At 40.5% G+C, this 131,567-nt stretch overlaps 9 protein-coding genes and 1 long non-coding RNA gene across 15 annotated transcripts in view; 4 read left to right on the top strand and 6 right to left on the bottom strand.

The window, feature by feature from the left end:
* Positions 1-5,067, bottom strand: part of LOC131685543 (brefeldin A-inhibited guanine nucleotide-exchange protein 3) — an 8,561-nt gene extending 3,494 nt beyond the window's left edge. The window contains exons 1-8 of the mRNA XM_058969353.1: positions 4,910-5,067; positions 4,222-4,614; positions 4,031-4,164; positions 3,341-3,972; positions 2,961-3,281; positions 1,292-2,902; positions 797-1,232; positions 1-743 (exon numbers count right to left, since the gene is read on the bottom strand). The exon at positions 1-743 is cut by the window's left edge and continues 3,494 nt beyond it. Of these exons, the coding sequence (XP_058825336.1) occupies positions 1-743; positions 797-1,232; positions 1,292-2,902; positions 2,961-3,281; positions 3,341-3,972; positions 4,031-4,164; positions 4,222-4,306 (3,962 nt within the window). The 5' untranslated portion in view covers positions 4,307-4,614; positions 4,910-5,067. The remainder of the gene's footprint in view (positions 744-796; positions 1,233-1,291; positions 2,903-2,960; positions 3,282-3,340; positions 3,973-4,030; positions 4,165-4,221; positions 4,615-4,909) is intronic.
* Positions 5,068-13,735: 8,668 nt separating this feature from the next.
* LOC131676459 (ashwin-like) lies at positions 13,736-15,597 on the bottom strand. Its single transcript, XM_058955525.1, has 2 exons — positions 15,459-15,597; positions 13,736-14,378 (listed from the first exon to the last, which is right to left on the bottom strand). The coding sequence occupies exons 1-2, from the start codon at positions 15,516-15,518 to the stop codon at positions 13,914-13,916; spliced, it is 525 nt and encodes a 174-aa protein (XP_058811508.1). The 5' UTR covers positions 15,519-15,597; the 3' UTR covers positions 13,736-13,913.
* Positions 15,598-20,900: 5,303 nt separating this feature from the next.
* LOC131685536 (transcription factor grauzone-like) lies at positions 20,901-23,572 on the top strand. Its single transcript, XM_058969342.1, has 5 exons — positions 20,901-21,118; positions 21,196-22,133; positions 22,188-22,862; positions 22,919-23,294; positions 23,353-23,572. Exons 1-5 carry the CDS (start codon positions 20,996-20,998, stop codon positions 23,503-23,505), a joined length of 2,265 nt encoding a protein of 754 aa, XP_058825325.1. The 5' UTR covers positions 20,901-20,995; the 3' UTR covers positions 23,506-23,572.
* A 5,382-nt stretch (positions 23,573-28,954) lies between these two features.
* Positions 28,955-30,297, bottom strand: LOC131676458 (uncharacterized). 2 transcript variants are annotated; one of them, XR_009303191.1, is made up of 3 exons: positions 30,230-30,297; positions 29,867-30,068; positions 28,955-29,790 (listed from the first exon to the last, which is right to left on the bottom strand). It is a non-coding gene; the product is annotated as an uncharacterized LOC131676458 (long non-coding RNA). The 2 variants fall into 2 exon arrangements; XR_009303190.1 differs by having other exon boundaries at positions 30,133-30,283.
* Positions 30,298-33,633: 3,336 nt separating this feature from the next.
* On the top strand, positions 33,634-35,396 carry LOC131685528 (transcription factor grauzone-like). Its single transcript, XM_058969328.1, has 2 exons — positions 33,634-33,901; positions 33,961-35,396. The coding sequence occupies exons 1-2, from the start codon at positions 33,761-33,763 to the stop codon at positions 35,386-35,388; spliced, it is 1,569 nt and encodes a 522-aa protein (XP_058825311.1). The 5' UTR covers positions 33,634-33,760; the 3' UTR covers positions 35,389-35,396.
* Positions 35,397-35,557: 161 nt separating this feature from the next.
* Positions 35,558-37,652, bottom strand: LOC131685521 (transcription factor grauzone-like). The gene is made up of 3 exons (XM_058969315.1): positions 37,408-37,652; positions 35,956-37,344; positions 35,558-35,901 (listed from the first exon to the last, which is right to left on the bottom strand). The coding sequence occupies exons 1-3, from the start codon at positions 37,525-37,527 to the stop codon at positions 35,641-35,643; spliced, it is 1,770 nt and encodes a 589-aa protein (XP_058825298.1). The 5' UTR covers positions 37,528-37,652; the 3' UTR covers positions 35,558-35,640.
* Positions 37,653-43,057: 5,405 nt separating this feature from the next.
* LOC131685506 (pre-mRNA-processing factor 39) lies at positions 43,058-58,664 on the top strand. The gene is made up of 8 exons (XM_058969294.1): positions 43,058-43,166; positions 43,445-43,590; positions 43,821-44,874; positions 45,144-45,253; positions 45,330-45,455; positions 56,231-56,505; positions 56,572-57,960; positions 58,020-58,664. The coding sequence occupies exons 1-8, from the start codon at positions 43,121-43,123 to the stop codon at positions 58,282-58,284; spliced, it is 3,411 nt and encodes a 1,136-aa protein (XP_058825277.1). The 5' UTR covers positions 43,058-43,120; the 3' UTR covers positions 58,285-58,664.
* On the bottom strand, positions 58,529-59,574 carry LOC131685513 (26S proteasome non-ATPase regulatory subunit 9). Its single transcript, XM_058969303.1, has 3 exons — positions 59,380-59,574; positions 59,001-59,321; positions 58,529-58,940 (listed from the first exon to the last, which is right to left on the bottom strand). The coding sequence occupies exons 1-3, from the start codon at positions 59,482-59,484 to the stop codon at positions 58,713-58,715; spliced, it is 654 nt and encodes a 217-aa protein (XP_058825286.1). The 5' UTR covers positions 59,485-59,574; the 3' UTR covers positions 58,529-58,712.
* Positions 59,575-62,768: 3,194 nt separating this feature from the next.
* On the top strand, positions 62,769-90,324 carry LOC131685504 (DDB1- and CUL4-associated factor 10). Its single transcript, XM_058969279.1, has 6 exons — positions 62,769-63,538; positions 78,354-78,467; positions 87,551-87,920; positions 87,983-88,138; positions 88,983-89,042; positions 89,130-90,324. The coding sequence occupies exons 1-6, from the start codon at positions 63,354-63,356 to the stop codon at positions 89,913-89,915; spliced, it is 1,671 nt and encodes a 556-aa protein (XP_058825262.1). The 5' UTR covers positions 62,769-63,353; the 3' UTR covers positions 89,916-90,324.
* Positions 90,325-100,900: 10,576 nt separating this feature from the next.
* On the bottom strand, positions 100,901-129,351 carry LOC131685486 (actin nucleation-promoting factor WASL). 5 transcript variants are annotated; one of them, XM_058969231.1, is made up of 10 exons: positions 128,923-129,351; positions 127,211-127,661; positions 113,869-114,096; positions 113,708-113,807; positions 113,266-113,382; positions 112,960-113,195; positions 112,757-112,903; positions 112,537-112,698; positions 112,292-112,462; positions 100,901-102,699 (listed from the first exon to the last, which is right to left on the bottom strand). In XM_058969231.1, exons 2-10 carry the CDS (start codon positions 127,328-127,330, stop codon positions 102,427-102,429), a joined length of 1,554 nt encoding a protein of 517 aa, XP_058825214.1. In that variant the 5' UTR covers positions 127,331-127,661; positions 128,923-129,351; the 3' UTR covers positions 100,901-102,426. The 5 variants fall into 5 exon arrangements, with proteins under 5 accessions (XP_058825214.1, XP_058825222.1, XP_058825229.1 ...); XM_058969239.1 differs by having other exon boundaries at positions 129,151-129,351; XM_058969246.1 differs by lacking the exon at positions 128,923-129,351 and adding an exon at positions 128,770-128,912.
* Positions 129,352-131,567: the final 2,216 nt, after the last annotated feature.

Here is a 131,567-nt window from a genome sequence, read left to right as displayed (position 1 = left end):
AGTTCGTCAATTTTGGTTATTGTCTCCTTGTCAATGTGAAGCGTTCGATAGCTGATCATGTATTGCTCGTTGCTGCTCTGTAGATAATCCTGACCGAAGTAGGTGAAGTTCTCCATCGAGTTAGGAATGTTAGCGTCGATTATGTGTGTATAAGTGATGCCCTTGATCTTGTAGGTCGAATGAAGATTCGGACATAGCGGCATGTTGTACATAAAGCTAAGGATCGATGAGCAACGTTCGAGAAATTTCAAAGCATCATATAAAAAATCACTGGATCTAATGTTATTGTCGTCGGTGCTATCGGACCCAGTAGTGGATCCGCCGACATTTCCACCGCTACCCGAAATCTCCAAGTACGAGAGTAGACACAGAATACAGTCCAACCCGGCGTTGGCAAACACCAGCGTGTTGTCCGTTTCAAGAAACACGTGGAAGATGTCGATTATGTTGGACAGATGAACAGGACGGTTCCGTGCGGTTCGCAACGTACCGAACAGAGGCCGCCAGCCGGAGCGGATCTCCGTTCGGTGCGCTTCTACGATCTCGTACAGACACCCTACGATCTGATCCTGAACATCGACGTCGCACGAATCCATACTAAGCAGGTTCTCGAAAGGTTTCAGCAGTGCTTCATTAAAATGGAAATGAGGCAACTCGGATTGTTCCACCAACAGTGCAGTTATGATGTCATGAATGTACTCGATCGCTCGTTTGGAAATGGTCCGGTCCTTGTGGCAAGCAGCCTAGAAAGAATTGTTCGTATTACATCTCACTATTACCGTGCAAAGATACTCACATCCATCAAATGTGGTCCAGTGATGGCCCAAACCTTCAAAATGTGTAACAGCGGTCTTGGTCCTCGGAATACCTTAAGCGTTACATCACCCACACGGTGGAGCAGCAATGACAGTGGCAAGGAATCGTTCTTAACCTTCCAGGGACGTCCCAACCACCATGATTTCTTACCCTTTTTGGACGATGCACTACGGTAGAGCTGCTCCCGTGAAGCCCGGCAAAGGCCCTTCAGGAACTGAAGCAATGCCGGCAGGGCCAACCGTTCGGCAGAATCGGAAAACAGAGTGTCCGCCTGATGCGACAACGCACACAACATCTTGGCCGTGTCGGCTTGCGACAGGTTCACTGCGTCATGTCCGGAGTACGCCTTCAGGATAGTAGCCACGTTCGCGTTGGCGCTCGGAAGTGGAGCCTGCAGGAAGCTGTAAACGTCCACGCTGAAAACCGCAATCGAGTTAATTTCTATTACAGAAAAAAACTTCGTCTCGTAACCTACCAAGTCTCATCCTCATCGATCGGATACGACGACAAATTCAGCTTGTCCGACTGTCCCAATGCCTTGCTCGGTGACTCCATCTCCTTACCATTGCTAGCCACGTTCGCCGATGCTCCACCCAAGCTAGCATTCTGCGAACTGAACAAATCATGCTCCAACTGTGTCACGTGTCGACAAACGGAGAAAACCGGAAGCCAACAGTCAGCCGAATGAGATCCCAGCTCCAATCCCCCCGAAAGTACCACATCCATCGACAGTGCCTGACTGGCCGGGATTTTCGGACCGGAATTCTGGCAAACGTTGGTCGCTATCAAATTCAGTATCTTCCCGGCCAGATGCTGTAGATTCAGGGCGTTGCTCAACGTAGCAGCTGCGTGAAGACCTTCGAGGCTAAGAGCGTAAAGAGCTTCCCCGGAGCAGCGGGTCTTCTTTTTAACCCGTAGTGTCTTTTTCGATAGCTTCATCAACCTGGTTGCACGAGAGTCATCGACCTCACCTAAACCAGCGGTCAGCACGGTCACCATCGAGTCCCAGCAGCAAGTCAGCAGACGACGGGCTAATTTTTTGGCCGCCAACTGTTTTGCATTCGGTTCGCTTTGAATCCGTACTACCGACTGCAGACGTTGCCAATCGGATAGCATCTGCGTTGGTCCGATTCCACCAGCATCGTACAGCATGTCCACCAGAGCACAGTGCGACCCATCCGTATTCTCAACGGATTTCAGCGAAATCAGTGGATTCGTTGCCAGAATGCTTTGGTACAGCTCACGAAGCCAGGCGGAGCTAAGGTACACCAGGACTCCGGCGTTTTGCACGGAGGTGACGAACTGCTGTTCGGATAGAGGAATCAAAATAGGCTCACGGCCTTCATCGTAGTGACCGGCTTTCATCAACTGCAAAGCTAAAAGCAACGCTGAATACGTTGCCAGGTAGATTCCGTCAGCATTCAACGCCGTCAGATTGTAATCGTAATCGGAATAGTTCATACTATTCTGCTGGCAGATGCTGGAGGCAAATTCTTGAATAGCTTCGTCTACCTCGACGGAAGCTTTTAGTTTCAGCAAATTTGGGACTAAATCTTTGGACAGAACTTTGGCGAACTCTCGTGCATGATGACGATCACAGTCCACATCGGAGCGGACGTGAGGTGGCTCTTCCAGATGAACCCACGGCCAGTGACCTTCCGCCTTGGAGGACATATCATCACTCGAGGAGTGTGCTTCATCTTCCGGTCCTTCGGTGTCTCCCGATCCAAGCGATCCTGCTTCCGGGTCGATTTGCTGTTCGGCATCAACTTCCGACTCGGAGGAAGTCTCGAAACCACTTTGACGAAGTTCGGCTACGGCGTCCCGATAAGGTGCCGGAAGCCGAGCCATCGATTGATACGTTAACGGACCAGTGTAGTCCGCTTCTCGCAGCTGATAGTACCGATTGTTGATTGCGTTCGCAATGCGATCACTGATGATCGATTCGTCGAAACGGCCCGAACAGAGCGTTTGGAGGCTTTCCAGCAGTGCGACGATACACTCCACACTGGAGTTCATCGAGTTGTCCACGGAGTTACTTCCGTTCTGGGAGGTGGTGGCACATTCCTCCATGGCGTCGATTATTCTGAAAGGGCAATAGAAAAATGTAAAATTTGGGTTACGATCGTCCGAGATGTACTTACAATCTGAACAACGCCATATCATCGCTACAACTTTGACCCTGTGACTTATCGGGGTACAGTATTACCGAGAGGTCAATCAACCGTTCCGGACTTTTCAGGATTTCTCGAACGCATCGCAACGGTTCCGCGCGGTTGGCCGGAATCGGTAGCAAAAGCATACGGTGAAACAGAGCCTCCAGCATGGGTCGTAACGAGCCCTGAGCTCCAGCGATTCGTAGTAGCTGGATACTGGTCAGGTATATACAGCGTGCTTGGGGACCGTCAAGTCCCGGACGGGTAAAGAATCCACGATGCTCACTCTCGATCAGATGGATAGCGTCTCTGCGGAAGACCATGAACTCTCTATTTGCTGTAAACTGTCTATTTTAAAAGAGACTTACTTGTAGGTGAATTTCTTATCGATGTTGACCCTACCCGGTGAACCGAGTGTAGCAGCCAACGTCGGACAAAACTTTTGCCAAAGAAACGCCGTGAAGTGCGGGTTGGCGTGAACATCAGGCGGCAACGAAGTCACCAGTGTCAGAATGCACTCCATCAGGTACAGTGAACCCACTGTATCCGTCCTTTTCGGACTCCCGGTACTTGGCTCGATCAACCTACTGCAAAGCCATTGCATCACCGGTATAACCTCGTTGTAAACGGCCGCAGCCATGCCGATGTTGATGATCCCTGCTGGACCGGTACGTAGGATATCTTCGGCTTCATCTTTCAGGAAGGTACAGAAAGCTCGCAGACACTGGCTACCAGCGGCCAGCGAGGCAGCCTTGACGGCACGGGATCCATTTTCCCAGCACTCACCACACTTGGACAGGAGTTCGATCAGTAGACGCCCGTTAAGGGTACACGTTGGAGAGCAGGCCATCGAGAGAAACAGACGCAGAACATTCACTACGGTGTCCTCGTTGCCGACCGTAGACATTCCCGAGGTCGCTCGCAGGAGCTGAGCCGGTAGCCACAGCGAGTCGTCTTCCGGTTCGAGACCGAAGAAGAACCGTTCATCGCGGATGATGCGCTGTAAGAAATCATTTTTTTAAGACCAACGAGAGATTCAGAAGATGGATGATACTTACGTGCAGACCGTTCAGTCCGTAGGTGACAAATTTTGGTCGCTTCGTTTCCAGCGCCATTTGCAGGGCGGTGAAGCAGACGGATCGCAGCTCGTACGAAGGATCCCTGTGGATGCCATGCTGACGCAAAAGTTTGTCTGTAAGGGGAGTGTTCAAATAAGGGTAAGGCTAGAGATATTGAGTTATCTACCCACCATGTGCAATTTGTGCGGCTTGTTTCAAATTTTGTTGCTTGCTGCCAGTCGCTTCCTTCACGATTGTCATCAACAGTTCCTCCATGGCTTGGGGCTGTCTGTTCTGCAACGATGCCTGCGTGTAATTTCTAGGAAGCTTATGTGTATACCTATTTAGTTTCCCGTTGCAGCATTACGAATGGTGATGTTCGTGAGTCCCCCCTTTGGAATCCTGGTTGGTATGTTGCTGCTTGTCCGTTTCGTGTTTGTTATTTGCAGTTGTTGTATACTGCGTGCAAAAACCCCTTTCCGTTCGTCTGGCACTGCACGTCGCTTCAACCCAACAAAGGATTGTGCGGTTGTCTCGGGTTACAGCAATCAATCAATGCCTAAGCTATCCTTCTATCGATTTTCCTATGCAAGTGTGAAACAAGGAGAAAAACAAATGGGTTTCTGCATTGTGAGATATGTTATGGTATGATGTCAACCCAGTTGAGTTCTCTTTCAACATTATCGAAAGAAGTTGAATTTAAACGAATTTTTCACCCAAAACACCTTTATGAGTCATCTAATATCCCCCAGTCGAGCAAAAACTAATCTTGCCAAATCGCATATTTTATGATTGCAGATGTTTCATCAGCTTCCGAACCGAAACCGTCAAATTCAGCCGAAACCCACACTGTTCACTCCAAAATAACGCCAAACTTACATTCCGCGTCTCGGAAGCCACACTTTGACAAACTTTTCAACCGCCTAACACACCAAAAAACCACAAATTTCACTCGAATTGTGACCACGTACAGCCTCCCAGTGCCACCGAGATTTGCTTACTTTGACGCCATTTTTTTTCCTTGTGACCGTGCTCGAGGCTCAGAGGTACTGGCTGGCTGGCATTCCCGAAAGTGCGCATGTCCGCTGTCCGCCGACGAGAAAATCGATATCCTGAATTCGGTTTTCTACTTACTTGACGGGCACGAACGGACGGGTGTTGTTATTATTGCTCCCTGCACACATCAAGTAGCATACCGGCGGGCGGAGTGCTTGAATGGGGAGCACGTGGTTCGGTTTCGTCGAAACCGGCTTCCGTTGGTGAGAGCGGGAAAGGACTAAAACAAATCACGGCTAGCTAGATTGCTCGTGGGTAGAGAGTGTGTGGCGATGCATTGTGGTGAGTCTGGTTGCGTGGTAAGAAATGATCGGAAGTAATTATATACTTGTTTTGACTGTTTTTGTTATGATTTTTCTTTACTCGGTAGCGTCTAGTTACTGTCGTGCTTTCTCGAATCGTAATTGTGGGGAGACCGAAAATTATTGCTGGAACTGTTCTGCGAAGGGATAAAATTGCGTTAAAACATTTTTCGAATTATGTTTCTTTTGGCTAGATCTACATTCTACAGGTGGGTGCATGAGTCATGCTTGGAATTGTTGGTACAGTACCAGGAGGAGAACCCTAACTCATCACGTTTTATCTTTTTTATACAAGAAACAGCACCAATTTTGAAGATGCAGTGCCTCAAAACGTCAGCATACAGCTATCATTTTCATCTTATCATTCGATCTAACTGGGGCAAACCAATCTAAACAATCCCGGATAGAATTTTACAGTAGCATTCAGCCTACAATCATAAAACAATAGATGTTATAGTTATTAGTGCTTGTACGACGCGGAGTTTTCACAGTAGATCTACAATAAAATGTCGTGTAATAATCAATTTTACTGTTCAGCTAAAAATTTTACTTTTACTAAATTTTACTGTTTTCGAGAAAAAAAATGCATGGAAAAAATCGATTTTTTAAAGTTAAGATACATAACCATCCTTTTCGATTTTACATTGAAATTTACTGTAAAAGCGTTAATGTTTATTGTTTTTCTATTGTAGCATAACGCTAGAATTAACTGTAAAGTATTGTAAAATTACTGTACTGTCACAGTGAAAACCATGGTTTTGTTGCTGTAACATTTCTATTCTCGGGATCACATGATGTTACATTTCGATGTAAAACTTACTTATTGATCGATAAAAAAGCTACATTTCGCTTAATAAACAAATTTACATAAACTATACTCAAAAAAATCTTCATACCCCTAACTGTATGTGAAACAAATTTGTTGTTGCGGTCACACAATTCAACTGAAAACATTTATATTCATTTGGCAGCACTGTGTGGGATCCGTCAAATCTTTAAAATTTGCTTTTTGTTCCCAGGTAAAAAAAGAGTAATGCAAATGGACGGACAAAAGAAACGCAAGAAAACTTCGATGGAAGAACGCGGAATAATTTTAAAACTTCTCCGAGAAAACACAAAGTTATGCAGAAATCGCAGTAATCACTGGAAAAACCGAGAACTGCCGTGCAATCAATCGTTAAGTATTAAGATTTCTGACAGCTCATTTACAACCACAGATGCAAAGTCGTCCTAAAGAGTTTGGTTTGTTTTCAGCACGAAATACCTAACCTCAATTAGTTTCATTCATCTGTCCGTAAAAACAGCATGGAACGCAACATACCTTTGATTTTACGACGATTGCCATACGGATCTGCAGTGCACGTTTTGTGAAAGGAGCACCAAGTGATTTGTATGACGAGGTAGATGTGGAATGGGTTCCATCACTACTGTTACCTGCCAAAACCCCAGCGAACGTGGAGAAGAAAAGTGCAGTTTCAACAATTGAAGACGAACAAGGCGAAAGATCTGTAGCTAAAAATACCTTCAATTTTAATAACCGCTATGTGGACACGTCAGCATACAGCTACGCGGAAGGAGAATCGCCCGTTAGTCAGTTTACAGAACAGGAGCTATTGGTGGATCGAACAGTTGATGGTACATCCGACGAAAAAGAGCAACGACCAGTTGAAGGGAATGCTGAAAACGCAATGGATGTCACGATTAAATCGGAAAAAAGTTCACTATGCAGTGCTACAGACGAATCTTCTTATTTTAGAGGAGCAATATGTCAGGAATTTTCCCAATTGATAGACTGTCCTACGGAAACGATGTCTGTGTACAAACAGAAGAAACATGGATCGAATGAGCGAAAAAGGACGAAAAAGTTCGTGAGAAACAGCAACAGGAAAACGTGAAACTGGGTCGCACGAATAAACGTCTATTTCTCAAATTGACGGTCGCTGAGCAGGGTACCAGATTTAGCGTAAAATCACTTGAGCGCAAAGATAAAACCTGCAGGAACACAACAGAGGAAATCAAATAAGACATGTACTTCGTCAACTGTACGAGGCAATGAATAACGAATTGCCAAAGTATAATCAAGAGCTGGGAGAACAAATGTTTGTACTCGCACTTTGCAAAATGCGCTTGAATGAACCATTTCACACATTGGGACTGATCTACAATCTGCATCAAAGTGCCTTGGCTGAAAGAATATTTCGTATGATTCACAGCATGTATCCACTCATGGCTGGTCTAGTTCGATGGCCCAACCGTGACGTCCTCATGAAGCATATGCCAATTTCGTTTCGATGCAAATATAAAGACCGAACGACAATTATTTTAGATTGTTTTGAAGTGCCAATAGAATACAAAATACTACTAACTTTCCTAGGTTTTGATATACTTTTCTATATAATGATCCAGTTAACAAATTTTCTATTGCGATTAGAGCTATGTTCACCTGTTAAAACATGTCTAAGGAAAAACCTTTGATGATATGTGGGCATGTAGGGCCTATTAAATCAGAGTGTAAGTGATCTTCCTACGGAAACATAGCAAAATCATGATTTTTGATTGGGGACACCTCTAAATCATGTCCAAATTAAGCCATTTTTGGCGAGTTCTTAAATTCACACCTAGAACAAAAATTTGAGCTGACCGATGTATATTTCAAAACTTTTTCAAAATGTGGAGAGGTCTAATGTATATTTATATAATTTATAAATGTATACATAACATCTGTTGAGTATTCCCAGAAGTGCCCTCTTCCGCCTACCGTACCCCAACGATGGTCTGATACGACTCCAAGACGAGACAAAACATTGTCGAATGAACCAACAACACGAGACCTACAGTACAACATCACACACGCAACGCGATGTGTTTCCGATCCGTATCTGAGCCGTACTACGAAATCGTCTGGAGGAACCCCTGCCGGCTCGAGGAAAACCGCCCGGCGTCCCAATACTTGACGCATCCGTTCGAATCTGTAATCCTGGCCGTTGATTGCTGATGCCGGAAACTGAAAGTTTATATCTCCCCCCCTCCCCCCTCTGTCAGCCTTGTCCATCCTCTCTCCCATGTCTCTGATACACAGATGTAGGACTTCGCCCCCCCCCCCCCTTGAATATCTTCCCAAAATTTAGGTGCCCCCTATCTTCTAGTTTTAGTTGATCAATATTTAATCTCGTTAAGAGATGCCCAACAGTAGCAACAGTAATAGCCCTAATTAATCCCCCCCAATCTTAATAAAATTGAACCACTCCTAGTTAATAAGCTTGTAAAATGTTCCCCTTAGTTAATATTTAATTGCCCCAACAATCTCCTTTCTAAAAATCATAAAGTGCATTGCTATACAAAGAACACAAAATGACCCCCCCCCCCCTAATATTACGAATATTATATTATCCCCTCTTGTATATGTATAAATTAGCTGTAAAATTCCTTTAGTTTCATTATATAAAAACAAAATTATATTAAATGTGTAACCTCCTAGTTTTAAGCAATTCAAAATGTAAAACAGAGAAAAAATGGCACCTTTAAGCTAACGCAAACGTGCCTTATCAAATAAACGAATCGAATAAAAAAAATCTGTTGAGTTTACTGAATGTTTAATCCACATGACTCAATAGGATCGGTGTATACTTTGTACAGAAGTTCTGGAAGCAGCACAGTTTTAAACGAAAACATAGCCCGTTCTCTACATAAATTCCAGAAAGCATCGTTTCTTTTAACTTCAAAAATGTACTGCTTCTTGGGAGACCACACATAAAAGTAGCCATGGCTAGCGTGTGCAAGATGAATTTGTGCGAAAACTTGATAATAATATTTATGTTGACAGTTTAGCACTATTTCACTGTTCGTGCTCTTCTGTAAAAATGGATCAGCCATGTCGAGAAGTGTATCTATAAAATCGTCCTGATTGCGTGCTGTGATACGCTGTGATACGACCTCGTCGGAATACCGCCCATTGCTTGCCTTGGGCTTGAGAAATAGATTGCTCCCGTATCTTTTGCAACTTTGCCGCATCATTCGCCAAATCCTCAAAAGCCGAATGTACTAACAGTTTATGTTCAGCTACTGTCATAAAGCGATTATTAGGATGAAAGAGTGATTCTAAGGCATACTTCTGAAGTTCGTTCGTTTCTTTACAAACCGAGCAAATGAATGAACCAGTTCCACAAAAAGAATACATAGCTGCAACCTGTTTGCCTCCATCTTGCATGACTTCAAAAAAACCATCGTAGCGGTTCTCATGGGGTACATGCACTGGATCCTAATAACGTTTAATATTTTTTTTCAATGCTCACGGGAGGCCTGTTCCAATACGCTGGTAGATCTGTTACAGATATCTGAAAAAGAATAGTTGTATAAATACACATGGATAATCCCGATCATGAATTTTAAAATACTTGTTTTTCCAGCAATTTTCTTCGTATGTCTTCAAGAGCAAACACAGTTGCTCCAACATGAGAACAAGTTTCCAACAGTAAATGGGTTCGGTTCAACCACCATGAAATTATATATTTCTTCAAAGCTCACATTAATTGAAACTTCTTGTGGGGTAGTAGAAACACTGTACGGATCCATACCAAGAATTCTTATTTTTTCCTCTTAACGATTTTTTGATTCTGGAGCGTCCTGTAAGTACAATTAAAATAAAAAGAAAAATGTGATAAGTATTCGTCTGCTCATTTATACCATTTCTAGACAATTTTTGTTGTGACAGTTTTTATTTTGACATATACTTTTTAGCACTGGTTTTGTTTTCCTCACGAAATAACTCGGCACCCCTTTCTTTTTTAACGGGCATAGAAAGGTCTATTTTTCGTAGCGTGATTATACGGATTATACCGAAAATTGCGAAGAGGACGGCCGAGGAAGCTGTCAACCAGAGACAGACGGCTAACAATGTGAGAAGTCTAAAAAACTCGAAAATAACTGCTGAAGAACTTGTTAAAATGGTAAGTAAATTTACAAATCGTTCGCATTGTTCTGAATAAAATGAATTTCGTCAACCATTCGCGAAAAAAATTTATATGGAGAAGCGCCTGGTGGTTTTCTCAAAGCTGCATATTAGTGATGACTTGCCGTACTGGAATCGTCGTGTCATTTTCACAGACGAACGTAAATTTAATTTGTTTGGGTCTGATGGAAAAGTGTAAGTTGGGAGGAGAAACGGCACAGCCATGGAACCCAAGAATTTGTTGCCAACCTTCAAACATGGTGGTGGGTCCGTAATGGTCTGGGGCTATAGCAGGAGTGGACAATTTAGTGTTCATTGATGCCACCCCTCCGGGTTTGACCCGGAGACTCCGGTTTTCGGAAGCGATCTCCAGGCCTCCGGGTTTTACATCAATTTCTCCGGGTTTGGTGGGAAGAAGCGCAATTTCAATTTTAGTGGAATAATTCTATTCTTTACAAAATATTTAAAAAGTTAACTATTACTCTGGTTCAGATTTATTTTGTCCGACTAACTCTTCGTTTCAAGGTGGCGGGGAAGAGTTCACCAAATATTGCTGATTTCTTTCACAAAGCAATGAAAATGAAAAATAAATCAAATTTACTCCAAATTAAGGAAAGTAATGTTTCGTTATATGCTACAATTGAAATGTTGCATCCCACTAAGTCGCTCAAAATGGTGTAAAAAAGATAGGTTATACTAACTTCACCGTTAGTGGTGCTGCACCAAGGTATGGCAGATTTGTTCCAATCCAACTGGCTAGAGCAACATCATACGAGTTCTTCCGGTGTTGTTGCTACTCCTGCTGCGACCCTCAACTGTTGGCTTGAAAGTTTACGCCTTTGTTGCGACCTTTGGTGATGAATAACCTACACCACAAAGTGCTTCTCATGCGATACCGCTGCCCTGCCTCCTTTGCTCGCCTTTTCCTGTTAGTTGTGGAGGAGAGCAATGCTCGTTCCACTTATCCTCCACAGCGAGAGTAGCTGGTGCTTTTCTATTCTATACACTTAGTCGGGGAAGTGAAATACTACACCTGATTAAACCGACAAAATCGTTCTCAAACGTGAACAATTTACAGCTTTACTCTAACGTAGTAATAAAAAGCAATTAAACTGCTCAAAAATGCCGAGCAATCGCTTTGATCCAAATTTCTGTCTAGTTCCACCCAAAATCCACCCCTCCTCGTTCGCCGGTCTGTGAAAATCTCCAGGTTAATGCCTCTCCAGAGGTGGCAACCCTAATGGCAGCATGGATCAATTCAAATATTTCGGTATATTGCACGCTAATCTGAACCAACTCGCTAAAAAAAATTGACTTAGAACGTGAGTAGATCTTCCAACAGGACAGCGATCCCAAGCATACAGCCAACGTTGTCAAGCAGTGGTTGTTGTATAATACACCAAAGCCGAATCCGAATGAACACAACAGTGTGTGTTTGTGTGCGTATGTACGTCAGATCAGCCCTAGTGAGAATCGTCCCATTTTATTTACAACAATTGAAATTAAATTGTTTTGTACTAGACACGACCACGGCGATATTAAAAATCTTCATGAGAGAAATAATATTAACCAATCAGGACCATAAAGAGTGTCCCACATCAAATAACATCACGGAAAAAAACTGAAGAAAATAACCCATTGGGTATTTTCTCTTGAAAATTTGGGTAGAAGTAAGAAGACTGTATTAGGTTTGTTCCAGTCGTTTACACTGTATTTTTGTCGCTGTCAGTTTTTCGATAATTGGAAAAAAATGGCGTCACTCGAAAAGGAACGTCGCGAATTGATTTCGTGCAAGCACCTGGAAAATCTTCAACTCTCATCGAGACATCGGAAAACAACTCGGAATCGTGCAGTCAACGGTGAGTCGTGTTATTAAACGTTACATACTACCAAACTCTGAGCATCGACCGAAAGGAGAAATATGGTCAGAATAGTTGTCCTGTTAGTGATCAGGATCACAAGCGTGTAGTGAAAGCGTTTAAGCGGAATCCCAATGCTTCGGTCAGGGATGTGACCAAAAAGTTGAATCTGTCCATGTTTCGTTCAGAGTCAAGGACCGGGAGGAACTGCATATGTACAAAGTGCAGAAGGCTCCAAATCGTGACGAACGGCAAAATACGGGGTGGGAAATTCACGGGCCCGGAAACTGTACACTCAGATGCTGACGAAGCCTCATTGCCGCACCATGGATAATCAGCCTTATTCTACATTACGGCGGATCGCTTTTTCGAATGAATGAGACTTGCATTCTTAATAACGACAGCAAAATCACTAGGCGTTTATCCACGTTAGCGGCTGCTTCGTTTGCTAAGCGTTTCCTTATGTTTCTTTGAACCTCCTGGTCTCACATCAACTGGTTCAGCTCTTTGTCTCTTCGACGTAGAGATAGACACGGTTGTCGTTCCCTAGGGTGCAGTTCTTCCACCAGTTTTTAACTGCTACTACACTCGACAAGCTTGGTACTTCCCTCCTGATATTGCTACTTCTGTTGAAGCTGCGGATGTTGCTGCTCCTGTTGTTGAAACTGCTATTTCTTCTTAACGTGCTGTTGTTGCACTGGTTGGCTTTGCCGAGCTGGTGACCTCGTTAAACCACTTTTCGCGAAGGGACTCGCGGCGCCCACCCCGTATGTGTGGGTTTCTTGACCGTGCTTCCTTTTTTCGGGTCCCAACTCCGAGCCGCTTGTTATACGTAGTCGCCTCTTGTAATCCCATGGTGATTTATGCAAGCAGGAAGACCATGCTAAGATTGACACTAATATTTGTGGACTCTTGATTAAAACGGAAATATTGCGGGGAGGTCGGTAACATATTTGTTTTACTGAATTGATTACCGAACGGTTTGTTGGTCTAAACCCCAGGTGTCCGCAAACCCGACGATCTCTACACCCTTAGACAACTTGTGTCAGCACACTTTTATGCATTCCGTACCAGAGCGTTGGTCCCAGGATGGAGCCTTGTTACATTTCTGTCCCCTGTTTGTATAGTAGATCAGAACCGGGTTCTGGAAATAACTCAAAATTCAACACAGGCAGCACCCCTCATTTTATGTAGCGATTCATCAATGGCTTTCCAAAACGCTCTATTGAATGCATTCTTAACGTCTATCGTTATCACGGCTCAATATCGATTTTCTCTTTTCCTCTTGAGTGCGGTATCGACCATCTTGGTCACTGTTTGAATGGAGTACTTACGTAGACTTAATTTTTCGAAATCTGAACTGTTTTTTAACAAATTGAGATCGCTCTATATAAATGCTGCCGGCAGGATAATGCTTTCCAAGAATATCCCCAGCGTATCCATTACGCATGTCAGTCTATACGACCATGGATCATCAGGTGACACCTGGTTTTGGTAGTAATAAAACATAACTTCCGTATTCTGCCAGGCAAGTGCCATTTATCTTCTATTAGTATAATTTTTCTAAACTTGTCCGGGAATATCTGGATTGATTTATCTGTTGATAGTGTTTTGCATTTACTTTATTGAAAAATATCATCATCAAAGTAATAAAAAATAACACAGTTTCACACTTCGCACATTTAAATTAAACCTAGTTCTAAATCAAGCCAGTCTTCTCACGGCCACGTTATCTTCTGCCTCTTATTCGACGCAGGATTTAATTTGATACCACCGTTACTGGTACTATTGCCAGCTTTACTGGGACTAACCTCAAGCGTTCTTTTCGTGCTAATATTCGTATTCTGGGAAGATCTGCTCGGATCTGTGCGCCCATCCATTCTACCACAATCGGTGGCATTGATCAGTTTGATCCGTTTCATCCCGTTGCTGACGTTATCCACCGACTGCGGGCTCTGGTCTGAGAAAACGATCCTTTGTCGTGCGGTGGAACTTTTGCGACTCTGTCCTACATCTTTCATTTCTACGTCCGGTGATTGGGTGGAACCGTTCGTACCGATGCTTGTGGACGAACTGGAACTAGGGGTTTCACCCCTCCTTGGTTGTGGTAGCAAGTGTCTCACGTAGAGGCCAATCAACTCGTCGCGGCTCAGTTCATCCAACCGGGGGATTAGGAAGTTGCGCTGAAAAAAAAAATTGTTGGATTGGATTGGAAAAACTCGAATGGATGTTCGGGTTCATGATTTGGTAATTGTCTAGTTTAGAGACTTTATGTTTAGAGGTCCATTTTTAATGCGGTTTTTTGCTAAAATGGTGTATTTTAACCTCAGAAAAAACCGAATCGGAGAGCGGAAATGTAATTTTTTTTACCAAAGTTTGATAAATTGAAAAAATAAGTTGTGCTTAATAACGCTCATAACAATGACATACTGCCATAGCAAGTAAGCTTATGGAGCGGAGCTGGTGTGATGCGGCTTTGCCGCATAGTCGAGGCCAAGGATCCGGCGCAAAGCCGCTGAGGATCCGCCGGACGAGACGATGACTAACTCCGGCGGAATAGTAAGCAAACCTGTGATCCCTTCGTTTGCCCGGTTTACTCAAACATAGGGGCTATAGCTAGTTTAAAGCCGACTGAGCGGTAGCGAAGTCGGACAGTGTGCCAAAAAGCGATGTGACGTAGCCACATTCGTCAACCAATTTGTTTTGTTAATAAATAAAAGAACACTGACTAATGTGGCTACACCACATCGATTTTTATTTACTGTCCGACTTCGCTGCCGCTCAGTCGTCTTTAAACTAGCTATAGCCTCTATGTTTGAGTAAATCGGGCAAACGAAAGGATCACAGGTTTGCTTGCTATTCCGCCGGAAAGATTATATTATTTGCGCCGCTTCGGATCCTTGGCCTCGACTATGCGGCCAAGCCGCATCATACCAGCTCCGCACCATAAGCTCACATGGTTATGGCAGTATGACATTGTTATCAGTGTTAAAAACTTATTTTTTCAGTTTAGCAAACTTTGGTAATAAATTTTACATTTCCGCTCTCGGATTCGGTTTATTGAGGTCAAAATACACCATTTTAGCAAAAAACCGCATTAAAAATGGACCTCTAAACATAAAGTCTCTAAACTAGACAATTACCCATGATTTTTTGCGTGGTTGATTCATGGATCAAAGCTCTGATGTCTTATCTCAATTTGATATTTACCGGGTCTAGTCAACAGCCCATACATTCATTATATTACGTGCAATGACACTCACCTGTCGGAAGATCTCCAACAGTTGATCTTTACTAAGCATATAAGGATGTAGAATATCCATTTTGTAGGAAAACAGCTCTAACTTGTTTCATGAATTTGAAAAGATTTACTAACAAGCAAACTGATTACGGGCCAAACAAATAATATTGTTTTGTTTATAAATTTGACGTTTGAAATTATGGTCATTCAGTTTCATTGCGTGAAGTGGGCTGCAAAAATCATGAAATACTCGTAGTTACGCTTAGCGCCTCCTAGTATCAAGTAGATGCAAGTAGGACCTCGTTATTTACGTTTTTGTTCTGAACGTTTCGTTTATTCTGGTTGCAGTTCCAAATCGAACTAGTGAACTTGCGACTTTCGTGTTTTCCTATATTTTTAGAGTGCGCATCTAGTGTAGGCAAAATGCGTTCAAATGGCTGTGTGATGATTAGGGTATACAAGCCCTTATTCGTCTGATTAGTCAGGATGTCCCACTATTGTAACGCGGCTTACAGTGATTGGATCGCGCAAAAATAGGTATCAGCATACTTGATTCGTTCTTAAGAAGCAATAACAAAAAAAGTTTTTTTTCGAGATTGCATCAAATTTTGACGATTTATGCATTTTAAAGTCATTTGGCATCAAAAATACCAGCTCGATTTTGAAATTTCCCCCTTTTGAACAAAAAAAGTCCAAAAATGAATTTTCGTTAAAAAATTTTTTTCTCGAGATTCCATAAAATCTCGACGTTTCATGCATTTTTAAGTCATTTGGCATCGAAAATGCAAATTTGATTTTAAAATTTTCCTTTACTCCCCCCTTTGAACAAAAATCGTCAAAAAATGTCAATTTTCGTCAAATTTTTTTTTTTCGAGATAACATCAAATTTTGACGCTTTATGCATTTTGAAGTCATTTGGCATCAATAATACCAGCTCGATTTTGAAATTTTCCCCCTTTTGAACAAAAAAAGTCCAAAAAGAACTTTCGTTAAAAAAATTTTTTCTCGAGATTCCATAAAATCACGACGTTTCATGCATTTTTAAGTCATTTGGCATCGAAAATGCAAATTCGATTTTGAAATTTTCCTTTACTCCCCCTTTGAACAAAAATCGTCAAAAAATGTCAATTTTCGTAAAAAAAAATTTTTTCGAGATAACATCAAATTTTGACGCTTTATGCATTTTGAAGTCATTTGGCATCGATAATACCAGCTCGATTTTGAAATTTTCCCCCTTTTGAACAAAAAAAGTCCAAAAAAGAACTTTCGTTAAAAATTTTTTTTCTCGAGATTCCATAAAATCTCGAAGTTTCATGCATTTTTAAGTCATTTGGCATCGAAAATGCAAATTCGATTTTGAAATTTTCCTTACTCTGAACAAAAATCGTCAACAAAAGTCAATTTTCGTCAAAAAAATTTCTCGAGATAACATCAAATTTTGACGCTGTATGCATTTTGAAGTCATTTGGCATCAATAATACCAGCTCGATTTTGAAATTTTCCCCCTTTTGAACAAAAAAAGTCCAAAAAGAACTTTCGTTAAAAAAAAATTTCTCGAGATTCCATAAAATCACGACGTTTCATGCATTTTTAAGTCATTTGGCATCGAAAATGCAAATTTGATTTTAAAATTTTCCTTTACTCCCCCCTTTGAACAAAAATCGTCAAAAAAGTCAATTTTCGTCAAAAAAAATTTTTCGAAGTAACATCAAATTTTGACGCTTTATGGATTTTGAAGTCATTTGGCATCAATAATACCAGCTCGATTTTGAAATTTTCCCCCTTTTGAACAAAAAAAGTCCAAAAAAGAACTTTCGTTAAATTTTTTTTCTCGAGATTCCATAAAATCTCGACATTTCATGCATTTTTAAGTCATTTGGCATCGAAAATGCAAATTTGATTTTAAAATTTTCCTTTACTCCTTTTCCTTTACTCCTTTGAACAAAAATCATCAAAAAAAGTCAATTTTCGTCAAAAAAATTTTTTCGAGATAACATCAAATTTTGACGCTTTATGCATTTTGAAGTCGTTTGGCATCAATAATACCAGCTCGATTTTGAAATTTTCCCCTTTTGAACAAAAAAAGTCCAAAAAAGAACTTTCGTTAAAAAAATTTGTTCTCGAGATTTCATAAAATCTCGACGTTTCATGCATTTTTACGTCATTTGGCATCGAAAATGCAAATTCGATTTTGAAATTTTCCTTTACTCCCCCCTTTGAACAAAAATCGTCAAAAAAGTAAATTTTCGTCAAAAATTTTTTTTCGAGATAACATCAAATTTTGACGCTTTATGCATTTTGAAGTCATTTGGCATCAATAATACCAGCTCGATTTTGAAATTTTCCCCCTTTTGAACAAAAAAAAGTCCAAAAAGAACTTTCGTTAAAAATTTTTTTTCTCGAGATTCCATAAAATCACGACGTTTCATGCATTTTTAAGTCATTTGGCATCGAAAATGCAAATTTGATTTTAAAATTTTCCGTTACTCCCCCCTTTGAACAAAAATTGTCAAAAAATGTCAATTTTCGTAAAAAAAATTTTTTTCGAGATAACATCAAATTTTGACGCTTTATGCATTTTGAAGTCATTTGGCATCAATAATACCAGCTCGATTTTGAAATTTTCCCCCTTTTAAACAAAAAAAGTCCAAAAAGAACTTTCGTTAAAAAAAATTTTTCTCGAGATTCCATAAAATCACGACGTTTCATGCATTTTTAAGTCATTTGGCATCGAAAATGCAAATTCGATTTTGAAAAAATGTCAATTTTCGTAAAAAAAATTTTTTTCGAGATAACATCAAATTTTGACGCTTTATGCATTTTGAAGTCATTTGGCATCGATAATACCAGCTCGATTTTGAAATTTTCCCCCTTTTGAACAAAAAAAGTCCAAAAAAGAACTTTCGTTAAAAAAATTTTTTCTCGAGATTCCATAAAATCTCGACGTTTCATGCATTTTTAAGTCATTTGGCATCGAAAATGCAAATTCGATTTTGAAATTTTCCTTTACTCTTTGAACAAAAATCGTCAACAAAAGTCAATTTTCGTCAAAAAAAATTCTCGAGATAACATCAAATTTTGACGCTTTATGCATTTTGAAGTCATTTGGCATCAATAATACCAGCTCGATTTTGAAATTTTCCCCCTTTTGAACAAAAAAAGTCCAAAAAAGAACTTTCGTTAATTTTTTTTTTCTCGACATTCCATAAAATCTCGACATTTCATGCATTTTTAAGTCATTTGGCATCGAAAATGCAAATTCGATTTTGAAATTTTCCTTTACTCCCCCCTTTGAACAAAAATCGTCAAAAAAAGTCAATTCTCGTCAAAAATTTTTTTTCGAGATAACATCAAATTTTGACGCTTTATGCATTTTGAAGTCATTTGGCATCAATAATACCAGCTCGATTTTGAAATTTTCCCCCTTTTGAACAAAAAAAGTCCAAAAATGAACTTTCGTTAAAAAATTTTTTTCTCGAGATTCCATAAAATCTCGACGTTTCATGCATTTTTAAGTCATTTGGCATCGAAAATGCAAATTCGATTTTGAAATTTTCCTTTACTCCCCCCTTTGAACAAAAATCGTCAAAAAAGTCAATTTTCGTCAAAAAATTTTTTTCGAGATAGCATCAAATTTTGACGCTTTATGCATTTTGAAGTCATTTGGCATCAATAATACCAGCTCGATTTTGAAATTTCCCCCCTTTTGAACAAAAAAAGTCCAAAAAAGAACTTTCGTTAACAAAAAATTTTCTCGAGATTCCATAAAATCTCGACGTTTCATGCATTTTTAAGTCATTTGGCATCGAAAATGCAAATTCGATTTTGAAATTTTCCTTTACTCCCCCCTTTGAACAAAAATCGTCAAAAAAAGTCAATTTTCGTCAAAAATTTTTTTTCGAGATAACATCAAATTTTGACGCTTTATGCATTTTGAAGTCATTTGGCATCGATAATACCAGCTCGATTTTGAAATTTTCCCCCTTTTGAACAAAAAAAGTCCAAAAAAGAACTTTCGTTGAAAAATTTTTTTTCTCGAGATTCCATAAAATCTCGACGTTTCATGCATTTTTAAGTCATTTGGCATCGAAAATGCAAATTTGATTTTAAAATTTTCCTTTACTCCCCCCTTTGAACAAAAATCGTCAAAAAAAGTCAATTTTCGTCAAAAATTTTTTTTCGAGATAACATCAAATTTTGACGCTTTATGCATTTTGAAGTCATTTGGCATCGATAATACCAGCTCGATTTTGAAATTTTCCCCCTTTTGAACAAAAAAAGTCCAAAAAGAACTTTCGTTAAAAATTTTTTTCTCGAGATTCCATAAAATCTCGACGTTTCATGCATTTTTAAGTCATTTGGCATCGAAAATGCAAATTTGATATTAAAATTTTCCTTTACTCCCCCCTTTGAACAAAAATCGTCAAAAAAGTCAATTTTCGTCAAAAAATTTTTTTCGAGATAACATTAAATTTTGACGCTTTATGCATTTTGAAGTCATTTGGCATCAATAATACCAGCTCGATTTTGAAATTTTCCCCCTTTTGAACAAAAAAAGTCCAAAAAAGAACTTTCATTAAAAAATTTTTTTCTCGAGATTCCATTCCACGTTTCATGCATTTTTAAGTCATTTGGCATCGAAAATGCAAATTCGATTTTGAAATTTTCCTTTACTTCCCCCTTTGAACAAAAATCGTCAAAAAAATCAATTTTCGTAAAAAAAATTTTTTCGAGATAGCATCAAATTTTGACGCTTTATGCATTTTGAAGTCATTTGGCATCAATAATACCAGCTCGATTTTGAAATTGTCCCCCTTTTGAACAAAAAAAGTCCAAAAAAGAACTTTCGTTAAAAAATTTTTTTCTCGAGATTCCATAAAATCTCGACGTTTCATGCATTTTAAAGTCATTTGGCATCGAAAATGCAAATTCGATTTTGAAATTTTCCAAGATTCCATACTGAATCCATTCAGGATTTCGACCCGTATCCGTAATGGATTTGACGGATACTTGGGATAGGTTGGTGTGGCGGCGCTGGTGTTTATCGTATATTAATTGAAATGTTTACACACGTTTTTTAAATATTTTTGTTCGATCATGGATGTCTGTTCCCTGTGGTTCTAGTTCGTATTCCGGCTCCAGTGACACAACCGATTCTAGTTAGAATCGGTTGTGTTGCTGGAACCGGAATCTAATTAGGATTAACCAGAATTTCGGTTCATTTCCGGCTAAACTTAACTGGGATTTAGCGTATATATGAAAAACACACAAACATCCACCTTATTTTATTTACGCTATATACTGTAGACGTTGCAGTAGAAAAATATCAGTGAATCAAATCTGAACCACTGCGCCACCCGTGTCCGTTAGCTAACATGAATTGTCTATAACAAATTTATAGATAGTACACATTTATGCCCGCTTTACCCTATTTGCCATCGTGTCAAACTTTCATCTAGTCTGACATTCAAGTTATTTTTATTTACGGTCCGAATTTCGAGCATTATTATTTTCCTTATTTCGCATTCGCCGTCCCAGTTCATAATCCCAGCGGGTACAATGACCGACTCCCTGTCGGGCTGTTTCACGTGCATGCGAAGAACGGATAATTTCCTGCGAATCTGCGACGATTCCAACACCGAATGTGTGGACCAGATTCTGGCGAGGCATTTCTGGTTCGAGGTAAGTACCTACCTTCCACGACCGCAATGGACATACAAGGGGTGAATTAAAATCACACACCGTCTTTGCCGTTTCAGAGAAGTGACTTTGAGGTTTCCGTCCTGTGCACTAGCTGCTGGGAAAAGATTGATGCGTTCCACAAGTTTTACTGCGAGGTTGCCGATCTACACCACAGCGACGTTCTACGGCAGGTACAGGTGAAAGTGGAAACCAACGGGAGGAGTGAAAATGATCCGCAATCCCAAACGCCCAAAGTTAGAAGGGGTCGTAAGCGGAAACAATCACTGGAAGACGGAGAGGTAGAAAATAAAGAGGGGGACCAGTTCCCTGTACCAGTACTGGTAAAACTAGAGGTCGGTGATCAGGAGCAATCGGCGGTTGAAACTGTAATCGATGAAATAAGTCAACCAAAAGTTGAATTCGACAACGAGGCAACTGATTCAGATCCATCTAATGAAGATAGTTCATTCAGTAATGAGGTGGACAGCACGGAGGAAGAATCTGACGAAGAATCATCTAAACCGATTGCTGCCAGAAGACGGCCTATCGCACGAAATACCCCACGTCGTCGGCGGATTCAGAAAAAACCAGCGCGGACTTCAGCCGACAAGGATGCTTTGATTCGGAAACATCTGGATAAACTACCCTGTGGGCAGTGTGACGAAGTTTACATCACATTCACATCACTGGAGAAGCACTGTCGAAAAATTCACGATACACTGGCAACGGTCATCTGTTGCAATCGACAGTACCAGAAACAGGTCAACCTGTACGAGCATCTGCTTCGGCACAAGAATATTTACAAATTCCATTGTAAAGAGTGCGATCGTTGTTTTAAGAACGCAGACGGGCTCATCATGCACAATATGCTTCACCATACGCCGGAGGAAAATAAACGGTTTCGGTGCAGCCAGTGCTGCAAAGCGTTCGCGGCGGAAATACTGCTGACGAGTCACTTGAACTGGCACGCCACCGTTGAACCGAGAAATATCGTATGTGAAAAATGCAATAAGTAGTGAGTATCCTTTGCCCTGGTACTATGATGGATTCAGTTACAATTTCTTTTCAGTTTTACAAATACTAAACGGCTTGAGAATCATGTGGCAACCCACCACCCGGAACAGATGATACCGGAAACCTTCCCTCCAACATCTGCAGAACCCGCATACCATTTGCAGCAGCAGCTCAAACCGAGTGAACCAACCGATACAACTGACGGGTCAGAATTATTAAAACTCGAACCCGGAGTCGTAGACAGTGAACCGAACGAAAATTCCATCCGAAAATCAGGCGAACTTGCTAAACCTTTTCGCCGCAAAACTCCCGAAGAGTTGGCCAAAGAGGACGAACTGATTCGAAAATATTGTGCGTTAAACTGCGAGCATTGTGATTTCTCTGCGGACACGTTTAGCAAACTGGAACTGCACTACAAAAATGCTCACGACGAACGGGGATATGCGAGTTGCTGTCTGCGTAAGTTCGGCAAGAAAAGCCGCCTGTACGAGCACGTTTGTGTGCACGAGAATCCTGAACACTTCAAGTGTGAGATTTGTGCTAAGACCTTCCTCAACAGCTTTGGGCTGGCCAATCACATGATGTGGAAGCATACTCCGGACTCGGAAAAGCCGTTCAGTTGTGACGTGTGTGGGAATCGGTTCTGGAAAGATTACCTGTTGAAGCAGCACATGGAGTACCATTTGGCACTGGAGGAAAAAAAGTTTGCTTGTAAGGAATGCGATCGGCAGTAGGTATTTTCTGTTTACGTTATGGTTTAAGGTATTCAGTTCATTCTGATTTCAGCTTCGGGACCAATTTATTGCTCAAATCACACGAGCAAACGGTACACGGGTTGAGCGCCAGCTGGGTGTGCGATATTTGTGCTAAGGGTTTTCCCTTGAAATCAGCCCTTGAATTTCATCGGCAACAGCACACGCAGGAGGGTCGTGCGGCTATGAAGGCACAGTGTGAACACTGCAAACTGTGGCTAAAGAATGTCCGCAGTCTTCGAAGTCACCGAAAGCGTTGCAATTCCAATCCAGTCAGTTGCGAACTTTGCGGAAGAGAGTGCTCCAACATATACGCGCTGCAGGGTCACAAAAAGTTCGTCCACTCGGGTACTCCAGCCTACTCGTGTTCATTCTGTGCGAAACCGTTCAAGCGGTTGCTTCGGCTTAAGGTTAAAGAGTAAGGTGGTTGTGGTGCTGGTGTGACGATAATCGTATTTCTCGTTGCAGGAACATGAAGCCGGTCACACCGGGGAATTGCTGTACAAGTGCGAATACTGTCCTCGCACGTGCAACTCTAGCTCCAACATGTACACTCACAAGAAGGTTGCTCATCCGGAACAGTGGGCGGAAAAGATGGCTCATCGGTTCCATCAGCGGTAACTTTTTGTCGTTGTCGTGGCTGGTGCTTTGATGACATCTGTAATATAATTTTATGTGTTCATCGAAATTTGCTGTTTGTAAAAAGCATGGTAGATGACAGCCTATTTGTTGAATGTCACCTCGAGCGAAGCGAACATCGCAATGAATAGAGGATCAAGTGGCAATAAAACCGGTTGTCAAAAGACAAGATAATTTTGCAGTAGGAGTACAGAATCTGGCTTCAGTTTTTCAAATCACGGATTCGGAAGAGGGGGCAATTAGAGGAATCGATGGCGAGATTAGAGATCTAAATTAGTTATGGAATTTGCGTTTCGACTTCGTCAGAATCCGACACCAACTCAGTGACAGCGCTAAGCTAACTCCAAAAAACGGAGACACAATTTGTATTCTTGTGCAAACCACTAGTCAAGCGTGATGTCCCGCAAGAATCCCTCCAGAAAACACTGCTTACAGGAAGCTCCAGCAAAAATACGAGCAAGATGGTCAACCAACTTTCCGACAACTACAAAAGTTACAAGAGCAGCTCCAACTACTACACCAATCGACGTGCTTCTTCTCGACTTCCGGGTATTTCAAGAGGAGCCGTTCCTAAATCTAATAACAACTAAATCGCCACCCGTAGATGATATGGAACGTATATCTGATTCCATTGTGCTAGAGGCACCGCATCGACAAATCCCACACAATCAAGTTCTGCTCCAGATTCGAAATCAATTCGATAACTTTGTTCAACCACAGTGTCGCGTAATGAATAGACCAATCCCTGAATTTAGTTCGTCGCTCATCCGTCCAGCTAAAATCTAAAGTCCGAGCAACTCGCACGCCAAGGTGGCGAAATTGTTGAATGTGGCCAAATCAATTATCACCAACGTAATAAAATTTCCTCGGAAAACATTTGTCGACAACGAGGAAGACGGGCTTGGGGTAAATCGAAAATCGGAAGCCGTAAAAGTGACAAAAAGAGTAACCAGCTATTTCAAGCCAAACCGAAACCTCTCCGTCTGACATGTCGCAAACAACGTGGGAGTGTCGAGCACGAGCCGGACTGTCGACTTACAAGTCGGCCAGAGAACAATCACGGAAGCCGACGAAGTTTGACTTCGTGACAAAAGATGACGACCCCTACGTCAAGGCAGACTTTAAACAGCTTCCTGGACAGGAATATTAAACATGAAAGAGGGAAGGAGTGCAAGTCATCTGTTCCCATTGTTTGAAGAGCGACATTTACATCGCAGCAGAAATCACCAGCGAGGTAAATTATGCGCAGTAGTGCGTGGGAAAACGTTTCTTTCCTTTCCTCAAACAAAACAATTGTTTCGTTCTATTTTGGCCAATACTGCCATTACGGAAAAAAGTTTGTGGAGTGGTGTACCGCAAATAACGTCCAGGTGGTGCCCAAGGACATGAATCCTCCCAACACGTCAGAGCTCCGTCTAATAAAAAATATTGGTCAAGAGAAACCTCATGAAAACGCAACAGACTGTTGTCAGTGAGACGTGACTTTTTAATAAAATTTTAATTTTTTTTTTAAAAGACCGATTTACACACATTTTTGTTTATTCAATTTTTAATTGTAACGGAATCGGTTCGAATTTCGTCACCATCCAATATTGCATACGTCACTTTCTCGGCAGAGAACCAGAATCAATGCACTAACACATCCATCAAAAACAATTTTCAGCATCACTGTGGACAGTTGGTATTGTTTCGGATCATACCCATGGTTCTTCACGGGGCTACCAAATCAGTTAAAATGTTTGCCTTTCTTGATGAAAGCGACTTCCATCGAACACGACCTTGCCGACATTAATTGCTGTCTTTAAATTAAAATCTTCAATATATCTGACATGGACGGCAAATCGGTTGGAGTCCAAGAGGTTGACGAAGCTGAATCGATGGGCAAGTGGCAACAGGATTGGATTGGGTAATCCCAAATTTGTCTTTGTGGGCGAACAGAAAGCACGGAGAGATAGACATTTATCCAACGCAGTTCCTATCTGGTCACGGCTGCTTCAAGAAATATCAGCATCGGTTCGGTCACACACCTTCACCCTACAGCCCGGAGTGCAAGGGTGTGGAGGAAATGCCGGAGTATGTGGTCTCTGGCTGCTCCAGATTTGAGGAAGAGCGAATCGAGTTCCTGACTAAGCGCAGATAATGTCGTACGAGAGATGTGTAAAGAAGAAAGGTCGTGGAATACCGTTAGTAGAGTAGTTGCGCAGATACTAATGGACCTGAAGAGGATAAGGGGGAAGAGATCGTCAACGAACTAGTGAACAGAGCTGACAGTTCGAATAACTGTACCTTATCGGTCGCCGTGGAGTAAGTTGGATATACCGCCGGAGACTAACACAAGTAGTTCGCGTCATAGCTCCGGTGGTGGATCGTCCAGACGCCGGTGTACCGGATATCACGCTTCATCCGGTCTCGACACCCTACTCGTGAACTCATGAGTACGTTAGATCCACCGCAGGGGACTATATCGAGTAGATCGCAACGAAGTGGGTAGCTAAATGGCTCTCGAAATGAGCATCGGTATCGGGAGAAATCCATCATCGGGGAGTTCACAGTCAGAGATCGTCGCGGATCGTAGATTCATCGCCGGGGACTGTGCGAGTATATCGTGACAAATCTAGGAGCTACTTGGTTCACGTCATCAGTACCGAGAGAAATTCCAGCAGCGGGCAACTCAGTCGAAGTAGGGTGGTTTCATTACTGGGAAGTAACCTAGCAGATCTCGATAAAGCTGAAAACTAGGTGGCTCAAGGAACCGGTTATCGGTTTTGGAAGAAATTCCATCGCCGGGGTACTCTTCGTCGGGTCGGAATAAGGTGAGTTCACCGTCAGGGACTAGCCAAGTAGATCACGACAAAGTTGAGAGCTATTTAGCTCACGGAAACCAGATTTACATGACTCATGGGATCAGGAGCTAAGTGGCTGATTGAGACGAGAGCTAAATGGCTCATGACTTTTCGCTGCGGAATATCCTAGTGGAGTTCAAGGCTAAATGATTAGAGTGCGCAAAGGATCTAAACGGCATAATAGATAAGGAGAATTATGGGAGACAAGTGGAAAGTCGGACTCTAAATGACTCAAATGGCAAGTCATTTCATTGATCAAACGAGGCTTTGAGTTAACTGCGGAAAACACATGAGCGAAAGAGGGCGATGAAAGCACAATGAAATAATACTTTGATGTAGTTCCGCGGGAGATAAGGGCAGAAGAGTTAGGGGTGTTTTTGGTAGTTAGGCACGTCCCATACAGTGTCAACACACTACAAGTTACTATTAAAAAAAAGCATACTTACAAGGAAATTGCGCTCAGAGTATTGGTGGAACGAAAGGCTTGCTGCCTGTTACAGTCGTGCTTCGTTGGTTGGGTCACAGCTTTGTCCAACAAACGAATTTGATTCGCTAGTTGGACCGACTGACAAATGTCAAAAAAATTCCAAAGGAGATGCTGGCAGTGTAAATGCATCTGTTCACATCTCTAAATATTGTCAGATTGATTGTCAAAGTAAATTTGAGATTTTGGCGCTCAGATGCTTTTTAGTTAGACAATGGTCTAACTAGCGGAGGTCCAACTAAAAAGCGGTCCAGTTAAAAAGTGTCCAACCGGCGAATCACGACTGTAAAAGTCAAAAGACACCTTCACAGAGCAAGATCTAAAGCAGTTAAAGAAGAGTGTAAGGGGACATTCCGGACGGCCAGGTTCGCTTTTAAACGTGAGATAGTACTGAACAAGTCCACCTGCTACAAGGAACTGTTCTGGGAACTAGACGCTAACTTCTGGGCCAACGCTTACCGTGTCGTGTTGGCCAAGATTAAAGCACAGACTAACAGACATAACACTCAAAAACAAAGCTTCGCCCGCTTTAACGATCATTTTAATTATATTTGTTGTTGGGACTGTGGCCACATTTGAAATTATGGCGCCATTGACATATGAACAAGCATATGGGGGATAGACCACTAGTGAAAAATTGTTCCAAAAGCTGAGGGGTAACTCACCAGTAAATGAGTGTTTGGGACTGTGAATAAAAGGTGGAGCTAGTGTTCTGGGAAAATTGCCGGATCGATGTTTTTTGAGGGAATTCCCTCATAGTGTTATGTCTGTTAGTCCGTGATTGAAGGTCAAACGACGCCAGCTGAGATGTGCGACAAACTGAAGATGATCGCTGAGGGTTTCTCCCCGAAGCACGATCCAACCGCATGGCCGTCTACGCCGTATGCCGATGCAGACGGTTTGCACAACGACACGACCAGAAACTTCATGAAAAATGTCGAAGAAAAACTGTCCGAGTTATTTATTGCCAGTTACCAGTACATTGGGTTGCCCCTCGATGTGGACCAAAATGAAAGTTCTCCAGCAACACTTCTTTGTTTATTTAATCACTATTTATCGGTTGCTGTCCATAGCAACGTTAAAATTATTTACAAATGTGAAAATAACCAGTCTCAACGAAAATCTGAAAACTGTGTATTCCTTGGTAACAAATTTCGAATATTTTACCAGAAAAACCAATTTAATATAAACGTTTTTATTTTCACAGATGCTATAAAGCTATATTCAAAATGAGTGTCGATTCGTTCAATTGGAGTCGCGCTTGTTCGCATTCAATATCGTAAAATTTAATACGGAATCAACTGCCATTTAAGAGCTGTCCAAAGGAAACAGCGAAATTAAACTATCCTCGGTTAATGTGCAAAAATCGTCAGTATGCGCAGCGCACCACCCAGGAGACTCGTCACGGTGCTCGTATCAGTTGCTGTCGAAAAATTTGTTTATGTAGTCAAAACCCGCATTGAATACGTCAAATACCGAATGACCGATAGCGCTGATATTTTGGTATTCGGATCACCAATTTTGGTGAGATTCTTTTCCCGAATAGTGTCTTTTTTGTGGTGGAATCCAGTCCTCCATTTTAAATAAATACATTTAATGAGACTTCCAGGTTCCGAAAATTAAACCGATCGTACACACAGATAGCCAGTACTTCCGAAGATGATACATAGTAATGCGACGGCCAGAGAACAAGTTCGATCAATACCATGATATCGGCACAGGTGGAAATTTAACTCATTTAAGTACGTTATACCAGAGTCTTCACTAGTACTGGGCGGATTTTTTCGACGATAATTAGTGTATTGATGCGACTGCACCACATTTTACTGGCGTTCCAGCTTGAAGCCCGTCTTACGAATCATCATGTATGTATTAAACATAATAGAAAGAAATAGGTACGAGAGGTCCGCATAAAGCAAAGTACAGTTTACTCTGAATCGAGTTTTCACCAGATTGATTAGAAAAGTCGTATAACTATCATAGTAATAGCGCAGGTACATTTGATCGAGCAAAAAAGCATGACATCAAAAGCAAACAAGAAAAATTTTGGGATTATTTTATAAAAATATATTTTATGATTCACAATAGGTTTAGTTTCCTTGTTTTTATTTTGTATTTCACAATCATAAAACAAAATCCGATTCTAATTCCGGATGGATTTAACTGGACTGTCCTTAATTTGCTCTCAGTTCTTTTGGTAACTCTACGTATAATTGTTCCTTGAATCGATTCTTTCTGGCGCACCTGATCTTTCAAACCATTCAATAGCCGTTGATTGTCCTAAAGTTGTAGATTACCGAACAGTGTCAGCGTACAATAATTGTTTCTGTTACCACATATAACTAATGTTTTCCGTGACGATACTACTGAAATGCCCATAGTCGTTGGTGTTACTGTCTGTATTGAGCAAAGCGATACTGTCAACTTTTGAACTATTCAAAATGGGATGACGCTGCTTCAATAAATTGGCGGTCCACATACTCTTCGTTTTTACCATCAATATAATTATTCAGAAGCGACGTCTTCGGTTCCATATTTCCGAAATAACTACTCTATTATTGTGTCGTTCGCGCTTCTTCCAGAAAGCATGTGCAGTGAACTCTGTGCCACACGGTGCACATGCGTGATCGTTCGCCCATACGACGGCATGTGTAAACTGTTAATGCATTCTTCAGTCCAAAATCTTTACCACACACAGTGCCCTTTAACGTTATCTTATCCATATGAAAGCGAATGTGTACAAGTACAAGATTAACTTCTACGGTAGATCCGGTATATAAATGTGTGTGCTTTTTCAAGCTTGACCCTTTAGGAAAAGGTTTTTCCGAACGATGCGCATGGACGGTTGATCACCCGTTTGAAGGCTGACGTGTACTTTTAGATTTGACTTGTACATAAAATCTTTACTCCCACAATGTGTGCTTGTACACCAGTTTATTCCTGTAAACGAACGTGTTTAAGATTAGAGATTTTTGAAATGTATTGTGGCACACAGGTCATTGAAACGGTCTCTCACCGGTGTGTGTGAACCAACGATTCGCTAGAATGTTGCTATTGAACAGCGCTGTGCCACAGATGATGCAACAGAAGAATCATGTACCAGGATGTATCCGGACGTGTTCATTAAGTTGTCCTGTCCGGAAAAAATGTTTTCCATAAAGCACAAACTCTGCGGATTTCCATTGGCGTGCACTTCGTCTCGGTAAGGAAGTAATGTCCTTTAAAAAAAATTAATTAGGAAAACTGGTAATCGAACTCGAGTGTCGCATATTTTCGTCGAACATTTTGTTGATCCAGTGGAAAAAGTCAAAAAGTAGCACAACGCATAAGTTATGATAAAACGCCTAGTTAATTAACAAGCTCAACTGTATTATCGTACCCGTCCAAAATTTCCGAGAATTCTAAAATAAAAGAAAGGCACTGGAACCAACTTGCTGTTTATTCAACGCGCAGGTAACCAAGGGGTTCAATGGTAACTATAGAGAAATAACGAATTTTAAAGAAAATAACATAAGATTAATCAGTGCTGCAAGTTTCATGCCTTTTATTACCAACTATCAAATTTGACAGTACCAGTTACCCGAATCACTGGGGGGTAGTCATATTTTCGATACACTTTTGAAGCAGTAGTGTCACGTCGTGTCGTTGGTTTGCATGTTAGTGAAAATCGGGTTTTCAACGACGAGCTCCTTACCGTTGTTAAAAAGCGTGAAAGCGAAGAAAGCTCCCGATCCGGACGGTAGAAATGCCTGGACGAAGGCTACTTCCTGGATAGATGGAAGATTCAGAATCTGGTGCTACTGCCGCAATCAGGGAAGCCACCAGGACATTGCTGGACATCGTGTAGGCCTATATGCCTGTTAGATATTGTTGGTAAACTTCTGGAAAGTGTTATTCTCAACAAACTGGCAAACCACGCTGAAAGTTTCGCTATCGCAGTGGAAGTTCGGATTCCAGAAAGCGATTTCGATCGTGAATCTTTTATAAACTTACAAGATGAAAAATAAAAAAATCATTATTTGACACTACTGCTCAGTAATGACATTACTAGCGCCTCGTGTAAGGGGCCCTAATGTCTTCGTTTGCTTTCTCTTCCGATTATTACGGCGTCGCTGAGAGTCTCTCGTTATTAGATACATCCATTTGAAAAAGTACACGAGATTTACTGTTTGACCGTCGGGTCGGGTCTTGATGACGCAGTTTACTGCTGTGTTAAAACATTTTTTCTCAGCGGTGAGGCATTAGCTGCGTTGTCCAGTACATCTTGAGTGTCAAGGCATGTAGGGATCCGCTCTAGGTATATGACCAGCGCTGTTTGCTTTTAAGTAAAGCTATCTTTTTCCTTTTGTAATTTGCATTCGATTATCAAATAAGTTGAAATGGGCAATCAACTGCATTCTCACTACATCAACGTCGTTGGGAATACCGGCACAAACGTTTCTACAAGCGTCTTTTGTGACGGATTCCACTTGTCCGTATTTTGACATAATTCGTTTGACGTATTCTGGTCTAGTTTTAGGTGCTGGGTCGTATATATGAACGTCCACCTTATCCTCCGTATGCACTGGGTTCTTGGTTGTGATGTCATTGTATTCGACCTCGTGTGGCACGTTGATCTTCAGAATGAAGTTTTCAACCTGAGTCAGTCTTCTAAAGGGTATAAAACACAGTTGTTTACGTAGTGTAGCTGTATGTAGGAATAAGTTTCATTTTAACTTTTTCCAGACGTTCCACCTCCTGAACTGTAGGTCTAACACCAGCTTTTCTAAAAGTAATTGATGTTATTCCGTAATAAGAGTACGGTTATTTCCGAGAGCTGAATCACCTCACTGCGCAACTGGAGGCAACGTTACGATATTGTTCGGGGGGATAAGTATAAAGTCAAGGTCAAATTGCCTGTTTCCCAGAGGTGAACTTCTGTGCTGCGCGAGATGAGAAGATAGACTGATGAAGGGTCATTCATAAACCACGTAGCCAAAATTTCACCGTTTTCGAGCCCCCTCGTAGACTTAAGCAGACTCTTTTCTCAAATATCGAAAATATGAATGATTACAAACTTTAACGTGATAATGATTTTACTTTATAAGATATTCAATAACTGATTTACTTCTTTGGGTAGCAACCACCATTGTACTAAACAGGTCGATCCATTGTCAATTTTAATTCGATTAAAGAATTGGAAAATCAAGCAAGCGACAATCGTATTTCCTCTTGTTCTAAATAATGGCATCATGTTGGAAGCAGGGTTGCCACTATTTTTCAAGGAAAATCTGGGAGTTCAATTAAAAATATCTGGCAAAATGTGGCACTTGACACCGACCTCATAGTCATCGAAATTTGGCATATATTTTAGTTTTCGTAGAATGTGCATCAATCGATTTTTGTAAAATTTGGGACATTTTTACCCAAATTTCCAAAATGTGTATGTAGCCGCTTCCAAAACTTAAAAAATCTGGCAGAATGAGAGATTTGTCTTTTTGTCTGGAAGCTGCCAAAACCTCTGGTTGTGCCAGATAAATCTGGCATAATGGCATCCTTGGTTGGAAGTAATGCATATTAGTACAATGATGCGCTATAATGCGTACTACTTCCAACGTTATGGATTAGCACTGAACAAGAGAAAAAATATGCGGGGCCATGCATAAATGACGTAGCATTTTGGGGGGTAGGGAGTGTATACCAAATTTGTGACGAAGTTTGACGAGGGGGAGGGTAGGATCAGAAGTTGTGCGACGTAGCATTAAGTTTAAACCCCATCGTTTAGAGAAAACAATTTAATGATCCTCCATTTCCAAGAGAAATGAATTTAAATTCAAACATGCGGTTTTTCATGAGGTAAATTTTACGATTCGCGGAATTACAGGTTCGCAAAATACAAAAAAAAATTGTATGCGGATTTAACTTGCTACATTAGTTAGCTAATGTTGCTAACTAGTAGACATAATTTGGAAGCTGAATTAAATTTTCAGTTCGGATTCAATCAAACAAAATTTAGTAATTCAGATGAACGTATGGTTCTTAGAATCATTGGCAGCTGCACGATTGTGAACTGAGAGAACTTGGCTTCATGCTCTCCTTGACATATAAAATTCAAAACAAAACTGTCAACACTATATTTATCATGAAATGGGCTTATTTTGCAGGCAATTTGCTGTTATAATGAAAATGTTGATAAAAGTCGTCAAACATTCTGAAAGGAGATGTGTTTAAAATAATTGAAAAACATCTCGACAAACATATGATTACGGCTTAAAAGCCAACTGTCAAAATTCTCTTTGAAAGGAAATTCCGGGCAAACCGTTACTCGACGATCACAGATGTTGGTAGCAAACAAAAGAGAAAAGTTTTCTTTCTCATTAACTGCTATGAACTGTGTTTAGCCAGTAACGGTTTGTCCGAAATTTCCTTTCAAAGAGAATTTTGACAGTTGGCTTTTAAGCCGTAATCATATGTTTGTCGAGATATGTAATTTTTTTTCATCACCCGGGCACTTTGCATGGGACGAGGGGGAGGAGGTAGGTAAATATTATACGTTATTTACGAGGGGGAGGTTAGAATTTTGTGACAAAATGCTACGAGGGGGGAGGGAGGGGTCAAAAATTTGCCGAAAAAAAGCTACGTCATTTGTGTACGGCCCCTTGTCGGTGTTTGAATTTTCCAGTTTTCAACTGTAATGATAATATAGTCAATTTTAGTTGCTTAAAAAAAACTGTAAGCCCACCGTGCACTGCCCGGTAAAAAAAACCCTTCAGAAACAGCCATATTTTCCGCGTGCGAGCATGATGATGACACATGCAAAGCTTCATTTTCACACCCGCAACTGTACTTTCACAAAGAGCGAGGTGTCATAAAATCCGATCGTCTCCAAGCAGTGCAAATAAATCGTTATTCACATTATTGGCTGTTTAATATGGAAAGTCGTTCAAGTGAAGCCGGGGAAAGCTGTTTGACCTGCACAAGAAAACCGCTAAACTTCTACCCCATAGTCGCCGTCAGTGAGGACCAGAAACCGAATATTAGTGAAGTTCTCTGTCGGCATTTTTGGTTTCAAGTAAGTTGTTTTTTTAAATAACGGAATGGCATACAATTATTAAATAATATGATTCACAGGAGGATGAATTCCGGAACGACATTATCTGTAAGGTGTGCTGGGAAAAGGTGTCCGAATTTCACGAGTTTTATCTGGAGGTGGAGAAACTACATTGCAATCGGAGGGGCCCCGTTCCGCTGCCAGTTTTTGTAAAAAAGGAGGAAGAGGAGGAGCAGGACAATGATCAGGCAAAAGAAAAAAACCTTGATGATAGTTTGCCAGAGTCAGATATCAAAGCGGAACCGTTGGTTGAAATTCGCGTTGATGAACCGACCAATTCGAACACGGACTTTTCTGAGCTAGACGACGATTCCGAGTACGAGCCCCAGGTCAAAGAAGAACCAAGGCGTACCAAACGCAAGTATACACGTAGAGCTCCAGATGAGCGGAAAGTTAAGCAAGAAAAGAAATCCAAGTATCCATACTTGCATAAAACACCGGAGGAACGTGAAGCCGAGGATAGATTTATAAGACAGCATACGCGTTACACGTGCGAAGAGTGCAATGTAGAGTTCGAACAGTTTCACCTGTTTCAACGGCACTGCTTGGATACGCATGGTAAAGAAGGCTTCATCACATGCTGCGGTATCCGACACCGGAAACGCTCGGTTCTATTCCAGCATGTTCAACATGCTTTGAATCCGGAGGCGTTCAAATGTGAAATCTGTGGTAAGACGTACAAGAATCGTTTTGGGTACAATCGACACAAGAAGGATGGTCATGCCCCGGAGGAAGAACGGGTGTACAAGTGCCATCGTTGTCCGAAATCGTTCGTCAAAGCTGGTGCCCTGAAACGACACCTGGATGATCACGATACGCTTGATAATGGTACGGCCAAGTGCGAAACTTGCGGCAAATGCTTCAGCAATGTTAACATACTAAAAAATCACGTGAAGTATCGACATGTTAAACAGATGGAGTACATCTGTGATGTTTGTTCGAAAGGTTTCTACATGCGGTCTGCCTTCCTAACGCATCGGAAAACCCACGAAGTCACAGCGGAAGAACTGCGCAAACAGTGCACGATTTGTTCGAAATGGTGCAAGAATCACGACTATTGGCGAGTTCACGTGCGTAGGCATAAAAATGAAGGCGAACTGAGCTGCGACGTGTGCGGTCACGTGTCGCCCAATCTGATGGCGCTGAAGGGACATAAGGCGAGGATGCATTCGGGACCAAGGGTCTTCCCCTGCACGCTGTGTGGAAAGGAGTATGCACGAGCGATTACATTGAAGGAGCACGTGGCTGCCGCCCATACGGGCGATGTACTCTACCGGTGTCCGCACTGCGATAAAACGTTCAATTCTAGCGCCAATATGCATTCCCATCGGAAGAAAATGCACCCAAAGGAGTGGCTCGAGCAGAGGTTATCAAAGTATGGAAACAGAGACGGGATGATTCCTGACGTGACCATTCCTAGTGGCAGTGAAGAGTTCCCAATGCAATGAATAAAATTGGATTACCTTACGATGTGTGTTTCAAAGAATTCCGAAACAAATATCACACTCGTTTTTCGTGTACTGGGTGGTGGGCTCTGTCGTTGTCCAGATGACTTCCCACAGGCTCGGATTTTCGGACATTCGGATAGTAACTGAAATAACCCAGCACTCTGTTCGCTAGATTAGTGTCTCACAATTAAACGAATACCAGCACAAAACAGAGAAATCTACTTACGAAATAATGGTTCTGTTTCAGTTTACTCAAACGTAGTTCGTTCCATCGGTCGGCATTAGAACCGGTATGAACGGCTGTAGCTCCGGCGGTATAGAGGTAACGGCAGAACTGCTCGCAGGTGGTACCGGAGCAGGTCGTTTCTTTAACTGCAGGGCCAACTTCCATTCGGCGTACTCAATCGGATGCATTTTCCGCCGATGCGAGTACAGGTTCGAGTTGGAATTGAACGTTTTCGGGCAGAAGTTGCACGTGTACAGAACCTCTCCGGTGTGAATAGTTTCGTGTTCCTAAAAAATCAAACTGATAAAAGACAACCGACTCTAGCGGAAAAGGAATCCTACCTTCAGATCGATCGGACGTTTAAACGCCTTTTCGCAGTAGCCACACTGATGAACACGTTGATCTTGATGCATAAACTTCTTGTGACTCTTGAGCTGTTCCGGGTTCGGTGCCATTTTGCCACAAATGTCACAAGCGACCGGACCAGCGCTCTGACAGATCCTCCGATGTGTCCAAATCGACTTTTTGTTCTTCATCCATTTGTGGCAGTGTTCGCACTGAATCTTAAGCTGTTCCAAACCTTCGGCACTGTGCGATAACTGATGTGTAATCAGATCGGACTTTTGACGGAATCCTCTGGCGCATATATCGCAAACATACTTCGCCGCGGCTCCATGCTTTGAGTGTTGATGCGTGCGATAGGATTGGTTCGTTCGGAAGGCAATGTCGCACGGTTCGCAGTAGAACCGTTTCTCGGCAATCGACGTGTGCTTCATCCGGTGCGACGTCAGATGATAGTGTTTGGCGAAACTTGCCTGGCAGATTTCGCACTTGTAAATTTTCTCCTCGTCCGCTACATGCGTATAGTCCATGTGCAGTTTCAGTGCCAATCCGCTGAGGAATGTTTTACTGCAGGGCTCACACTTGAACTTGTCCGGATTTTCGTGGTATTGAGCATGCTGGTAGAGGAACGATCGCTTGTAGAACTTGTGCTCGCAACAAACCACCATCGGATTACTGTTGTGGACCATCGTCGTGTGTGTCTTCAATTCCCCAAAAGTATCCGAGTTGAAGTCACATTTATCGCAGAATATCGGGCAGTATTTGCGAATAAATTCGTCCTCTTTTGCGACGTCATTCTTTGTTTTAGCATTCTGTGACCGTTCTTCTTCCGGTTTACGGGGTTTCCTAGGAGCATACTTCCTCTTGGGCTGTTTCATGATTCTCGACCGTCTCTGTTTCTTTTTCGGTCGTTCATCTGCTGAATCGTCTATTTGAGGCGGTTCCCAGTCGGAATCTTCTGAAGACGAAGCCTCCTTCACTTGTTCAGCTATCGACTCCGGTTTAGATTCGGATTCCGGTTCCGACTCAGATAAATTTATTTTTCTTTTCCGACCACGCCTACTCTTCTTCACGGGCACGGCCTCAGGTTGTGTCAGCGGTTCCTCTGATTTCAGTTCATCTTTGACCTCCGGAGAAGTTTCGGGTTCCTTCGCTTCCGATGTTTCCAACTCAACTATTTCCATCACCTGGTCTTCCTTTTTCTCATCCTGCACGCCCTCTCGCTTTACAGCACCAAGCGGTTGTTCTAACGGCTCCACTTTGATCTGTACTTCAATCGTATCTCCCAGCTCTAGGTGAGCGCGCTTGACCTCACTGTAAAATTTGTGGAATTCATCGATCTTTTCCCAGCAGCTGGTGCAGAGGACACTGTCGAAACACTCGTTTTCCTGAATCGTAAATACGTATTAATTATCTCGAGCAAAAAAAAACACGATCAGATTTAAACTTACCGAGAACCAAAAGTGGGTGGTCACGATCCGTTCTACATCGTCCGCATTCGTTTCGTCTGTTATGCGCATATAGTTGTCCGTTTTTCGGAAGCAGGTTAGGCACGGTCTCACTGTGGTCATTGTTACCTGCGGAATAGGCTTAATTATAATCGCCGAATATTTTCACTATTCGTTATTCTAGCGATATAGCCTATGGAGGAGAACTTCGTCCTGTTGTGTCAACAAAACACTTTTTGAGTTTTTTGTAATCTGCCGATGGCTCGCCCTTCAGGATTGTCGTTTTTGTGTTGAATTGACATTTTTCAGAGTATATAATAGAAGAGTTACGCAAAGACATGCTCATTGTTGAAACCTAATTGGCGATTCTACGTTGAAACCGCTCGCAGATAGCGCTGGAAGGAAAGTGTTGCTGATTTTATTCTGTTCTGTCATAGTGCATATATTTTCTGTGAACATTGGTAAAAATGACTTTTAAACACCAAATTACCGATCAATTTTTTGATAATTGTTTATGAAAATGGAGGAAAATCATCATTTTATCAGATGATGAGTAAACATCTTGCGAAAAGAGTGTAAAACATAGTGGTTTCTAATATTATTCGCAGAGCTATATGCGCGCTGTTTCGAAATGTAATTTGTTGAGCACCGTAACCGCCGCAACAGCATTTCCCGTTCGTCCTAAGTTAAGCTAAACCTTCATGAGATGGTGTAAATTCATGAAACTCTCCAGATCACGCGAGGAAAGAATATATCCGGCTAATAGGAAAGTGTCAGCTTTGTATCATGCACAGCCGATCCTTCTCTCCGATAGTCTTCACTGAATCTCCTACGTAGTTCAAAATATAAAGGAGTTTGACATTGGTGCTGATTGGGTCTCGGTTTCGAGTTGGAACTTTATTTATGGAACGATTTTTTATAACCACAATAATACCCCGATTACATTTCGAAGAAATGTATGAGTCAAATAGTTGCAAATGGCTGTACTTTCAGAATAATTACAAATAAAACTAAATTTCTTACTCGTTTCATTCATATTTTGGCAGTGGTTAGCTTTTTCCGAGAAGATAATGAAGATTTTGTTGTAAGCTACGACTCACTTACGGGTGAAAAAAAGCAAATTGTATCACTTTGCCAGTTCATGAGCTGAATCATAGGTGTCGCATGACTAATTTTGGTTTTGCCGCAAATCGCCAATTACCCGAATAGAAATACACAACAATACTACAGCATTTTTTATTGTTACATTACAGCGAAAAATAATGTTTAATAATCAGAAATGCTGGAGAATTTTCAGTGGAACTCACATTTGTTATTTCTTCATCTAATTCTACTGGCGATTCTACGTTGAAAACGTTCATAGATAGCGCTAGTAGTAAAGTGTTGCTGATTTCATTTTATTCTGTCATAGTGGATATATTTTCTGTAAACTTTTGTAAGAAAATAACTTTTAAACAACATATCACCTTTTAATTTGTTGATAATTGCTTACGAAAACGAGGGAAAACTTTCATTTTTATAATTTCGTGAGAACATCTTGCGCAAACGGTGCGAAACATAGTGATTTCTAATATTATTCGCAGGGCTACATGTGTGTAGTTCCGAAATGTAATTTGCTGAGCCCCGTCGAGGGGCAAGATAGCTTTGATCTGAGCTACTCGTTTTGCACCTAGGGGCAGATCACTTGTGATGCATTTTTAAAAATCAGCGAAATTAAATGCATTTATTTCCATCAAAATAAAATGTTTTTGCGTTGAGTGCAATGTTGTTTGCGTTGCGTGTAAGACGTCAAAACCCTACAGAAAAACTAGCCCTACATTGAGTTCTTTGCGACCGGTCTCACGAACACTAATGAAGTTTCCTGGTTGAAAACAATCCCATTTACTTTTGCCGTCTTTATTTATTATTTTCCACCAGCTTGTGATGTAGTATTTGTGTCATGTGGCGTGTACGTACATGAGCCGTAGAAAAGTCTATTTAACAAAACGTCGAACAAAGTGGATCAGCGTAGGACGTTTGTTAAACAAACTTTTTTGCGAGGCAGTGCAAAGCTGATGCAAAAATGGAAATTAAATGCATGTTTTTCAATTTGATGCAAATTTGTTATACATTCTTAGAGTGATCTGCCCCTAGTTTTGCACAGAGTTCTTGAGAATAGCCCCATAGAAAATTTGACAGTTGTGAAATTTCCCAGTCGGCCGACTAAATCGGGTGCTTTGAGGTCGACCAATTAATTACCCGACTACGTTGGGTTTCGTCGGTAAACAATTCCCACCAGTATGTTAATCGCCATATTTAATTTGTGTAAATCTTGTTCCATTTTTAAACTACCAACTAATCGACCGATTTAATAGGTTGAAATAGACCGATTTCAACAGATTTTGTCGGTCATATTTAATCGATTGTCGCGTCGGCAGACGCCCATGTTAAGCTCCCATAAGAGTCGGTGCAACAATCAATCGATTAATTGGTGGCATAGTCGGCCGATTGCACCGACGCAAACCGATTTAATCGCTGGGAAAATCGGGAGGATTTTCTACGGGGAGCTCTCAACTCAAAAAAGGGATTGATTAGTTTAAGGTGGGAACTATTTTCCAACGTTTATTTGTGTCAACCTGTTTGATTGATTATACTGTCTGATATAGGTCAGCACAGCAACAAATTTTAATATACTATTCTGGAGTGAATTCAAAAGCAAAGCTCTGATTGCATTTCTATCAGGCTTCAATTATATTAATTAGATAAAGCCTAAATAATTTTTAGAGAAACTAAACTTCGAGAACAATAATCCTTTAAACTAGATAATGTATTAAAACACTAATTTTAGAATTTCTAATCACACACATACGGATAAAACTATATTCGTATTACAGGTCAGCAGATCTTGCAATGACAATTGGAAAATGCGCTATCCCCTTTGACGTTAAAAATCGCTTTCCCAACGGTGAATTCCAATAGCTGTCATCTTCGGTCATTCGAGGATCCCCTTCCCAGCCACCGTGCCAAGCAGAAAGTTAGCAGAAGTTGAGCAAAGCGAAAATCTGGTAGAACGGTGTCACGTTGAGAACTGATAAGTACCCATCGCTGCCAGAATACGTCCGGATAATATTTTATCCGATACTTTATCCCTTGCAGCAACTGCTGGTCGTTGAATGTCGTTACAGCTTCTCAATAGAAAATGATTGGGAGTGAGTGCCTTCTGTTCTTCGGAGTACAGTGGAAAACACGTCAGTAAACTCGACTTTATAATGGTTTCTGCCATAGTCTATAAATGTACAGCTTCTGTGTCGATTGATTGAGCACCACCATCAGTACCTTGATCGATCGCACCAAGTGTTCCAATGCGTTTCTTATGAGGGGAATATGCGAAGGATGAAATACCCATTTGGTTATTTTATACATACATGTATGTGTCTGCCTACGCCTTCGGTTGTTTTACATACATATATGTGGCTGCCTGCCCCTACATGTACGGATCTTCTCTTACAGAAATCTGTTTGATCCTTGGAAGCTCGTCACATTATTCAAGTGCACCTCAACAAGGCCTCAGCTACAAGCCACAAATCAAGCCATGCTCATTACAATATTGTTCACTGTCTTGCCCCGTAGCCGCCACAACATCATTACCCGTTCTTCCTAGGTCAAAACATTTATGAAATGGTGTAAAGATAGGATAGGATGAGAAAATTCAACTACGTAATGTTTGATGCTTTGCATCATACACAGCCGATCGTCGTTGGCTGATCATTCTCTCTGATAGAATGTCCAGAATGTCCTACGTAGTCCAAAATATCAAAGAATTCAGCATTAGTACTGATTGGAACTCGATTTCCAGTAGAAACTTTATTTATGAAAAGTATTTTATAATTTTGTAATTTGTTGTTTTATTGTGCACGAAAATCTGTTAGTTTACACTGTACATCAGTGTTGCCGCGCAAACGAGATTGTTATTTATTGCCATCCTTGTATAAGTAATGTATCGATGCATCGCGTAGGGAAGGTTGATGTTGATCTTAAAATCCCGAAAATAGAATGAAAAGAACACAGAAAAAGGGATCACTCTGTCAATTTACCAACCTCCCACACCTAATTTACATAAGCATGCAATATGCAGTCCGACTAGCTAGCTTTGGTTTTTCCTTCTCACTTTCTCTGCGGTTATGATAGCAATAAAACCTTAGAAAGCAGTACAAATGTAAACGCATACTTTGTGAGCCCTTACGGGACTGGACTAGGATTGAATAGAAAGAATCTGTATTGTGGTTAAATACGTCAGTCTTGAAGAGGCAGGGCCAAATATATAAGTAAACAAATAGGAATTGCGCCCTTCTAAGGCCATAGGAAATCTACGCCGTATAACAGGAAAATAGGGAAAAACTTAAAAACTAAAAGGGACAAATTTTCCCGTTGCGATATATGAATCGCGCAGGCAACATGTAGCTTTAAGATAACGTTTGTAAATATTTTTTGAATAAATTAAGTTTCAAGTTTCAAAGTGATACTAACTCCGTAGTGTTTCAATAAGAGAAAACTCCTTAAAGAAGAGAGCAATCAACGCCGGCAATAGGAGGTGCTAATGGAGGATCAACGCAACTGGTAAGAGACAAGATCGTCAAAGGAGCCACGGACTGGCTCAGGTACATCCTTCTCTGCCGTCGTTTCAATGAGGTCAAGGAAAAGTAATTTGGTTACTTAGTTATCAATTAACATTATAACCAGCATTATACCGCGGTTACATTTCAAAGAATTGTATAATTATTATCAAAGCCAAATAGACTGTTACTTCAGAATAATTGCAAATAAAACTAAATTTCTGACTCTATTCATTCATATTTTGGCACTAGTTTTTCCAAGAATAAATTGAAGTTTTTGTTGGAAGCTACACTAAAAAAAAGTAAACGTTATGCCTATTGATTTTACACATAGATTTTTGCAATTAACGGAGGCATATAGACACTATTTGCTGGTACATAAACCCAATGTGTGTATTTATAAGAAATATTAATCTTACATGCACATTTCATAACTATTAGGTACATAAAACCCCATTCTATAACAATATGCACATATAACTTATGTGTGTGCATACATAGTTTATACAGTTGACACATAGAAGGTATGTGTGCGCGAGATAACAATAGCATTTCTTCTTCATATGAATTTTAAGCGGTTTGAAGCAAATAGAATTAACGTTTGAATTTTTTCAGTGTACGACTCGCTTGTGAGTTGCCAGTTCATGAGCTGAATCATAGGTGTCGCTTGACTAAGTTTAATTTTGCCGCAAATTGCCAATTGATTTCATTATGCAAGAAACCAACATTCAAAAAAGACACATGCTCACACTTGGAGCTGTGTAAAACAACACTAACGATAACTGTTGAGTAGAATAATAAAATTGCAAGTGACGTCGTTGCATTTTGCGTATTTGACCTGATATATAGCCAGGATATTACGATACTACCCAGATACCAACGTTGCATATACTGTCCATTTTAAGAAAATTAAAATCGGTCCGGTTCACAACGACAGGTCACTGCCGGTTTGCGGTGACCCGTCCAAGGCTCACACCTTTCTATTTCATTATCTTGAATTTCGATATTTTAATGAGCTACTTTATAAACTGGTGGACCCCTCATTTTCAGCTTCACTGTCAAAAGGTGAAAACGCAAAAAAAACTCAACAACCGCCGACTTGCTGAATAAAAGTAGAAAAAAAGATGGCTAGCGTGAGTGACGAGGACGTCACCGTACCGGAAGAAACAGGTAAAATCGATTAAAAAATGATCTTTTTCGTTTCCAAAACAGTACCATAATTTGGCCAAGCAATCAAACTTCAACAATATCGTAAATTTGAAGCCGAACCGGCGGTTTTTCGTTGGAAATTTCGCGAACTAAAAAGGCAGACTGCGTGTGTGGAGCTTCCTTGTAGCAGCGGCAGGGCCTCCGCCATTAATTTTGTCGCGTATGCTGTTTTTTCGCCTTCGTTGCATGGTTACTGTAGCGCTGTTTGGTTTATCGCTTTAATTTTTTTTCCATTCCAGGTCGTCGATCAACTCGCTCTAGACAAAGCAAAACTTCACAGCCAACTGTGGCAACTACTCCCAGAGCGACTCGCAGGAACAAGAAAACGGAAGCAACAGTAGCGGAGACTGAAGAGGATGTACCGGAAAAGACTATTGCTGAAGAGGTAAGCCGTTTTGTATTTTGAAGTTACTTTTGCCTTCATGATGATAGCAAATGCGATTAGCTTGAGGAAACGTGACGTTGTTCCGTTTGCTCCCGAGAGGGATGCGACGTCTTCATGCGTTTTATCCTTCCGAGAAGACTTCGCAAGGGCCAACTGATTTTAATGTACACGAATAGTCATGAATTAGTGATGGGATAGAATTATGATGCAATGTGATTTCGTTTTTACAGGTTCAGCATGATTCAGACGAACCCGATACGAAACAAGTTATGGAACAACTGCAGGAATTGATCGTTCCGGTTTTAGAAGTACAAAACAAACTAGGCGAAGAAGCGAGCTCTACCAATCTGTTCGAAGAGTTTCAGGTGGAAACAGGTACACAACAGCAGGAGGAAAAATATTCCGACAAGGAAGATTCGATCACTGCCCAACCGCCACCAGAGGAAAGCGTCTTCATTGCGGATTTAGCTGCCGAGGAAAACGCCAACAGTCTGCCGTCAGTAGTTGATGAGAACTCGCAAATAGAATCAGCAATGATTGCAATTGAGAATGCGACTGACATGGTAACGGTAGAGCAACCGCTAAATGGTGAAAATCAGGCCGATATTACCGGTAGTAGCGATCATGCCCTGGCGGAAAATCTTGCAAATGGTTTCAATGAGGAAGATTCGAAAAACACGGATCTTGATGCCGAAATGGTATCGGAGGATGAACTGCCACGACCGGTTCAACCACAGGTTCAAGATGCGGAAGAGGTTTCCGATGATGAACTACCCGGACCACGGCTAGCCGAGCTACCGGAAGATGCCGAGATCGTGTCTGAGGACGAACTACCGCACTCGTCGGAGAAGCTTGTTCCGCAGTTACCAACAGACACAGACAATGTTTCCGACGAGGAGCTACCGGCAGCAAAGAAGGCTGAACTGCCGGCCGATACGGACAATGTGTCGGACGATGAACTTCCGGCAGCCAAAAAGGCGGAACTGCCAGCCGATACGGATAATGTTTCGGACGAGGAGTTGCCAGTGGCGACAAAGGCCGAATTACCGGCGGACACTGACAACGTGTCGGACGAGGAGCTACCTGATAAGACGTTGCCGGTAACGGAGGAGGTAGCCGAGGAAATTGAAACAAAGGAAGTTGCAGATGGGCCAACTGCGCCGGAGAATCCGAAGAACGCAGACAAGAAGGAACCGTCTAAAAGAAAACTGGAAAAGGATGATGAACCATCGGAGAAGGTTGTCGAAGCCCCGGAAAAGAAAACCAAGGTGGACCCTCCTGCAGGTGAGCTCTTGGGCATTTTTCTTTTGTTTTTTTAGCGTCGACTGGATCGTTTTAAGTTTTTTATTTCAGTCTATATAAAAATTGTAAAAAAAAAATCCACAGAGCGTTTGTCTTTTCAAACTCGCTGTAATTGTTATTTGTTGTTTTATTTGTTATAAAAATCTGTAAGTACAAGATTGTATATCAGATCAAGGATATGAACATAGGGAACTAAACTATGATCCCACACTCGTACACATTGGTACACGTTGATTTTCTATTCCTTTCAGAACCTGAGAAAAAGAAACTACCCGATTTAGACAAATACTGGAAAGCAGTCAACGACGATTCAACAGATTTTACAGCATGGACTTATCTTCTTCAATATGTAGATCAAGAGGTTTGTAATCAATACCCTACCGCTCTAGTTCCCTCCTTAGCTGACGAGCATTTAAACTTTGTTGTCGTTTTTCCAGAGCGATATTGAGGCCGCCCGTGAGGCATACGATGCCTTTCTGGCTCACTATCCGTATTGCTACGGTTACTGGCGCAAGTACGCCGACTACGAGAAACGCAAGGGCAGTAAGCGGAAGTGCGAAGAGGTAAGTGGCTATCAATTTGTGCCAACGTTTTCATGTTACTATTTCTTTACCTCCCGCCGTGCTCGAGTATTTGACCGCAAATCACAAAGTCGATAAAATGCACTGCATACGACACTGATGGTCAGCGGATGTGCCCGCCAGGGCGGTTAATGTAGCTGGCACACACAGCGTCAGGCATATTCAACGTGCGAGGGGAAAGTGTTAGATTCAACAAAGTTTGTTTTGTGTTGTTAAGTTGCCCAGACTGACTCGTACCCCGAAGGGTCGCTGCAAAGCCTACCCCAAAAAGGTGGTTCAGTTTGGGCGACTCTTGTTACAAAAACGTATTGTGATTTATTCTTCATAATCAGCGATAATATACAGCAGAACATAGAATCCGTCTGGATTGGAACTTAATTGGACATGTGTTTGCAGATGATCACGTCCATGGTTGTCCATGAAAAAATTCGATACAGTTCACTTTTTAGAGACCAAACAGTTTATGGACGATCATCACAGTCATTAGTTTGAATAGTTGTTAGTAAATTATATCGCGTTTTATCGATAGCTTATATACTGAACAGTAATTGTACCATATCAGTTACAACGGGTTCTAATCATTCGCTACAAATTTAGATAGAATAGGTCAGTGGAACAGAAGTTTAAAAATCGGTCTCTATTTTAGCTTAAGATATATTTTTGGTGATTATTTGTGATATGTTTGTACCTTCAGAAAGCAAAACAATCTTGTTTTGCTAAAAGTACGATGCGATCGATTTATTTTGATACAATTATGGTACAGTGTAAATTTATCTCCTGCTCACTGGTCCAGCTAACGCTCTCGCATCGACCTTAGTAAGTATAGTAAAACAATGAAATGAATGAAATACTGCTCGTTATGAAATGTACAATTATACCTAGGTTTAAGGCATGATTAACCCTAATACAAATATCTTACTTCCCTTACAGGATTTAGGTGGATGGCGATTTTTATTTTAGTGCCTCTTTCAGATGCGTTCAAATAATTGAGCTATGACTATGTGGTTCTCTCCTTTTTCATTCTAAAGGCTATCACTCCGAATTTAACACTAAAACGTCTCCAGTACAAATCAATTTTTTTTTAAATTTTGGCCATTTTGATAGTTTACGTATCAGGGACATCGATTAGTTTCGGTTACTTTATTTGTTACTAACGAGATGAAGTAACCCAAAAATTTGAAATGGTTACAATATTCACAGTGTTGGACAAAACAATAAGACCATTACAGAATTGAAATTTCTGCGCCATCAAAAAGTGGCTGTCATTTTCGACACTAGTACTGATTTGTCAGTAATACCGTATTTGATGGTAGTGCACCGGCGTAGTGGAGTACACTGGTTTTGCACTTTCGAGCAGAAGTATCAGTTTTCTGCACTTTTACTCGAATGTGCAAAATCAGTGCATCCCACTGCACCGGTGCGCATCAATCGAAAAGGATATAAGTGTTACCAACATTGTGACATAATGCAAACAATAATCACAAATCACGATAAAAATAAGACCTGATCCGATCAAATTTCTACTATTTTCCACATTTTTGCTGTTGCATTGCGGATGTAAGAATACTCTACTAGCGTGGAACATCAAAAACTGTATTAAATGCCTAAGGGTAAATAGTCCGTCAAGGTTGAAGCCCCAGTACAATACAATACATTGAATGCCCATTTTTCACCGTTTGTTTTCTAACAACAGCTTGCAGAGATAAATGAGCTGAAATTTTCGTTGGTTCACGATTGCCGATCTACGTATAAGTTGCCTCCGGAGCTTGAAGAAGCCAGAGGGCTTGTAATGACACCGAAAGGGGGACGAGCTGCAAGAACCGCTCCCAACAAAGCAGTCAAGTTGAGCAAGAATGCCTGCATTGAGGAACTTTGCCACAAAGCCAACGCGAATTCTCGAGAAGACGCCTACAGAGTTGCCATGGCAAAGATAAAAGGCCCAGCTGCACCACCTGAAAGGAGCCCGGAGAAGATGGAGGTCATCATCGAAAGGCTTTTCCCACAGTATGAACCAACGATATGGCTGCTTTTGCCGTACAGTGAGGAGGACCATTAAGCCATGAAAGTGAAGAAGGAGCAGGACCAATAACGATACAGGAGAAGCCGGATATATTCAGGATGTTACGATAACTGGAAGCGCAGTTGACGCAGCTGATGCCGGGAGAACCTTCTGGAAATCTTTTAACGTATAGGTCAATATGTATGTTGGTACAGTCGGAGAAAACAGTTAGAGAGTAATTTGAATAGGCTAGCCAAGTACACGGAGCGTGATAACGGCCTGTCATGCAATTCGGCTTCCTTATAGACAAGTCTACAGTGGATGCCATCCGAACGGTTGTGGAAGCTGCGGAGACAGCAGAGAAAAGAATATCGCTATTGAGTGGTGGATACCTTAGACCTTAAGAATGCTTTCAACAGTGCTAGCTGGGAAGCAATTGCCCAGAGTTGTACTGACTGTCGGTTTCACGGATGATGTGATGTGCCAAATAATTGGGGAACCACTTGAAGAGGTGGAGGCACTCGCCACGGAGACGATTGTCCATCATAAAACAGAGGTAATATTGATTAGCAGCCGAAAGAGAGCAAGAGGCGAAAATCGCAGTCGGCATATATATCATCGACTGGAAGTGTGAAATTGTGTTATTGGGCGTGTCAGCCGGCGACAGCCTGAATTTTTGAAATACCGTAAATTATGCTAAGGTGAAGACGGCTAGAGCGACCACAGCTTTTGTCGAAGCGCCAGTTTAGCGGGCGCCACGAACCATCCGGAATCGCCACACCGAAGCCCGTGAGCAGCCTAGTTCTACCGCCAGGGACTAGATTGAGTAGGTCGTAAGAAGCTCCGGGCGGTGGGTCGTCGAGGCTTCAGCGAACCGGAAGCTACGCTCCCTCCGGTATCGCCGCACCGACTTCACCAACTACTGGTTGGCCCATTGAGTATGATTTATGAACTATCCGAGTTGATTGCGACAAAACTGGGAACTAAATGACTCAAGCAACGGGCATCGGTATCGGAAGAAATTCTGTCAACGAGGAATACATGGCTCATTGAGATGGAAGCGAAATGGCTCGCGAAAACGGGAACTAAATGGTTTACGGAAGTTTATTGCCGCGATTATCCGAATAGGCGTTCGGAGCTAAATGTCTAGTGTATGCAGATGATGGAAAACAAGAGGAAATCCGGAAGCTAAATAGCCGAAAGGACGAGAAATTTAATGGATCAAGCGATACTCCAAGTAAACTGCGAAAAATTCGTGAGCAAATCAAAATTAGGTCTGTAAAATTCGTATACAAACATGTCTCTTCAGCTTAACCTTCGAGCACTTGCGCTGTTGTAATTTGTACAACAGTTTGGAGATTCCCGGTATCATTTTATTGCAACGACATCAATGTTATACCAACCTATAATCCTAACATAACATGTTCTGGTCAAGATATCATTTTTATATACCGACACAACATTAAATCTGAAATGGAATGTTAAAATAATGGTAATGGAACAAACGAAATGGAAAGTTCGAAAAAAGAACATTCTGTTCGAAATATCTCGATCATATTGGTCGGTGTTAAGTCAGACCGGACCAAGTCGCAAAACATCAAAAAATGAGTTAATGATAGCACTGGATAAACAATTTCTTCATCTACATTCCACTTTTACCAGATTTGAAATATGAAACAATAAACAAGAATTATGCTAAAAATTATTTTCCAATTATAATGTAAAGGATGCTGCGATTCAAACTTTAAACGCGTTTTTCTCGAAATCAATGCACTGTCACTTAGTCCGGTCTGACCTAACACCGACCATATACAGGGCCACTACTTTCGAAAAACTTGTTCGAAGGATCAAGAGCTAGTCTTTGGAAGATCGAATAGTTTTAAATTCTGTTCCTAGATAGCGCCCGCGATAATGAAATTATTTAGTTCGCTGTATCTCAAGATCGAATGTGCCTCCCCACGAAGAAAAGCATTGATGCAGTTTCGTCGGGCAAAAGGAAGGAAGAAAATCAAGAACTGTTTTTAGTGGTGAGGCACGAAAGTGAGTCCTGCCAATGCAATACAGGCTACAGGCTTTTGAAGCTTTTTAACCTTGATATAAAAACACAGACACATACATTTTCAGATCTCGACGAATTGAGCCTAACGGTATGTGACACTCGACATTCCGGGTCTCGATTGAAAGTCTAGTTTGAGTGATTGCGTAGCCTTCCTTGTATGGGAAATGCACTGATGATTCCTGTACGTTTCATAAATCCGTACGACTATCGGATGGGGTTTTTAGTTCTCTAATAGGGCTATCTACTGCGCAACAAAATGAAAAAAAAAATGCAAGGATTTTGAAGATGTGCACGGAACGAAATCAAATGTTCATCATGTACCAAGCAAGTAAATCTGCAAGTCTTCAAGCACAAGCGATCAACCAAAGCCGCCGTTTCTACCAGTGCGGGTGTGTGTATACAATGCATCTCCCACTGTCCAGCAGTGCTTTTATGGAAGAAACTTGCCTGCATCTATGTAATGATATATTTATTTTCATCGATAGATGTATACAGTGAAGACCCGATTTTATCAGCCCCCAATTTTAGCCACCCCCGATTTTATCAGCTTTTTGACCCGATTTTATCAGCTTCATATGAAAATTGATGGTAATTTGATGGACTCTAGCAGACAAACCAAAGTGAATTCGAACAAATCCTTTCTTGAGCATATTTTTCTTATCTTAGAGATCTGAAATATACAAAAAAAAATATTTTGCGCTATCAGACCCCTTAAGCGAAGTTTAAGCTAAATAATCAAGAAAGGTTATGAGGCTATATCTAGGGACTGAAGCAGAATATTTTAAGAGCTTCGGTTTCTTAAAAAGATATGTCCCGATTTTATCAATGTCCCGGTTTTATCAGCCTCAAATTCACCAAGGGGCTGATAAAAACGGGTTTTTACTATACATGTTTAGCCCTGGAAATGAAAGGCGATAGCTCTACTGTACATCCAACGACCCATTTCAAGAATACCTGTTCCTACACGTGCATTCTGAAGACGCCTTCATATACAATAAACCCCGCGTGAATCAATTCACGTATCAATTGGATATTTGCAATATATTCTCACTCACAGAATGAAAAATGATATTTTTGATTCTGGCTCGTATTTACAATAGGAAAATATTTTGGATAGTATACAAGCATTGAAAAGTGACATGAAACGATCTCACCAGCTCTGAATAAATAAATTCATGAAATTTCTGTAAAGAATTCTCCTTCACCCGTGAAATTGTTGCATCAGCTACTCAGGTCCAGATGGTGCTGTAGGGACTAAGCGGAACGAACGGGCGTATTTTTTGGCGGCTTGCTTCACTTACTTCAATGGCAAAATCACTCTCTTCAACATACTAACACGTAACTCAACAGAAAAAACGCCCTACTGAACGATTGACTTCATTTTCCTATTGATGTATGTATGTCACTAGAAAACTTTGGGAAATATTGAACGTTAGCAAACAACACGTCCGGGCGATTCACCAGTGCTGCCACTTGACCCCAAACCAGCCGTTTCTACCAGTGCTCTAAAATTATAGTGTGCACAGAATGTACGTTTGGCAAGCCTACCTGGAAAAAACTCAAGGGGAAGTCATCAACCAGACAGTTTAGTACTTTTATCTTGATCAGACTAGTAGAAGGCATAACTCTAGGCGGACAAGCCTTTTTTTATGCTGCTACTATGAGTGAGTTTGTTTTATTCACGACCTCTTCCAAGTACCTCTTTTCTGTCTTATGATGTAAATATTGGGCGATTCCTTACATTGGCTGCCTAATTATTCCATCAATTCAGTGTCATTCAAATTGATATCTGAGCTACCCTAAATTAAATGATGTTCTTTTTAAAATTAATTTTAATAGTCAAACCTTGAATGAAAGGGCTTGCAATCAAATTAGTAATGGAAATTGCGTTACTTTCCTAAAAAAATCGATGTGTGTCTGTTTAAAAACTTGAGATTGATTGTAGTGATATCATGCTTAACGCAAACGCTATTTAAAATAAGGAATGTTTCTAGAACGTCTGCAGCAATATTTGGTCGGTTCATCGAATGTTTATTTCGTCTTATTTGTTATACCGTAACTGTAATATCTGTAATTTTTGGATGCATGAAAAGAAATACATAACGTTATATCTGTCCAATATGCGCATCCAAACTCTTTGAATGTCGCTTTCAAGGATGTAGGCTGGATTTTTGAGGGGATACGATCAATCAATCCAGATACTTGCCCGTAACAGGAAATCGATGGAAGGTTTCATCTACCGCTGCACAGTTCGTCCATTATCTGCTTGATTTTAATTCACACTTAATTCAAAATGACCGGAAGTAACCGCACACTACCCTGAAGCAGCTCATTTTTTTCACTCAAAATTACCAAAGAAGGTGCTTTGCATTAAATTGATCACATTCTTTCGTATCAGAACAACGAAATCCAATTTTGGACAGTAACTCCAGTAGCTGCGTTTGGTATATCGTCCCAATCGTAATCGTAATTACCAAAATTTAGGTTATACATATAGTCAAGAAAAAGTTGCGTAAACTTATTGACGAGTTATGAATGATGTGTAGGCCACCAAATTGCCACCTTCTGACAACTGCTTTAGGACAGATATACATACAATCAAACGGGTTTGAAAACTTTTCAATTTGTTCTTTTGTTTTCAAGAAAATCATTCACCTTTTTATTTTTCTTCTGTATTCCCGGGAAATTTATTATTTATTTCCCGAATCCCGGGAAGCTGGAAACCGTCGGGAAATGGAAGCTCTAGTATTGGGACTATAGCAGTGACTACGAAACTGTTGGGAATTTGTAATAAGATCATGAAAGTTTCTCGATGGTTGAGTGGTGAACGCACCCAACTCGAGCTTTTCAGAGAAAAACTCGTTGTGGATCGACACCTCCTCTGCCCATAATCGCAAATCAGTCCCATGTTATATGGGGTTCCATATCTACATGGGACTAACATGAGATTACGGGCAGTCCTGGAATTGCACAGAAAATCAACAGACGATAACGACGAAAGACACAAGTCATCCTTCAATGTACGACTCCTGGTAAGCTCACGGTGTTCATTTATCAGTATTGTTAAACAAACATTGCGAGCTTACCAGGAGCAAGGCATGACTTAATGTAGATAGAGGAAGGACACAGAAACGATGTTAGTCCGACACAAGTTGTGATTGGATTCTGTATATATTACTGCGTACTCAACAAAAGGAGAAGAGATAGGGGTTCAAAAAATTGAACTGGCATTTGCATGCGATTCAAGATGTTCAAAGGCTCTGGGTAGTAGTTCCCCGGGAGTTATATTATTTACCATAATAAATCTTCGTGTTTAAATAGAAATCTAGATAATAAATCCAAAAAATGAAAAGAAGACTACCATTTTTGCCGCCGGAGAGCAGTGGATCAATTTTTGGCTTCAGCCATCAAATGCTACGCGGTCTCTAGAGCGGTATTGTCAGCAAATTTTCAAACTGATATTTCAGCAAAACGGTTTTACAGATTTTCAGCGAAATATTTTTCGAGTCTCAGCTGTCAAATGTGACTTTCACTAAGATTTCAGTAAAAAAATATGTTGTCTGAGATCTCAGCTGCTGAGAATTTATTTATTTAGTTATGAGTATATGGGTTCTATGTCACTGTTAGGTGGATTCAATCAGTAATATCCTTGCAAATATTTCGAGCGATAAATAAAATAATTCTGTTCGAAAACATACATTTCTTTTATGTTTCGATTTAACATAAAATTCGATTTAACCTACATGTTTTGTGCGGAAAATGTATGTTAAATCGAGGTATACCTTTATACCGAACAATAGACGTAATTGAAGTCATATCGACTGTGACAGCACAAATTTCGCGAGTTGTGAGGTCAATAGCACTATACATTAATGCGCGTGATATTTTACATGGAATTGTCATACCATTTGTGTTGAAATGTCAAGACTATTCCGAAAATACCCATATTGATTGAGTTATAGCGAATTTCGCTAAACCGGAAGTCGCCATCTTGAATTTCAAAATGGCGTCAAAAATCAATTTCTGGCACCTACTCTTCAAGACCATTCCGAAAATGCCCATATTGCTGAGGTGCGGGCCATAAGAAGTCTTCCAGACCCGTTTCTACCATCTTTCCGAAAATCAAGTCTTTTGCATTCAATAGGACCTAGAATATTTTTTGCAAAAACCGTGTTAATTGCGAAATCCGCGCAAAATAAAATCTGCCAAAATTCTTCTAAGTTCTTTGCATCTATTAGGACCTAGAAATGTTTTCAGAAAAAAGTAAGTCTTTTGCATTCAAAAGGAATATTTTTGCAAAAACCGCGATAATTAGAAAATCCGCGGAAAAAAATGTTGTTATTGGAAAATCCGCGTAAAAAAACCTCGTGAAAAACCGCTCAAAAAACTGCGTAAAAAGCCTGAGTGTACACGGTTCCAACCACTCATTTACAAATTAGTTAACCGTCAGGCCCAGGAACATTTTTTCATTAGTGCTTTATCCCCCGTATACTTGCGCATATATCCGTGGCGCCATAATCACAAATGCGGTAACAGTCCCAACTAAAAATATATTCAATTCAAAATGGCCGCTAACATTGGCGAAGAATTGTTGTCAAGTATTATGTCTCTTACTTGTGGTATATGTACCATTTGGCACAAGGTATGAAAATACTTTTCTAATGTATTTAGTGCAACATGTTTGAGTAAACCGAGCAATCGGATGGATCGCACATTTGCGTACGAAACATTTCCAATGCAATAGAAAGATAACTGCTCTAAAAACCCACCAAACCATTTGTCAAAATGTTTGGTGGGTTTTTAGAGCAGATTTTCATTTCGATTTTAATATAGATTCAAGGAAAACTCGAAAGAAGGAATCAACACCTATGCTTGAATAAACCGGGCAGATGAAAAGATCACAAGTTTGCGTGCAAGAGTTATTTGGCATACAAATTCAAAGAACAGCTCATGTTTGAAAGAAGGAACCAATTCCTAGGTTCGAGTAAGCCGGTTATACGACAGGATAACAGGTTTGCTTGCAAGAAACTGACGCTTACGACGGCACATCCTCAGCAGCTTTACACCGCATCAGTTCCTTGAAGTATGTAATGCGCAAACCTTTGGTTTCACCACTCAAAAATGAATAAAAATATTAACTTTTCTGGGAAATGGTACATTCTGGGAATGACTTTCTGAGGCATGGGGCATTCTGGGGGATAGAATTCTGGGAAATGGATTTCGGGGGAATGGTATACAACCTCACCCTACCCATTTGAAGCTGTTGGTTAGAGCAGCGTCTGCCATCTTTATTCGACGCATTGAGTCAAATTGTAGGGCAACAATGGAGGCACTTTCACCGCTTTCAGGGCATTTGTGTTATTATCTCGGTTTTCAAATATCAAATAATGAGGCACTCTCCCAAATAGGATGAAAATAGGCATTTTACCCTAAATATTACACTTTTTTGTTTAAAGTGGGGCAGCGTCGACTTTCGTGGTAGTCGTGGGATACGTGCTAAGTGCAATAAGAATTTAATAGACATTTCCACAATTATATTGAACACAACCAGCTATTGAAGCTGTAGTTTGGATAAATGAGAAAGACACAATCGCACCACTAGGTGGATTAAACCAGTTTTTTTAAACAAATCTTGTGGCAACCAAAAGTTATAGCTATTTAAAGTTACGGTGCTCTACAGACGCCATAAGCGGGAAAGGGTTAATAAATTTGAACGATCATCGAACGTGCTTGTAACATTTGTCCTTGTTGATTAATTATTATTAGGGACCCTCCATAAATGACGTAATGAGTTTTGTATTTTGTGATGATGTGTGACGACAGGGGGTAGGGGGCATGTCATGCTACGTAGCTTTTTTAAAGAGGAATGGGGGATGTCACGACAATCTTGCTGTTTCATCTAATTAACATCGTTTTTGATTTTCTTTATTTTTTTACGTTGACAAGGAGGGGGGTGAGAGTTATCGTCAAGCTACGTAATTACGAAGGGGGGTATATAGAAATTTGTGCTATGATGGGGGAGGGGGTGTTAAAATCACTCAAAAAAGCTACGTCATTTATGGATCATCCCTCATGTCTCCGCACTTTAAAAAAAACATCAGTTTCCATCGCTTCTGTAGTTCGTCTTGTTATCGATTGGAACCGGTAGGTCATGATGACAACCGACCATCAGAACGTCACCCCATTTTCACTGGAGTTTGGTTTGTATAATACCCTATAATATACATGTTCAAATGCATGGTGAAAACCATTTTCAATTTCAATAGGATACCTGACCATTCACCCGGAACTGCACATTACAGCACTGGAAGCGAACTCAACGAGAGATAGAGAGAGAGGCAGAGAGCTAACGTGACCAGGGAGCAAATAATCACCATAAATGTTACACAGCGTTAGGGTCCAAATAATATATTATATTATGTACTAGAATGATTTGTAAATTACTTGAGCTTACTTACTTGAAAGCGTAGGAAACAGGAAAGTTCGCTCCGTTCAAAATTGCCGCTTCACAAACAGTCGACTTTTAGCCCCATTGTCGCACAAAAGTAAAGCAAAATAGTTCTGAGCTCTATGTAAGTGCAATGAGATACGTCACATATTTACAACGGAAATTCCTTTCCGCCATCTGGATTTTTTCTCTTTCTTCCCTATCACCGGTTATGGCACCTGCCCTTCCCCCCACCGCCGCCGCCGCCGTAGGTATTCGAACGTGGCTTGAAGGCGATCCCACTGTCGGTCGATCTGTGGATCCACTATCTGGTCCACGTGAAGACGAATCAAGCCGACGACGAAGCGGTGATCCGGTCGCAGTTTGAACGTGCCCTGGCTTCCTGCGGGCTGGAGTTCCGTTCGGATAAACTCTGGGAGGCGTACATCAAATGGGAGAACGAGGGCAAACGGATGGACAAGGTGATCGCGTTGCACGATCGGCTGCTGGCGACGCCTACCCAGGGATACGCGAATCACTTTGACAAGTGAGTTTGATGTTGAATTTTATAATATTTCAGGAAAATAACCGTGAACTTTTGTTTCGTTTGTAGCTTTAAAGACGTAGTCAACAATCATCCAGTTCATACACTGGTCAGTAAGGAGGAATTTCTGGGGCTTCGTGCGCACGTTCGAGAATCCGCACGAAAGCGCAAGGAAGAAAAGGAGAAGAAACGCTCCAGCTCAAATGACAAAGACAAGGAACGTAAGTCGGATAAGGAGAAGGAAAAACACGATGATCACAAGTCGTCTAAATCGAAGGATAAATCAGACAAGCGTGCTAAAAGTCAGGAGTCAGAAGCGAAGGAGCAGAAAGAGGAAAAAGAAAAAGACCAGGAGGTAAAAGAAAAAGGAGAACCGATGGAAACGGACGAGACTAAGCCGATAGGTGGTGAAGAAACAAAAGAGGACGAGAAAGAGAATAAAGAACCGGTGGAAGAAGAAAAACCGGATGAAAAAATGGAGACTGAGCCAGAGGAGGAAAAGGAAGCAGATGATCACGTCAACAGTCCGGAGGAAGCTGAAGCTATCAAAGACAAAATTATTTCCCGAAGAAAGAAAATCCACAAAGCTACGGTCGCTGCAGTGACCGCCCGGTGGACCTACGAAGAAGGTATCAAACGGCCATATTTCCATGTTAAACCATTGGAACGCTGCCAGTTGAAAAATTGGAAGGAATATCTCGATTTTGAAATCGAACAAGGCGATGAGAAGCGTATTCTTGTACTGTTTGAACGGTGTCTGATTGCTTGCGCACTGTACGACGATTTCTGGCTCAAACTGATTCGTTACCTGGACAGCAGGTCGGACGAACCGGACATTATTCCACGGATCCGAGACGCCTATGAACGTGCCTGCACGATTCACCATCCGGACAAACCTAGTCTGCACCTGTTGTGGTCAGCATTTGAGGAAGCTCAGGGCAACAACAACAAAGCCGCCGACATACTTGCAAATCTGGAGAAGGTTTGTCCGAACCTGATGCAAGTTGCCTATCGGCGAATAAATTTGGAGCGCCGCCGTGGAGACTACGACAAGTGCGTTCAATTGTATCAAACGTATCTGGCGCAAGCCAAGAACAGAACAATAGCCGGTAATGTGGTCATCAAATACGCCCGATTCCTCAACAAGATTAAGAAGGATCTCAACCAAGCGCATGAGGTGCTCAAGAGTTATCTCGAGAAAGACACATCGAACACGCGAGTTGCTCTGCAGTTGATTGATTTGTCACTGCAGCGGGAAACAGTGGACGAAAATGAGATACTCGAGATCATGGATCAGTTTATGGGACGGGATGGCGTGGAACCGGATCAGAAAGTGCTGTTTGCACAGAGGAAGGTCGAATTCTTGGAAGATTTCGGAAGTACCGCCAAGGGACTGCAGGAGGCACAAAAGGCACTGCAGTCGATAATGGCCAAGGCGAATGAAGCGAAAAAGAAGAGGTAAGTCGTTGATCATTTGTAGTGTTTGTTGCTTTTATTTACAACACTGTGTTTTCTAGGGAACAATCACCGCCCAAAAAATCGGCAAAGGAAATTGCGGCCAGTGCCGCAGTTGGTACTAGCGGAACTGCTGCTAGCTATGCAGCCGGAAGCTACAGTTATGCTAGCGCAACTCCGGCTTACTATGGGACCACGGCAGCCCAATCCAGCCAGTATCAATACGGGGACAGTTCGTCGTACGGTTACAGCACCTGGAATCAACAATATTCCCAAGCTGGCTACGGAGGGTACAGTCAGTGGAGCGGTTATGGAAGTTATTATTAAGGTAGACAGAATCCGGCGTAGTCAGGTTCTAATAATTATGTCTGTCTTTTGTTTATCCCGTTTCTATACATACGACTATAACATTGTTTTATAGTAGGGTTAGCACAACTCAACACACACGTTTGCGTTAGATACTTGAACACTTATTTGGATCGGACTTTGATTTAGATTAAAACGAGAGATTTGTATCTCTCACGTCTAGGTTTTTACAGCACTTAAACACGCAGGAATGAAACATAAATGGTCACAACTTACACATAATTTTTATTTCACTCCTCATGATTGGAGAAACAAACGTGTTGTAGCACGGTAAAAATTTTAGAATGAAAGGGAACTAAATGATAAAAATAAAGCTATGTTGCTTCAATCAACACAGAGTATGGAAATCGTTTTACGTCGTAGAACAGAAAAAGAATGCAGCTTGCTCACTAGCGTTCTGTTGTTTCCATTGGAACAATGTTGCACCCGAGCAACCCTCGTCCGTTCCAAGCTTTCGGCGTAAGAGTTATGTCTATTATCTTTCCATCGCGGCGAATCTTCACAGGAATGGATTTATTCTCACAGCTTCGAACCAGAACACCAATCTGGGATAGGTCCCGAAAGTTAGCAGCGTTGACTGTACCAAACTCGATTAGTTCGTCACGTAAGGCAATCCCCTAGAAAACATCAATAAAATTAACATTTTGCTAGTAAAAATCAAGTTCCTATTCACTCACAGCTTCTTGCGCAGGAGAGCCATCGCTGACCACATTAACTTTAGCGATAGGTTTCACAGGACCCGTCCTCCGAATCGCTGGGATACCTTCCCCATCCACCTCCATGTCCAGCAATTTTGTAGAACCCAGGTTTTCCCGTTGCTGAGCTGCCGTTTCAGCATGTACCGTATGCAGACCTTGCTCAATTTGTTTCATAATGGCTTTGAGATCGTTTTGCAGGCAGATAATCTGATGTCGAGCCTGTCGCACTTGATATACATCGATATCATTACGCGGATAGCCATTGCCGTCAACCAGCGGGTCCTTCATGCCCACCTGATTCTGAAGGAAGGAAACAATGAATGACGCTGCCTAAATTGATCAACATTCTTCCACTTACCGCTTGCAGAATTCTGCCTTGATCATTTATTTTCCCTTCAATGGATTCCTTTTGTTTGATCAGCTCCAAAACAATGTCGCGGGATGTGTTGGATGGAACTACCATTTTGAGAATTTAGTTGAAAATCGGATTTTTACTCGCAAGTCGCAATGTCCCCCAGGTGGTAATGAAACAACAAAAATAATCGAAAATGACAGTTCGATTTTTCTGTGTTGCACGCATCATTTGTTATGTTTCACATTAACCAACTCTGATACATGCGACAAAAAGTGGATGACTTGCACAGTAAAAAAGCAGAACGTGGGAAATAAAATTATTGTTTGAAGTAGGGTGGATGTACTAACAGTCGCATACTTAAGGAAAACTTTTGCTAAAAAATGATGAGCAATGTTAGTACATTAAACGAAAGCTTTCAATCCTAGGGTCAGAACACTTGTGATGCATTTTTAAAAATCAGCGAAATGAAATGCATTTATTTCCATCAAAATAGAAATTCATAATGTATTTTGCGTTGCGTGCAATGTTTTTGCGTTGCGTGCAATGTTGTTTGCGTTGCGTGTAAGACGTCAAAACCCTACAGAAAACCTAGCCCTACATTTCAACGCTTTTTTGTGAAAAGGGCGATACTTACAAATGTAAACATAAGGCTTTTTTCATACATGCGAATGAGGGCTTTAAAACGCAACAAATTAACCTAAAACTTTGGATTCTACGATATTGCTTTCTTAAACTACAGCAAAAAATACATCGGGCGAAACTGTATTTTTATTTGTTTATTTAAAGTTTCGCCCTCCACGCTCCATGCAAACAAGAAGGGCGATACTTATTTTGCTAGCAGTTTAAAGGCGAAACTGTTTTTTTCGAATTTTTTTTGGATAATCAAGCTGATACCAGCTGTAAATAGTAACAATGATCTCTATTGAAAAAACACGGACGAAATCGGTGGTGTAAAACGGTAGTTATTGTAAAAAAACATAAGGGCGATACTTCAATGCTGATAGGTGGGACCGAAAAAGTAAACAATCGCCAAAGGGGCGATACTATCATTTTGTCGATTTAAATAGCAAAAACAAATTTTAATTTAATAATTTCAAATACTTTATGCAGTTTTGGGTTTCGATCACTGAATCATGCAATCTAGGATGTAAAAAAAACAATAGTTCTTAAATAGGAAATAAAACCAAGCCTTGAAATATTCACTATTGATTTTCTGTGAATGGTGTCACTGCTAGTATCGCCCTTTTCAAGAAAAAGCGTTGATTTAACAAAACGTCGAACAAAGTGGATCAGCGTAGGACGTTTGTTAAAAAAACTTTTCTGCGAGGCAGTGCAAAGCTGATGCGAAAATGGAAATTAAATGCATTTTTTTCAATTTGATGCAAATTTGTTTTACATTCTTAGAGTGATCTGCCCCTAGTTTCAATCCCTACTTCATAGAAAAAATATAAAGACGGTTCTTTAACCAATTTATGTATTCAAAACCATTATATAGGAACACATGTACCAATAGTGGTGCAATCGCTAATTTCGGTTCCTATTGTTGCAAATCCCATTGTTTTCTTATGGGACTTGCAACTATAGCTCAAAATTCAAAGAAAATCAATTTTTTCAATAGTTATTTGAGCAAATTTTAAGGATAACAGTTTCATTGTCGCATAATTTTAGTGCGATGAATCGATAAAAAAATATTTGTTGATGGTTGGTACCTTAGTTAGGCGTATAACTCACTACTGCAACAATTGGCACATCTCAACTATAGGAGCACCCACCCTATGTGATAGTTCAATGCAAATAAGAGAAATAGAGCTTGCTAGTAGAATAGGGAGATTGAATTTTGTTTCTTATGGCCTAAAACGGTGCCAAGTGTCACAGATATCAGAAGCTTATTTCATAATTATAATTTATTTAGCATTTACGATACCCTGGTGGTTTGACCATTTGTCAGAGCAGGGAAATTGTAGTCGAACCCGACCCGAGCCAGAGAATAAAAAATTTTGCAAAACCCGAACCCGAGAATTTTAAAATTTGGAAACCCGGCCCGAACCAGCATATTTAAAATTTGCGAAACCCGATTAGAGCCCGACTTGTTAATATGGAGAATCAACCAAAGATCCCTATTATATTTAATTTTAGGATCCTATATCTAGGAAAGATAGAATCACTCGAACCTGAAGTAGCACCAGTTATAACTGCCTATGGTAAAAATTCTCTTCATATTTATTATTACTGAACGTAATGAATTTGTAATGTTCTGAGAAACTTATAAATCGTCGATTTTTTAACCGGAAAGTAGGAGAAATCGGCGGCTAACTCATGGGTTACAAAAAGCTTGATGACAGTTTCAAACAACCTTACCCCAAAATTTCCATTTTTTAGCGAAAACCATTCCTGCAAGAACAGTTTTGTATAATTTACTACATGCATTTAACTAAGCTATGTGAATTGGCAATTCGTACACGTAGTTTACACGACGTTACCCACGTTACTGGTTGGTACGGTCAAACTTGTGTCAAAGGGTGTCAATCAAGACTCTATGACGCGTTCTTGATGTCACATCATTGGCGCTAGGGCGATCGTCTATGATGGGCTATATAAATTCTTTTATGCTTCATATAGTACGGTATGCTTCGATATCTCCAATGGAGTTCTCGGAACGACTCAAAACATCTACAACTCCGCTAATGACTTGAACAGAACACACGATATTTTGTCGATCAATTCCTTGAGATCATGTATTTTCATTAAGGAATCCAGATCATGCAACGGCCCAGCTTCTAATTCTTGCGACTGTCAAAACGACTAATCAGAAGCGTTATCATTCGAGAGTATTGTATTGTCTCTACTTTCCGTAGATTTCAGCTCGCTTTGGTTTGCTGTACGCTTTAGCAGAGTTTCACGCGTTTACTCCGACCAAGGCCTAAGTATCGGCTTCAAACTATGTCGAAATTCATATTCCATAGTGGAAAGTTGAACTAACATTTTCCGACTAATTTACTTTCACTTTGTTTATTGATGATTATCATGAAAAATAAATTGCAAAGATTTTTGATGTGAAACACTTATTGTTGAATGCTCTCTGCATGTATATGTTAAGTGAAATTCAGATTCTCATCACATACTTTCTAGATGAAATCCGTATTATTTTTATATGAGTTTTATTCTACTCCAGCTTGGTTAGTGGAGTTGCCAGACGAATCAAAGGTTATGAGTTTTTCTATAGATATGATATACATTTTGATTCAGTGCGTACAGCGCAACATGTATATGAATTTGTTGCAGCATGTTGTAGCCGTGACATGAACGCTACATGACAGTGTGCAGCTGGGATGTTGCTCGCAGATACGTATACCTGCACCTAAAGAAAAGCAAACAAGCTGTGCGGGCTTCAGAAGCAATTGACGCTCCATCCAAGCTGAATCGTTCGGTCGGTGACTTCGAAGCGTATAGTGTTCAAAATAGCAGTACAACGAGTTAATCCATAATTCTACGATTATTTTTACCGCGGCAGCTACGAAAATTTCTGTGATTGTATTGAATTGAGAATACATATGTAAATAAACATAAGCTGTGAATCTGATACGACATAATATCTGTGCCGATCGGGAGAGTGTTGTCTGGCATTTGAGTCGACGGGAGTGAGTGTCTGTCAAAAAAGTCAATAATTTTTTCGTTGAATCTTTCAGAATGGGGTTCATGTGATTTTAAAGGAAGCGTTTCTTCGCAAATAAAGTGAATGTTTTTGGCTAGAAAGTTTACGGTGGAATAGTGCAAGTGCTGGAGATTTGTTAGTTAATCGACCTGTGAGTGGTTTTCGTGGGTAACGCTTCAGTGAGTTTGTGATCTTTGGCCTGCCTGCCTGCTGCTGTGGCTAGAGCTTAGACTTTCTCCTAGCGCCGTGTTGTGTTCAGATATCGCAAGAAAAGGAGAGGTATCATTCAACAGTATTTTGTGGTTTACAGCCGAGGACGGGAACTATGACACTGCACTCGTGGTTACGGCGACGAGAAAGTGGCTTCCCGGCCAGGTTCGGAGATGCTGACTCGGTGCACCGAGCGATCTATTGCTCACTGGAGCCGAAGAAAAGCTGGAACGATCAGCGGAATGCTTGTAACACCTGCGAGTACGGCGGAGCCTACAATCTGGAGTTTTCGCCGGATGGGTGAGTGAACTGAAACATTAAATTGTTGGGTCTAGAATCGATTATTCATGCCAATTTAATATCATGGTCTTTACATGGTTACATAAAATTATTAGTTTTGGTTGTGAAAAAGTATCTATTTTAACAAAAACAAATTTTTAACAGTAATTAATTCGAATATTTCATCGCAACCGGTGACACACCATTGATGAAATCGAGTGCTACAATGTTCCTTCCCCGACCAGAATTGATCAACAAGCTACTGTCGATTGTTTACATCACATAGCACAATTCCAATACCGGTCGATCTTGAAACCAATTTCGAGTGAATGTGACTGTACCGTCCGCTGCCCTCTAGCTGCGCGCTGCGAGGTTCAAGTTGAAGATAAACCTCCACGCGTTCTAACTAAGGTACGGTGGAGCAAAATATGGTAAAAGCGAGACAAGGACTCGATTTGATCCGAGAGAACCTGATTTGGGTTTGATCGAGGAAAATTAGACCAGCGAATTAAATACTAACCACAATTTATTCGATCTACATTTTGCCTCACCGTACTCTGCTGATGTGGGCGCAGATCCGTGATCGTGACATGTTATGCTAGTTGTTTATTCTCGTCATTTACCGACAAAGTACTGTGTTCTACATCTTGACTCCACGCACAGATCTTTCGTTTCGTCATGCAGCCGCTGGGTCGGTGTCTTAAGTTTAATTGGTTGAAGTTTGACAGTACTGGCAGGTTTGAAAGTGACTACATTTATCATGTTTGCCGTCAAGTTCAAGTTCAAAATCGTATTCAGCTAGTTGGTAGAAAAGTGCACTGCGTGATCGGGTAGTACAAGAGGTCTTCCGTAATCTAGTCACCATGAGTGAGTAAAAAGTTGTTTGGAGTAAGTGGCTATTCTACGTTTGCGAAATTGGCATAGTGGGATCTAATTTAATGTAGGGCCTTACAGTAGTAAACCTGCACCGGTAACCGGTATTGAAATTTGGCGAAACAGAAAGTCTGGTCTTGTGTCGGAATTGTGCATTTCAAAATTCGAACCGTTAGACGTCACAGCGGGAATACTTTTGAATAGTTTAATAAATTGAAATACAAATCATCTGCAACTTTTTACGTTTCATGTAACAATTCCAAATTACTTGAAAACAATTGAAGTAATTCGAACTAGTTACCGTTTTTAATTTTATTCATATTGATTAAATAGTTTATTTTTAATACCCAACATGTAACGTAAATTCGTTGTGTTCGACTAGACACCTTTTTACAAACCACTGAACTGAAAAAAAAACACATTTTATTGGAAAAAGTGACCGATTAACTTACTACTGCATGGGGCTCTATGCAAAACGTCAAAAAAATCCAACCAGTTTGCAGAGCAATTCCATATAGAACTCCATAAATAATAGCTCTTTAAACACTTCGTTCCAATTGGCTCGAATTAGGAACAGAACTTTATGGGAAAGAAGCAGTAGGTCATCTTGTCTCAGCTCAGTCTCAGTTTTCCGAACTCGAGAAACCTGTTATTACCAGACGTTTGTTTCCAAAGATTTGTTTTTAGAAGAAATAACTTTTGAACAGGTTGATAATCTATGGTTTTACAAGGCTCTGATGATTTTAAGGTACTGATATAAGCACTTAACTTTGACCTAGTAAGGTAATGCGTGTTTACACTCCAATCCTATTATCACCTGATTCATTTGAAACCGTTGGTGAGCGCAGCATCTGTCATCTTTTTGCAAGGCCAACCAATTTAAACGCATTCCATTGGTTATAGGCTGAAAAATAATACCCTCTCTAATGGGATCAAAAAAGGCTTATTAACCTATACAGTACAAACAGGCGGTAACGGGTTCGATTCCTGGTCCAATGCCTGATTAGCGCCGAGTCAAATTTACTACCTTCCATGATAAATGCCTATTTCAGTCCGCTTCGTCATGTAGGTGACTGTTAACTGGTTGGTGTGGTACGTTCAATGAACGTTAAAGGACGATTCAGACGATACTTCAGCTTCCGTCAACGTCAACGGAACGTCACCGTTCCGTCAGGATAAGTTACATGCAGTTAAATGGAGACATTCACACACAAGATCAACGGCACGGAACGTTTTGTCGTACGGCACGTGTGAACGGGCGCAAGAGAAAGTATTCAACTTATCCTGACGGAACGGTGACGTTCCGTTGACGTTGACGGAAGCTGATGTATCGTCTGAATCGCGCTTAATCGATTTAACGTAGTGGTCTTCAACCTGGGGTACCTTGACGGGTTTCAGAGTATATCAATTGATTACTTCATTGGCTATACTACTTAATTATTCCATTTATAAACTTCTTTTAAGTAGAGTTCAGGAGCGTTTATGCTTAGATTTCACGGATTTCTTTATTTTTGATAGTATGGTAGTATTTTTAGTCTATTCGATATAGACTAAAAATATATCCCAAGCTTATTTCCAGTCACAATATCCAGTGCAGTTTGCTTACGAACGAAAAAGTACAGGATCGCCATAGTGGAATTCTAACCTATTTCTTCATGTCCCCGTCTAAACCACAAGGATTCGGAAGCACTTCCCATTCTCGCTGTGTACCACAAGTCAATTCATTTCCAGTAATACCGGAGCGACCCGGTACCCATAAAAGGTAGAAAGTATTTGAAATGCCGAGTTCTTCGAGCTGAGTTTGACATGCAATTACTAGTGTCGATCTTGAATCTGCCGAGTCAGCAAAAATAAATTATTCTGCCGCAAATTCCCTGTTGAAGTGCCGATTGCACGTATCACAGAACTGGGAAAATTTCTACTTGAAATACGGTGCAGTGCCTATCAAGCGAGTGGAGTTAGTCTTATCTCGATTCACAACAGTAAAGCGGCTCGACCCTCGTACAAAAAACCATCAGTGTCGCATTATTCAAGTTGTTCCATATAGCCAGACAGTTATTCTTCGCGAGAAGGAATTCTCATATTTATACCACCTTGAAGACTTTCGCAGACACTCAGTTTCCTAACCTTTATTTGTCTTAACGATGACCGCTGATGTCGATTGGCAAGCATTGCGTATATCCAGTTTGTGATATATAAATATTCTCCATGACCTCCTGCTGCTTCCAAAATAAATTCGAAAGACACGTTGTCAAAAGCACCTGCAATGTCAAGAAAAAAATCTAAATCTGATTACTTTTGTGAAAAAGCTTTTTCAATTATATAGACAACAAGTAGTAGTATACTTCCCTCGCTGATATGCATTTTGTATTACAAGATACAGGGTGCTCGCTCAGGATAACATCTCGTATCATTCCCAAATCGTAACGCGCTTACGTTTGGGAATGAATTTGACAATTATTTTCCGCCACGCTACTGGAATGTATCCTGTTGCAAGACTATCAGTAAGAACTTTTTTCAATATATGCTTTAAGTATTAGAATCCTCTTTGAAATAGAACTGGAATGATTTTATCTTTTTCCGAGGAATTTTACGGAGCTAAGCTTTCCAGCGCCCATTTGATCGAATCGGTTGTCACAATTCTTCGAGCAAATGCCCAAAAATCATGACTACCCGAAAAGAACTTAGGGGTAGTCATCAGTACAGCCTGGAAAGTGCGCATCAAAAAGACAGTCGAGTACTTCATCTTTGCCAGATGAGTATACACTTTCTAGTTGAATTGACATGAAAGTCTTCCGAGAATTGTGCGAAGACTTTTCCAACCATATCGCTCAGAACCTTGCGAGCCGACATAAATGCCTCCGATTTATCTCTGCGGCTGCGATTCCAAACTATTCTACTTCCATTTTTGAGTCTAGAAAGCTTAGCATTCCACCAAACGTAAGCGGACAAGCCTCTTGGTATGCCAATACCCATGAAACCTAGTCGACAAGCCACCTTCGTAGACATTCTTACGACGTGTCCAGCCCACCGCAAGCGTCCTATTTTTTGCGATATGCGCGATGGATGGTTCTTCTAGCAGCTGATGCGGCTCATGGTTCATTCGCATGCGCCACGTTCCGTCTTCCACCTGCACACCACCATAGATGGTACGCAAAACCTTTCATTCGAAAACTCCAAGGGCGCGTTGGTCCTCCACGAACATAGTCCGAAGCGTCCTCCGGAGTCCAAAATAGGCACGATTTCCCGCCAAGATCCGTCTCTGAATTTCTCTGCTGGTATCATTGTCGGCGGCTACCAGTGAGCCCAAATATTCGTCGATCATCTCGATTTCGTCACCGTCAATCCGGACTCGGGATGGGAGGATCACATTGTCGTCTCTAGAACCTCTTCCTCCCATGTATTTTTTCTTCTTCAGCTTTCAGTCTGATGTACGTTTCCGACATCGCCTCAAAGTTCCGTGCCATTATGTCAATGTCGTCGGCGAAACCAAGAAGCTGGAAGGACTTCCTGAGGATCGTGCAACTCGTGTCTATCCACGCTCTCCTTATTACACCTTCTAACGCAACGTTGAACAGCAGGCACGATAGACCATCACCTTAACCCTCTTTGAGATTCAAAGGGACCCGTGAGTGTCCCTGATACTCGAACAACGCACATCACCCGATCCATCGTCGCTTTGACTAATCGCGTTAGCTTATCCGGAAAACCGTACTCGTGCATTATCTGCCATAGCTGATTTCGATCGATTATGTCATAGAGGACCGAAGAAAATATCCAGAATGTTTTGATTTTGTGAACTAACGTTTCTAAATCTACGAATAGCATCATGAATGTTAGAATATTCATAAACTTGTAAACTAGTTCACGTACAGAAAATCGATTTGGTAATGACATGGCGGAAGCCGTGACTGAAGTTCATAAAATGAAAACAAATATATTCACTAATAAAAGCGTTATGCGGGTGTTCCTAAAGGGACATTGAACATACTTATAAAAAAATATAATTTTTGTTCATGGTTCTGTTTTCGTAACGTAAAAACGTGATTGTTCCAGAATTCATGGCACTTTATTCACGATTTCGGAACAGTTTTTTTCCCGTGTATATTCATTGACATGCATTTTAGTATTGCTCTATCTGAGCGACGTGTTGCAACAGACTTAAAGAGGCCGCACAGATATAACGGACAACGAGAATTTGCACATTCTCCGAAAGACACTGCTGCTTTCCCATGTCATTAACAAGCCCTGATGTGCTGATCTTGTAATGATACTCGGAGTACAGGGTTGCCGGGTTCACACATTTTTTTTTACATTTACGACGTTGTTTCCACGTCTTTCGACGAACGGACTTCCAAATTGAAACCACCTTTTCAATTTTTGCTAGCAAATCCGGAACGACAGCTGTCACAAAATCTACTCAGTAAATACTTTGCAATTTATTCCCCGAAAAAACAACTCAATTTCGGGTCTCGAGAGACCTTCTCAAGATGAATTAGTTTGTTAATAAAACCTAAAATCTATCCCTTCATATAATAGGGGATAATCGGCAAAGATGGACACTGTGGATAAGATGGGCACCGTGCGTTTCTCACAAACTGCAAATTTCAATAAAAATGTAATGATACGGTAACATTTCTAAAAGATTTCAGATGCTTCTGTAAGATACTGCAATAATCAAGTATACGAAATGTGAAACCGTTCCGCAGAGTGAATCTTTCTGTGCAGTTGATGGTTGTGTTGGGCAGTTTGTATACAACCCTCGATTAATATTTTTCTCTTTTGCTAGTTTTCCTTCTGTAAAAATACTTGAAAAACTAGGGGGGCGTATGGGGTTGCACGAACTGTAGACGTAGGACTACACAATTCGATGTAAAATATTTATTTTCTTAGTACATTGAGAGTAATAATAAATCAAATATATTCCTTACGTATAGTTTTCAGCACGACCAATCAACATCGAATGTTACATATTGAACCAAACCCCCTTGATTATCAAATCATTTCACTTGTAGTAGGTGATTGAATCCGATTAAACTTATTTGAGAAAATCTGAAGGAAGACAGGAAGACAGAAAACCGCAACCGTACTAATATCTGGAACTGTTTTAAATCTTTTTATCACAATATCAGCTTTAAAAAATTGTAAAAACTTTTCGATTGTGTGCGGTAGAAACCCGGACCGGTGAAGAAAAATCTAATTTTAGGCATGGCAAAATAGGGTAAAGTACCTATATTCACCATACTAAGGAGGGTGCCTCACTAATTCATTAATTACTCGGCCTACAATCAATGGAATGCGTACAAATTGACATCAACAGTTTTGCTTCGTTCTTAAGAACCAAGATAATAACACATATGCGTTGAAAACAGCGAAATTTTGCTGTTTGAGTGCAATAAAAACTCGAATCGAGTGCCCCTATTGTTGTGCATCCATTTGATTTATCGCGTTGAACAAAGATGGCAGACGCTGCTCTAACCAACGGCTTCAAATGGTGACAATAGAAACATGGCGTAAATAGGCTCATCACCCTATAACTAGAAAACTTGGTCTATCAGTGTATTCATTCATAAATAGGCTTTGTAGTATGTACCTATTAGCAGAATCAATGTAGGATAGCCTGAGTGGAAATTAATCACGTGAAATCAATAAGGTAAAGACCCGTTTTTATCAGCCTCTTGGTAAATTTTAGGCTTATAAAACGGGGACATATATTTTTCTTTTTTTTTAATAAACCGAATCTCTTGAAATGTTCTTCTTTAGTCCCTAGAAACAGCCGCATAACCCTTTCTGATTATTTAGTTTAAATTTTCCTTAAGGGGATCTGACAGTGCAAAATATAAAAATTATTTTTGCATATTTCGAATCTCTAAGATAACAAAAACATGCCCATGAAAGGATTTACTCGAAATCAACTAGGTTCGTCTGCTACAGCCCATCAAACTACCAACTATCAATTTTCATATAAGGCTGACAAAATCGGGTCAAAAAGCTGATAAAATCGGGGGCTGATAAAATCGGATGCTGATAATAGCGGGCCATCACTGTAATAAACTTCCGTTCTGCTTTCCATCGATTCGCGTAAATTTGTTGCTAAGAAAGTTTTCGTCTTTGCGCAACGAAAAGCACAGAGTGCTATCATGCTGGCTGGGGGCGGGTATAGCGCAGTTGGTAAATTGATTGCCTTGTAGCAACTCACCTGGGTTCGTTTCCCGACCCCGCACATACGGTTAGAATTTTTCTAGAGATTTTTTTGACCCGAAAAGTTGAACATTTCTGTATACGTAACATAGAGTTTAGGTAGGTTACCGCTCTCCTCTGGGTACTGATTATGCTGCTCATAGATGACAGCTGCGTGGCGATGGTTTTTTGGTGTTTGTTTTGGTGGACTGAAAAAGGCGGCCGTCGTCAAAGAACATACACAATGTGGGTTGAGGGCCCAATTCTCTGCAGGCAACCTTCTTTTGTTGCTATATGTTCAATTAGATCCATGCTAACACTCACTAACACAAATTGCTTATTCTCTCATCTACACTAACAATCTCTCATTCCAAACGTACAAACGTGACCTACGCAATAACACAAACTTGGTCACAAATACGAACGCCCGCGATCTCGCCAATATTCAAACACCCCGATTAGGTGAACGTTGGAACCTAAGAACCTAAGCTCGCGCAATCATGAATCGGTCACGTCCGGAAGTCTCCGCCCTTGATCCTGGCATCCCAAATTCACGCCTTTAGTTGGACCAATAAAAATTAAAACTAGACAAGACGTACACGCGCGATCATTGAAGAATACGCGAACATGCGAATGGCCACACGCTTATAAAAAAGGGTCCACGCGAAGTTACATACATACTAGCATACGCGACAAAAACGTCCACATACAAACGCTCGAGTCCTTCGCGATCATCCACGCACGACCACACCCACGATCTCGTAAAAAGTATAACACCCCGGTGACTAAGTGAATGGTTTAGCACTTATAAATTAACAATCCCGGTCTCGATAATGAACCTCCAAATGCCCGTGTTCGCGCGATCATGATTCGGTTTCGTCCGGAATCCCCTATTCTTGGCCCTAGTAGCATAAGTCCAATGCCTTCAGGTGGACCAATCAAAAATATAATGCTCATATCCACTAAACTACATAAAAATCGAATGTATACGCACAAAGTCACATACACGCGACAAACAAATATAAAAATGCTTGAGCCCTTCGCGACCATCCACGCGACATATACCCGCGCTCTTCCAGACATTATAACATCCCGGTTATAATATGAACGTCTCAACACTTGTAATCACTCAACCGCAGTCTCAAGCGTGAACCTACAGTCCCCCGCATTCGCGCGATCATGAATCGTTCACGTCCGGAAGTCTCTATCCTCGATTCCACAAGTCTAGGTCCATGCCTTCAATTGAATCAATTAAAAAGAAAGCTCTCATATACACTGGACAACACGGTCCATGGCGACATGACCGGGAAATCTAGTGATATGGAGCAACTCACTCCTTGTCAGAATGTGATCCGTACACCGAAAACTAAATATCAGAAAGACGGTCCGCGTAGGACATACACACGAGCACACGCGACAAACACGTCAACAAACGATACTTCAGCTCTTCGCGATCATCTACGCACACCTACATTCGCGATCGCAACACTCCGGTAAAAACGTAAACGTTTTAGTACTTACGAAGTTACAAACGCGAACCCGCAAACGCGCGCGATCATGAATCGGTCACGTCCGGAAATTATCCTCCATTCTAGTAACTTAGGTCCATACATTCAGTTATACCAATCGAAAAATAAAGCTCATATCCACAAGGTAACACGTTCCTTGGCGACATGACCGAGAACTCTAGTGATATGTAAGAACCCACTTTTTTCTAGAATCTGAACCGCACACGAAAAATTAGGTATCAGATTCACGGTCCGCGCGCGATCATTCTAGAATACACGTGAATATGCGAAAGCAAACGGCATTTATATAGAATTTATGCACGCGAAGTTACATACACGTTAGCACACGCGACATACAAAGGCACACGCGATCGAACACGTTAACGTACAAATGCTCGAACTCTTCGCGATGATACATGCGACCGCGAGTCCTTACGCCCGCACATACCTGAACCGTACAATGAATATCACATTCAGAATCACGGCCCGCTTCAATTGGCCTAAAGCAGTGTTTCAGTGGGCGACATTTCCTGTCTCGTCTGCAAATTGTATTATGTGATTCTGACGGGGAGCCCTTCCGAGCTCCAGTAGGACAACTCTCGAAAAAATGCTCAAAAAATTTGAAAATTTATCGTGAGATGGCTGAATAATAAGTGTTTAAAATCTGACCACTTTTCGTTACATGCCATTTTTGTTGAATTTGCAAAGTGCACCCCCACATTTAAGACAAAGACGTAGTCCTACGTCAAAAAGGAATGTCAATTGAAACATTATTATTAACCGTAAAATTTCAGTAATTTCAAGTCCAATTTAACAAAATTGCAACCAAGGGTGGTCGCACGAGCTATGTATAAAGTAGAAGCAACACTCCTATAATAAATAAGAAGCAACACACTCGATGATCGGCTGTCCGGAGTTCAAGTTGCTTGATAAAATTTCTCGGAAATTGATCGCGACTTTCGTGCATACTTCTAAGATCATATTTGTCTACCTAGACAATACCTTTCCGGTGATACTTGTGGAGATTCAGAGGTAGTCTCGGTCTCTAACAACAACGAGTGTCGAACTAACATTGCTTCCCTTCCCCGGTAGAACAGCATTGGATGTGGCATGTTAAGCCAGTGCACAGTGGCTCGGTTTAGAACAAAAGGTGGACTTAAGTCAAAACATTGTCGTTTTTGTACAAATAGGACGGTTTTGTGTAATTTTAGTACGTTCAATTCGTTTTTGTTATAAAATACATTAAAAATATTTACTGTTCATTAGGGTGGCTCAAAAATAGTTTTTTGTCGAAACGGTTCATAAATTATTTTAAAATTAACTGTTGTGCACTAGATTCATTTTTGATGTTAAACCATGTCAGAAAAAAGAAATTCTCACTCATTAGGGTGGCTCAAAAATAATTATTTTTATGTAATCGTTCATAAAATTGTTTAATTGTAATGCTTGTGCGCTGAATTTATTTTAAATATTAAAACATATTAGAAAAAAGTCCTTTCTCATTAAGGTGTCTGAAAAATAATTATTTTGTGGTAGCATTTAATATTTTTAGTGGAAATGTTTGTGTACTGCATTCCTTTTTAATATTAAAACATTAGAAAAAAACACTCATTAGGGAGGCTAAAAAATCATTATTTTGCCGGTAAGTTTTTGTTAATTTTGGTGCGCCGCATATATGTTTGATATTCAAAAGAGTTAATTTTTATCTCATAAAAGTTCTTTAAAATAATTGTTTTATCTTAACGATTCAAATAAGATGATTTTGAATAGCTTTGGAACGTTGAATTTATTTTTGACGTAAATTGTTAAGCAAAACTAACTTCACTAATCAGTTTTTTGGTTCACGAATAATGAATGTTTTATGATAAAGTATTTCGGGGCTGCCGTAAGTCTACTCGCGTCCACTGGAAAAGCCATGAAATGATTGTGGCTTCATATCCCATCACATCACATGTGATTTATTCAAACAGATTTTATTTTATTTGGGTTATTTTGGGACACTGAATCGATTCATCTACAAAAGGTTAAGAAAATGATAATTTGAAAAGATAGTTTGATTTTATGTTGATAAAAAATTCTCATGTTAATTCATTATTTAAAAAAAATATTTTAATCTTTTTCCGATTCTGATCATGATTCGTCCGATATTTTCTGCTTCATGCAATGGATACTATCAGCATCTAAGTAATTACTCTTTCCGCTCGGGTCCCTCGTGTGTGCACTTGTAGAAACCTCGCGGATCATCTTCTCAATGTTATTTGAAAGCTGTGCATGTCTTCATGTCCTTATTCCAGTTATAAAATAATTATTGAAATTTTATATCAATAAATACCACGCGTCTCCATTTGCAGTTTTTAAATTTTGATTGCTTATCGCAAGTTTTCGCAAAACTACCATGGGCTCATGTGAAAGAGAAAATCAAAAGCTTTCGAATAAGTATAGTGCGATAGCGGGCGTTCGCGAGCGTCGTAGTTGTTATGGCTTTAGAAGATCGTTCTTTGTTATTTATCATGACAAACAGCTATTTAAACAATGTAAAAACACGGCCCTATTCTGCGCGGCGTGTGACGTGAGACGACTAATCTCACCTCACTCTATGTGACTTTTCTCACCCAATTCTGTAGAGTCACTTCGGGTGACGTGAGACGCCCATTTAACTGCAATGGGGAATCTCACCTCACGCGAGTCGACTCTTAGAATCGGGTGAAAAAAGTCACGTAAAGTGAGGTGAGTTTAGTCGTCTCACGTCACACGCCGCGCAGAATAGGGGCGACAAATTAGTAACTCATTTGTGGTAAATTTACGATGTAATTTAATCAAACGAATAATTTTGCTAAAATAACCTATGCCATAGAACCAACTGTTTCTTCGCAAAACGAAAATAACAGGATAAAGTTCCGATGAGCAAATTTTACAAAAACACTGGAGTTACACTCTTCTGAAACCTGTTAAAAAAATTATTTTTCATCCAAGTAGCCTAAAATCTTACGAAATTGTCTCCGGCACATAAGCTAATGCAAAAAAAATCGATGAACATATCGCGTGACCTTCATATCTGGACTTAAGTCCGGGCTCGTCCCACTGTGTAGTGTAACATGCACAGTAAGAATGATTTGCTACTCTCAAGCATCCTTTTTTGGTTCATTGTGTATTTTCACTCATTCGGTCAATCACGAAGTGTAACCAGGGGCAGTCTACCTAAGCTAAGATAAGCTGATTTAGGGTGAGAATGTTATCGTTGAAGTATTATATAAATAGTTTCAAATCATCTTCCATATGTCATACAATATCACTACCGCCGCTGTTTGGATACAAAAATAACCGTATCATCTGCAGATTTGGGCCTTCCTAAATCGTTGATGTAAAGCAAGAATAACAGTGGATCGATATTGCTGCCCTGCGGAACTCCTACTTCAACGCCTTTCTATGAGCTAGATACATTACCTATTTACATAGCAGTAAAATAGATCCATGTAGATTTCCTCATAAGATAGCCAATACTTGTGTTGTTATAATAACCACCACCAATGATCATCTTATGAACCTTTTAGCATACTACATACAATGCAAATGTTGTGACAGAAGTTCTATGTCATTAGTAAATTCTTCATAGAAACGAACTTTATCTCGAATGGATTGATTCTATGAGATCCCATTTGGATGCGACATTGATTAATTAGTATTTTACCTGGCAGAAGATCAATCGTAACAGAGCTAATAACTAGTTAGTGGAAGAAGATAAAGTTGTTTGGTAAAACCAACGCTTCAACAACGCAACGAGTGCGTTCTTCCGCGCTATTTTTATGTCTGGGAAAGCCACTTTACTGGGTATTACCTGCGCACAATTCAAACTCTGATGAAAAAGTTGTATGTAGGTATACGCAGTGCTTAGACCGGGCAGTGAGCTAAGAACATGCTTGGTCACCGTTTCGGTTCGGTAGAAGAGACAGAGAAAGAGAGGTGACTAATTTGTGGTTCCTGTTTCCCTGTTAGTTTAGTTTGGGTTAAGTTGACTTGCACATTATTAAGATTTGTCAGTTGTACTTCAAGAAAGAATAATTTTGATAGTTAAATAATACTTAATTACCTATGCCGTAGCATTCATCTACAGGTAGACAACTATATCGATCACACAGTTGACTGCTTCGACATGTAGCAAACTAACACGCCAAAGGCTCGTAAAATCGGACTCCAGTCGATCCGTTGGTGGGCGCGCAGGTTTATATTGCAGGTGATGACTGAACTATACACCGGCAAACTTTGCTCCGATCAATTACTCAACTATAAAAAAACGTGCATCGCGGCGAAGTTTGAATACACACCAGACCGGAACAACCTGTGAACATGTGTTTTAATGATGAACTTGTACAATTTGTTTTCTTTTATTATGTATTAAAACTTTTACAGGTTTTCAAACGGTTATACGATTTACGGATTTCGCATTCAGTTTATTATTCCGTTTGACGGCGCATGTTTAATCGCGATTGATGTTTTTTGCACCTCTAATAAGAGAAGAGAATGTTGCGTTTTTGGTGCATGAGTCCACGCTATATCAAAGTTACTTGGTTACCTAATCTATTTCTATTTCGGAGGTAATGTTACTCGAGCAACAGACGATCAATTTTGTTTGATTAATTCTACCTCGGTTTGCCCTATTTACAATCACGTACGCGTTGGTAATCATCGCTGAATCAATTAACCACATGATTCCATACTGATCAAATACTCAGTCCAAACCTAATTCAATATTTTTTTCTGTTCCTGCATGATTTCAGATCTTTTATTATAACAATCAAAACAGCCAATAACTAGATTTCCGAACAGTGATAAACACGGATTGACATGCAATTGGCATCGACCGCCGACTGATCCTTGATCGTCGGCGGCGTCCGAGTCTCTGGCTACCGCCGGTCACTACAGACGGCTAGACAACCGTTGTCGTTGATCGAGTTCCACCGATGCGATGCAGAGCCGACCAAGACGTCCGTGCATGTTTGATACGCTCGGATGGATCCACTATCAGAGTTCCAGGCGCAGGTGGTGGATTATTTTTTCCTTATCCGCAATGCATGCAACAAAGTGGTAACCATTGAAACGCGGTATGCAGATGTAGCTACCCTGTGGGCATCTGCACCGGATAGTGGTTTGAAGGGAACGTTCTGTGCATATCAGGAAATTGCTGAAATAGTTCGGTCTAGAAGGATATGAACCGCGCACGATCTAGAATGATAAGAAACAGGCTTAGAATTGAGCGATAAGCTTGATGTTAGCTGTTCTGATCTACATACCTAACGTAGCTGGAGCATTTTATTGTGAATTGGCCACGTGCTTGGAAATATCCAAAATGGGGGAATGATCACTGTATATGCATATCGGGTGTCTTCAAGATCCATCTTTGATTTGTATATTGAAAATTTCTACTGTAAAAATCACTTCAGCGAAAGCATATTATACCTTAATAATAATTAACCGAGTCATGTAAGCAATAGAGATGAAAAATACCCAATACTAGCTGAACACCAAGCAAGAGCTTAATATTTATATCAGTATCAATCAAATAAAATAAAAAAATTCTAAGAATTTGAAAGTAATATCACAGATGTAAAGGTATGTGAACCACGTTAAACAAACCACGCCCATACTGTCGAACCAACACGACTCATTTAAACGTTACATACCTGGTGTTGGAATAGGCTTAATCGACCAAATTGCCTTTTTTCACACGGAAATCCACACAAAACAAACAATATAGAAACGATTCATGTCGCTATAAAAATGACACTATTTGTTTCTCGTAAAATGCCAATTGAAGTAGGCTTGAAAATTCAAACAGTAGGGAACTTGTCAATTTATTTTATTGGTGCTCGTTCCTGTAGTTTATTGTTAAGTGCGAAGCTAGCGGAATATATTTAATTTGTGACCAACTTAGCGATCACCGCGTTATGGTTACCGTGAAAAACCTTTTTGAGTACACCATCGAAAAGGATCGCCATTAAAAAAATGGAATGGGGTCGTTCAACCAAAACAAATTTCGTACTCTACGTCACGCTTGAGGAGGTTTATTGACTACGTTTGCTTTTCTTTATGTTCATCCGGTTTTTTACATTTCCTCTATTTTTTTAGATATACATACAGGATTTAGCATCCAATTGACGCAAAGTGTTCAAGCATTTCAGAGAATTTAATTTATTAACTTAATCAAAAAAGGTACCGAGATCCGCATCTTATCGCATCAACTAACATATCTACTTTTTCTCTCTCTCTTCCACCCACAGCTCAATTCTGGTGGCTGCCTGCGAAAAGAAGACTATCGTTCTGTTTGATCCGATCACGGAAAAGCAAATGTGCACCATCAAGAACGCCCACAATGACAGCGTCAATTGTGTCAAGTAAGTGTCATATTGTCGGTTGGAATGCTTCAAGCTATACTATGTATACCTACGACATGTTGTAGTAATTAACGGGGCTGGATGGTATCACTTTACCTTTACTTCGTCCGGCAATTGCCGGGTCATCTTGCTATATAATATGGTATCACACGGTGCGCCGGTCGTACTTTAGATCATTTCCTGGAGATGGTGAGGAGACCAGGCGCAATGTGAACTCAGAACTGGATGTGGCTATGTTGGTCTGCCGGTTCGGTTGACTGATGATGGTGAGATTAAATTCGATGACGTGTTTAAGAAATCATATGTATGTGACTGGTGGGCAGTTGCATATCAGATGATATGAGGTTCCGTAGTCGGATTCACAAAGGTCACATCACTCTTATCGAACTTGTCGAAATTGGAAGGGCGGGCTCGGGAACAACGAAGTAAAACGCTGTACCTGCCCTTTCGTCACCCATTCATTTCCAGTAATACCGGAATGTCCGGGTAGCTAGACAAGGTAGATAGTGTTGACAATGCTTAGTTCTTCGATTTAGGTTCGGCATTCGATCACTAGCTTGGACCGTGATCTGTCTGAATTAAGGGCTTTGATTGCTGCCTGACCATCGGAGTAGATTTTTGCCGGACAAGCTCTATTGTACCCTGCACATGATTGCAAATAATTCATCTTGGAATGCAGTACAGTATCTACCTAACGAGTAAGATTGTTCCAATCTCATTTCACGGCAGTAGACACCAGCACCTGCACGTCCCTCCGTCAGAGAGCCGTCAACGTAACAGGTCACTTGTGTTTGTTGTTGCCTCTCCATCCCGGTCAAACCATTTGGAATTTGATTCGGAATCCTGAATGAAGTCAGTATGGATTCCAAATCAAATGCAACAACCGATTGAGAAATCGATTGAGTCGGAATCGGCTGTTGCATTTGATTTGGAATCCATACTGACTCCATTCAGAAATCCGAACCGGTTCCGGAATGAGTTTAACTGGGATATAGCTAGACAACCACTCCTCTCGAGAGGCAATCTTCACATGGGATGTGTTGTAAGGAACACTACATGTGAGTTTAATATCGCTGGGAGCAAGAACATCTTAGTATAACCGACTTGCGACCACAGTCGTGCAACGCATGTTCAATAAAAAATGAGAATAACTTCAATACCTTTCTGTTATTAAAATAAAGAGCGTATTTTTTTTCTCTTGATAATTGCTCTCTGGACTCCCTAGAAATGAGTGGCATGCTTCTTTTCGCTCAGGTGCTGTCAGTTCAATCGGAGATGGCGTCGAAACAGTAAGCACTCCGCGAGCGTGTTGTGCGGTTTTACGAAACGCAATGTCATCGTGGAACAAAGTTTACGGTAGACCACTTTCGAGACGAGTAAAGTTTACCGGATTCTAGGATCCCTGAGCATGGAGCGAAAGGCCGGTAGCGGCCGTCCGGCGAAGATAATGACGAAAAAGAAGGAAGCGTTGAAAAAGCTGTTCGATAACAAGGACGGGACGAGTTTGCGTGACGCCGGACGAAAATATCACTGCTCCCATACCTTGATTCACCGAACCCTCAAGATGGAGGACATCATCTGTCGGAAGAAAACTCGGTTCCCCGAGTACACGGACGAGCAGATAGCGATCGTGAAATCGCAGTGCCGATGGATGACGAAGAACAACCGTGGGATGTCGCTCGTGCTGGACGACGAAAATTACTTTCCGCTCTTGAAGACCCACATTCCAGGAAATGACAGCTACTATTCCAGTGACAAGTCGGTCACTCTCCCCAAAGTAAAATATAAGTTTAAACATAAATTTGAAAAGAAAAGTTATGCTGTAAATCGCCATATATGACAGAGGGAGCCGTGGTTCAAGCCGAGCGATCTGGCCATCAATCAACAAGAGAATGGGAAGTACGTCTTCTGGCCGGACAAGGCGCTTTCCTATTACGCCAAAAAGACGCTGGAGTACCTTGAGCAGAAAAAGGTATCGTACGTGCCAAAAGAAAGGAACCCGACCAACTTAGTCCAGTGCCGTCCCATTGAGGATTTAAAAAAAAAGCCAAGGATACGAAGCAGTTGACCACCAGGATCCAAAAGATGGACGTCAGTGCCGTCCAGCGCTCTTGTCAGAGCATCGTGACATGGCACTTAAGTCAAAAGACAAAAAATTTGAAACTAATAAATCGCGACTAAGTTACGTCGTACGGCTGCCCAGGGCCCCTTCTCCAATATTCATTGACGTTTTTTTTGAAGAATAAACATTATGCTTTAATAAAAAATAATGAATTCGTTGATTTTTTTTTTGTTTTTTTTTAACTACATAGCTGAAAAAATTCATTTTTATTGCACACCCGCTATGACTGGTAGCAAGATCAGCATGGTTACTGTTCCAAAGCCCAGTAACCTGCAGTCTGTATGCACATGATAGTGCTTCTTGTTTGATGTGTATGTGTAATGGTTTGATATTTAGAATAGCTTCAAGGGCAGCAGTCGGAGTTGTGATGAAATTACCAGTAAACGCCATCAGCACCATTTTTTGCATGGTTTAGCTTTGACAGGACCGCCATCGCCTCTACTCTCTGCCACCACAAAAAGCATGACAGTACTGGACGTTTAAATTGTGTAAATTCAATAGATGTTTTAGGGTTTGAGACTCCAGGTCTTTCCAAAAATTCGTCTGCACTACCCGAAGGCCATGCACACTTTCTTGACTCTGAACTCAATGTGAGCAAACCAATACAGTTAGCCCCAACGTACTTAACTTGAACCGCACACAGAAACTCAGAACCAAATAACTGCAAGGAACCCCGGTTGTTATTCGCTCCTTCGTGAAAAGAACCATTGAAGTTTTGTTTGGGTTAACTGATGATTTAACTTGTCGATACCACTGTTCGACAACTGTTAATGCTTGCTGTATTAAGTCAAAGGTTGTTCCGATGCAAAGTCCAGCAATTACTATTTGGTAATCATCAGCAAAGCCCTAAGATTTAAATCCAAGTTAATTGAGTTTTCTCAACAAGCCGTAGGTAACCATGTACCATAGCAAAGGTGGCAGAACGCCACCGTCAGGACAGCCGCAAATACTCAATTTCCTTATCCTTGCCTATCTCAGAATACGGTTACTAAGCATTGCGTTTATTCAACTCGAGATACATGCAGATACACTATGACCATGCGTCGCTTCCAGAATAGACTGGAAGAACACATTTTGTCAAAAGCACCCTCAATATCTAGGAATACACCCAAGCTAGATTGCTTGAGCGAGAAGGCTTTTGCAATATGGTAAACAACATCGTGAAGCAGAGTGATCGTGAATTTCCCACATGTGATGATCCGTTTCAAAGCTTTTAGAAGAAAAGAACTTAAGCTGATAGACCTAAAGCTCTGGAGCGCTCCCTTTAGGAATAAATCTAACACATTATTCCTCGCCATGTATAGGGGAGACTGAGGAGACTTGATCCCCGGGGAGACTTGATCCCATCATTGTAACTCAAAGGCGGATCAGAATACATTAATCGAATATACTAGAAAGTTGCGTAGTTTTATCTAAACATAAATTTCATTAACACAGAAAAAAGAAATTGGACTTTTGTGTAACCGAATTTTTACCGATTTAAAAAAAAGTCTCAGAAGAACTGAAGAAAATTTATTTTTCAAATTTTCAAACTTTTATAAAATTGATAAAATCACACACTACATACTCTACTTTTGCATACAGAATTACAGTAGAATGTCAATTATATGAATACGTTATGATTGAGCTGATTCTTTTGTTCAACTATATTTTTACTAAAGTTTGCTGAAATAGATGCTATGGTTTCACTTGATCCCTTCAAATTCGTGGAGATTTGATCCCCTTCGCCATACTTCATACACACCACTGAAAATAACCAAATTCACACCAGAACAATTGAAGTCATTGTTGTCATAAAAAAATGCCAAAAATGAACGCTTCATCGTAAAGAAACATAACTGTAATTGTTTACTACAGTATACGTAGCAACCATTCATCCCACATTTGACTTTCCTCAACCAGAATAAAGACAGCTTTCAAATAATTGCACGGAGATTTGGGGAATTCGTAAAAAAATCAGGTGAGAGATGCGTAATATGTAGTTACAAAAATAACAATATCTAATCATAACAATTTAATCAATACTACAATCCATTTATAAAATTGAATGGGGTAATGTACCCGTTTTTGCCCTATTAAGAAGGGTACCACATTATTACTACAATAATTTTATGATTTCAGCTTCTTTGATTTGTTATTAAGGTCCATTTTTTATTTCGATTATAGAGGTTTTAACGTTAAGGTTATTCGCCTCTTATTAAGAGCCAATATAATAACAAAATTGTCTTGAGAATGGTGAAAATCTTCTGTTTGAGTGCAGCAAAATCTCTAATCGAGTACCCCCATTATCGCAATACCATTTGAGTCAATACGTTGAGCAAAGATGGCAGACGCTGCTCTAACCAAAGGCTTCAGATGGGTAGGATGATAGTAGAAACAGGGCAAAAATAGGCTTATTACCCTACATGCTCTTTTAAACACGTTTTCATAAAGGAATCAAGTGTCCTCAAATTAGGGATCGAGTCTCCACTAATCTAAGAATTTTCCATTTTTTTGTTGTTTTCCAGAAATGCTCATAGCTCATGTCCAGTATAATATTTCCATGTAATTTTTTTTTTTTGATTATTAGTCATCCCTAGAAACAATATAAAACTACAAAAAAATACATAGTTTTTTATCATTCCACGGAGTTGGACTGAAAAATAAAAAAAGGGGATCAAGTGTCCTCAGTCTCCCCTACCCGGTAGCAAGATTGGAACAGACATGTTTGAGAATATCAAATCCAATAATACAGGAAAAATTGTTGGTCTACCCACTCTGCAGATCTAAAGCATCTCTTATATGTACCACGAGCTAACCTGAAAGCCCTGGAGTCTTCAAGCTGACACCGATTCCAAGTTCTTCTCATATCCTTCTTCATTCTTTCAAGCTTAGCTCTCCACCAAGGGGTGGCCCTAGTCGATTTGACGGTACGATGTGCACAAGCTTCTTCGTAGGATGCTGCTGTGAACGAGTTTGCCGCATCCACGATTTCTTCCAAGTCGTCTAGTTGACTAATTGTTGGAAAATATCCACGAAATTTTGTTGCCAAGTTTTCCAGAAAGAGGTCCCAGTTTGTAGATTTAGCGTTACGATATGCTATCACAAGATGATCGAAAAATATATATTTTTGATCGGATGCAAATGGTTCAGTTTCATTCGACGTTTCATGCATTTTAAAGTCATTTGGCATCGAAAATGCAAATTCGATTTTGAAATTTTCCTTTACTCCCCCCTTTGAACAAAAATCGTCAAAAAAGTCAATTTTGGTCAAAAAAATTTTTTTCGAGATAACATCAAATTTTGACGCTTTTGCATTTTTGAAGTCATTTGGCATCATAAATACCAGCCCGATTTTGAAATTTTTCCCCCTTTGAACAAAAAAATTCCAAAAAAGAACTTTCGTTAAAAACATTTTTCTCAAGAATTCATCGAATCTCGAAGTTTCATGCATTTTAAAGTCATTTGGCATCGAAAATGCAAATTCGATTTTGAAATGTTCCGCTTTAAGAAGCCCAGCATTCCGAAAGCCTTAGCAGTTGTCGCAGTGATATGGTCGGAAAAGCTCAACTTCCTATCGAAGAGCACTCCCAAGTCATGAATCTGATTACTTTGCATTTATTAACGTTGACTTCAATTCCGTTAAGCGTACACCATTCTTGAATAGTATAGATACCTTCTTGAAGCACTACGACGTCAAGTGCAGAAGCGATAGTTCGGAAGATTTTGATATCGTCCGCGTATAGCAATTTCCCAGACTTGATCCGACTACAGATATCGTTAATAAACAAAATAAAAATAAGCGGGCCCAGATGACTGCCTTGTGGGACACCTGTGGGTGTTCTGAATGTGCTTGAGCGCGTGTTTTTTTATACTCACGAATGCCGAGCGATCGGAAAGATACGACTGCACCCAGTTAGTCAGCCAGGTGGGAAATCCCAAACGCTTCAATTTCAGGATTGCGATGTTGTGCGGTACTTTGCCGAAAGCTTTTGAGAAATCGATGTAAATGGCGTCCACCTGATGACGCTTCTCGACGGCGGGAACAACTTAGAAGTGTAAGCTATCAGGTTAGAAGTTGTTGATCGTTTCGTGACAAACCCGTGTTGATACTCCGAGATAATGTGGGGTGCAGATGCATACGTGACGTTGTAGACCAGCTTTTCGAGAACTTTGGAGAGACAGTTTAATAATGAGATACCTCTGTAATTTTCGACGTTGTGAATATTTCCAGCCTTATGGATGGGAACGATAGCAGCTTCTTTCCAGGCGATAGAAAAAAATGCCTTCAGCGAGAGAGCGATTGAAAATTATGCCCACTGGAAGAGACAGCACGTGGGCGCAGCTTTTTATAACTTGGGGCCAGGTCCTTTCGACGAATCAACAGCGGTCAGAGCCTTCAAGACGTCAGCTCGACTTACAGTGGGACGGGGGAGATTTATGTTGTACGATGGTAATGTTTCCAAATACTTTTCCGAAGGGACGGTATATTCGCTTCTAAACACTCCGCGAAAGAAATCAGCAAACAAATTTACGGTATCAGCTGGAGATTGTGCGCTTGCGTTTCCAAGGAAATTGTCAGTGGGAGTACTACCAGATCGTTTTCTGCTGCTAACGAATTTCCAAAATGTTGCAGGGTGATCGCGAAGGCTATTTTTTGCACATGATTCAAATACTCACGAAAAGCGTAATTCCGGGCAGTTTCGTATTGCAGTTCTATCCGTCGAAGAGTAACTTTGTTTTCGTCTGATTTAAGGCGGGAATAACGCTTGCGTTGTTTTCGCAGGGCATTACGTAAACGGCGAATCTCTGCGTTCCACCATGGAAATTTGAAATCCACCCTCCTGTTGACTCGTTTCAGTGGAACCTTTTGGCGGAGTTGGCCAAGCTCATTACAGCACATTAAGTCGGTCCAGTCGACAGTGGTAATCAGTGCGGAGATTTCGTCAAAGTTGCAACGGTTAAAGTCAAAATCAAGGTCGTCAATCGAATGAAATCAATCATCTCCAGTGTTGGTACGTACATCTAGCCGCAGGACAAACGGTTTCTGGTGAGGATCGACTTTGAGAATAGCAGTCGGAGGTTCAAGCAGCCCTACGATATCCGTGTTGTTTACGAATACAAGATCGAGGATCCTCCCGTTCACATTCGTCAATGAGCAGATCTGGTACAGACCACCTGCAATCATAGACTCCGTTACAGCTGTTTCTTGTTCCGAAGAAGCATTAGTAGGTAGGTAACATTTTAGATCATTATCGAGCGACCACTGAAGGCGTGGAAGATTGTAGTCTCCAAAGACGAGAACAGTGTCGGTGCTGCCAGCATTGTCTAGAATTGTTTGAACAACATTTGCGTGCGCGTGATACAAATCCGGATCACTATTTGGCCTGTGATAAACACAGCTAATAGATACAGATTGATTCGGGAGGGCGAGCTGTTTCGTATTGGAAGGGAACGCGGTGCGGTAGGTTGTGTGTGCCGAGGCCGAATCAGGGCAAACCTTCTTAGTGAAATCGAATATCCGACGGTTTGAATATTCCACGCTCTCATTAGTATTGTTTCCGTTGCGCATACGTTGGGAAGTGCTCATCGATATTGCTTTCATTAATCCGTCAACGAACCGGTGCCAGTAACTACGTTTCTTGGCTTTAATCAAACTTTTTATTCGCGTTTCTAACGTACTGGCGATAGCTAGTGGGTAACCCGTGGTCCCGGAAGCTCTTAAACGCGGTGGCCTTCTTCGCGTATACGTCTGAGCACTCTTTGTCCTACCATGGGTCGAGAGGCTGTCCGCGAGAATTCGCGTATGGTAATGGTTTTGCTTTATCCTTACAAACCGAGAGGTAGTGGTTGCCATAGAAGATTGCCAGACGTCCACATTTACTTCAACGCCAGGAGTACCCCAAGAAAGCCATTTGGGTTCGTTGATCTTTCTGCTGTACTTCAATGAGGTCTATCGTATGCTGATAGTTGAACCGCATGGGTGTAAATCCCGGTGATCTCATTTTCGCGGAAGAAAGACCCGATTTGCTTCAACTACCATCTGCTGGAAGTAGAAATAGAACGAGTCAATCATATAAAGGATCTGGAAGTGAGGTTGGATTCACAACTTACGATCAAACAATTCGTTTCCCATGCCGTTGGTTAGCCGTCTCGAAATCTGGGAAGCATCTTTAGGATAGCTAAAACCTTTACGGATGTTTCTTGTCTTAAATCGTTGTACTGTTCTATGTCACGGTAAATCCTGGAATACGGCTTCGAGGTTTGGAGCACAAATTATAATAACGGAGTTGTCAGAATCGAGTCCATGCAACATCACACTGTGTCAACTGATTCACCTGGAACACCAACATGTTCGATGGAATACAGCGAGAGCATTGCTCATTGCAGACACTCTGCAAGATCATCTGGATTGTCCAACCATTTTAGAACAAATCACCATAAACCGCACATATCGAGCATTGCGTAACAACCTTATGCTCCGATTACCATTTCGACATTAATTTTCCAATTTTAATGTTTCGTTATACTCTGCGTCTACGATTCTCCAAATTTTACTCTGGATTTGGTAACAACAGGAATTAATTTTAAATATAATTTTTATTAAAATACCACTGATTATGTGTACGATTTTTTTAAATATAAGGTTAGGTGTGACGTTAAAGTTTTATAATGCCTGTTAATGCATATAAAAAATAAACAGGATAAACAAACACGCAAGATTTTTTTTAAATGACAACCCTTAAATGCATGAAACTCATTTTTCATTGGTACTCATTTCCGGTATGGATACGTTATATACCTCTTGTTGAGACATTATATCACAGAATCCGATACGTTGCCAAATGGCAACAGTATGCATTTAAGGGTTAAATCAGAACTGAGGTCGTGCCACAAAATATCTGCTGAATCTAAATTATTGTTGAAAAACGTATTTATTAATATTCTAAAACCAGTGTGCCAACATTCCTAACACCCGCAGATTTCTGGACAATCGAATGTTCGCTACCTGCTCGGATGACACCACGGTTGCTCTGTGGGACACCCGAAATCTCAAGTCGAAAATTCGCAGCCTGCACGGCCACTCGAACTGGGTGAAAAACATCGAGTACTCCAAAAAGGACTGCCTGCTAGTGACGTCCGGATTCGACGGGTCCATTTTCACCTGGGACATCAACAGTTACACCGAGCACGGTTTCGTCTACCAGAAGGTGTTTCACACACCGGGGCTAATGCGTTGCCGGCTGACACCGGACGAGAACAGGTTGGTGATATGCACCACCGGCGGTTATCTGATCATAATTCGCAATCTCAATCTGGCCTCGCTTGCGAAAGATCTTAGAGGTTTCCGGGTTAGTAGTCAATGATGTGTGAAACTAGATTCGAATAATGATTATTTGTTCTTTTTATCCAGCCTAATCTGTACCGACTGATGCAATTGCGCCATCAGTTCATCCCGAACGCAGCCCGGTACGATCACGCATTTTCGAAGAAACAAAAATACAACCGAGTCGAACTGGTTAGTGACTTCCCGGAAGGAAACGACGCGGAAGTGATCAGTTCCCTCCAGGTACGTAGTTGTTATTAGCTTGCAGAGGGTATGCAAATCCGTTTAATCAGCACCCAAAGGAAGCAGAACCTGACAGCCCGTATCGTTCGTTAGCCGAGCATAATGATATGTAAAATTCATCAGCCCACGGCAAAATGCCATTGCAAATGCAATCATCAGTTCATTCGCGTACAGGTCCATAATCGGAGAACTCGCTACTAGAGAGGGTATTGACTCTTTGTGCCACTTGTGTTGCTGTACCTGCTACAGCCGCAGCGTGTGCGCGCAGAAAGATTAACCACCGCTAAGCGGTAGCGACCCTGACTTTGAAGTCTGTTTATTTTTTTTTTGTCTGCTAACCGCCGCTCAGCACTTGTAACTTAAACCCTCTGTGTGTTACTTGCATAACATCAGGTGAATGGCAACTTCTGACTGAGTTACTGACTGACTGACTGACTGAATGGTCGCTGCGTCGGGGTGTAGGAGGACCGAATAACATACACATAATAATTATAATTCCTCAACGGCGTTTTGATTGTTTAAAAATTAACTGCGCTTCGCGACATGCTTTTCGACTTACGGGTTATGAGTAGGTAATAAACCACTTTTTCAGCTCCATGCGCTGCCTACCCCGCGATTCGCGATGCTTGACTGCGTTTTTTAACATTATTGTAATTTGTTACTGTTTTACCAGCTGGTGGATGTAACCAAACAACTACCGTGTCGCGAACAGGAATGCCCTCGTTTCTTACCAGAATTGCGACCGCTTTATTGGGTACCATTCCATTCTCCTTCCTATAGAACAAGACCCGTTACTTTGCGCGCACACTTGCTAGCCTCGCCACTAACTTCCTTATTATTGCAGATTCACCCTCAAGGCTGGTGTGCGCTTAGCAGAAACATGAGCTACGATGAAAGTTCTGAGGTGAGTTGGCACGTTAGAACTGTCGGTTGTTGGATCGACTAATATAATAATTATTGCTACCATTTTTTCCATGTTTTAATATTGCAGTGGAGCTGCGTGCACGATATTCAGGAAATCTCTCTGGAGGAAGAAATGGACAGTGACTGTGACAACGAATCCTCGGGAGCAACCGGCAGCGGCGATGAGCCGAGTCAAAATCAAGATGCATCAACAGCTGGTGAAGGAGGAGGAGGAGCAGTTAGTACGGCGGCAGCACGCGCTGCGGCGGCTGCTGCCCTGGTGAACGCAGCTGTTGGTGAACCGGTGGAACCGAACAATGCGAACGGTAACCGGATAAGCGCCAACAACAACAACAACAATAACCAAGGGAATATAGACTTTCCCACGCCTAATTCTGACATATGGGCAGCAGAGGTTTCACTACGCAATAGGAACCTCCGCGTGGAGAATACCCGTTCATTGAATATGGCTAATGTGTACGGGATTACGAGCGGCTTGATTCCGCTGTCACCGTTGGAGCATCAGCTAAAATTCCAACAAACCATCACGGTTAACGTGAATCGAATGTTGTACTACATTGAAGAGCCAAACAACGGGAAAGGATTCATTAAGGAAGCGTGTTTTTCGTTCGATGGGCGCGTCATTTGTTCGCCCCACGGCAACGGCATTCGTTTGCTGGCGTTTGATGCACAGTGTAACGAACTGCCATTCATTACCGGTCGGGAAGAGCCCGTCCCGAAGCCACTGTACGAAATCAAAACCAAGCACTGCCACTCGGATGTAGTGGTCAGCAGTAAGTTTAGTCCGAAGTTCCCGCTGCTGGTATCTGGCTGCCTGCGGGGTAAGATAGTATGGCATCAACCAGTGCTGTAATAATGTTCTCAATGTTCAATGCAACTTGTTACGACGGATTTTGATGTGAATGGGATCGAATGAATGAAGCTTTGTTTGCGAAACACTATCGTGACTGTTATAATAAACCATCCCTCGAGGTACTTACTTTTACGCACCGGTAGGTACTATGTTATTTTGAAAGGTCTGCCAGCCAAGCAAAATTAGCGTGTGACTTAAAATGTAAGCATGACCGAGGTAAACTCCTCTCCCCTCTTTATTGATTGCATTTAAGGACCTCTCATTTATCACATGTATTAGGTTTAGAGCACAGGATGATTCGTTGCATCGATGCAACTCTGGCCGTAAAATATAGGCGTTTGTGGGTAGTGTTGATTGATGATCAGTATCATTTGCAAATACAAATTGTGGCGATAAGTTAAATGGAAGATATGTCCTGAAAGAAAATCCTTACGATAGGCCGTAACGGTTCAATATATCAATCATGCATTGAACGTATCTTACTTATCCACTGATTGTATATTCGAAGCATATGCATAGAAATTATAGCACACTAAATGAAATGGAGCGATATGGTCGAGTTAAAGAAGCTTTCTGTCAAATAATGCAACATCTTAAAAACTGTCGAGTGCCCAACATCTGTTACCTTACATTTATCAACATTGATATCAATTGAACGAAAAATGTTAAGATCGTAAATATAGTGTAGTTTTCCACACTTGATGCGGGTGCGCAGAGATTGTTGATGAATAAGAAAAAAATACGCGGCCCTAGGCGACCTCCTTGAGGGACACTGGTTAGCTTTTCAAATATGCTTGAGCGTGTCGACCGATTCTAACGAAAGTAGATCTTTTGGAGAGGTAGGATTTTAGCCATTTGCTTACCCACAGAGTAAATCCAGGTCGCTGCAGCTTCATACTAGAAATATTGTGGGATACCTTATCGAACGCATTTGCGAAATCAAAATATATTGCAAGATGTTGATGCTTCTTGACAGCTAGAAAACTTGTGTACATCGTCAAATTCGAAGTGGCCGAGGGTTTTTTCTACAAACTTGTACTGACATTCGTCAATGAAGTTGGCGGAAGTAGCGTACATCGCATTTTAGTAGCAACTGTTGATCGGGTGACTTACACCCTGCCCTTTTGCTCAGTACGGGATATGGGCGCATTGTACGAGATTGGTCGAGGCACATTTCGATTCTGATTCAGTGCATGCCTGACGCACAAAAATGCCTGAGCCAATGGGAATCATTGTCAGTGGTCAATCGAAGATTTTGGAATGGAAACGTGTATGACATTAACATAAGACTAGTGTGCATAGTTTACAATTCGGCAACAGCTTCGGGCCATTAAATTATTATATACCGTGCAGAGCCCATCCACCGATAGGCTTCCATTTACCGATCAATTTGACGGCGAAATTGTTTTGACTCGAATATTGCACGGAATTTAGAAATTATTAATAAAGTGAAATATGGAAATAGTACGTAGAACATCAATATAATATACACTTTCATTATTCATCTTTTCGTATTTTTCCAAATAATTATATTTGGATGCTGTATTAAATCCGTTGCCATTTTACCGGTTTTTTCTCTTAACTCAAAGCCAACTGTTAATAAAATTGTGTAAGGACAATATTTCTAAGTGAACTATACACAAACCGAATGAACAAAGTCTGCAACACATGTTGGGACCTAATTTGTCGGTAATAAAAAATTATAAACCTAGAATTTTCGGCAAGTGGATATCTATTACTTGTAGTGATCGGTGAATGGAACTCTAGAATTGTTGGGCTTTTCGGCTATTTTGCACTGTCTGCCAATTCATTTACAAATTTAAGTATTTTTTCTTGATAGTTGATTAAATATTCTAGTTGAAAACGAAAATCGAATTGAAATGCCTTTTAACATTGTTTTTTAAAGAGCGTTGGAAGTAGAAATCGCTGTTAATTGATCGGTAGATGGGTCTTGCACGGTATTTAAAAGTACCATGTAATATTCAAAAAGGTGTATACAACAAAAGATGAGTAACCATTTTCCTGTTTCATGTCCGATGAACCATACTGAGCGACCAAAATATATTTATTTATTTATAATACTAATATTCTTCCTTCTCTGTATCATTTTAGCTTTTATTTTTTTTTCGCTTTGGAGAAGCGGACAAGTAAAAGGTGAAGAAAACTGCAATAGATTATAAAAATACATTATAGGATTTATTAATATTTGTAGACTCAACAATGCATGAGATTATCTAGAGTGAACAACAAGATGATTGCGCTCAATATTTTGAAGTGGGACGCTGATGAAAAATCTTCAACCATGTACACACAATACTGACACTTCAAGCAATATTTGATTCCACAAGACTGAGAAAGAAGTTTTCAAAATGTGAGCTCTAAACAAGACGTATTAGCGTTGGTTAAGTGTGGCAAATCTATCAAGTAAGTGAATTTTATTATTTATGATCAATGCACTTATAATGTAATATAATCACTGTTATCCCACGGATACTTGTTGCATTTTTGGATAGGGGATGTAAGTCGTGGTGGTACCGGCATTCACAAATGACATTACCACTGTTAGCTGCATACTGCATGAATCCTGATTTAAAATGTGTAACGTCGAATAAATGGACAATCTACCGCCTTTGTATCCACTAAGCCAGTTGGCTGGAAAAAAATGATAATGGTGCTATTATAAATCGTGGTAAAGTCTCCACGCTGGCGACAGGCCGCAACGACTCACTTTAGCATCATCAAAAGAACAAGAGACTGTTGATCGATTGATTGACTGAATGACTGAAAGAAGAGCGTACAGTCACACAGTCGCATAAACGAAAAACAAGAAAAAATCGTAGTAGAAAAAACTACGCAAAAAGCCCACTAGATTATTGTGGAATAATCACGAAGTGGGAGGGGCTTATTGTGCTTTTATCGTACTTCTTTTTTGCTCACGAGTATCCCGCAGTTAACTCGGAGCCTCGCTTGATCCATGAAATGGTTCGACCTTTAAGTCATTTAGCTTGTTATGTTTACACATAATGGTCAAGACAATGTGCATATTGAATTAAATTATAAAATTAAATTATGGTTCATTGAGATATTTGTGATAAGAATGCACGGCATACCCGACAGAAGAAGGTATGCGAATAAAAACGATAAAAACCAGCCCCCTGTCAAGGACGACGTCTCTGTACAGCCAGCATCACTGCCATGAAAGGCAAAACATTGATTTTGAACCGAATGATTAGAAGCTGTATTTAGTACCCTGGGCTTCGGCGATGAGCCTAAGGGCGCGTACTCTTGATTGGTGGATAAGAGTGGGAGATCAGAGCGAGTACTGGTTCTTTGTTCTCTGAATCCCATGAATAATAGTCACTGGATCGAGTGTTTTGGCGGGCAGCTGATGCGGATGTTTCCACTTTCGAATGGGGGACACATTGGCTGAGCTGTTCGGGGACTCATTCGATCTTGAGCATAGTGATCGATTCATTCGATTCGGATCAATGGACTATCAGACTAAAGGTGGGTGTTTTTATCTCTTAACTCGCTAGAACTGTCGCTCTGGTTCAGGAAGATGGCGAGTAACACTCGTCTACAACGAATCGGATTTGCTGTTTTCAGAAATAAGGACGACAATCTCTTATGGATGAAACCTTTTCCCTAAACATACCGTTCAGCCACTAGTTAATGCTCAATTAGCCTAACATAATAAACTGAAACACGTAGTTTTTGAAGAAATCCAATCCACGCGAACCACATCGTCAAACACCTAAAAGTAGTTTAGATGCATGTAATATCTATCTCTTCCTGTAGCTAATATATTTTCACTCACTCGGTAGCATAGAAAATCTATATTCTCAATTCACTCTGCCCTAACATTATCTATGCATACTAAAAATAATCCATACTTGCATTCTATCTTCATCTATCCTTACTTGACCCGTGGGCCTGGTGGTGAGCTTCGGTCAACAATCCTTATACTCAGGGATTGAAGAAATCCAATCCACGCGAACGACATCGCCAAACACCCAAAAGTAGTCTAGATACATGTAATACCTATCTCTTTCTGTAGCTAATATATTCTCACTCACTCGATAGTATAGTAAACCTATATTCTCCCTCTCTATAGATCAATTCACTCTACCCTAACATTATCCACGCATACTAAAAATAACTTATATTTGCGCTCTAACCCCATCTAACTATCTTTGCCTTGACATTTTAATTGTAAAGTAACTCACCCTAGCTCATATGTCTGTTCTCTATGACAACTTACATTCAATCTAGTACGAATTTATAGCCTCAACTGAGAACATACAAACCCGCTAGCTTGCGCAGCTAGTACAACTCGTTAAATCCCACTTTACTAATTACCTTTTCCCGTTACTATTTTCCCATATCCCATCGACGGAAGCTAACACCGAAATAAACAACCCAAAACGATACGTGAGACTGATTGGAGTGAACATAATACAATGGAAGTTGTAAGATTAGAAAACGGTGCTATTCTGGTAAGGCTGGTAAGGCTGAAAGCAAAAAAAAACGATAAAGTAAGTACAAAATACATTTCCACTATCAACTTTATCATTCCTACATAACTGCTTCATAATTTGGCCACACAACTCAACACTAACTCCCACCCCACTGGTAGTTGCTGCATTTCAGAGCAGGAGGGTGTGTGGGGGTGGGCTGACATTAAACGATGACTGCGCCACCTGACCATACAAAATACTAGGCCCCTGGTCTGAAATGTGACACGTGGAATAAATGGACAATCTACCGCATTTATATCCGCTAAGCCAGTTGGATGGGAAACAACCATAACGATGCTGTTGGAAGGTGTGGGAAAGTCTCCACACTGGAGACAGGCCGCAACGACCCCCTTCAGCACCATCAAAAGAATAATTAGAAGCTGTATTTAGTTACAAAATGTCGATTTTCTAAATGATATGATATTAAATCATCCCACAAGATGCAAAACGTCGTGTGGAATGCTTGAATATCGAGTATAGTGCCGAACATGATTCTTTGTTTGGGGCTTTATAGCTATAACGCCCCATATATGTAGGTCGCTGTCAAACTCCATATGATGGTATAGGGTTGCCAGGAGGCTGATAAAAACATTAGCTTGATAAGCAAATAAATGTCTGGCAACAAAGACCGGACGTAGGAAAAAACGTCAAAGGTAGAAAAAAAAGGAAAAAAACGTGGAAAAGGCGAGGGGGCAAGTGCGCGTTGTTGGTGAGGTGCTTTTTTTACGTCGTCGTCATCGGCGCTTGTCGGAGCCATTTTGTTGAAAAATCCGCATTTTCGACATCTTTTTGCGTGAGTGCTAGTTGTTCTGGTAGGAAAAAGTGATTTTCCCACAACCGGTAAATCGTTCAAGTGAAAGCGCGGTTCCCCTGATAGAAAAGTAGACGCCGCTATCGCGAATGACACACGAACATAGCGTTTCACGTCTTTTTCATCGAGGTGCAAATCTGATTTGTTTCTATTTACGTGACTTTAAACGGTGCAAATCTGAGTCACCGATGTGCCGTAGGAATCGTCAAAGGTCAGCATCAGAGTCGGAAAATGTTTTTTTTTATTTGCCAAAATCAGGCGAAACTGACGAAAGAACGAAGCTTCTGTCCATACCACTAGCACTTTGCGAAATCGAAAATGAGACAACATGCTAGGACAAAGCAAGCATGTAGCAGAGCGTTTTCATTATTCTCTCCGCACGCTCGTTTTCGCTTTGAGATTCAGAATGATATTAATAACCTCGAAATTGAAACTACTGCTGGGGAAACGAAAATACACTAGCAATAATATTTATTTGTCGATGCTCGATTCTGTAGATTTGGTGGTATTGTAAGACGGAAGCCTGATCGGTGTGTATATTTCTCATTCTAACTATGTTTTAGCTGCATTATTAGATGCACATTGCATTAATTTCATTTAATGAATGAAAATCGCAAATTACTGAGCATGAATCAAAACGAAATTGCAACTTCGGATTGTCATAGGAAAACGAAAGTCGCTGCTGCTGTTACTCGTTTTCGTAGAATCGAGAGAGGAGGGGACATCGCCTTTATTGTTTTATTGTTTTCATGCATTTAGTGACGAAAGAGGCAGGAAAAGGACGAAGATGAATTCTCTGAATTTCGTTGTTCATTGAATATGTATAAGAATTTTAAGCTCTGTTCAGCACAGTTCCTAGTGGGAAGAACGAGTACGACGACACGGCAAAAGAAGCAGATGAACCGTCGCTGAGGAAGGGAGCTATCATAACCTGGTGGAAAGGCAAGTTGACTGCTGCCGGCCGGACCGGTGTGCTTTCGGATAATTTTTGTGCAAGTGATGAAACCAGACGATACCAATCCACTCGTTTTAAGTAATAAAACCGCCGGCCAGAACAGAAAGTGTAAAGTTATGTACAGCTACCGGGAAAACAAACGGGATGAGCGGATACTGACGGCTGGTGATGTTATAGAGATTTCGCGGAGGCAGAGGAAGGTTGGTGGCGAGGTAAACGGAAGGAAAGTCGGCGCGTTCCCATACAATTTGAACGAATGTGTGGGATTGACACCGAGACAACTAGGAAAAAGCAATGTCATAGAGCACAACGGCGAGGAAACCCTCAAGCGACTCCCGGGATCGTATGATGACGACGGCCAATGTTATTAAGGTGAGTGCACCTCTTTTTACCTCCTTTGAGAACCATTTGTGATTTGGGGCAATTTTGGGACGAGATTTGGGTAGAGCCAACTTTTATTTTACAAGCTCCCGACTTTCCTTTTGCTTCCCGCTATTCTCCGTTTAGATACTCTGCGTACTTGAGCGATTTAGCTCCGAACTCCACTCGGATATTCCGCTAAGTTTCCGCAAGTCGTTTAGCGCCATTCAGCTCCCACTTTGTCGAAATCTACTCGGATATTTTCCAACAGGGGAACTATCCTACTACGACTAAGAGTTTTCTCGGTACCGATTTCCATTTCGTGAGTCAATTAGCTCCCAGCTTTGCCACGATATACTCGGATAGTCCTTGGCGGAGAATCAACCCTACTTAGACTGTGAATTACTATACTCGTTTTTACCTCCCCGTTTCGTCGTGATCTACCCAATCCAGTCCGCTGCGGTGGATCTGGGATCCTAGATCACCAATATTAGTCGTATTAGATCACCTTCGCAAACTTCTCATTGGCATAATCGACGTGGTTGTTGAAGTTTAACCGATCGTCTATTATTACTCTCAGCGGTTTTGGTACAAGTTTCGATGCTATTGTAATGCTTCCTACGGTTATCTGAGCCCGCTGAAGCGCTTTGCAATTGCTGACTAGCACCATTTCCGTTTTGTGGTGGGCTAGCTGTCTCTTAACTCCATTCATTCAGTTTTTGATTGTGCTGGCGGCCTCCGTTGTCAGCTTTCCAGCTTCTCGCCGGTTATTGTTAGTACGGCGTCATTCTAGAACCAGACAATCTGGACTTCTGCGGGCAACTTTATCATTAGAACACCATTATAGATGGTCGGTGTTAAGTCAGACCGGACTAAGTGACAAAATATTGATTTCGAGAAAAACGGCTTTAAAGTTTGAATCGCAGTATCCTCTACGTTATAATTGGAAATTATTTTTTGCCATAATTCTTGTTTATGGTTACATATTTCAAATCTGGCAAAAGTTGAATGTAGCTGAATAAATTCTTTATCCAGTATTGTCATTATCTCATTTTTGGATGTTTTGCGACTTAGTCCGGTCTGACGTAACACCGAGCAGATGATGTTCCAAAGCGTTGAGCCAAGAATGGAGCCATGTGGCACTCCCGCCATGATCCCCGTCAAGTTCTGCCACGAATTTGTTTCGTAGACCACTTTCGGTTTTGAGATTGCTGCTATAGTCTCTAAGCTGGCGATACTGAACGTATTCGTGATGTCCATCCCTGTGCAGTACCGATTACCCTTCCTCTTCTGCTTGGAGGCCTTATTTATGACTGCCCCGATTGCTTCCAGCGTCGATATTCCTTTCCGGAATCCGCGAACAGTCTGTTCAACAGAACCGCTTTTGCATTCCGTGCATTGTCATCCTATTCAAAATAACGTGTTTAAGAGTTTCCCGAGCGTATCCACCAAGCATATGGGCCTGTAGGTTGCTAGATCTCCTGGCGGTTTCCCTGATTTGAGCAGCTATCTGGGAAATAACATCCATCAACGCATTTCGTCATCACCATACTGAATATGTCCGGGAGTTCCCGGATTGCATTTTTCAATGCCGCGTTAGGGATTTCATCGGGTCCAGAAGCTTTCTTCACCTTTAGACGCTTTACCACAACCAGCAGCTTCTTCCTAAACAACTGTGGATATCCGGCGATTTCTGCTTCTACCTACCTAGCCGTATGGTGTCGGTGGCCTCGTCGTTGGATACTGATTCGGGAAAAGACGGCCCACAATAACCTTCAGCTTATCCGGGCACATTTTAGCTGGTCTGTTATAAACTTTGCTCGGTAGCCCAAAAGTACATTCCCGTGTGTGACCCCTGGACACCGGAATTCAGTCATGATGATATGTGTAAATAAAAAGGTGCCCAGAGGGCTAGGGTGAACTTACCCGGTAAACGACGTGGCCTTCTTCATTATGTCGTGGATGCCGGCGCTCCACGTGACGTTCACTGTGTTCCAGTCTGGCTCCTAATTGATGGCTGTCGTTGACCACGCGGTTCGCCCTTCACCGTGCAGACTGGTCGGGCAGTGGATAGCGTATCTCGTTTCGGCTCTCGATGTGCTTCACCGCATTCGGACCATGCTCCGAGAAGGTCGCTCGTGATCCGGTTCTCCCTACTCACAACACAATCACTTGCTCGCTCAGACCGATGCGACACTTTTCCTTCAGGTTGTGGTGGTGCGTGCTCGGTCCGATTGTCCGACGGCTGCATGGGAAGACTAGCACGCTCTTTTGTCACAGTTCTGGCCTGCTCCCTCCCGATCGGGTCACCACTATTGTCCGAGCAGTCACTGCTGAGAAAGTTTCACTCGCGACGACAATTTTCCGACGAGTTTTTTCACACGCGTTAAAATCTTCTCCCGAAAAAAATTGTGCCGGTGTCGCATCTGCGACCACCAAATTCTCGCCCGATCTTTTTTCTTCCGCGTGTCAGGACCAAGTGAAGTCTGCCCTGAGCGGAAATTGTCTGCTGTCAAACTGCTTGCTCAAGACAATATTTTGCTCGCCGTTCCTTTCAAGCCACTAGCCCTTCAGTATTTCCTTCGTCTGGTTCAGCCGTTGTCACCCTCATGCCGATGGTTGAATATTTTATTACACACATATTGCCGAATCATCAAACTTGACTATTATTTTAACTAACGTAACAGGTCCTTTAATCTTAGCCATCACGACTCGATAAACGTTGTCGGTGGGTTTAGGGCCAAGTTCCCTGATTTGGAACTCTTTTAAAGTTGGAGTGTCCCATGCCAGGACTCCCGAAGATTACAATTTACCAGCTGATCTTTGGCAGCCTTTGGCGATCATCTGCGCATATCTACGCCCGCCATCTCAAATTTGAACCTACAAACGCCTGTGTTCGCGCGATCATGAATCGGATACTCATATACATCACGTTCCATGACGACATGACCGGGAACTCTAGTGACACGGTGGAACTCACTTTGCTCTAGTATCCGGAACGCACATTGAAAATTAAGTATCAAATTCACGGACCAGGCGATCATTCAAGGACACCCGCGAATATGCAAAGGGCCACACGGTTGCAAGATCGATTTAATACACGCGAATAACACGTTAGCGCTTGAGCTCTTTGCGATCATCCATTCCGCCCGCGATCTCACAAACTTGATAACACCGCGGTGACAAAATAAACGTCTTATCACTTATAAGTTTGGAAACGCGTTCTCCAACGTGCCCGTGTTTGCGCGATCATAACGTCCGGAAGTCTCTACCCTCAGTCCTAGCAACCTAGATCCATACATTTGGTTGGAGCAATCAAAAAATAACGCTTGTATCCACTAATAGTTAACACGTTCCATGGCGACATGAACGGTAGCTCTAGTGACACGGTAAAACTCACTATCTTCTAGTATTCGAAACGCATTCTGAAAATTAAGTATCATATTCACGGTCTGTGTTATAAAACGGTTATAAATTCGAATTTATACACGCGAAGTTACACGCTAGCATACGCGACATACAAACTTCCGCGCAATCGAACATGTTAACATACAAACTTTCGAGCCTCTCGCGAGGATACACAAAGACGAACATACAATCGTGCACATCTGAACCGTACAATGAATATCACAATCCGTATCACGGCCCGCTGCAATTGGTCTTAAGCAGTGTTTTAGTGGGTGACGTTTCCCGTCTCGTCTGCAATTGTAGTGAGTGATTCTGCTAGAGAGAACCCAGTTCTATAGTTGCAGTAGGACAACTCTCGAAATCAACATCGAGTTATTTGTACACTAATATCCTAGTGGACGAAGTCCACTTAATTCGCTGAGGACCTCGTGCTGTAGTCAGATTTTTTTTTGTTCGGGAACCTGCAGAAGCGGGGTTTAGAAGTGGTTGTACTATAGGATCAATTTTCTGTTCTCGTCTTCTATTTAGCACGACGATTTCGATCACGCAAAATTGTGTCGTAGGGAATCAGTTCTGTCGATTGTGGATCGACCTTAACACGACGTTGTTGATGTTGGCTTGAAAATCATGACCCCGTAGCAGATATCGGCAAAGCACAAATGCCAGACTATATAAGGGTAAGCGGGTCCTCTTGAACTTTAGGTAGATCTGATGCTAATAATCTTCCAACGGATGCGTGCGATACCAAGTTGATTCTTGTGCTACTCTTTTCGTCTACTTCTTCGTGATTTAGGCGTTCGTCTAAATACTGCTTTCACCTTAACGTGGACGATTCACTCTCTCATAGAACTTCTGTGTGTCGTTAACGCCGTGCAGCTGCTCCAGACCAGTCGGAATTCTTTCTCTTCTATTACCACATTGAGGCACCACATCGTAACGGGATTATAACTAGGTAAAAAGTTTATTTTAGCGTAGTTAAGTTAGAATACAAAAGGGTAAAATTCACAAGTTAACATATTCATATTGGAGTCCCTTACTGAATTGTGCCGAAGAAGTAAACCCCACAGTAGGAAACAGATTGCTGATGAACAGTTTGAGCTACGTTACATTTTTCTAATAAGGAGACTTCGTTACGCAGTAAATACTAGGCACAACATGTACACATTTAAATCAACGGAAACACTTTAAAACTGATCTGAAAATACACGGGAAGAACTGATGCTCCCTATGATGAGACCTATCGGTTATTGGTTCACTAGCAGAAAACACCTAACAAATATAGATTATTTTGCAATATAAGAGCTACTGTTTGACTAATTCAACGAAGGGGAAGTTACTATACAATCTATTAACATTAAATTTTTATTTCCTCGTATGTCTACCTATTACATATTCTACAAGTCCAAGGTCTGTAAATTTTATTTCATAAACTAGTGAAAGTGCATTCAAATTCGATAACGACCGTGTCGGTAGACGAAACAAGAAAATAGCTTCATCGTCTATAAATAATTCTCCGGATTGCGTTGCGCATTTGCTATTGATCAGATAGTTGGGTTCTTTTCGCAACCTTATGGAGAATAGATTGACTATTGTCAGAGGAAAAGCGTGAGGGATGATCAGCCGAATTTAATTCGACGCTCTAATCGAAGTGAAACGATAAACGAATTCGTTCGTTTAAGCACTTGATGTTTGATCTTTATTGGATTGGACAGGGCGAAAGTTGCATTTTTTATCGAAATCAACGGATCGAAACTGTTACATGGTTTCATCGTAGTAAGCTGTTTTTGTTTCAATGACAATCAGTCAGTGTCATAAGGTTGATTGTTGGATCTGTAATCTGTAACAAGCGAATAGAAGCTCGAAACTAAATCTACTGGGGATTTGCGAAGTAATCGCAGATCAGCTTTGTGCTTGTTCTGGAGCAAGACTAAAAGCCAACACTGAAACTGGAAGTCATTCAATCGTGAGTTCATAAGTAGGTATCTAATTTTCATTTTATCGCGAGTACGATCATGTTTCCCTACTTTCTATAACTAATTCTGAATGCAAAGAACACGTAGCAAGTCAGAGTAAAGCTCTTCCGTTATCTTGATTTTCGGTTTGATCATCAGCTTAAATTTGAGGTTAAACAAAATATGCACATATTACATAGAATCATAGAAAAGGCAGCATATTCAATACTATAGGGAACTAGAACATAAAGAATAAAATAATGTATCGCTAAAACACATTGCACGGAGCGATCAATGCTTCTCTGATACAAGTATTTAAACAAATTCTGCTTAACTGATTTCCTAACATCAGCCTTCGGTAACCTGCTTCGTCTTACCTTCAACCATCTTCTAAACCCCCCCAAAAAACACACACTCATTTGGCACCGCGTTTTCGGTTGACAGGAGCAAAAAGCACCGACAACCTATCACTCACCTCCACCTCAAAGCATTTGCGCCGTCGTTCCATTCAATCATCCCAGTCATCGTTAGCCGAGTTGGAATCACTCTCGTCCTCGTCGGAGGATCGTATAGCGCGTCCTCGTTCGGCCAGTGCCCGTCGCAGAGCATCGGCGAGTGCATCGGTGCCACAGTCGCCACTTCCGCTGGTTCGATCTGCCTGTGCGTTGCCCGGTTCCCGATCCGCTACCGGTCGCAGTTCGAAGCCATCGCGAATCTGGGACAGAAGATCACTGCGTGGATCACCGCCACTGCCGGTGCTCAGCGCACTTTGGTCCACTTTCTGTAGGGTGAGGTAAGAAAGGAGGTTAGAGCATGCGTTATCGTAATCAATTTTCAATGCTGTTTTGACGCTTTACGCATTTTGAAGTCATTTGGCATCAATAATACCAGCTCGATTTTGAAATTTTCCCCCTTTTGAACAAAAAAAGTCCCAAAAAGAACTTTCGTTAAAAAAATTTTTTCTCGAGATTTCATAAAATCTCGACGTTTTATGCATTTTAAAGTCATTTGTCATCGAAAATGCAAATTCGATTTTGAAATTTTCCTTCCCCCCTTTGAACAAAAATCGTCACAAAAAGTCAATTTTCGGTAAAATTTTTTTTTCGAGATAACATCAAATTTTGACGCTTTATGCATTTTGAAGTCATTTGGCATCAATAATACCAGCTCGATTTTGAAATTTTCCCCCTTTTGAACAAAAAAAGTCCAAAAAAGAACTTTCGTTAAAAAAAAAACTTCTCGGGATTCCATAAAATCTCGACGTTTTATGCATTTTAAAGTCATTTGGCATCGAAAATGCAAATTCGATTTTGAAATTTCCCCCCTTTTGAACAAAAAAGTCCAAAAAAGAACTTTCGTTAAAAAAAAATTTCTCGAGATTTCATAAAATCTCGACGTTTTATGCATTTTAAAGTCATTTGGCATCGAAAATGCAAATTCGATTTTGAAATTTTCCTTTACTCCCCCCTTTAAACAAAAATCGTCAAAACAAGTCAATTTTCGTCAAAAAAAATTTTTCGAGATGACATCAAATTTTGACGCTTTATGCATTTTGAAGTCATTTGGCATTGAAAATGCAAATTCGATTTTGAAATTTTCCCCCTTTTGAACAAAAAAAGTCCAAAAAAGAACTTTCGTTAAAAAAAAACTTCTCGGGATTCCATAAAATCTCGACGTTTCATACATTTTAAAGTCATTTGGCATCGAAAATGCAAATTCAATTTTGAAATTTTCCTTTACTCCCCCCTTTGAACAAAAATCGTCAAAAAAAGTCAATTTTCGTCAAAAAAAATTTTTCGAGATAACATCAAATTTTGACGCTTTATGCATTTTGAAGTCATTTGGCATCGATAATACCAGGTCGATTTTGAAATTTTCCCCCTTTTGAACAAAAAAGTCCAAAAAAGAACTTTCGTTAAAAAAATTTTTTTCTCGAGATTCCATAAAATTTCGACGTTTTATGCATTTTAAAGTCATTTGGCATCGAAAATGCAAATTCAATTTTGAAATTTTCCTTTACTCCCCCCTTCGAACAAAAAAAGTCAATTTTCGTCAAATTTTTTTTTTCGAAATAGCATCAAATTTTGACGCTTTATGCATTTTGAAGTCATTTGGCATCGATAATACCAGCTCGATTTTGAAATTTTCCCCCTTTTGAACAAAAAAAGTCCGGAAAAGAACTTTCGTTAAAAAAATTTTTTCTCGAGATTTCATAAAATCTCGACGTTTTATGCATTTTGAAGTCATTTGGCATCGAAAATGCAAATTCGATTTTGAAATTTTCCTTTACTCCCCCCTTTGAACAAAAATCGTCAAAAAAAGGAAATTTTCGTCAAAAAAAAATTTCGAGTTGACATCAAATTTTGACGCTTTATGCATTTTGAAGTCATTTGGCATCAATAATACCAGCTCGATTTTGAAATTTTCCCTTTTTTGAACAAAAAAAAGTCCGGAAAAGAACTTTCGTTAAAAAAATTTTTCTCGAGATTTCATTAAATCTCGACGTTTCATGCATTTTAAAGTCATTTGGCATCGAAAATGCAAATTCGATTTTGAAATTTTCCTTTACTCCCCCCTTTGAACAAAAATCGTCAAAAAAAGTCAATTTTCGTCAAAAAAATTTTTCGAGATGACATCAAATTTTGACGCTTTATGCATTTTGAAGTCATTTGGCATCAATAATACCAGCTCGATTTTGAAATTTTCCCTCTTTTGAACAAAAAAAGTCCAAAAAAGAACTTTCGTTAAATTTTTTTCTTGAGATTCCATAAAATCTCGACGTTTCATGCATTTTAAAGTCATTTGGCATTGAAAATGCAAATTCGATTTTGAAATTTTCCTTTACTCCCCCCTTTAAACAAAAATCGTCAAAAAAAAGTCAATTTTCGTCAAAAAAAATTTTTCGAGATGGCATCAAATTTTGACGCTTTATGCATTTTGAAGTCATTTGGCATCAATAATACCAGCTCGATTTTGAAATTTTCCCCCTTTTGAACAAAAAAATCCAAAAAAGAACTTTCGTTAAAAAAAAATTTCTCGAGATTCCATAAAATCTCGACGTTTCATACATTTAAAGTCATTTGGCATCGAAAATGCAAATTCAATTTTGAAATTTTCCTTTACTCCCCCCTTTGAACAAAAATCGTCAAAAAAAGTCAATTTTCGTCAAAAAAAATTTTTCGAGATGACATCAAATTTTGACGCTTTATGCATTTTGAAGTCATTTGGCATCAATAATACCAGCTCGATTTTGAAATTTTCCCCCTTTTGAACAAAAAAAGTCCGGAAAAGAACTTTCGTTAAAAATTTTTTTCTCGAGATTTCAATAAATCTCGACGTTTCATGCATTTTAAAGTCATTTGGCATCGAAAATGCAAATTCAATTTTGAAATTTTCCTTTACTCCCCCCTTTGAACAAAAATCGTCAAAAAAAGTCAATTTTCGTAAAAAAAATTTTTTCGAGATGACATCAAATGTTGACGCTTTACGCATTTTGAAGTCATTTGGCATCAATAATATCAGCTCGATTTTGAAATTTTCCCCCTTTTGAACAAAAAAAGTCCGGAAAAGAACTTTCGTTAAAAAATTTTTTCTCGCGATTTCATTAAATCTCGACGTTTCATGCATTTTAAAGTCATTTGGCATCGAAAATGCAAATTCGATTTTGAAATTTTCCTTTCTCCCCCCTTTAAACAAAAATCGTCAAAAAAAGTCAATCTTCGTCAAAAAATTTTTTTCGAGATAACATCAAATTTTGACGCTTTATGCATTTTGAAGTCATTTGGCATCAATAATATCAGCTCGATTTTGAAATTTTCCCCCTTTTGAACAAAAAAAGTCCGGAAAAGAACTTTAGTTAAAAAAAATTTTTCTCGAGATTTCATTAAATCTCGACGTTTCATACATTTTAAAGTCATTTGGCATCGAAAATGCAAATTCGATTTTGAAATTTTCCTTTACTCCCCCCTTTGAACAAAAATCGTCAAAAAAAGTCAATTTTCGTCAAAAAATTTTTTCGAGATGACATCAAATTTTGACGCTTTATGCATTTTGAAGTCATTTGGCATCAATAATACCAGCTCGATTTTGAAATTTTCCCTCTTTTGAACAAAAAAAGTCCAAAAAAGAACTTTCGTTAAATTTTTTTCTTGAGATTCCATAAAATCTCGACGTTTCATGCATTTTAAAGTCATTTGGCATTGAAAATGCAAATTCGATTTTGAAATTTTAAATTTTGAACAAAAAAATCCAAAAAAGAACTTTCGTTAAAAAAAAATTTCTCGAGATTCCATAAAATCTCGACGTTTCATACATTTTAAAGTCATTTGGCATCGAAAATGCAAATTCAATTTTGAAATTTTCCTTTACTCCCCCCTTTGAACAAAAATCGTCAAAAAAGTCAATTTTCGTCAAAAAAAAATTTTCGAGATGACATCAAATTTTGACGCTTTATGCATTTTGAAGTCATTTGGCATCAATAATACCAGCTCGATTTTGAAATTTTCCCCCTTTTGAACAAAAAAATCCAAAAAAGAACTTTCGTTAAAAAAAAATTTCTCGAGATTCCATAAAATCTCGACGTTTCATACATTTTAAAGTCATTTGGCATCGAAAATGCAAATTCAATTTTGAAATTTTCCTTTACTCCCCCCTTTGAACAAAAATCGTCAAAAAAAGTCAATTTTCGTCAAAAAATTTTTTTCGAGATGACATCAAATTTTGACGCTTTATGCATTTTGAAGTCATTTGGCATCAATAATACCAGCTCGATTTTGAAATTTTCCCCCTTTTGAACAAAAAAAGTCCGGAAAAGAACTTTCGTTAAAAAATTTTTTCTCGAGATTTCAATAAATCTCGACGTTTCATGCATTTTAAAGTCATTTGGCATCGAAAATGCAAATTCAATTTTGAAATTTTCCTTTACTCCCCCCTTTGAACAAAAATCGTCAAAAAAAGTCAATTTTCGTAAAAAAAAATTTTTCGAGATGACATCAAATGTTGACGCTTTACGCATTTTGAAGTCATTTGGCATCAATAATATCAGCTCGATTTTGAAATTTTCCCCCTTTTGAACAAAAAAAGTCCGGAAAAGAACTTTAGTTAAAAAATTTTTTTCTCGAGATTTCATTAAATCTCGACGTTTCATACATTTTAAAGTCATTTGGCATCGAAAATGCAAATTCGATTTTGAAATTTTCCTTTACTCCCCCCTTTAAACAAAAATCGTCAAAAAAAGTCAATTTTCGTCAAAAAAATTTTTTCGAGATGGCATCAAATTTTGACGCTTTATGCATTTTGAAGTCATTTGGCATCAATAATACCAGCTCGATTTTGAAATTTTCCCCCTTTTGAACAAAAAAATCCAAAAAAGAACTTTCGTTAAAAAAAAATTTCTCGAGATTCCATAAAATCTCGACGTTTCATACATTTTAAAGTCATTTGGCATCGAAAATGCAAATTCAATTTTGAAATTTTCCTTTACTCCCCCCTTTGAACAAAAATCGTCAAAAAAAGTCAATTTTCGTAAAAAAAAATTTTTCGAGATGACATCAAATGTTGACGCTTTACGCATTTTGAAGTCATTTGGCATCAATAATATCAGCTCGATTTTGAAATTTTCCCCCTTTTGAACAAAAAAAGTCCGGAAAAGAACTTTCGTTAAAAAAATTTTTCTCGCGATTTCATTAAATCTCGACGTTTCATGCATTTTAAAGTCATTTGGCATCGAAAATGCAAATTCGATTTTGAAATTTTCCTTTACTCCCCCCTTTGAACAAAAATCGTCAAAAAAAAGTCAACTTTCGTCAAAAAAAATTTTTCGAGATGACATCAAATTTTGACGCTTTATGCATTTTGAAGTCATTTGGCATCAATAATACCAGCTCGATTTTGAAATTTTCCCCCTTTTGAACAAAAAAAGTCCGGAAAAGAACTTTCGTTAAAAAAATTTTTCTCGCGATTTCATTAAATCTCGACGTTTCATGCATTTTAAAGTCATTTGGCATCGAAAATGCAAATTCGATTTTGAAATTTTCCTTTACTCCCCCCTTTAAACAAAAATCGTCAAAAAAAGTCAATCTTCGTCAAAAAATTTTTTTCGAGATAACATCAAATTTTGACGCTTTATGCATTTTGAAGTCATTTGGCATCAATAATATCAGCTCGATTTTGAAATTTTCCCCCTTTTGAACAAAAAAAGTCCGGAAAAGAACTTTCGTTAAAAAAATTTTTCTCGCGATTTCATTAAATCTCGACGTTTCATGCATTTTAAAGTCATTTGGCATCGAAAATGCAAATTCGATTTTGAAATTTTCCTTTACTCCCCCCTTTGAACAAAAATCGTCAAAAAAAAGTCAACTTTCGTCAAAAAAATTTTTTCGAGATGACATCAAATTTTGACGCTTTATGCATTTTGAAGTCATTTGGCATCAATAATACCAGCTCGATTTTGAAATTTTCCCCCTTTTGAACAAAAAAAAGTCCAAAAAAGAACCTTCGTTAAAAAAAAAAATTTCTCGAGATTCCATAAAATCTCGACGTTTCATGCATTTTAAAGTCATTTGGCATCAAAAAGCAAATTCGATTTTGAAATTTTCCTTTACTCCCCCCTTTAAACAAAAATCGTCAAAAAAAGTCAATTTTCGTAAAAAAAAAATTTTCGAGATGACATCAAATTTTGACGCTTTATGCATTTTGCATCTCCTAATTGGCGAGATTCGGCTGCGTATTGCAAGGATTCATCGACAGAAGGAGAAGAACGGGCGTCGGTTTAAAACTCGTCGTCTGCAAAGATGCTGCGGTAAGAAGGTCCTTCGTCGAGGAGCTGGAGAACCATGCTGCAGATATTCCGGAAGGTGGAAGCGTAGAAGATCATTGGACCGCTATCAAAAACGCCTTCATTGCCATCGGCGAGAATAATCTGGGTGAGCTACGTACTCAGAGAAAACAGTGGATCACAGATGACACCTGGAAGAAGACAGAGGAACGAAGGGACGCCAAAGCCGCGATTGAGCGAACTAAAACACGAGGTGCCAAAGCCGCAGCCCTTCAGCGCTATTCGGTTCTATAGAAGGAATTGAAATGCTCATGTAGACGGCACAAAAGAACGTGGACAGACTCCCTAGCCGACGAAGGTGAGAAAGCTTTAGTGAGACAAATATTAATGCTACAATGCCCGTGAAAGACACGTCTGGACAGTTGTAAACCGTGCGCGCTGACCAGCTGAAACGCTGGATCGAACACTTTGAAAACCTTTTTCAAGTGTCGGCCACGCCACCAACAACTCGGCATGATCCGCCAAGGGTTCGGCGTATTACCCGCGTCAACACCGAAGCTCCACCATTGCAAGAGATAGAAGCAGCCATCCGGATCATGAAATCGAACAGAGCCCCAGGGGTCGATCGCATATCAGCAGAGATGCTCAAAGCTGACCCCGTATTGTCACACTCCGTATCATCCTGGAGCAAGTCAATGAATTCCAAGAGTCTCTCTACTTAGTGTTCATCGACTACGAAAAAGCTTTCGACCGTCTCAATCACGAAAATATGTGGGGAGCCCTGAGACGCAAGGGAGTCCCTGAGAAAATCATCGGTCTAATTGAAGCACAGTACGAGGCATTTTCGTGCAGAATATTGCACGATGGTGTCTTGTCTGACCCCATCCGGGTCGTGGCTGGAGTTAGGCAAGGATGTATTCTATCACCGCTACTGTTCCTCATCGTAATCGACGAGATCCTGGTAGGAACGATTGACCGTGAACCAAATTGTGGGTTGCTGTGGCAACCTATTACTATGGAGCATCTGAATGACTTCGAATTGGCTTATGACGTTGCTCTCCTAGCACAACGGCGCTCTGGCATGCAGAGTAAGCTTGATGATCTTGCCGATCGCTCCTCAGCGGCAGGTCTCAAAAACAACGTCAACGGGACCAAATCGTTGGATATAACACGGTCAACCTTTCCAGCTTTACGGTAGCTGGGCAAGTAGTGGAGAATGTCGAAAGCTTCCAGTATCTTGGTAGCCAAATGGCGTCTGATGGAGGCACCAAGATCGACATAGGAGCACGGATCGAGAAGGCGAGGGCTGCTTTTGCGAGTTTAAGAAATATCTGGAAAAAACAATCAGATTAGTCGACGCACCAAAATCCGAAAATTCAACTTGAACGTGAAATCTGTACTACTATATGCCAGTGAAACCTGGTGCGTATCAGTGGAGAACACGCAACGGTTGCAGGTTTTCATCAATAGATGCCTGCGGTACCTAATTCGTGCATGGTGGCTTCACAACTGGATCTCTAATGCTGAGCTCCATAGTCGATGTCACCAAAAGCTGATAGCGACAGAAATTCGCGAACGAAAGTGGAGGCGGCTCGGCCACACTTTGCGCAACGGCGGAAACGAAATCTGCAAGCAAGCGTTAGACTGGAACCCAGCAGGACATCGCAGCAGAAGCAGACCCAAAGGCTCGTGGCGGCGCAGCCTCAACAAGGAAATAAAAGAAGTCGACGAAAGTTTGACCTGGCAGCAGGTCAAGGCGATGGCGGGCAATCGCCCAGGATGGCGATCTATCACAGCGGCCCTTTGCACCACCAGGGGTGTGCAGGAATAAAAGTAAGTAAGTACCAATCAAACTCACATCATCCTTACAGCCATTTCCCATGACTATTGAGGCAGGTTCTGTAAAATTCTTTTAGCCAGGGGACCTTATTCTCACAGTCATGTTACCCGGTGACTAGAAGAAAATTTCCTTCTAGTCACTAGGTAACGCGACTGTGGGAATAAGGTTCAGGGTTGGTCGTCCGTCCAAACTTGCGCTCTTAAACTTGTGACAGTTCGCTGCTCGATGGCCCACACGAAAACAGGCCCCGTACAGCTTACCAGCTTTGAAGTTGCTAGAAGCACCCCCAGTTGCGACGGGGGTAGTTCGCTGATGTGAGTGAGTGTGATTCGTACCGGTTTATCTTGGATTCCGCTTTTCCTGCCTAGAAGTGCTACCCAGTCCAGGAAGCTCGAAGGAAACCTCGCTCTCGCAGGAGTGACCAGACTGCCTATGAATTCCCTGAACATTTCTAGGGTGGCTGGTGGGATCTTATTTTTGTAGTTGGCGTAGCCCAGTTGCAACGAACCTGTCGGATTTGACTGGTGGTTTTGATGGCCCACTGCTTTTAGGTGGTCCACCAAGTTTTGGCCGAAATTGATCAGCGTTCCCAACTGATCGATGTTCGCATACTTCTTTCAAACGCAAAGGCTTAGTCTCGATGCAAGCATTACTAAACAAATTGAGCTAGATGAAGAACGGGAAAAGAAAATTGATTCTACACACCTACGTTGAAAACAAGATGTGGACAATTTGAAATGACGCAAGCGATTCCATGGGACCAAGAAGGTTCAACGCAAACGTCATGTTGGAACTTTGAATTGGCAGCTGCACTGGAAGATTTTGAGTCGTAGTACTGTCCGGAGCATTTTCTCTGCGAGCAGATTATCGTTCATTCTGTACCTACAAATAACTGAACAGAAAGAAGTAGCAAACTCAAGTGTCCCGAACACGCGAAGTACAGAGCATACCATCTCATGAGGGTCGAAACTTATGTCAAGATTAATTTTAGGCGGCTATCGAGACGAAAAATTCACCTAGTCACAGCACTGGGTAATGTCTCCAGCAAATTCAAGTTTGTTTTCGCCGATTAATTTTCCTAGAAACATATGATCTGACAAGCGATTTGAGCCTTCGTACTCAAAACTAAGCTTTACTTCACGAATAAAACAATGAACTCGAAGCAGTGGCATGCATAAAAGTACTGTTCACTGAGGCTTACAAAGGTCCAGTGAAGTTCTGATCAGATTTGACAAGCTGCGTAAGGCGTATTTCATCGACCAGGGTATCAATCCAACCAAATGCCCGCGATTCCGTGTGCGGTCACAAATAAATCAATAAAATAGAACAAGAATTTATTGTAACGAAAACCATCAAAATAGTTTCCCGCCCATGCATATCAGAGCCATTCTCGTTAACGGTAGTACTTGCTTTTGTCTTCCGTAACTTGGGCTGCCCGAAAAGAAAAGCAATTGTATAATAGAACAGTTTTGGTTCAGGATTGGTTGATTTAATGCTTGTGTGAGTTCAGAGAGATAATTCTTTGCTTGCTAGTTATTATTTAAATCGAATGGTTCTATCGACGTGTTGAACGAGAGATATCCATACCGAGGGCATAAATTTGGATTTTAATTTGTCCCTACAAATGCTAGCTGTTAGCTTGCATACCGTACTTCGAGCCTGGCTACTGCTGAACCGACTTCAGCAAGATATGATGCAAGATGTATGCATTTCGACTGCAATCGGACTTACACTTAAGGGGTCGTCTGGTGTACTCACCTTCAGGGTCGTTCCCTTGCGAATACTGTCCATCAGGGCCGATCGGCTATCATCCCCAGCGGGTATAGGCAGGGCAGGCGCAGCTGGTTTCAGTGACGACGGGGCCATCATCGGCGGCGGTGGTGGTGGCATGGCCCCAGAAGACGCTGGTGGAGGTGGTGGTGGAGGAGGCTGTCAACGGATTAGATAAATTAGTCTCGCCTCGTTAGTGTGTTCACTAGCAAATGGTTTCAACTGCAACTCACCGGCCCAGGAATGGATGCCACCGGTGTTTGCTGCTGCATGGGAGGTGGTCGGGAAGGTGCTGGGTTCACCTTCGGTGGCGTCGTAGCCGGAAGCGGTGGAAGCGTTCTGTTGGGAGGCGGTGGCGGTGGGTTACGCTGCTGATTGTTACCGTTCATTTGTTGCTGTAAGGTAAATATGGGTTCGTAAAAGCTAAATTGTTGTGATCTAATGGTAACGGACCTGCTCCTGATGGCTCCTTATCGGCACGGGTGGTGGCGCTGGTGGTTTTTGTTTTCGATTTCCACTCTGTTCGTACTTCATAGTATCCAGGACTTTGTGGTTCTGAATAAAATCGTAGATAAACTCGCGTGTCTCGCGATCTTTCAACTACAAGAGAAACGAGTTATTAGCAATTATACCTTATGAAATATTGAGTTACTAACATGCTGGTCCCTGACGCCCGCTTTTTCAAGGAAAGGTTTAAGCGTTTCTTCTTCTCCACTAAGATCGAAACCGCTAGTCGGACTCCAGCCAACGTGCGTCACGTGCTTGAAGTTCGACGGCATACCGATGTCCTCCTTGCGTAGACGGGTCTTACCCTTGGTTTTGGTTGGGCGCTGTTGGTACTGTTGTTGTTGTTGCTGCTGGAAGGCTGTATTTGGGATCATCGGAGCAGAAACTATAACCAAAGGGAATTAAAAAGGTAGTTAGTCTTAATTGACGTTTTGAAGCTTCATAACTTCTCTTACACGACGGTTTGTTGCGCAGCGTAACCGTGTTGTCGTTAAAGGCATTGTTTTGGTTCAAAACTGGTGGAGGTCGCGCCGGTGGGGGATCTTTGCGGGTGCTGTTCCGTTTGAGCCTGTCTGTAATGTGGAACGATCATTATTAAGCGGCATTATTTTTTATCATCAAGTGAAATGTCTTTTGAGTGTGTTCCTTTGTGTATTAAACAATATTTTCATTCGCATGGAGAGCACTTTAATCGATCATGAATTCATTTTATTTTGAAATCATAAAATGGCATGACAGGTGCGTTGACTACCATTTCAATAAGCCGCTTCTTTCGATAAAGTGTTCGCTATCTATATCCCTCTAAATTTAGACATTTGCGATACAAAATCAAGCGAATAAAGATAACAGTTCCTGTTGTCGTGAGTCCAGAAGGAGGTCACAATGCACTCAACTTACCATCTCTTCGCCGGTTCCTGTTATTGATCGTTGAGGTGGTCATACTCATAAATGCGGTTGCTTCCTCCTCCGTCGCGAAGTTGAACGCCACAATACCATCCTATTTGAAGTGAAGTGCAACATGTTACTAAAATAAAAAATGACCATAACCATAAACTCACCTGTCCCTCGAAAACGATCAGGAACGCCTTCGGCTTGGTGACCTCGATCTTGTCGTACAATTCCTGCTCCCACACGAGCCGGTTGGTTTTTAGACAGTACAGCCGAAAGAAGTACGATTTGCGGATGTTGTCCTTGATGAAGCAGAGCGCTCCGGTCCATCGCTTGACCCAGGAAGCGTGCGCCGGTGATTGCGTCATGTACAGCTGTACCACGGCGGTGCATTGGGTCTGCACGGGCGGTCACATATATCGGATAGAAAATGGAATGATATGGAAGAGGCAAATTACTATGATTACTATCATTGATGTGATTATGAATTATTTTGCGCGAGATGAAAGTGAATCTGGACTATGGCTAGCGGCCGGCAAATGAATTACACGGGAAGGAAGTATAGAGACAGTAAAACGTGCAGAAATGTACATTATTCAATCGGACTGTGGAGCTCGTACGACGCAAAAAATGCCGTCTAGTTGAAAGTATGCCTTCATAAGAGGTCAATTGAACAGCAAACTTTTAATTGATATGCTATTCCAAGAAAATTAAATAAGCTTAAACAGCTCATAATTTTTGACGATGTCGTAAACCGTTCTGAACAAATTCCATCCAAAAATTTAAACAGTTATTTCGTGAACAGTGTGCAATTCATAACACAGTCGATTAATAATTTGTATAAATGTATATTTGATGGATTTCACCCAGTTACTTTTAAACAGTTGAAGAATAATTGTTTTTCTTTGAGACAATCTACAGGTATCGATGATGTCAACGCAAAAGTGATACAAGATTGCATTCAAATCATTGGACACGATCTGCAGGCCTTGACTTCGCAACAAACTGGGCATGTGGCGAAAGATTGTAAGGAACCACTCTTGTTTCTTATCCCCAAGATTACTTGGACGGAAAAAAATGAAGAGCACCGCGCTATTAACACGTTTTTTCAAGTTGTCCTACTGAAGCTGTAGAGCTTGGTTCTCGGAAGAGCTTCCTGTCAGAATCATTCACCTACAATTGCAGACGAGACGGGAAATGTCTCCCATTAAAACTTCAGCTTCAGGCCAATTGCAGCTGGCCGTGATTCTGATTATGATATTGAATGCAAGGTTCAGATGTGCGGGCGTAGGGACTTCACGATCGCATGGGGGAATCAGCGTTTTTTATGTTCGCGCTTGAGACCGCGTTGATCAGATTGGAAGTGCTATAACGTGCTTGCGAATTCTTGGGCGAAGTTGTACGTGGACGATAGCGATTGCATGTTCGCCTGTATCATGGCGATAGTCTCGAGCATTTGTATGTTAACGTGTTCGATCGCGTAGGCTTTTGTATGTCGCTTGTGCTAGCGTACGACTTATAACCGTGTGGTCATTTGCATATTCTCGATCGTGAATTTAATGAATAATTTTCAGTGTTCGAAATATATTCTTGTAATGTGTTATGTTGGCCTCGAACTGTTTTTTTTTTGTTCTCAGCGTTTCCACGATCCGTTACTTGTGTGTCCACTCCCGGAGACTCCATTTATGGACTTTTGATGAGGGGGTACAAGGTGCGCCATTGAAAAATGCTTGAGGAGAATGAGTTCTCCTATATAACTAGGATAAGCCTCATTTTTGTGATTGGCCCAACTGAAAGCATGGACCTAAGCTCCTAGGACAGATGGTGAAGACTTCTGGAAGTGAATGATTAATGATCGTTCGAACACGGGCGTTTGTAAGTTTACGCTTGAGACCACGTTTGTAAATTTATACGTGCTAAAACGTTCACTTTACCACCGGAGTGTTATATTTGCGAGATCGCTGGCGTAGGTGTGCGTGAATGATCGCGTAGGACTCGAGTGTTTGTATGTTAATGTTGTTGGTTCGCGTGAGTGTTTTCAAGTCGCATGTACTAGCGTGTATGTAACATCAGCTTAAATCAGAACTTCTTTTCTTAGAGAACAGTACGTAAGACTAGAGGTTTGCTCAGAAGCTCAAATGGTGTTTTCGAGAAATAAAGCATAGTGCACGAGATGATAGTTGAATGAATTGTGACGTATTATACATCAAAAAACAGCTTAATTTGTGGTCTGTTCACACGCGAAGAATTGGTTAAGGGGCATTATCATACAAACGCTCAAAATAGTACTAAATCTATTCGTGAATGCCACAATTCCGGTCCAAGACAAATTATCCAAAAGGATTTAACGTTCTATAAACAGCGTGTCATCAGATGGTACAATGAACTGTAGTTCATCGAGCCAACATCTTCTGACAATTATCTTTCCAGCAAAGCAATACATACCTAGAATCCATCGATTTCGAAACCTTTTCAATTCTTATGTTTAATTCTTATGTTTTGAAGAAAGCGATTCATTATTTGAATGGCTGGCGTCCAAAATATATTGCCAGGCGTATGGCTCCTTAACCATAAGACAAGAGTTCGTTTTCGCTTTCTCTTCAGCAAACCAGAGTGTCTGTATCTGCTTCCCGGGACATCACTCGGGACGAGTCAGTTACTTTTGTCGTGTGGACTGTTTGGAATTTTTTTTTGTGTCTAACTAGTGCTAATTTGGGTACTAGTTTAGATACATCGTCTAACTAGACACCCACGTGTACCGACATTTAGGAAATTTGAAAATATTTTTTAGATTTTTTGCTATTAGCAGTCAAAGTTGACCACGGAGATAACCCCAGTATTAGCTGGCGTTCAGAAAAGACTAACCCTACATTGCTGCCGCTAGAAGCATAATTGTCCCATGTGTATAGGGATTCTCATAGCACATGGGACAGTTATGCTTCTAGCGGCAGATTGTGTCTTATGGAAATTCAAGTTTTCTCGTTCGTTTTCCGATGTTTTAAGAAAAAGTAGTCTATCGATTCGCAATCAGTAAATTTTATGTTGTAGCTCAGTTATGGGTGAACTTGATGTAATACTGTATTAAGTTGGATTGCATTGTACGTTGACGTTTCGGCCCAAATAGTCGTTCCTGAAGGTGGGGGCCGCTCACACACTTGCTCTGTATGGCTATTTTCTATCTAATATATATTTCTTGCACAAAGGCATATTATTGTGCGCATTTTTTCGAAAATTCCAGTGAATGTGTCATGTCCCTACATTGAAAGATGTCCGAGCAACAAGGGATCAAGAGAAAAACGGTAAATTGTGGTCGGAAAATTTAAAAAAACGTGGAATCAATTATCTTTCGTTATTGAGTTATGGTATCTTCGGAAAAGTTGCTGTATGGCACTTAGCACTTTATTTGATTGAATCATACTAGTTCTGAATTCAGTCGCTAGGGCGGCTCTGTTATCAACTTTTTAATAAAGCTAGATAGATATGTGGTGTCTTCGAGATAGTTGTACCTCCTACCATTTTAAACATATCTTCTGAATATGCAAACTTTGTAGGTCCTGTTTGTTTCGATATAGACGGTTTTAGCTCAAAAATTTACTTATTATGTTTTAAAAAATGCGCCATGTTTTAAAACCTGTAGGGCCTTCAAAGTTGGTATTTTCAGAAGATATATTTATAATTACCTGACATACAACTTGGCCGTAGACACCATCTTTCTATCTCGTTCCATTGAAAAGTTGATAACAGCGCCGCCCTAGCGACTGAATTCAGAACTAATATGAAATGATCAAATAAAGCGCTAGATGTCACACAACAACTTTGCCAAAGACACCATAACTCTAGAACGAAAGATATAGAATGAATAAGTGAATTGTTGGTTAGCCCTTTTTGGACGCAAGGTACCCCCGGACTACGAAAATGCTCGTGAATTATAAGGTAGTACATGTAATCATCTTATTTTTCTAGACAACAAGAGTCAATGAACTACTAATAAAAACTTGTATTTTTACAATATAAACAATGCTAATTTGGAAAAAAATGCAAAATGTGGGTTAGCCCCTTTTGGACGCCAGCCCTTCATTTATATTACTTCTGTATTACAGGGATTTTTCAAGAAATGACTTATTGTTGACCAAATCCCGAGAAGCTAAAAACCATGGAAGCTCTACGTCGGATCATGGTACATATTTTCAATCAAAAGAGGCGATAAGAGTCAAATTTTAATTGCTCTATTAGCCGAGTATTGAACGAACCACTTTGCAGGTTGTGTTTTGCCACGATCTTTTTATAACAGTTACAAAACAGCTGGGAATAAGAATTTAAACTTATCACTAAATGTATGACACAAAATAGAAACAAAGATTATCGGAACAGGCAAATTCGACCCCATTGGCAGCATAGATGTTTTTATCCTACATTCGTACGTTTCACCATTTACACGTCGAACCCCACATAATCACACGCATTCAAAGGTGGAATTGGAATCGAATGCAATTTTCCTATAATATCTACGCTCTCGCCCCGGGCCGCTGGAAGAAGCAGGCATATGTGTAAAGTAGGTAGGTAGGTGCAGGCACTTTCCTCTTTTCCACGTTCTGCAATCTGAGATCGAGATATGACTTGGAAAACGGAACGAATGCTGCCCGCCACCACCATCATCATCGTGAATCTGATTCGTACGATAAATACACGAACAGGTGTAGGTGAACACCCCTTAAACAGAAATATGTAGTTCACTGAATCAACAGTCGAAGTGTATGTTTTTTCTTGTCTTTTTTTGCATAACAATACATAACTATTACTTTATAAAACCGGAGGCTGCATATTGTTTCCGATTTCATTTATGAGTTGCGAATATTCGAACAAGCGGAAGACGAATGATGACGGGCTGGTGTTTGATATACCTTTTTCAAACCTCACGCAACATGTAAATGATGTGTGAGGTTTGAAAAAGTTGACACTTTTAACTAAGCAAACCGGACCTTTAAACATTACGCATTTTTTCATTTGTAAAGTCATTAAAAATACATATGGTCGGGAAAAGAGGTTTATGAAAAATCTCGATTTATAAATTTGAATAACTTTCCACGTAACTATGTCTGTCAAGTGGACTGACTGACGTAGCGGGTTTCCGTAATTAAGTTTATTATTTTAGTTCAAAAGTATAGGGGAAGATGGGGTAAAATGCATCCTATAAGGAAATATGATCATAACTCAGCTATAGAACATTAATTGGGAGAATTTAATTAATGATATCGTTTAACCGACATTTTCGTCAGTAATCATAACCATAACACTCAAAATTGCCTTTTGAAAAATAAGCGTGGTAGAATGCACCTGTGCGGGGGTAAAATGCACTACTACAACGGGGCATAAATGCAGTTTTGTTTTCTGACGGGATTTCACAAAAGTGTGCCATTAAATAGCCTTAGGTTGTGCAATTAGTAGGTTTTCAGAACGATTTTTCTGTTTTAGATTAAAAAATCAGCGGAATCAAAGAAGAGGGCATTTGCCCCCAATGGAGCAGAGATATAAATGTAGCAAAAAGTGAACAATTTGGTAGATTTTTCATATAGAGTGCGACAGAATAATGAGCGACGATATAAATCGAACTGGGATGCAGTTATATAATAGTAAAACAGCATTTATAAAAGCTTAAAATCATTATTGCACGAGCCACAATAATTACATGAGAAGAGCACGTTATTGTTTATTTCTCCAACTGCTATTGATGTACGGTTATCAAAATTTGGCAGTGTATTTTTACTACGGCGAACTTCCGACTGGTGTTACTCTTTTCTAGAAATTTACAGCAGTTTTCGATATAAGCACGGGGTGCATTTTGCCCCGGGGTGCGTTTTACCCCAATAAAATACTTGCCAAGTACAGTTTTAAAAAATTATTGCTATAAATATCACAAAAATTTCAGTACAAAGCAGTTTAAGGGAAAGTGATAATGAAAACAGGTAATCTACTCGAATGTCTCCTGCTTTACCAAAATTTTTCTTATGAAACTTTGCCAGTGATTGAGAAGCAAAACACCATACATGTTGTCAATTCTGTTGACGAAGATTCGTACATAATCTGACACAGCTTTTTCCTTCCATTGAACATGGAACTACACTAGCATCGATTGAAAAAAGCCAAGGCAAAACAGGAACACATTCACCAGGAAACCATAGAGCCACGGTAAAAAGTGGAAACAAATTACTCTTTTATTTCTCGTTTGAGCTGCGGGATGCTTGGCTGCGACGACAATCCATCGATGGAATTTGCTTTATCGAATGAGTTGCTTCCTCCATTCGGAGTTGTTTTTCACTATTTGAGCACCTGTTTTATCTAGGCCTACTAGACAGACACATAGCAAGCCATAGTCCATCAAATCCAATGTTTACACTCTCGGTTTTATCCGCTTCTTCGGCACATTTCGCTAATGGTAACCACATCATAAAAGGAAGCAGTGCGTAGTGCGGTCTCAACCGACTGTTTGGTGCCGAGAGTGGGAGGGTTCCCTAGCGTTTTGTACCAGTTAACGAAGGAAAATACTATAACGAATCGATGTTGGAGCTGGTTTTTCCTCTGGCTGATTACTTCCTTCTGATGTGGTAGGTATGGATTTTTTTTTCGCTTTCGCTATCTCTATTAGTGACGGAGGAGTCAAGTGCCTACACGCAGAAAAAAGATTTGTAGGTTCAATGAAATTATGCATTAAATTCAATAAATTAAATTATTGGTCGGGAGACAATAAAATTATTTATTGAATTCAATAAAATTTATTTATTGCATCAATAAAAAAATTATCGTTCCGTTTTTCAATAATTATTTTATTGAAATTAAAAGAAAATTATTGATACTAAAAATGTATTTATTGAAAGCAAAAATTTGTTGTTGTTCTAATAAAAAAAATATTTTCAAACCAAAAAGTTTGTTAAAGTGATAAACAATAAATGACTGGATTCAATAACACTTATTTTTGGTTTAAATAGGCTAAATTTTTCTGCGTGTAGAAACTTAAAAATAATTTACATCGAATATATCTAACGGGTCAATATTGGGGTCTCATGTACACACTAGTATCAATAGAAGGGCAAGATTTTGAACAATAAAACTTTTATTACCCTGAACAGAACTACTCACGATTTATTCAATAAAGGTAACAGACATAACACTCGAGAACCATGCTTCACCCGCTTCAACGGTGATTTTAAATATATTTGTAGTTGGAACTGTGGCCACATTGGCAATGATGGCGCCACTGACATATAAATAAGCATGTGAGGGATAGACCATCAGCGAAAAATTGTTCCCAAGCCAGAGGGGTAACATACCAGCAAATGAGTGTTTGGGACCGTGTATAAAAGGTGGAGCTATAGTGTTCTGGTAAAATTGTTGGACCTATATTTTTTGTAGGAGTTAGTTTTATGACTGATAGCCTGTGTTTACGTTTCGACTTCATCTCATCAGTATTCGACACTAACCTAATGACAGGATTGACGCTGGCTCCACAAAACGAAAACACTATCTGTGTTTCTGAGCAAACCCCTAGTCATGTGTGAGGTCCCACAAGGAAAGAAGTTCTGATTAAACAGATGAGAATGAATGGCCTAGCAAGCCAATGCAATATGCACTATGTTATACTTCTCCTTAATGGAGAAAAAACTTGGAGAAAACTATTTCTTCCCCGTTAAAAAGATTGTTTCAAACCATCTTTGCGCGTGAAGAGCACAAAACTTATAACTAAATTAATTATGGAATTTATGTTTCGACTTCGTCTCATCATAATACCGACACTAACTAAGTGGCAGGACCACTTTTCATTGCTACTTGTCATTAGTTTGAAAATCATGAGGAAGCTAAAAAGCAGAAGATATTTAAGTTTACCAAAACATATGTGATTTGGCAAGCAATTTGCTTATGTGAAAAACGAAGGACCCCGGTCGTGACAACCGGAACGGTTAATGGGTAAATGTATTTCAAAGAATATTTTGAAAAGCGTCTACTTCCATTTTCGGTTTTTCAGGCCATATTTATCTTTGTGCCGTTATTCGAAAGATGTTTTTTTTTATTTCGTTTATTTGACACGGCTCATAGCGGTAGCTTAACGGAGCTGTGGATCTTTTTTGTGTTTACAATATGTAAAAAATAAAAATAAAAACAAATATTATTGTTTGTCCGTTGGATCTCGTGCGCGCAACTTATTGCGAGCGGAGACCTTCTTTCGCGGTTCGCCTACTGCGTCATGGGGGACCGTTTAATTCTCTCCTGTCCTCCGTATCAAGGTCATCATCGTTAAAAGTGCCTTGGTGCTCGCGACCAGATGTTCTTTCCTGCTTCTTGCACTTACGGGTGACCAATGTAAATCCGTCGTCATTCTTATTATCTTCATCACCGATGTTACTTACAGTTGTTTCAGGGGTGCTGGATGCTGCTTTGGCAGTTGTCAATATGGACTGAACAGCTGCCACAAATTTGGCAACCGTTTGTGGTTCAGGTATTGGCATTGAAAATTCTTTTTTGGGTTGGTTTTCCGTGGATTCGTTGGCAATCGGTAGCGATACATTCTCCTCTGTATCTTCCGCGCAAGGTTGTCCGTGGTGTGCTGTCTGATTACAATACTTGCACGTAGGAGTTTGCTCCTCATGGGTGCATAACGTAGTTTGATGAATAGTAGCTTCGTGGGTTTTAAGTTTTATATTCAAGTGGGAGGGGATAGGTCTTTCGATCCGCATCCTCACCACAAGAACATCGTTGGGTGTACCCGGGAAGAAATTTCTCCACGTATCACGTGTAACGGATTCTACTTCTCCGTATTGCGACATGTATTTTGCGATTAGATCAGGAGGGGTTCGTGGTGATAGGTCATGTAATTTTACATCTACATAGTCTTTTTCTATATACATGGGAATCTTAATTTCAGCTTTATCACTTTCAGCCACGTGCTTCAAGTTGTTCTGCAAAACGAAACGTTCGGCTTGTGCTAACGTGTTGAATGATATGAGCACTACATTGCGAAGATGATGATACTGTAGATACATAACCTCCTTGAGCTTTAGCTGCATCTTCACCTTCAGCAGGTATTCCACTTCACGAAAACTCAATCTTATTGAACAGAATTTAAAGTCAACGACCGCTGTGTTGGGTCGGAGCAGAGATTTTTCGTCAACTTTACTCATGTTGGCAAGAATAAATTAAAAGTTTCCTTTGTTCTCGAGACAATGCACACTGGATCGAGAGGTTGCTAGTTGTTGTTCACTTGTTTCGATTGTACGTCTGACTTGGGCAGAAGTAGAAAGTAGACTCTATTCGAAAGATGTTGTAAAGTGGTACAAGTCTAAAGAGGTCAATTCGTGCCAAAGGGTCTCAATTCCTCAAACGAACCGGAATAGCGGCCATTTGAAAAACACTGGGCTATCGTGAATCAGGCATTCCAGGAGCATCCGAAGAAAAGAGAAATCTTTTACAAGACTTTATTAACAGTGCTAAGGAGAAGGTACATGCACTTGGAAATTGAATAAAACAGAAAGGGGGTATAATAATGTTTTATTTCCTGAAGGTTTGAAAACAATCGGTTGAATGGGCGAATTTCCTTTTCTTGTGATGCAATTTGATACCGTATACGCTTTACCCTAACGTACTTAACATGGCCGTAAAAATATTTTCAGAGTCTAAGGACTGCAAACGGACGAGCTCCGGTTATTTGCACTGATTCATGCTAAGCATTGCGTGTATTCAGTTCGTGTTATACAGGTCGTATTGTTATTTCAAGTAATCAATTATCTCACTAGCTGATTGTCATTATTTAGCAAAAATAGATTGGTCTGTCCAGAAAATATGTTGAAAACAAGTAGCTCCATATTGAGAACAGTGATGAGGAAGCCTACGCTGGCCAAAAAGAATATTCAGTTCCTCCACGAACTATGAAATTTCACTTCCAATTAAATTTTCCATAATGTACTAATAAATTTAGGTAAACAATCTTTAGAATAAGTATTTTTTAATCGATTAATGGACAAACAAATGCAATTTTTAATAAATTACCGTTTTATTAAGCCGGTTCCACTTTAAAAGTAAAGCAACTGGATCTGAAACGATTACGTCACCAGCGTTTAGAACTTTGTTTAAAATACATAGAACAGGAAAGATACTCAAATTGTGTTTCGGATTCTGCTCGTCACGTCTCGACCAGTCGTTCGAACGTGCACGTAAATTGCGATTTTGATTTAGTGTCTACCTAGCGGCCCACTAGGAGAATCCGAAACACAAAACATCAGACTTAGCTATACTTTTAAGTCCGGTAACTGTCAAAGTTATGAATCTAGAACTGAGCCACTCCCGAACGTGTCTTAAGGTCATTACTCGACTCGAATTTATTTTCCCTAATCTATTGGACCTGGGCGTATGACCTGAATACTTTTTATATATTTAAAACCGTATCAGATTAAGCAACATAGAAAAGCACATACCAGTTATACAATTCGAAACAAAACTGTTCGAAATAATAAATCGAAAAGCTCTGCTCGGAATGTAGTTGTTTCCATTCTAATTCCACTTTGAAACTTCCATATAAAATACTACGCTGCTGAACATGCCCTAAGAAACTCGAACAATGTAAAATAAAAATGTAAACCCGTGATAAAAACCAGTCAGTGCTTTCTCTTGGTCAGATAGCATTACTTTTGGGTTGACCACCAATAATCACTGTAGATTATCTCGCAACTTTTTGAAAATGAATCAAAAGTAAAACAGCTCTAACATAACTCAGTTTCCTCTCCCAGCCAAATCTCCAGCTAACTAGACACAAATCCAGTTGAGTCCGCCCCTGCTTTAGAAATAACTACAAAAGAAGAACGATCAACGACGACGATACCCTGCGACAAATTTTGGGTAATCTTCGGGAATAAAACTGGCGTGGATTCTAATGCAGCGTATGATTCAATGAACCAAAATGAAGTGTGGCAGATAATCACCCTTATTCTTGTTTACGACGAATACGAGAATACGAAAGTGATTCGAACGAATAGTAAGCCCATTTGATTTTGCTGTCGTAAACGGGAATACAAACCACTTTCGAACGAATCTCGCATTCGTCGTAAACAAGAATAAGAGTGAATGCTTTAACATGGCTTTTCGAAAAAAAAAAACTAACTTCACTGACTTGTAAAACACTGGATAGGTGAAAATTAAGCTAAAAAATGTCAGTATAGACATCCGACGCGTGTGTGACGTTAGGGAGGCAGGGCGAAGCACTCTAGAATTCATTGTTCAACAGAGTGATCGAAGGTGTGATACCAAGATCTGATGTGCAAAGGAACGGAAGTATCATCAAGAAATCTAACATAGCTTTGCTGATGACATCGATATCATTGGCGTTGATCATAGTGCAGTGCAAGAGGCACTTGTGCTTTTTAAAGGCTACGAAAATCGTTCTGATAATAGACTGTGACAAAAAAGTACGTGGTAGTTGGTAGAGAGCGAGGCTATCGAGGTTTGATTCAGAGGTGGAATTAGATGGGGTGCGGTACGAGGTTGTTGACAAATGTCTATATCAGAGGTACCAACATAATTTAATAACGGTGTTGGCCGCAAGAGAAAAAGTTGTGCTGCGACTGCGAATAGAACATCCTATGGTTTGCGACACGCACATGTAGTGCGAATGCCAGCAAAGACCAGCTAAAGCTATACTCAACAGACAACCTGAAAGAAGTCATCGACTTCGGGGCAGGCTGTGTGCACTCGCTGGCTGTGTGCGTGATGCGCGTTCAGCGGGCATTCAAGAGGACTGGATAATGGCAGTCCAAGATCGAGTAAGCTGAAAATCTAAAATGATTCAGAGCACCCAGATAGCTCTAACTGTATCCCCGAAACGGCTGTATATCTATAAATCTAAACGCCTTAAGGTTCTACTGAGAAAGCGACACTGGCCACTTTTTTAGATTTTCCCAGTTGAGCTTTAATGTTATAACTGCTCGGATTGAAGATCCCTGATAATGAATTTTAATATATTTAGGCAACATTTCCGCCAAATGCGACAATTATCTATAAGCTAAACCTACCCTAATCCTCAAACGTCGCCGGCTTCTTGCTTGCAAAAGCTATGGTGCACACCATATTGATTAAATTTATACCTTCATTTCCGTACACCAACCGGCTCACGCCTGCCAGTCCCAATCCGTAACCATGCGATACGAACGAAACCAGCAGACACATAAAATTAGATAATGCTATAATGTGCATCACCAATATGGTGACGGAGATTGCAGCAAGTGGACCATTGATGCGAATAGAGAAAAAAAATGTACGGTAATACGGTAATGGAATGATGACCAGGAAGAGTCTCAGCCCTGCTCCGGTGAAAGGGAAGTGCTTTCCTAATTCCTCCTCCGCACATCAATGCCAGTTTTTGCACATCACCGCAAAGTCAGTTCCCCAGTGGACTGGTGAATGTTGCAGACGTGAAACTCAATTATAGCCTCGATTAAACAAAGAGGGCGTCGTTTCAGTCACGGTTTGAGCATTAAACAATTACTTTTTCTTGGGAATTTTCTATACCCATTCGCTGCACTTAACCAAATCGAGCGCTCTAATTGAAACGGTGAATTCTTCAGATGCATACCGGGTGGCAGGTGTAATGTAATCTGCATGACGATAAACCCAGGGCAAACAATATAAACGATGGTAAATGAATTTTTTTTCCCTGTGTATTATTCGACGAGAATGGAATTTGATTTTCAAATGGTTTGTATTAAATTATGTTGAGTAAAATATCAGTTGAAATATAATGTGAATGGTTACGATTTAGTGTTTATCAAGGAAACGTGTAAGTATAGGAAAAACCAGACCTAAGATTTCCCATGTGCTGCCATCTTATTATTGAATCCTAAGATCAACTGAAATTACAAAACGATCCTTGGAAATAACAAGTTTGTGGTTAACAACTTTTTCCCAAATTCTCCATTGATTCCGGATGGGGATCAATACTGACGAAGACCACATCCAAACGTACATCGTTCGAGGAAGGAAGGAATGTTAGTCCGTTCACATGATTGAATCACGATTGTACCCAAGTTGCAGACTGCAGAAAGTATGCTGCTAGTCGATCGTTGCAGCGACTGGTAGCCTTTTTGCTCCTTGCTGAAGTCATTTCAAAACGACGTTTCATTTGATACCAAATTCTACTTTGCCTTCAGTGTTATAGAGCCTTTCATTTATTCTTGAGTTTGTGAAATGACGCATATGTGGTTGGCCAAACCGAAGAGTAAGTAATCACCATGTTATCTATAAGCTCAGAAATCAACCCAGTATGATAAGAAACTACCCTGTGATCCACATATGATTCCATTTTTTACAGCGGATCCATGATTGGAGATAGAAGATAAGATATCAACAATTTACAATAACTTTCACAACCAACCGCTAGTCATCGTCCAAGTTATTCAAGTTATACCTAAATTCAAAGTACAAACTAATTAGCTTCACTACGAACAGAATCTAATAATTAGGTTGCAAATCTCTCACCTGGCAGCGTCGCCCGAGCAGACTGAATAGTTGCTCGTTTTCATCGTTGGTCAGCAGTTGGCTCGGTCGGTTTGCCTTGCTGGCGGTTCGATCCGCTTCCGCTACAGCCGGTTGCTTCATGCTCCGACTACTCCCAGTGCTTCTTTACGCCCCGCTTGACAATGACGATCCAGAATCTTCCAGCGCACCGTTTCCCACTGTTCGATGTGGTGTGTGTATCTGTGTGGTCTTAATTTTTGGCCTTCTCACGTCAGAGCAATTTCAGTCGAGCACACGATAAACACTTAATAATTATTCTCGCCGGGTAGATTGCATTGCATATTTTCTTTAATTAACTGTAAAGCCTAAATATTTTTCCAGCGCATTTCTCGGATATTCCTTTCTTCGGCGACGGCTGATTGTATTGTTTCTTTTCGTTGGAGCGATTCTTTCCGTTTAGTTGAACAACCTGCTGTTTGTTTAGGGGAAATTCTTAACTCTTGAGTAGGTTCTTTCAGCGTTTGCACTTGAATTCAATTGCTGAACAAGATATTTCTGGAGTAATTACCGTCAAGTGGGGTTTTTGATATCATACATTGTTATTGAACTTGAAAAAAGCCTAATTGATGAACCGAATTAAGGAAATCTGTACTCACGATTAAACGTATACTGTCGATGAAAATACATCTGTTCAAAACGAGTACTTGATACATCTGATTGTACTTTGATTTAACGGAATGTATCGCATATAGATTCAAGAGATTTTGTTCAGATTATTGATAGATTATTATACCTTCATAAACACGACTAACCAAAGCGTTAGATTGCTAAAGAAAACACCAGTAAAATTTATTATCTACAGACTTTAAAGTTGTCTGTTTTATGTAGTTTTGCTTTCCAGAAAACTTATATTTGTAGCGTACGATGAGACATGAGTTGAAAACATATGCATTCTGCTTAGTGGAGAAAACCTTATGTAAAAACTATATTTTCCCAACTAAGAATATTGTTTAAAACAATAGTTGCGCGTGAAGGGTCCAAAACTACTAACTGCTAAGTCAAACCAAGTTTCGATTTCTTAAAAATACAAAATAATAATATATTAGTCTTTTCTTTTTTGAGGCTAGCTTCAATCCGCCGCTAGCAGAGTCCTGTCTCTAAGTCAGTGTCGGATTCTGATGAGAGGAGTCGAAACGGAAATTCCATAACTAACTAGTCTGCCCATAAACGCATAAGAGTCCCATGTGGATTTTTGTCGAAAATGAGTTATCCGTTGGATAGTATTCTGTATCACCACTGAATCACACTGCACAAATAAAATTACCAGGTTTGTTCAGAAAATATCAAAAAAAAATACCAAAACATGGTTGTCCCATCCATTTGGCTCAAGGGATGGGACAATCTTGAACAGCGTTTTTCTCGGCTTGCTGTTTTTCAACATGGGACTCTTATGCTGTTATGGGCAGAGTAGGCAATTTTCCAACCAATGGTATTACAATCAAACCAACCCCACCTGACGGTAGCACAAGTGCCATAAAGCAGAATTATAACAAAATAATCATTGCAGAAGCGAACGGTACCGTGCACCGCCTGTACAGCTTTGCATAACAAACGGTCTTCCGAAGGTCTCTTATTGGAATTTGCAGCTTTCCCCCCGTCAAGGAAAGCAACAAGACAAGTAAACACTATACGGTATCTCCGGCCAGATTCCACAACGATGATTCTTTGCCTACCGATTTCCTCTAGTAGACACTATCGATACTGCACAACGTAGGGCACCCCGACCACCACTTCTTTCTCGAGTTTCTAGGAAAGCATGATGTCACCAAAAAATATCAAGTCCACTACAATACACAACAGCTAGCTAGCCTCTTCCCACGGCAGAATACTGAACTGATGAGCAATTTGACGGATGTTCCACGGAGCAGGAAAAGAAAAAAAAATGTCGCGACGATACTTACTTCGCCACCCACCCGGGATCGACCGAGAGCTTGTTCAATTTTTCGCGAACCACACTAGCTGTGGGATTGTTGCTTTGCGAACAGATAACTTTCGAATGGGTTTCATCGGAGGATGGACCCGTATTTTTCTTCACAACACTTTGCTCGTTCGACACAAAACTCGCTGGTGGTGATGGCTCTCTTCTTTTGGGTGCGAATGGACGGTGGATGACAGATGGTTGCACATTTCACACATACAGATTGCTTGGTTGCGTCGCACACGCGTGTGGAGCGTTTGTAGTGGTGGTCTGTTGTGACGGAGCCGCGGGAACAGGGTGTTTACGGTAGACAAAAATTATGTACTGGAAAGCGACATCTGGTTGTGAGAGTTTCAAGCTGCTCCAACTAATCTTCAAGCAATCAAGTAAAATTCTAGTGAATTCATAAGATTTTTAAACCTAATTAAAAAAAAACAAGTTTCCCACCAAACGCATGCTGAATTATTTCCTAACGGAAACAATCAATCTGACGTTTTCCGCGGTTGAGTTAATACACGGAAACGAAAAACTACCTAAAATTAAGTTTCTTTGACTCAATATCGTGATATCGTGGGGGAACTTAAAATTAGGTAAACCGTGTTGAAGGTAGTTTCCATTTAACCACGGCAAAAATTACAACTCATTGATAGGTTTTTTATACTCAAATTTAAGTTGAATTTACCTAATTTTGAGTATACCCCAAACAACTCAAAAGTACCTTCCTCCACGGAAGACCTCGACTGAGTCGAATCTCTCGTTTTGTTTTTGACAACACTAATAAGTGCGAAAGCGAGGCACAACTCAAAAGTAAGTTAAAAGAACTTATGCTGCAGGTTGTTTTATTTAACCGTGTACTTTGGGAATCTTAATTTTTTGTGAAAATTTTTTTCCCTTCCGTCAGGGAGTCATGGAAAACTATCCCCTAATAAACATAGTTTGATTTAATAACCTAACGACGTATTCAGTGTATCCAAACAATATGTGGAATCGTTGCACTATATGCGTTAAAGTTCGATTTTTTTTTTGGGGTCTCCCGTTTGATATGCAGCGGAACAAAATCCCAGCAAAAGACAGCACAACCTCGGGAATTTGATCACGACATGTGGACCGGCATTTTGTGCCGCATTTTTATCACGGCAAGTTTTCCGCCGTGATGTCTCCAAATTATCAAAATAAAACTTCTGCTGCTTCAGAAAATGTAATCCGTGACGTTTCCCGCTGTTACACTTCGGAAACCTTCATTTTTCCATTTACACTTTTTTACGTCAAGGAAAACGAAAATCCATCTCCCATTTCAAATACATCGGTGACAAAATCCCATGATCAAATTCCCGAAGTGTACAGCAGCCTTGCTACACGAGAAATCCAGATCCCGAAGTGTAGACGCAATCGCGGAAACTACCACGGATTTTAAAAATCCTAAGCACAAAAAATACGGCTGGAATTAATTCAACATGGATTGCTTTCGACGGGAAAATGATGTTTTATTAGGCTTAACATTTAATGCTATTTGGAAACAGTTGGTATTTTTTAGAAGCAGCAGAACTATTCTATTGACAGTCTAGAGAATTTGGCGGAAAATTTACCGTGATCAAAATCTAACACAAAATCCCGCGTTCAAATTCAGTACAGGGTGTACAGTTTGACAGTAACCTTTACACCTCGGGACTCTTGATTTTTTGTTGTGTACTTATTTCCGTGGAGGGAAATGAGAATCCATGTCCCATATGAAATACATGGTGGACAAAATCCCGCGATCAGATTCCCGAGCTGTACAATAGCCTATAACGGCAACACTACACCCCAGGAATTTGATCACGAAATTTTGGCTGGGATTTCGATCACGGAAAATTTTTCCGATCCGTGATCTCTCACAACTATCAAAATAAAACTTTTGCTGCTTCTAAAAAATTTAAGCTGTTTCAGAGTTATAAAAATAACAATTTTCCCCTCGGAAACAATTTATGTTAAATTCTTTCCGGACGGATTTTTTATGTGATTTTGTTTAAATCCATGCCGTTTTCCGCGGTTGAGTAACAACTCCTAAAATCTCAATTTTTCCGTGTACTTTTTTGTCACGGAAAACGAATATCCATACTCGTAGAAACTGTGTTTTCTAAGACGCTAAATATCTCAATGGAATTGGGTCATTAATTAAAGAATGAAATTTATTTTATTACATAAACCGATAAAGCTCATCTTTCTACATATAACCATTTTGATCCTCGACCAGTAAAACTTAAAAATATTTTTTTTTAATTCTCGACAAACATATGATTACGGCGTAAAAGCCAACTGTCAAAATTCTCTTTAAAGGGAAATTCCGGATAAGCCGTTACTGGCCGAACACAGCTCACATCACTAAATGGAAGAGAAAACCTTTCTCTTCGGTTTACTACC

This window comes from Topomyia yanbarensis, chromosome 1 (assembly GCF_030247195.1).
Source record: "Topomyia yanbarensis strain Yona2022 chromosome 1, ASM3024719v1, whole genome shotgun sequence".
Taxonomy (NCBI): Eukaryota; Metazoa; Arthropoda; class Insecta; order Diptera; family Culicidae; genus Topomyia; species Topomyia yanbarensis.
This window is presented reverse-complemented; position numbering and strand designations above follow the sequence as displayed.

Excerpts from the sequence above, each read along its gene's own strand:
- LOC131676459 (XM_058955525.1), bottom strand. The coding sequence starts at position 15,518 with ATGGATATTCTACATCCTTATATGCTTAGTAAAGATCAACTGTTGGAG. Across the intron at positions 14,379-15,458 it reads TGTTGGAGATCTTCCGACAG|CGCAACTTCCTAATCCCCCG; the intron begins GTGAGTGTCATT and ends TTTTTTTTTCAG.
- LOC131685536 (XM_058969342.1), top strand. The coding sequence starts at position 20,996 with ATGACCGACTCCCTGTCGGGCTGTTTCACGTGCATGCGAAGAACGGAT. Across the intron at positions 22,863-22,918 it reads TGTAAGGAATGCGATCGGCA|CTTCGGGACCAATTTATTGC; the intron begins GTAGGTATTTTC and ends TTCTGATTTCAG. Across the intron at positions 23,295-23,352 it reads AGCGGTTGCTTCGGCTTAAG|GAACATGAAGCCGGTCACAC; the intron begins GTTAAAGAGTAA and ends TTCTCGTTGCAG.
- LOC131685528 (XM_058969328.1), top strand. The coding sequence starts at position 33,761 with ATGGAAAGTCGTTCAAGTGAAGCCGGGGAAAGCTGTTTGACCTGCACA. Across the intron at positions 33,902-33,960 it reads GTCGGCATTTTTGGTTTCAA|GAGGATGAATTCCGGAACGA; the intron begins GTAAGTTGTTTT and ends TATGATTCACAG.
- LOC131685521 (XM_058969315.1), bottom strand. The coding sequence starts at position 37,527 with ATGACCACAGTGAGACCGTGCCTAACCTGCTTCCGAAAAACGGACAAC. Across the intron at positions 37,345-37,407 it reads CCACCCACTTTTGGTTCTCG|GAAAACGAGTGTTTCGACAG; the intron begins GTAAGTTTAAAT and ends TTTACGATTCAG. Across the intron at positions 35,902-35,955 it reads AACGTCCGATCGATCTGAAG|GAACACGAAACTATTCACAC; the intron begins GTAGGATTCCTT and ends TTGATTTTTTAG.
- LOC131685506 (XM_058969294.1), top strand. The coding sequence starts at position 43,121 with ATGGCTAGCGTGAGTGACGAGGACGTCACCGTACCGGAAGAAACAG. Across the intron at positions 45,456-56,230 it reads GTAAGCGGAAGTGCGAAGAG|GTATTCGAACGTGGCTTGAA; the intron begins GTAAGTGGCTAT and ends CCGCCGCCGTAG. Across the intron at positions 56,506-56,571 it reads TACGCGAATCACTTTGACAA|CTTTAAAGACGTAGTCAACA; the intron begins GTGAGTTTGATG and ends TTTCGTTTGTAG.
- LOC131685513 (XM_058969303.1), bottom strand. The coding sequence starts at position 59,484 with ATGGTAGTTCCATCCAACACATCCCGCGACATTGTTTTGGAGCTGATC. Across the intron at positions 59,322-59,379 it reads AAGGCAGAATTCTGCAAGCG|AATCAGGTGGGCATGAAGGA; the intron begins GTAAGTGGAAGA and ends TCCTTCCTTCAG. Across the intron at positions 58,941-59,000 it reads GCTCTCCTGCGCAAGAAGCT|GGGATTGCCTTACGTGACGA; the intron begins GTGAGTGAATAG and ends GATGTTTTCTAG.
- LOC131685504 (XM_058969279.1), top strand. The coding sequence starts at position 63,354 with ATGACACTGCACTCGTGGTTACGGCGACGAGAAAGTGGCTTCCCGGCC. Across the intron at positions 63,539-78,353 it reads CTGGAGTTTTCGCCGGATGG|CTCAATTCTGGTGGCTGCCT; the intron begins GTGAGTGAACTG and ends TTCCACCCACAG. Across the intron at positions 78,468-87,550 it reads GACAGCGTCAATTGTGTCAA|ATTTCTGGACAATCGAATGT; the intron begins GTAAGTGTCATA and ends TAACACCCGCAG.
- LOC131685486 (XM_058969231.1), bottom strand. The coding sequence starts at position 127,330 with ATGAAGCAACCGGCTGTAGCGGAAGCGGATCGAACCGCCAGCAAGGCA. Across the intron at positions 113,808-113,868 it reads TGATCGTTTTCGAGGGACAG|GATGGTATTGTGGCGTTCAA; the intron begins GTGAGTTTATGG and ends CACTTCAAATAG. Across the intron at positions 112,904-112,959 it reads CGGGCGTCAGGGACCAGCAT|TTGAAAGATCGCGAGACACG; the intron begins GTTAGTAACTCA and ends TTTCTCTTGTAG.